We start from the raw sequence: 144,179 nt of genomic DNA on the forward strand, positions 1-144,179 counted from the left end.
ATGAGAAGAGTTGACCCATTGGAAAAGATCTTGATGCTGGGAAAGATTGTGGGCAGGAGGATAAGGGGATGACAGAGGATGAGATGGCTGGATGTCATCACCGACTCGATGGACATGAGTTTGTGTAAAATCCGGGAGTTGTTGATGGACAAGGAGGCCTGGCATGCTGAAATTCATGGGGTCGCAAAGAGTCGGACACGACTGAGCAACTGAACTGGACTGACCCACTCCACTGTTCTGGCCTGGAAAATTCCATGGACTTTACTGTCGATGAGGTTGCAAAGAATTGAACACGACTGAGTGACTTTCACTCATTCATTGTGATAACTTCCTATTTATTCTATTATAGAATATTACTTTTAAATGGTATCGAAAATTGATGTACTGATTTTATAACCCACTAATAAGACATATCTGTGTTCTGAAAAATGTTCTTCAAGTAAGTAGGATCAGCCTCCAGTATGGTTCTCTTACTCTCAGTAATGATGAATTTAAGGATAAGCATATATCACAGCTAATTTAGGAGATGAAAGGAAACTCTTACAGGGGTATCAGCTGATGAAGAATCTGCCTGCAATGCAGGAGACCTGGCTTCAATCCCTGGGTCAGAAAGATCCCCTGGAGAAGGGAATAGCAACCCACTCCAGTATTCTTGCTTGGGAAATTCCATGGACAGAGGAGCCTGGTGGTTGATAGTCCCCAGGGGTTTGCAAAATCTCAGACACAACTGAGCAACTACCACTCAGCATACAGACTGGAGACTTTATCTGTGTGAAACTTAAGAGTCATACATTTACTACAAACAAAGAGTGTAGACCTAGAAGGAAACTTGGTCTTTGGTGACATTATTTGTGGGGCTGTATCAAGCTTTGTCTGAAATCAGTCATTTTCAGATTCTCAGTTATATATACCAATGAATTCCCTTTGCTGTTGAAGTGACTGTCACTGTCAATTTTTAAAGAACTTTTTATGCATGTATCCACAAAAATTGACCTTATCAAACGAAATATGAATTACACTTTTAAATTTTATCAACTAGATATCATTTAATTATAGAAATGACTAAATCAGTTCAGTTCATTTCAGTTCAGTAGCTCAGTCGTGTCCGACTCTTTGCGACCCCATGAATCGCAGCACTCCAGGCCTCCCTGTCCATCACCAACTGCCAGAGTTTACACAAACTCATGTCCATCGAGTTGGTGATGACATCCAGCCATCTCATCCTCTGTCATCCCCTTATCCTCCTGCCCCCAATACTTCCCAGCATCAGGGTCTTTTCCAATGAGTCAACTCTTCTCATGAGGTGGCCAAAGTATTGAAGTTTCAGCTTCAACATCAGTCCTTCCAACGAACGCACAGGACTGATCTCCTTCAGGATGGACTGGTTGGATATCCTTGCAGTCCAAGGGACTCTCAAGAGTCTTCTCCAACACCACAGTTCAAAGCACCAATTCTTTGGTTCTCAGCTTTCTTCACCATCCAACTCTCACATCCATACATGACCACTGGAAAAACCATAGCCTTGACTAGACGGACCTTTGTTGGCAAAGTAATGTCTCTGCTTTTAAATATGTTATCTAGGTTGGCCATAACCTTCCTTCCAAGGAGTAAGCGTCTTTTAATTTCATGGCTGCAATCACCATCTGCAGTGATTTTGGAGCCCCAAAAAAACAAAGTCTGGCACTGTTTCCACTGTTTCCCCATCTAATTCCCATGAAGTGATGGACCAGATGCCATGATCTTAGTTTTCTGAACGTTGAGCTTTAAGCCAACTTTTTCACTCTCCTCTTTCCTTTCATCAAGAGGCTCTTTAGTTCTTCTTCACTTTCTGCCATAAGGGTGTTGGTGTCATCTGCATATCTGAGGTTATTGATATTTCTCCTGGCAATCATGATTCTAGCTTGTGTTTCTTCCAGCCCAGCGTTTTTCATGATGTACTCTGCATATAAGTTAAATAAGCAGGGTGACAAATGACTAAATAAAGGTCATCACTTTTTAAGACTCTAAAACATGATTGTGAGCTATTCACAAGCAGTAGGATGGTATAGCATATTTTTAATTCATCATTTTCCTCAATGAAAGCTGGGTCAAAATGCATTGCTTTGTTATTGACAACTTAAGTTCCTGAAGAGTAATTTATTCCTAAATGATTTTTACTGGAAGTCATAAATAGTCTAATCATGAGGGAAAATATCACAGCTGTTTGAGATGGAAATGGCATTTTTGTCATTTACAATTGAATACTTTCAGGATATTAATCTGTGTTTCTATTGGAAGAAATATGGGAAATAATCGATTATGATCTTATAGCTTCTTTTATAATGTGGGTATAGAAAGAATACGGCTGTGCCAGGATAGTGAAACAATCCCTGGGCTGGGTGAGCACCCAGGTAACAAGGGAGTTAGCATCCTTTTCAGGCTTAAGACGTTAGGAATTTTCAAAGGAGAACAATGAAGATCAAGTTCTAGTGTTTGGAGATGAATAGGAGAAAGAAAAGTTTTAAACCATTATAAAATAAGTTATCATTTTAGAGATGATGACATAAAATATGCAGCTTACCCAGGGTCACTGTGAGATACCAGACAGAACATACACAGTATTGACTTCTGTCAAAAAGGACATTTTAATAAACCACCCAGATCCACATGTTATATGAATATATGGCATACCTTTTAAAGTCTTTCTAGTAGAAAAAGCAGGAAAAAATAAGGAATACATGTTGGATCCCATTTTTACCACTTAATGTGCTTGTGGTTAAGGAGTCTTCATATTTCCATCTTGAAAAATAAAGAAAATACCTAAAATTATTTTCAATATTATAGGGATTATCATAAGGTAATCATATGAAAAATGCAGTTGAGAAATATTCTGAGATCTGTTAAGTGTTATGTGAATTTGTTATATTGTTCCTGGATTTATATGAAGAAAAGTAGTACTTCACTTGATGAATTCTGACAGTATTAAAAAATAAAGTATAAGTTCAGAGGAACCAAGATTGAAGGTTAAATTTTTGAGTTCACTAAACACAAAAACATAAATCTTGACTTCACTGGCAGTGAGAAGTATCCAAGTAAAATTGTGAAATGACCTTGGAGGTACAGAGTTGCTAACTGCATGGAAAATGAAAAATTAGATAAATAGATAATTACTAATCAAAAATATATCTTCTACCTTCAGTCTTAGGAGAAGATTAAAAGAAAAATTATGTCAACAATCTTAATATTGCTTTAGTTCCAAAGGCAGGTGTGATATATTTAATAAAATTTCCTGAAGCTAAAGGGTGTACCAAAAAAAAAAAATTGTTTCAAAGCTCAGGAAGTACAGTTAGACCTATTAGACACCATGGTTTCCCCACATATCCAATCCAAGTAGGCATCTGTCCATCTATCCCTAAATTTGGGGGGATAATAAGGTTTCCCTCTGAAGATAGTGAGCAAGAGATACTCCAGTCCAGGGAACATTTAACACAGTAAGATGCAAGATATGAACTAGGCAACCATGCCAAAACAAGATGAGAAGATGAACTTTCCATATTGAATAGTGAGACTCAATTGCTGGTGTCCTTTGGAACATAGCTAAAAGATTACTGCTAAACAAGAGTTTACTTTTCAACATGGGATTAGAGGATTGTTTTTCCTATAAGGAAATTGAACAACTCCAGAAGAAAGATATGAAGTTATTAATATTTATGGCTTGCTCAAAAAAGCACTAGGGTTTCTGGTCAAATACTCCAGTTTCCAAGATCCACTAATGCATAGAGACCTATTATTAAACATGTGTTAGTTGTTCAGTCATGTCTGACTCTTTGCAACCCATGGACTGTGACCCTCCAGATTCTTCTGTCCATGGAATTCTCCAGGCAAGAATCTTCCTGGTTCTTCCTGGGTCAGGGGATCTTCCTGACCCAGGGATTGAACCTGGCTCTCCTGCTTTGCAGGCAAATTCTTTACCATCTGAGACACCAGGGAAACCACATAGTATTAAATAAAACAGACCAAAAATGAATATGAAATATCTGAGAAAACTCTTCACTGTGAAATGCTGCAACAAATAAAATAATTAAAATAGAAACACAAAGTAAATCGAGATGATACAGGCAGTATAATAAAATGCCAAAAGAAAAAAATACATCTTTAATAATGTAATAATAAAGAGTTCTTAGAAATTAAAGATAATATAGATGGATTTTTTTTAAAAAAAGAACTAATTTTAGTGTTGAAAGTTAATGAGATTCTCTTAAAATAAATCTAAATTAGCATCAAAAAAATAAGGAAATTAGAATATTAATCCCAAAATTTCAATATCAGACTGAGAGGTACACCAGAAAGAATATACAGAGTAGGAGCAAAGGAAACACTAAATTGCATAAAAAATTACCTTGTGACCAAGTAGGTCTTATCCCAGTAATGGTTTAATATTCCAAAATAATCAATGTAATTCACCATATTCAGAAACTTAACCATATGATCATCTCAATCAATTCAGAACAATTTAACAAAATATGAAATATTTTAAAAATGATCTTTAAAAGCTAGGTATAGGAGGAAACTTCTCAAAACTCACAGAGAGCATGTACAAAACCTAACATCTAATATCACTCAATGGTGAAAAACTAAATGCTTTATCCTAAGATTAGGAATAACTAAAAATGTCTCCTTTCAATACTTCTGCTTAAGTATTCTACTTAAGCACTGGTGGTTTTAGCCAGAACAGTAAGGTAAGAATTAGAATCAAAATCTCAAACACATTTTTATGGAAACCAAAAAAAAATCTTAAAATTCATATGGCACCACAAAATGTCCCAAATAGCTAAAACAATACTGAGAAAAAAGAGAACTGGAATTACCACACTTCATGATTTCAAAATATATAACAAAGGTATAGTAATCAAAGCAGTATGGTACTGGCATAAAGACAGACATATTAGACAAATGAAGAAGCAAAGAGTGTCCAGAAATAAACCTATGCATTTAAAGTCAACTGTTCTTTGAGAAGAGAGCCAGGAATACAATGGGGTATTCTTGGTTATTAGCTAAGAAACAATGGAAGAAGCATAATCTCTTCAACAAATGGTGCTGGAAAAACTGGGAAGCTACAGGCAAAAGAGTGAATTTTGACTCTTTCCTTACACCATATACAATTAACTCAAAATAGATTAAAGACAAACATAAGATTTGAAACTGTAAATCTCTTAGAAGAAAACATAGGTGGTAAAATCGTTGACACTGGTCTTGGGAATGATTTCTTGAATATGACACTAAAAGGACAACAAAAGCAAACACTGACAATTGGGACTACAGAAACCAAAACGCTTCTGCACAGCAAGAAAATAAATCAATAAAATGAAAAGGCAACCTTTGGAATGAGAAAACAGTATCTGCAAGCCCAAAATCTGTTAGGAATTAATACCTAAAATGTATAACAAATTCCTACAACTCAGTAGCAGAAAACCAAGTTAAAAAATGGTTAGTGGACTTGAATAAATATTTCTTGAAAGAAAAAATGCAAATGACCAATACATGTATGAAAATGTGGTCAATATCAAAAATCATCAGGGAAACACATTTACAGTTAGTACAAAAATAATAGCTATATTTCCCTGTGCTGTACCATATATATGTATTTTTTGATTTTATACAAAGAATTTTGTAAATCTTAATCCAATACCTACATCTCACCCCTTTCCTTTTCCCTCTCCCTATTGGTAACCGCTAGTTTGTTTTCTATATCTGTGAGTCTGTTTCTGTTTTATTACATACATTTGTTTTATATTTTAGATTCTGCATATAAGTGATACATATTTAGTATTTGTCTTTCTCTGACTTATTTCACTAAGTCTAGTATTCTCTAGTTTGTCCAAGTTAACTGCAGATGGAAATATTTCATTCTTTTTTATGGTTGAAAAATATTACATTTTACATATATACCATATCCTCTTCATCCATTCATGTGTCATCAGGCACTTATTTTGCTTCTATATCTTGGCCATTGTAAAAATTTCTGCTGTGAATATTTGGGTATATTTATCTTTTTGAATTAATGTTTTCATTTTATTCATATATATACCTACCAGTTGAATTACTAGATCATATGATTGTCCTACTTTTAGTTTTTTGGGAACCCCATTCTGTTTTCCATAGTGGCTGCACCAATTTACAGTCCCACCAACAGTATACAAGAGTTCCTTTTTTAAAAACTGTTAAAAAATCAGTCAAATTGGAAAAAAAGAAGTATATGTTTTATTTGTAGACAATATGATTTTTTTATGTAGAAAATTCGATGGAAAATACATCAGAGCTACTTAAACTAACAAGTGAGTTTTATAAGTTTGCATGATAGAAACAATGTACAAAATGCTGTTTATTTTATACAGTAGCTACAAACAGTAAGAAATTTAATTTAAAACCAGGACCATTTCTATAATATTGAAATGTGAAAATACTAAATATAACAAAAGTTTTCCAAGAACTACACACTAAAAACTACTGTACATTACTGATAAAATGAAAAAAAAAAAAAAAGCCTAAACAGAGAGATACAACTTGTTCATGGATCTAAGGGCCCATTATTGTTAAACATCTCTTTCCCCAAATTTGATCTATAGAATCAATACAATCTCACTTAGTCCTAGGAGATCTTTTATAGAAATTCAAGTTTATTCAACATTTCAAAATTAAATGCAGTATGTAGAATAGTCAGAAAGAAACAACACTAGGAGGAAGTCCTCCTTTCATTGAATCTCTCTTGCAAAAGATCAGGAGGTGAGGGGTAGAGGTTTGAGCAAATCGTTTTGGGAAAAGTTTATCTCAAGCCTTTCTCAGCCAAGGTTTCCCTGCTTCCCTGAAGATACTCTTCTAGACATCCTATACACAGCTGTTTGAGTGTTGGCGCCAAATCCCCCAGAATAGTCAGGCACTGCATTTCCCAAGGCAACAACAAGGAGAACTAAGAGCTGCTTTTCAACTGCTTTACTATTGTTTTTTAATGCATCCCCTGCCTCAGGCGGCAGTGCCCTGCAGCCCAACACAGAACACTTCAAACAACATTTATTTCTTCCTTACGGCTGCCTCATAGCTTCCTCTAATTTGTTCTCTGTAGTTCCTCAAATGTAGATCATGTAGGAGGGAACCTGCTTACATTCAGCATCTTGTAAGGAACATAAATGGATATTATGAAGGATATTTTTCCCCAGAGATATTTATAACCTTGGAAGGATGCTTCTCCTAAGCTGTCTAGACCACTTTGCCTGATTGTGTTAAGTAAGCCCATCCACATAGCAACTGAATGGGAATGGCAACAGCTTTCACATCGCTGGTACATTAAGGTTGTGTGCGTATGTTGTGTGCATGTGCATGCATGCATGCCTGCCTCTCTGTGTATATCTATGTGTGTCTGTATGTATCTGTGTGTACACATATGAGAGAGAGACAGAGGGAGAGAAAAAAGTCAACAGCGTGTGTGTGAACCTGGATGTTATGCCTGAATCATCCGCAGACTTCCCAGTTAAGGAAAGAGTAAACTTCCTCCCCTTTTGCTTGCTAATTTGAGTTGTATTTCTGATCCTGGCCATGAAACACCTTTGTTTAGAAGGCAAGGTATTTCTGGATGGGATCAGTATTAGTCCCCTGGACAGCAAGGAGACCAAACCAGTCAATCCTAAAAGAAATCAACCCTGAATGTTCATTGGAGGGACTGATGCTGAAGCTGAAGCTCCAATACTTTGGCCTCCTGATGTGAAGAGCTGACTCATTAGAAAAGACCCTGATGCTGGGAAAGATTGAGGGCAAGACGCACAGCGGGCAGCTGAAGATGAGATGGTTGGATGGCATCACTGGTTCAATGGACATGAGTCTGAGCAAATTCTGGGAGACAGAGAAGGGCAGGGAAGCCTGGTGTGTTGCAGTTCTTGGAGTTGCAAAGAGCTGGACACAACTGAGGGACTGAACAACAATAACAACATACTAAACTACCTCAAGGGCCTCTGAAAACACTGAGTTAATGATTTATGACTTAAATTAAGAATTAGGATAGATTCCATGATTATATCTTTACTAGCATGCAAAAAAGTGGTACTATTATTTCTTAGGCATTAGATTTCTTTTCTTTTTCTTTTTTTGATTGTATAAACTATGTTAAAGCAACTGAAAACAATTTGGGTGAATGGCATTATGTTTTAGTTTCCTAAATAAGATAACAATCTTGCAGTGTGTTGGACACCGATATTAACCTGAGAGGCAGTTGTTTATGACTCTAGTCAGTAACTAGGTCTGAAGATCAATTTTTATTTTTCCCAGAATGTACAGAACACTTAACTAATCCCACTATATCCATTCCCCTCTACTCACAGCTGAGCTAGGCACCCACATTTCAATGATGGCAGTCACAAGAACTGGAGAAAATAAGGGGTGGTGGAGACAGCAGGGGTGATCCTGAGTCTCTGTCCCTTGCGTTAATAAGTCTTCAGGATGAGTAGAGGAAAGAGGTATCCCACTGGAGCCCATTTCTGAAAGACTGTCATAGAAGCTAACCAGGCCAACCACACTGGTCAGAGCTTGAAGGGCTGCTGTGCTTTGGAGCCTGACCTTAATTGGTTATGTCAGTTTCCTTGTGGCAGCTTCAAGCGCCTGTCACAACATTCAAAAGCCTGCTAATCTCCTGCTCTGTCCTTTTGGGATATAATGGTGTGTGTAGCAAGGGCAGTTTCTGGGTCCTCCAGAACCTGGATGAGACATCTTTGGTATTTTGTGACTAGCTTCTCAGGTGGCTCAGTGGTAAAGAACCTGCCTGCCAATGCAGGAGAAGCAGGTTCAATCTCTGCATCAGGAAGATTCCCTGGAGAAGGAAATGAAAACCCACTCCAGTATTCTGGCCTGGGAAATCCATGGACAAAGGAGCCTGGCAGGCCACAGTCCATGGAGTTGCAAAGAGTCAGATACAACTTAGCAACTAAACAGCATTTTGTGAATGCCCACATTCCCAGAGAGCTAGGAGAATAAAGAGAACCTACCTGCATGCCTGTTTAAATGCCCACAGGTATTATGTACCACAGTAGAGGAATAAGTCATGAGAAATTATTCTCAATGTTAATCTGCACACTATGAGATGTGGGGTCACACTGTGCGATGATATTGATTATATCCCAAGCTGAGGAAGCTGGATACACATATCTATTTAGCTATTAAATGAGATAAATGATGTAGCGCAATATTTGGCTTATGATGGTTACTTAATAAATGGTAGTAATCACAGTTATTACTATGATTAATACTACTACCACTGCTACTACAGTTTTATCTCAGTCAGACTCTGAGAGCATTTTATGGCAATACAAATGTTTAATCTTTAAGTTGACTGGGCAGTTTAGTTCTTCCATTTCACAGAGAACTACACCAGCATGGTCTCCTACAATATACAGCATGGTGCCATATTCCACAGTACACTTTTAACATTTTCATTAAATGACTGAATGTGTGTCTAGTTTTGACAAAACTATCCTCAAATATGTACTGCACATGGCTGTGAATTCATGGGCATCTGTCATCACAAATGGAAAAAGCAGAGAGCTATCCTAGCTAGTGATATTTTAATTAAACTTTGGATTTGCCCATGACCTGACTTCTAAACGCCAGCTTTCTCTTTTTTTTTTTTTTTTGACTCTGTTCTTACAGATGAAACTTTGACTATATCCGAGGAAATATTAGGACAGAACTTACAGATAGTCTCAGTCTGTGGGGATTCAAGCATCACCGGACACTCAAGGTGACTCTCAACAAAGGGAAAGCTGTTGAAACACACAAGTGTTGCCACAAGCAAAATGCTGTCCCCACGCTGCACCTCCTTCACTTTCCAACATTTTGGAGCCAGCAGCTCGGAACACAATGTCATTTAAAGCTGGGTTTACACTTCAGTCAAAGTGGAAAATTTAGCACATGATAAACTTTTATAGTTTCTTTACATGGTGTGACTGATAGAGAAGCAAAATTTACAGTGTATTCTTTTTCTCTTGCTCTATTTTCTTTGAACTCAGGATCACGTAAAACTTATTATACTAGCCAAGTTTTGGCATAAGTTCCTCATATCAGATCACTACTGTTTTTGCACTTTTTAAATGAAAGTTATAGAACTTTCCCGCTGGTACCACATATCCCCTTGGACTGTGTCTGAACAGAAACAGCAAGCTTTTTTCAGATAATAATTTGAAACATAAGGAGTATAATTGCTTTACAGAGCTGTGTTAGTTTCTACCGTGCAATGAAGTGTATCAGCTATACGTATACATATATCCCTTCCCGTCAGGACCTCCCTCCCACTCTGTTCCCACCCACCACCCCTCTGCATCATCACAGAACACCAGATTGAGCTTCCTGGGCTTTACAGAGGTTCCCATTAGCTATCTGTTTTACACACGGTAGTGTGTATATGTCAATCCTAGTTTCCCAATTCGTCCCATTCCCTCTTTCCACCCTATGTCCACATGTTCATTCTCTCCAATAAAATAAAAAGGACTAGCTGCTGAGTTTAACCCTGTGGTTAAACTTTCTTTGTATGACTATAAAGGGAAGGCAGATATCTAAGTGATATTCTCTCACTGCACTTGGAAAGAATTTCCATTAAAATCTTTATTACTCTGAAAGAATCTTAAACAGACATACCTATTGTATATGAGCTGATTCCCAACTTCCACTTAAAAACTTACACTATTATTTGCTTGCTTCATAATTGATTTCAGACAGTTTAGCAATAGCACCAAGTACACATACAACATAGCACAGACTAATAAACCAAGTTTTGCAAATAGTGGAAACCTCGATAATATGTTAGGAAGAATGGCAGATACTACAGTATAAGAAGACTTAGTTTGTTGATTTATGCAAGGCAAAGACATTGGTGATAAAACACTCTCTCCACTAGTATATAAGCTTAGTTCAGGGCTATTTCATTAGATAACAAGAAATACTAAATTGATTTATTGAAATAGGCCTGATATTAATTTTTTGTTTAAAAGCCAAGTGTTTCATGTTGCTTTAACAACAGTGGTTGGATGACTGATATAGGGGTTCTCATTTCCATGCAGCCACTCATCTTGTTAGTCAAATTTCTTATGTTTTCATTAGGCTCCCAAAGCCATTTGTTGAGCTAAAAATACTTTGCTAGCAATGTTCTGAGAGCTTCCCCCTTTCTATGCCTCACCTTTCAACTGCAATAAATACACCTGGTGGGTAATGTTAGCAAAATTTTGATCTAATTTGTAAACATTTGGTGAACAGTGGCTATGGTTATGTGGCAAGACCTGGAGAGTGCAGGATGCAAAGAAAGTGTGGTATGTAGTGCTGCAGTTTGACAGAAAAAATACTGCATGATTTTGTGCCGGAGTCCAGCTCCGGCAGCCAGGGAAGCACCCTGAAGGGATGAACGGGGTCGGCGAATGATGCAGCCTCTCAATCATTTGGACTGCATCAACGGGGTCGGCGGAGAAAATGATGCAGTCTCTCACTCAAAGCACTGGGCTGCATGTTTATTTTAAGCATCAGGTTTTCTTTTATACTTTTACAAAAGCATTAGGTCAGAGGTATGACATCTTCAGTTTCCCCTCACTCATATTTACTGTCTCCATAAATCATTGTTGTCCTTCAGAGTTCCCTCTTAAATGTCCTTGTGATAACATTGTAACTCAAGTCTCTGGGCTGTATATCACATTCCTCAGCTTATTTCTTATCTCTTTAAATCCTGTTATCCCCTAGTAACTTAAGCTCATCATCTCCTAAAAAGGCTTTTAGCTATTAGTATCTCTAAAATACCTAGTTTCTATAAGCTCTAGTAAAATATGCCAACACTACAACATACCTTAAACTTTTAGCTTCTAACTATTCTTAATTATTCCTAACCCCTAAACTCAGCAAACTTCTTTTGCCATAAACATTACCCTTACAGGCAGGTTTCAGATAACAATGTTTCCCATGGTCTCAAGCTGCAGCCTATGTGCTCATCCTGGAGCATTCTTTGTAAAGATCCTTGAACAAATGTCAATAGTTAACTTTATGGATTATAACATTCTTTCCAGCCAACTCAACCGGAGGAAGGAAAGGACAAGTCAGAATCACAAGACCTAACTCCTTCATCTCGGGACCGTGCCTGCAGGATGAGGAGAGGGGGTTGGGGCCGTGCCTCCATTTTGTCAGTAATGCATATCGCGGCTCCTGACAATTTTGCATTGGTGACTTTCAATAAATGCTATTCAGTAATGACAACCTTGTCTTGAGTGGAGGGGGATTTTGCTCTTATATAATCTATATTGCATGTGTGCATGCTAAGTCGCTTCAGTTGTGTCTGATTCTGTGTGACCCTGTGGACAGGCTCCTCTGTCCATGAGGTTCTCCAGGCAAGAATACTGGAGTGGGTTGCCATGCCCTCCTCCAGGGGATCTTCCTGACCCAGGGATAGAATCTGTGTCTCCTGTACTGGCAGGCGGGTTCTTTACCACCTGGAAAGCCCATAATCTATATTAAGGAACCCCAAACGTGCACTGCACATAAGTGCTGTTTGACCTGCAAAGAGGCTCAAAGAAATGCCCTCTAGTCCCCTCCCTTCTGCAGCTAACTCACAGCAGCCTAGCTGCCACTGATGATACTTCATTTTGTGGAATAAGTTTTCTTCTATGTTTCACACTTCGTCACAAAAAGCTAATATGTCTTTACAAAAGATCTTTTGTTATCCACACAATGAAACTATTTACGTATCTAGAGGGAATGCATTGAAACATGTATATTACCATATGTAAAATAGATGACCAATGCAAGTTTGATGCATAAAGAGGGCACTCAAAGCTGGTGCTCTGGGACAATCTGGAGGGATAGGGTGGGGAGGAAGGAAGGAGGGGGGTTCAGGATGGGGGACACATGTGCACCCATGGCTGATTCATGTCAATGTATGACGAAAACCACCACAGTATTGTAAAGTAATTATCCTCCAATTAAGTAAATTAATGAATGAAAAAAAGTAAGCAAAAAAAAGTTTTAAGAAATTTTTCCCAAATGGATAAATGTACATGACAGTTGTTTCCTCATTTCTATGCAGGTGAAGATCTCTTAAAATAAGATTAAAACACAGTATAAAATAGTGGCATTTCCAAACAGACTCAAACAACTACCCGGGTGCCCAGAAAGAACTCATTCTATCTGGATTCTGAGTCTTGATGACACGTGCTCTTCATTCTTTGAGTATCTCCCTGCTTTTTGATATAATAATATAGTACATGCACAGTTTGTACTTGGAGTATTGCTTTTCCTAAGTCCTCTCAGTGGCGAAAGCTAAGGAGTATTTTTATCTATAGATTTATAAGTAAATAAACCTATAAATAAAATATTGACATACTCATTTCTCCTTCTCCTGATGTGTATAACTTCCTTTTCAATGAGAAAGAAACCTGCTTCCATTACCCTTACTCTTGAAATCATTTGATCAATATTCTTGACTAAAATCAACTCCTATTTCTGGCACGAATCCCTCCCTTGGCCTGGACAGTCTCCTCCCCTTCCCTGGGAAGTTTGTACCCTACCCCTATCTTGGACTTAGCAGAACACTTCCAACCTTTTTGCTCCAATATCCCATGCCAGTCCAACATCTGATATGCATTTCTCCTTATCTTGCATTGGGTTCTTTTTGATCCTGCTGTCAAGTACCCCTATCTTGCTGTTCCCCACCAAAAGGCTTAAGAAATTAATTGTAGGGAAAGAAAAAGGAACAGAAAACAACAAGTAAAGCAAATAAACAACCAGTGAGAACTATCTATTTCTGCTTTATTGACTATGCCAAAGCCTTTGACTGTGTGGATCACAATAAACTGTGGAAAATTCTGAAAGAGATGGGAATACCAGACCATCTGACCTGTCTCTTGAGAAACTTGTATGCAGGTCAGGAAGCAACAGTTAGAACTGGACATGGAACAACAGACTGGTTCCAAATAGGAAAAGGAGTACATCAAGGCTGTATATTGTCACCCTGCTTATTTAACATATATGCAGAGTACATCATGAGAAACGCTGGGCTGGAAGAAGCACAAGCTGGAATCAAGATTGCTGGGAGAAATATCAATAACCTCAGATATGCGGAAGACACCACCCTTATGGCAGAAAGCAAAGAAGAAATAAAGAGCCTCTTGATGAAAGTGAAAGAGGAGAGTGAAAAAGTTGGCTTAAAGCTCAACGTTCAGAAAACTAAGATCATGGCATCTGGTCCCATCACTTCATGGGAAATAGATGGGGAAACAGTGGAAACAGTGTCAGACTTTATTTTGGGGGGGTTCCAAAATCACTGCTGATGGTGATTGTAGCCATGAAATTAAAAGACGCTTACTCCTTGGAAGGAAGGTTATGGCCAACCTAGATAGCATATTGAAAAGCAGAGACATTACTTGGTCAAAAAAGTCCATCTAGTCAAGGCTATGGTTTTTCCAGTGGTCATGTATGGATGTGAGAGTTGGATGGTGAAGAAAGCTGAGAGCTGCAGAATTGATGTTTTTGAACTGTGGTGTTGGAGAAGACTCTTGAGAGTCCCTTGGACTACAAGGAGATCCAACAAGTCCATCCTAAAGGAGATCAGTCCTGGGTGTTCATTGGAAGGACTGATGTTGAAGCTGAAACTGCAATACTTTGGCCACCTCATGCGAAGAGTCAACTCATTGGTAAAGATCTTAATGCTGGGAAGGATTGGGGGCAGGTGGAGAAGGGAACGACAGAGGATGAGATGGTTGGATGGCATCACTGACTCGATGGACATGGGTTTGGGTAGTTGGTGATGGACAGGAAGGCCTGGCATGCTGCAATTCATGGGGTCGCAAAGAGTCGGACATGACTGAGCGACTGAACTGAACTGAACTGAGAGAACTGAAGTGAATAATCAACACACATAGGAAATGAATGAATTAAAATATGTAGAAACAAAATATGAATGATATATATGAAAGAGATGTTTGCAAGTATGAGAAGAGGAAAATATTAAGCGTATTTTTAGAATATAAATTTTGAATATAAAAATATTTTCTAAAGTTATCAATTCCTTTTATTATATTCTATAACTTTGATGAGATATTATTTAAAAACTAATAGATTTACACACACATATATGTTTTAACTGATTCTAAAATTTGTATAGAAAGATGTGAAAAATATATTGGCAAATTTAGAAAAAATGTACCGTGGAGCAATTAAAAATGAATTGCTAATAGTGTAACTCTAGACAAACAGGTCAAAGAAATATAATAGTGTTCAGAAAGAGATATGCATATATATGACAATGTATTATATTTATGGATGGCACTTTGAAAATTAATTACATAATATTAATATTACATGATATTATTAAATATTAATTGTTAACATTAAATATTACTTAAAGTTGTAATATTATATATCAATATTACTAAATATAAATATTTTTGTTGTTAAGATTAATTATGCAATAACTTTTGGTGGGAAACTGAGTAGCCATGTGGAAATACACAACAAAATCCTAACCCCAAATCAATTCCTAATGAATCATATACTAAATTTATGATATTTAATCATAAAACTACTAGAATAAGAGAAGGAATGTAAAAATCGTGCTGTTTCCAATTGAAAATTAATGCAAAGTATTCATAAGTGGTAAAACGTTGATAAATCTCAAATATTCTTCAAATAATGAAAAAATGTCAAATACCTAGTATCTCTGGGGACTCCTAGGCACTCCCCTGCACATGGTGAGTTTATTTAGTCTTTTGTAAGCATTCTCCAGCCTGAATAGATAAGCCCTTTCTTTTCACAACCTCATTCTAAGCAATCTCTCTTTTTTATTTCATGGAAAAGATTTCTGGCGCATATAGACTGTAGATATTGGAGATTCATTACAATAGTTCATTTTTGTCACACACAGAATGTGTTAAAGAGTGAGATTACATTTATTTAAATGTTCCAAAAGTATTCTAACAGACTAATACATGGCTGAGGCAAAGGAGAATTCAAATCTCTTTGCATCTATCAGAGGGCTGTGACTGTAGGCCCCTTGTGAAACACCAGGGCTTCCCAGGTGGCTCAGACAGTAAAGAATCTGCCTGCAATGCAGGAGACCCAGGTTCAATCCCTGGCTCAGGAAGAGTCTGTGGAGAAGCTCAAGTAAACCCAGTCCAGTACTCTTGCCTGGGGAATTCCACGGACAGAGGAGCCTGGTGGGATATAGTTCATAGGGTCACAAAGAGTCGGAGACGACTGAGTGACTAACACTTTCACTTTTAAAACACCAACATGAAGGTCTTTGGTCAATCCAGAAATCAGATTGATTATGTTATTTGCAGCCGAAGATGGAGAAGCTGTATACAGTCAGCAAAAGCAAGACCCAGGGCTGAATATGGCTCAGATCATGAACTACTTATTGCCAAATTCAGACTGAAATTGAAGAAAGTAGGGAAAACCACTAGACTATTCAGGTATTACTTAAATCAAATCCCTTACAATTATACAGTGGAAGTGACAAATAGATTTAAGGGATTAGATCTGACAGACAGAGTGCCTAAAAACTATGGACAAAGGTTTGTGACTTCGTACAGGAGGTGGTGATGAAAACCATCCCCAAGAAAAAGAAATGCAAAAAGGCAAAATGGTTGTCTGAGGAGGCCTTACAAATAGCTGAGAAAAGAAGAGGAGCAAAAGGCAAAGGAGAAAAGAAAACACATACCCACTTGAATGCAGAGTTCCAAAGAATAGCTAGGAGAGATAAGAAAGCCTTCCTCAGTGGTCAATGCAAAGAAATAGAGGAAAACAATAGAATGGGAAAGACTAGCGATCTCTTCAAGAAAGTTAGAGATATCAAGGGAATATTTCATGTAAAGATGGGCACAGTAAAGGACAGATATATTATAGACCTAACAGAAGCAGAAGATATTAAGAAGAGGTGGCAAGAATACACAAAAGAACTATACAAAAAAAGATTTTAATGACCCAGATAACCATGATGGTGGTTATCACCATTGGCTCACCTAGAGCAAGTCATCCTGGAGTCCGAAGTCAAGTGGGCCATAGGAAGCATCACTACAAACAAAGCTGGTGGAGGTGATGGAATTCCAGCTGAGCTATTTCAAATCCGAAAAGATGATGCTGTGAAAGTGCTGCACTCAATATGCCAGCAAATTTGGAAAGCTCAACAGTGGCCACAGAACTGGAAAGGTCAGTTTCCATTCCAATCCCAAAGAAAGGCAATGCCAAAGAATGTTCAAACTAGCACACAGTTGTACTCATCTCACACACTAGCAAAGTAATGATCAAAATTATCCACACCAGGTTTCAACAATATGTGAACCAAGAACTACCAGATATTCAAGCTAGATTTAGAAGAGGCAGAGGAACCAGAGATCAAATTGCCAACATCTGTTGGACCATAGAAAAAGCAAGAGAGTTTCAGAAAAACATCTATTTCTGCTTTATTGACTACTCCAAAGCCTTTTATTTTTTTTTTTCAGCCTTACAGAGATTTTTTATTATTTAAGACCCAGTCATGCATACTAAAATTACATGTTTTCACCATTTTGACTTAGAAAATGCACTAGAAAAATAAACTTTTTTATTTTTAATTTATTTTTTTTTATTTTAATAAACTCCAAAGCCTTTTAAAAAGCAAGAGAGTTGCAGAAAAACATGTACTTCTGCTTTATTGACTACGCCAAAGCCTCTCACTGTGTGGATCAAAACAAACTGTGGAAAGTTCTGAAAGAGATGGGATACCAGACCACCTGACCTGCCTCCTGAGAAATCTGTATGCAGGTCAAGAAGCAACCATTAGAACTGGACATGGAACAATGGACTGATTCCAAATTGGGAGAGGAGTACATCAAGGCTGTATATTGTCACCCTGCTTATTTAACTTATATGCAGAATTCATCATGCAAAATGCTGGGCTGGATGAAGCACAAGCTGGAATCAGGATTGCCAGGAGAAATAAAAATAATCTCAGATATGCAGATGACACCACCTTTATGGCAGGAAGTGAGGAGGAACTGAAGAGCCTCTTGATGAAAGTGAAAGAGGATAGTGAAAAAGCTGGCTTAAAATTCAACATTCAAAAAACTAAGATCATGGCATCTGGTCACATCACTTCATGGCAAATACATGGGGAAACAATGGAAACAGTGAGAGACTTTTTTTTCTTGGGCTCCAACATCATTGCAGATGGTGACTGCAGCCACAAAATTAAAAGACTTGTACTCCTATGAAGAAAAGCTATGACCAACCTAGATAGCATATTAAAAAGGAGAGACATAACTTTGCTGACAAAGGTCTGTCTAGTGAAAGCTATGGTTTTTCCAGTAGACATGTACAGTTGTGAGAGTTGGACCATAAAGATAGCTGATCATGGAAGAATTGATGCTTTTGAACTGTGGTGTTGCAGAAGACTCTTGAGAGTCCCTTGGACTCTGAGGAGATCAAAGCAGTCAGTCCTAAAGGAAATCAGTCCTGAATTTTCATTTGAAGGATTGATGCTGAAGCTGAAGCTCCACTTCTTTGGCTACCTGATGTAAAGAATGGACTCACTGGAAAAGCCTCTGATGCTGGGAAAGATTGAAGGCTGGAGGAGAAGGGGATGACAAATAATGAGGTGGTTGGACAGCACCACTGACTCAACGGACATGAGTTTGAGCAAGCTACAGGTGTTGGTGATGGACAGGGAAGCCTGGCATGCTGCAGTCATGGGGTCGCAAAGAGTTGGACACAACTAGAGACTGAACTGAACTGAAGGTCTATGTGGTTGTATGGGAAGGAAAGAATGTCTGGAAGCATTTGAGTTGAATTGACTCTCCCAAGAAAGTTATGTTGCACACCTGACCCTCAGTTCAGGTGGGACCTTATTTGGAAATAGGGTCTTTGCTGGTTAACTAGACTAAGATGAGTTCACAAGAGCTGGTCCTAATCCAACATAACCGGTGTCCTAATAAAAAGGAGAAATTTGGGTGCAAATATAGAGGAAAGACAATGTGAAGACACACTAGAAGAGTATCTTGTGAAAAAGGAGGATTGGAATCAAGGATGTAAAAGTCAAAGGATATCTGAGGTTCTCAGGAGTTAGGAGTGGGATCTGGAACAGTCTTCCTTAGTGGCTTCAGAGGGAACATGACCCTCCTGAAACCTTCATGCTGGACTCTGGCCTCTGAAATTAAGAGACAAGAAATTCCTGATGCTTTAAGTTACCCAGTCTGTAATACTTTATTACAGCAATTCAAGGTCTTTACTGGCCAAGAGACCACTAGGGTGTTAACTTTCTCATCTTTCTAGACTTTTTTTTCTTACACTTTGAGTCCATGTCAAGAACAGCAGAGACAGAAAGCACTGTTTCCTGGAGAACTCTCTGAGTTATGGTGGGAGATTAGGAATAATAGTACTGCCCAGTGTGCTCAAATGATAGCATGGAGTAAAAATTGAGAGTTCATTCTCATCACTACACTTCTTTGAAGTTTGAAGAGTATGGTTTTGGGATCCTTGAGAGCTAATATTCTTGGCGATTTTACATGGTATGTGCCATCAGGAATCACAGCAGTGAAGTACACTCCAGTATATTCATGAGAAGAAGACACTGCCAAGGGGAAGCTGGAACAGGAGAGAAGAGTCAGAGTAGATGTGTCAAGATAAATGTAAAGAAAGTTGAGAGCTGGAATGACTGAGAAATACTTGGGCACAGACATTGGAGGAGACTGGATAATTTACCCAAATGTAGGGGGATAAGAGCAAGTTATTTGTAGACATGGAAGCAGCCTAAATGTCAATAGAGGACTGGATAAAGAAGATGTGATACCTATACATAATAGAATATTACTCAGCCATTAAAAGGAATGAAATAATGTCATTTACAACAACATGGATAGACCTAGAGATTTTCATGCTAAATGAAGTAAGTCAGGTAAAGAAGGAGAAATAGTGCATGGCATCCCTTACATGTGGAATCTAAAAAGAGATGATACAAATGAACTTATTTACAAAACAGAAATATACTCACAAACTTAGAGAATGAACTTATGGTTGCCAGGAAGAAAGATGGGGGAAGAGATAGTTAGGGAATTTGTGATTGACATGTATATACTGCTGTATTTAAAATGGATAATCAACAAGGTCCTACTGTATAGCACAGAGAACTCGGCTCAATGTTATTTGGCAGCCTCAATGGGAAGAGAATGTGGGGGAGAATGGATACATGTATGTGTATGGCTGTCTCTTTGCTGCCCACCTGAAACTATCACAACATTATTAATCAGCTATAATCCATATAAAATAAACATTTTTAAAGAGCAAGTTGTTTGTATTATTGTAATATTATAGTGATTCATTTGCCTCCAAAGACTGAGAGTCTTAAGAACAATCAGTTTACTACTATTTGGTTTTGACTAAAAATCAATGATCACTGGGCTCTAACATTTGACATTGAGTTTGGCTAAGACTCACTATAACTTATCTCCATCTTTTTCCTATATGAGTAAACAATTTATTCATTCTCCAACAATTATGTATTTATCAGCTTTGAGCAACATTTAAAAAGTACTACAAAAACCATGTTATCTATACCCACAGTGGTTCCCAGTAGGAACCTGACAAGCATATGATATGATACAATATTAAAAAAATGTTTAATAGCTATATATACACAGTTAACAATTTGTACAAGGAAACAGAAGCTTACATCTGTGTAGGGTAGAAGGCCTCCCACAGGAGTCATAAAACTCAGTCATAAAAGGAGTACTACATGATTTCCAGATGGTTACGAGGGAAGGGGAACATCACAAACAGAGGTAAGAGCAGGTAAGAGATTTGTTAGTGAACTACAAATGTTTCAGCTTCTTCAGCATTTAGGATGAAAGGAATATGGTAAAGGAGAAAGTTGAACTGGTAATTAGGTTCACATAATAAAATTATCCTTATGCATGCTATGCAATTCATTAGGAAAATATTCTTGACAATTTAAGAGCTGAAGACAGGTAAGATTGCATTTGTAAAGTATAAAACATTAATAATATCATGCATCATAATAAGTATAAATAATTATATTTGAGACGAGTAGTCACCTTAGCTTTCCTCTTCTCTTCTTACTCTCTTGGATCTCTCATTTTGCTTCCATCTATCTTGAATGCACAGAGCAAATATCTTACGAAAAGGCTCTTGAGTGGATGATGAAGATGAAGGAAATTCATGAAATGCACTGTAAGAGGGAATGCTAGAATGAGGTGCTCTCACAGAGCTGCCAGTGTTCTTGTTTTTTAAGTGAACTATTTTAGTTCACTGGAATCTGCTGCTTGAGAGATGTATTTAGAAAAGCTATTCTCCCTAGAAGACTCTCTCTCTAGATTACCCCAGTGCATATAATTTCTGGGTTAAGATCAACAATTCAATGATCCACATTTTAACATTTTACATTTTTTACTTCTTAAAAAAGACATTGCTTTACTAAATCCTAGGTCTAATCTTTTTTGCTTGTCTGTTTTGTCATTGTTGGTCTAGCTCTTTTTCTCCTCATTGGAGAAGTATTTCCTTAAGGAATCCTTGCATGAACACATTTTCTTCCTCACCAAAAAGAGTTTTTTAAAGCACTGAACAATGTATCTGTACCACACTAACTTCTCCAACGTCAATCTTGTCTGCACTTAGCATAGTGCACCAGTCCAAATGCGGAGAATCCCAGGATTCTCTGAAGAGAGGGTAGAAAGTGTTATCCTCAGATCAAGTGTTTGGACTATGGCTGTCACTCACCATGAAATGGACACTGTTTTTGTTTTTTTGTTTTTTTTTTTTTTTACACCTGAGAAGTAGTAAATAAGATGTTCAGTGTACTACACATGTATTACTCGCTCAGTTGTGTCCGACTCTTTGCGATCCCATGGACTATATGGCCTGCCAGGCTCCTCCATCCATGGGATTCTCCAGGCAAGAATACTGGAGTGGGTTGCTATTTTCTTCTTCAGGGGATCTTCCCAACCTAGGGATTGAACCCAGGTCTCCTGTATTGCAGGCAGACTCTTTACCATCTGAGCCATCAGGGAAGAATGTATTATACTGCTCTCAAAAGTGCAGATATATATCCAACTTGTAAATTATAAAATAATATTATTTGTACTAAATGGGACATAAAAATTATTGTCCCAAGTGATCATACAAATCAAAAATGACCTATGTGATTGGATTGGTCTCATATGGATAACTAAGGATAATCTCTCCATCTGAAGGTTATTGACAACAAAATCCTATGGACTTTGTACTTCCTTTTGCCATCTATGGAAACATATGCTCAGGTTCTAGAAATAAGGATGTTGATAATTAGGGGGGAGCATTATTCTGCCTACTACACTTACATTAATTTTTTTTATATCTCTAGTTGAATAAATTGGTAAGGTCTAGTGAGTGTGAGTGTGTGTGTGCTTAATTATTCAAACAATATTTAGCATAATAGCAAGATTTGTGGTATTTCCCTCAGCACTTCACATTACAAAACATCTAATATATGTAAAGGAAGAAATATATCCTTTTTGCTTCTTACATAATAATATTTAAAGCACTTACACAAAGATCTTGATAGTGAGTTCTTACAAATTATTATGTTTATATAGTATGTCATTAAATATATATTTCTGTGAAGAGGTTGACTGAAAGCAGCAAAAATTCAATACATATGAAACAAATATTTTGTCCAAGCCTTGAATATGCAATACCTTATTTCAACTTTAATCAAAAGTTTACATGAACTGCTGCTTTCTGTGTTTTATAGATGAAGTTACTAAGACTTGGAGAAGTTAAAAGTTATGGCCTGAATTGTGCAAGACATAAGGGCTGGAGTGGTAGTGGTGTTAGTCACTCAGTCGTGTCCTACTCTTTGTGATCCCACGGACTGTAGTCCCCGGGCTTCTTGTCCATGGGATTCTCCAGGCAAGAATACTGGAGTGGATTGCCATTCCCTTCTCCAGGGGATTCTCCCAACCCAGGGATCAAACCCAGGTCTCCTGTGTTGCAGGCAGATTTTTTACTGTTTGCACTACAGGGAACACCTAAGGGCTGGAGCCTAGAATCAAATCTAAATTCTCCTGACTGAAAGGCCATATTCTTTCCAGACTACAGAACTGAAAATGTGGAAATTCGTAGCACCATTGAGTAAATTAAATGTTATTTTCCCAGATCAAGCAAATTTTAACACTGAAATTTTTAAAACATTTCCAAAATAGCTATTTGAATGGTTTCACCTAAACTATGAATAAGTCAATATCTTATGCAATCATTTTATTTTCAGGCTAAGGATGGACTGATTTGCGAGTTTACAACTTACTGGTGCTATAAACTGAATAGATACTTGAAAACTGCTGAAATAATGGGTGGGGAAAAATTTCCTTATGGCATTTTTTTTTTTTATACAAATTAGAGAGAGCAGTGTAATGCTTTTACATTCTGGTCTCTGCGACTCAGTGATATGATGGATTCTTTTTTTTTTTTCTCCCTTCTGGCAAAGATTTCAATTAAAAGCCACTGTCTCATCAAGTACTCATTTTCAGTTAGGGTGAACATAAACTTCCCTGGTGTCTCAGATGGTAAAGAGTCTGCCTGCAATACAGAAAACCCAGGTTTGATCCCTGGGAAGATCCCCTGGAGAAGAAATGTCAACCCACTCCAGTATTCTTGCCTGGAAAATCCCATGGATGGAGGAGCCTGGCGGGCTACAGTCCATGGGGTCACAAAGAGTCTGACACAACTGAGCAGCTAATACACACAACCTATTTGATCTTTATGTGTGTTTTCCCTGAACAAAATTATTGATCCATATAATGATTTAATTTTGGCTTTATGTAACTTGACTGAAAGTTTAAAAAGTAATATTTTATATTCTATATATGCAAAAATTAAACACTACTCCAGATTATTTTCTCCTGATCAAATCAGATTGATAGATATTTAAACTTTTTCATTTCACAGTGGACTTCATAGAAAGTTCCTCTATCTGATAAAGTTCTATCTTTATTTCTAGATAATTAAGAATGGGAAAGAGAATGAAGTTCTTACAGATATCAACATAAGCAAGAAGAGAAAGAAAAACAAGATACATAAGATAAAGAAGTTCGAAGAAGGGAGAGATAACTTAAAAAACAAGGTAAAGAATGATGACTTCATTGCAGATTAACTTTTGCAAATAATCTGTGACCAACTGAGCTCATGGAAGTGGATGTGAATGCCAGGGCTGGAGCTGACTGGCAGGTCTGACTTTGCTTTGGGAAAATCCCCTGGCAGTCTCTGTTTTCACACAGAGCTGTTCCTAGCCAGGCCAGTCAGAGTTGTCTCAAAGATGATCTGGCAGCCCCCAGATCCTTGGAACCTATCATCTACGAACCCAAAGGCTTCTTTCAAGAACAATGAAAAAACAAGAGGAAGGAGGTTCAATACTACTGACAGGGTTCCGCACCTACAAAAACAAAGCCAGCCAGCAGTGTCTCCTTAGGCTCTGAGATACCAAGCCCACCTTAGGAATGACCTTCTCATGCCTTATCAGTCAGTTCCGTTGCTCAGTCCTGTCCGACTCTGCGGAATGCCTTATGCTTTAACACTAATCAGATCTTCCGTGTTTTATCCCTCCTCAACCCGCTTCTGAGACTTATTGACCTAAAGCAATATGATATAAATCTTAATCTATAGATACCATGAACTTATTCTTTTTTTTTCCCCCCTAAAAAATGGTAGAAAAGCGGGAAGAAAATAGTCAGTGAGAGACAGGAATTAGAAGAATGTGGGGTATATAAAGAAAAAAATCATAAGTTTAAAAAAATGGAGAGATTCATGGATAAATATTGGCCAAGTGATTTACAAGCTATGTGACCTTAAATTATTTACCTCTCTGAATCAAAATTTCTTAATATAGAAAATGGAATAGTAATATCTGCTTATTTTGATCACTATGACAAATAAGTGAGATAGTATATCAAGTGTCTATTATAATGAACACATTATGACTGGTTGCTAACTGCTAATACTTGTTAACTGGGTAACTTTTAGTATAATTACTATTTTATAAATTTATAATATGTAAGAAGGTAACTTCTACAGAGATTACTTGAATGCCAAATTTCACATAATTTCACCCCTATAGGCACAATAATGGGCTTCCTCAGGGTCTCAAAGGTTAAGAATCCACCTGCGATGCAGGAGACTCAGGAGATGCAGATTTGATCCTTGGGTCAGTAAGATCCCCGGAGGAGGGCATAGCAACCCACTCCAGTATTTCTGCCTGTAAAATCCCATGGATAGAGGAGCCTGGTGGGCTGCAGACCTTAGGGTTGCAAAGAGTCAGACCCAACCAAAGTAACTGAGCACATACATGTACAGGCAGGCACAATGATGTATCAAGATGAATCCCTTGGAAAATCCAAATTTTAAAAAATTAGTTTTTAACACTGAGAAAGTCTCTCTCTTTTGTCCTCATTTGTCAAATTTGTCTCTATTGTTCCATCCTTGCAGCACAAATAAGTATCATAAAACAGAATCACTGATATATTAATCTGATAAATAATTCAATAAATATTGAATTACACTGATGTTAATGAATTAGAAGTTGAGAAACTATACACAGGATTAGATATAAATATATAGGATTAGATATAAACCATGGAAATCTTTTTATCACCTACTCATTTTCAAGCCAAATATTTTACTTATGTTCCTCTAAAGCTTAGTAACTTTTGATATTATGATGAAAATGAGTATGTGCTTTACTCAGTAGAAAGTTTCTGATTAATTGCTTCATTAAACTCTGAAGAAGCATATGCTTTTCTGTTTTCCTCACTTAAGAGCAATCTTTTCCCACTAGAAGTCCTTTTGTAATGGTATTGAGACTCCGTAAGATAACACAGGACCAAACAAGTGCAGAAGTAAAACAAATGGTGTATGAGGATCATCTGCTGTCCGCAAGCAGTGCATTGGCAGCAATTTTATTGCTTTTCTTGTGGTCTTGACAAGCATCAAGCTCCCTGATGGCGAAGCTAACAGGCTTTGGCAGCGGCTGCAAAAGCAGCTTTGGATGATTAAATCTTAGTGGTTCTGTTAGGAAGAAACTGTCTGTGATGTTTGCTCACAACTACATTGTTTCATTACAAACCTCTTAACTTCTCCATAGACCTAGGCATTACCTATTAAAAGTGTTCATAGACGATGTTTTATTGTTCAAGGCATATGCCTTTATAATTTAGGTGGCAATATTTTCTCCATACTCATTAAAAAGAAGCTAAAAAGGTAGAATATATATTTCTTTGAAACTGAATCTTTGATATGCTTTTGAATTTTAAACTTACAAGCATTTTTTAAAAATCAAAATAATATCATTTTATCATTTCTTTACTGGATATAAAGTATTCAGCACTTTGAAGATATAATCCCTTAACTTCTGCTCTCCATAGTTTCTGATGAGAAGTCAGTCAAAAATATTATCAAGTTCTTTTGTACAAAATGAATTGCTTGTCCCTAGCTGCTTTCAAAACTTTTTGTTTACCTTTCTCTTCTAGCACTTTTACTGGGGTGTGTCTAGGTATAGATCTCTTGTTGTTTTTCCTACTTGGAGTATATTGAACTTCTTGATGTGCAGGTTAATGATTTTATCAAATTTGTAAAGTTTTCAGCCATCAATTTAATTTTTTTTCCCTCTTTCTCCTTTCCTGATAGGCTCATTATGTGTATGTTGAAACATGTAATGTTGGCCCACATTTATCTGAGGAATTATCCATTTTTCTCCATTCCTTTTTCACTTTGTCCTGCTTACATAATCTTTTTTTGACCTATCTTCAAATTCACTGATTTTTTTCTTCAGCCAATTTAAATTTATTGTGTATATACCTCTATTGAACTTTCTATTTCAATTATTTTAAATTTCAACTACTGAATTTTAGTTTGGTTCATTTATATAATTTACATATCCTTACATATCCTTAAATTACATATAATTTACATACAGATAAATAGGACAGTATTATGGACTCTGTGGGAGAGGGCAAGGGTGGGATGATATGGGAGAATGGCATGGAAGCATGTAAATTATCATATGTGAAATGAATCGCCAGTCCAGGTTTGACGCATGATACAGGGTGCTAGGGGCTGGTGCACCGGGATGACCCGGAGGGATGGGATGGGGAGGGAGGTGGAAGAGGGGTTCTGGAGGGGGAAAACATGTACACCCATGTTGGATTCATGTCAATGTATGGCAAAACAAATACAATATTGTAAAGTTAAAAAATAGAAAATAAACTAATTAAAAGAAAAAAAAATAAAATTTAAAAATAAATAAAAGGAAGGGAGCAAAAAAAATTACAAAAAAATTTTACATATCCTTCTTGATATTCTCTATAGGATGAGAGATTATCATTACACTTTCCTTTACATTTTCATAGCATAATTTTATTTATTCATTGAATATTTATAATGGCTTATTTGAAGTCTTTGTCTATTATGTCTGACATTTGGGCTCTCTCACAAAGACTATATAAGTTTTTGTATTCTTTGCTGTTGCTGTTTGTAATTTTCACTGTTTGTCTTGATGGTGAACCTTTAGATTTTCCGATGTCATTATTACAGAATTACACATGGTTCTTTTGAAACAAGTTAATTCAGGAAGATAAACTGAGTCAAGTGGGGGAGGGGAAGCTAGAATGAATTTCTAGAGCATATTATAAAATAAATATGTATTTATACACTTAAATCCTCCAAAACCATACCAGATTTTAAACAGAAAAAAAAAATGTAGCAACTTTCTATCTGTTTGTGTGTTTGTGTCATCGTCAGTTTCTTTCACCAGCATCTTATAGTTCTTGGAGTACAAATCTTTTGTTTCCTTAGGTAGGTTTATTCCTAGGGTTTTTATTTCTTTTGGTTTAGTTTTTCTGTTTTTGATGCAACGGTAAATAGGATTTTATCCTTAATTTCTCTTTGGATTATTTCATTGCTAGTGTATAGAAATGTAGCAGATTTCTGTATATTAATTCTGTATCCTGCAACTTTATATAATTCACTGATGAGGTTTAGTGTTTTCCTGGTAGTGTCTTTAGGATTTTCTATGTCATGTGAAAACAATGACAGTGTTACTTCTTTTTCAATTTGAATTCTTTTTTTTTTCTTTTTTCTGATTGCTATGGCTAGGATTTCCAAAACTATGTTGAATAAAAGTGGTGAAAGTGGACATCCTTGACTTAACCTGATCTTAGATGAAGTGATTTCAACTTTTCACCATTGAGTGGGATATAAGCAGTGAATCTGTTATATACCATTATTCTGTGGAGGTATGTTCCCTCTATGCTCACTTTCTGGCGATTTTTATCAGAAATGGATATTGAACTTTATCAAAAGCTTTTTGTGCATCTACTGAGGTCATCATATAGTTTTATTCTTCAATTTAATAATGTGGTATATCACACTAACTAATTTGCAGATATGGAAAAATTTTGCATCTCTGTGATGACTCCACTGGATCACAGTGTATGATCTTTTTAATGTACCATTGGAGTTGGTTTGCATATATTTTGTTGAGAATTTTTGCGTCTATGTTCATCAGTGATATTGGCCTGTAATTCTCTTTTTTGTGTGTGGTATCTGTCCGTTTTTGGTAAAATATCAGGATCATGGTGGCCTCATAGAATGAGTTTGGAAGTGTTCCTTCCACTCCAATTTTTAGGTGTGGTTTACAATAGCCAGGACATGGAAGCAACCAAGATGTCCATCAGCAGACGAGTGGATAAGGAAGCTGTGGTACATATACACAATGGAATATTACTCAGCCATTAAAAAAAATACATTTGAATCGGTTCTACTGAGATGGATGAAACTGGAGCCCATTATACAGAGTGAAGTAAGCCAGAAAGAAAAACAACAATACAGTATACTAATGCATATATATGGAATTTGAAAGATGGTAACGATAACCCTATATGCGAGTCAGAATAAGAGACACAGATGCATGGAACAATTTTATGGACTCTGAGGGAGAAGGTGAGGGTGGGACGTCCTGGGAGAATAGCATTGAAACATGTATATTATCATATGTGAAACAGAACACCATTCCATGTTCGATGCATGAGACAAGGGCTCAGGGCCGGGGCAATGGGATGACCCAGAGGGATGGGATGGGGAGGGAGGTGGGTGGGGGGTCCAGGAAGGGGAACACATGTAAACCCATGGCTGATTCATGTCAATGTATGGCAAAAACTATTACAATATTGTAAAGTAATTAGCCCCCAACTAAAATAAATAAATTTATTAAAAAAAAAAAAAAACAATGTCAAAAAAAAAAAAAAAAGAAAGATAAGTGTTAATTCTTCTCTAAATTTTTAGTAGAATGCTCCTCTAAAGACACTGGTTCTGGACTTCTGCTTGTTGAAAATTTTAAAATTGTTGATTCAAATTTAGTACTGGTACTTGGTCTGCTCATATTTGTATTTCTTCCGTGATCAATGCTGAGAGATTGTACCTTTCTAAGAAAGATAAGGAAAACTCAGCAGTGGCCACAGAACTGGAAAAGGTCAGTTTTCATTCCAATCCCAGAGAAAGGCAATGCTAAATAATGCTCAAACTACCACACAATTGCACCCATGTCACATGCTAATAAAGTAATGCTTAAAATTCTCCAAGCCAGGCTTCAGCAATACATGAACAATGAACATCCAGATATTCAAGATGGTTTTAGAAAAGGCAGAGGAACCAGCGATCAAATTGCCAACATCCACTGGATCATCAAAAAAGCAAGAGAGTTCCAGAAAAACATCTATTTCTGCTTTATTGACTATGCCAAAGCCTTTGACTGTGCGGATCACAATAAACTGTGGGAAATTCTGAAAGAGATGGGCATACCGGACCACCTGACCTACCTCTTGAGAAACCTGTATGCAGGTCAGGAAGCAATAGTTAGAACTGGACATGGAACAACAGATTGGTTCCAAATAGGAAAAGGAGTACTTTAAGGCTGTATATTGTCACCCTGCTTATTTAATTTATATGCAGAGAGTACAGAAACGCTGGGCTGGAAGAAGCACAAGCTGGAATCAAGATTGCTGGGAGAAATATCAATAACCTCAGATATGCAGATGACACCACACTTATGTCGGAAAGTGAAGAAGAACTAAGGAGCCTCTTGATGAAAGTGAAAGAGGAGAGTGAAAAAGTTGGCTTAAAGCTAAACATTCAGAAAACTAAGATCATGGCATCTGGTCCCATCACTTCGTGGCAAATAGATGGAGAAACAGTGCAAACAGTGGCCGACTTTATTTTCTAGGCTCCAAAATCACTGCAGATGGTGATTGCAGCCATGAAATTAAAAGACTTACTCCTTGGAAGGAAAGTTATGACCAGCCTAGATAGCACAGTAAAAATCAGAGACATTACTTTACCAACAAAAGTCTGTCTAGTCAAGGCTATGGTTTTTCCAGTGGTCATGTATGGATGTGAGAACTGGACTATAAAGAAAGCTGAGCATGAAAGAATTGATGCTTTTGAACTGTGGTGTTGGAGAAGACTCTTGAGAGTCCCTTGGACTGCAAGGAGATCCAACCAGCAAATCCTAAAGGAGATCAGTCCTGGGTGTTCATTGGAAGGACTGATGTTGAAGCTGAAACTCCAATACTTTGGACACCTGATGTGAAGAGCTGACTCATTTGAAAGAACCCTGATGCTGCGAAAGATTGAGGGCAGGAGGAGAAGGGGACAACAGAGGATGAGATGGTTGGATGGTATCACCGACCCGAAGGACATGGGTTTGGGTGGACTCTGGGAGTTGGTGATGGGCAGGGAGGCCTGGCATGCTGCGGTTCACGGGATCGGAAAGAGTTGGCTATGACTGAGCAACTGAACTGAACTGAACTGAAGAAAGATATACTGTATTCTTGAGTTGGAAGAATCAGGTCCATTAAAATGACTATAAAACTAAAAGCAATCTTCGGATTCAAAGCAATCCCTATCAAATTACCAAAGGCATTTTCCATACAACTAGGACACAATTTTTAAAAAGATTTGTGTGGACACATATAAGACCCCAGATAGCCAAAGCACTTTTGAGAAAGAAGAATGGAGCTGGAAAAATCAGTCTCCATGAGTTCAGACTACAAAACAAAGCTACAGTATAGAACATGTATGGTGAATGTGAAAGTTGCTCAGTCATGTCCAACTCTTTGCAATCCCATGGACTATACAGTCCATGGAATTCTCCAGGCCAGAATACTGGAGTGGGTAGACTTTCCCTTCTCCAGGGGATCTTCCCAACCCAGGGATTGAACCCAGGTCTCCCACATTGCAGGTAGACTCTTTACCAGCTCGCTACAACAGAATATGGTACTGGTAAAAAAAAAAAAAAAAAAGATATATAGATCAATACAACAGGACAGAAAACCCAGAAATAAATACACATTCTTATGATCAATTAATCTACTACAAAGAAGAAAATAATATAAAATGCAAAAAGATTCTTTTTAACAAATGGTGCTGGGAAAACTTGACAGTTATGTGTAAAAGAATGAAATTAGAAGGTTCTCTAACACCATATAGCAAAACAAATTCAAAACGGATTAAAGACCTAAATGTAAGGTCAATACTATAAAATGTCTATAGGAAAACATAGGCAGAACACCCTTTGGCATACATCTCAACAAATTTTTTTTAATGTCTCCTAGAATAATAAAAATAAAAACAAAAATAAACAAATAGGACCTAATTAAAATTAAAACTATTGCACAGCAAAAGAAACCGTTAGCAAAATGCAAAGACAACCTACAGAATAGGAAAAAAATAATTGAAAATGATATCACCAACAAAGGGTTGATTTCCAAAAAATACAAACAGTTCATATAGTTCAATCCAAAAAAACAAAGAACCCAATCAAAAAATGAGCATAGTACCTAAATGAACACTTCTTTAAGGAGAAAATACAGAGGGTCAAAATAAACATTAAAAGAGGATCAACATCACTAATTGTTGTTACTGTTGTTATTCAGTCACTCAGTCGTGGCTGACTATTTGGGACCCCATGGACTGCAGCATGCCAGGCTTCCCTATCCTTCATCATCTGGAGCTTGCTCAAACTCATGTCTATTGAGTTGGTGATGCCATCCAACCATCTCATCCTCTGTTGAACCCTTCTCCTCCTGTCTTCAATCTTTCCCAGCATCAGGGCCTTTTTTAATGAGTCGGCTCTTCGCATCAGGTGGCCAAAGTATTGGAGCTTCAGCTTCAGCAACCGTCCTTCCAATGAATACTCACTGTTGATTTCCTTTAGGATTGACTGGTTTGATCTCCTTGCAGTCCAAGGAAACACTCAAGGGTCTTCTTCAGCATGACAATTCAAAAACATCAGTTCTTCAGTGCTCAGCCTTCTTTATAGTCCATTTCTCCTTGATGAAGGAAAAACAATAGCTTTGACTATATGGACCTTTTTTGGGAAGTAAATGTCTTTGTTTTAAATATGCTATCTAGGTTTGTCATAGCTTTTCTTTCAAGGAACAAGTGTCTTTTCATTTCATGGCTGTACTCACTGTCCTCAGTGATTTTGGAGGCCAAGAAGATAAAATATGCTACTGCTTCCACTTTTTCCCTTTCTATTTGCCATGACTAGATCTGGTAGGCAGAATGTCTGAAGAACTACGGATGAAAGTTAGCAACATTATACAGGAGGTGGTGATGAAAACCATCCCCAAGAAAAAGGAATCCAAGAAGGGAAATGGTTGTCTGAAGAGGCCTTCCAAATAGCTGAGAAAAGAAGAGAAGTGCAAGGCAAAGGAGAAAGAGTAATATATAGCGACTGAATGCAGGGTTCCGGAGAATATCAAGGAGAGATAAGAAAGCCTTCTTAAGTGAACAATGCAAAGAAATAGAGGAAAACAATAGAATGAGAAAGACTAGAGATTTCTTCAAGAAAACTTGAGATACCATGGGAACATTTCATGCAAACACAGGCACAATTAAAGACTGAAATAGCAAGGACCTAATAGAAGCAGACAAGATTAAGAAGAGGTGGCAATAATATATGGAAACACTGTGAAAAATTCTTAATGATCTGGATAACCATGATGGTGTGGTCACTTACCTAGAGCCAGACATCCTGGAGTCTGAAGTCAAGTGGGCCTTAGGAAGCATTGCTACAAACAAAGCTAGTGGAGGTGATGGAATACCAGGTGAGCTATTTCAAATCCTAAAAGCTGATGCTGTTAAAGTGCTGCACTCAGTAGGCCTGGAAATTTGGAAAACTCAACAACAGCCATAGGACTGGTAAAGAGCAGTCTATTCCAATTCATTCCAGTTCATCCCAATCCCAAAGAAAGGCAAACCCAAAGAGTGTTCAAACTACCATACAATTGCACTAATTTCACATGTTAGCAATGTCATGCTCAAAATCCTTCAATGTAGGCTTCAACTGTACATGAAACTATGACTTAGATGTACAAGCTGGATTTTAAAAAGGCAGAGGAACCAGAAATCAAACTACCAACATCTGCTGGATCACAGAAAAAGCAAGAGAGTTTCAGAAAATATCTACTTCTGCTTCACTGACTATGCTAAAACCTTTGATTGTGTGGGTCACAACAAAATGTGGAAAATTCTGAAAGACATGGAACACAAGACCACCTTATCGACCTTCTGAGAAACCTGTACACAGGTCAAGAAGCAACAGTTACAACCAAATATGAAACAACAGACTGGTTCCAAACTGGGAAAGGATTACATCAGGGCTGTCACCCTGCTGTCACCCTGCTTATTTAACTTATATGTAGTGTACATTATGTGAAAATCTGGGCTGGATGAAGTACAAGCTGGAATTAAGATTGCCAAGAGAAATACCAATAACCTCAGATATGCAGATGACAACACCCTTGTGGGACAAAATGAAAAAGAACTAAAGAGCCTCTTGATGAAAGTGAAAGAGAAGAGTGAAAAAATTGGCCAGAAGCTCAACATTCAGAAAACTAAGATCATGGCACCTGGTCCCATCACTTCATGGCAAATAGATGGAGAAACAGTGGAAACAGTGTTAGACTTTATTTTTTTGGGCTCCAAAATCACTGCTGATGGTGACTGCAGCCATGAAAATAAGATACTTACTCCTATGATCAACCTAGATAGCACATTGAAAAGCAGAGCCATTACTTTGTCAACAAAGGTCCGTCTAGTCAAGGCTATGGTTTTTCCACTCGTCATGTATGGATGTGAGAGTTGGACTGTAAAGAAAGCTGAGCACCAAGGAATTGATGCTTTTGAACTGTGGTGTTGGAGAAGACTCTTGAGAGTCCCTTGGACTGCAAGGAGATCCAATCAGTTCATCCTAAAGGAGATCAGCCCTGGGTGTTCATTGGAAGGACTGATGTTGAAGCTGAAACTTCAATACTTTGGCCACCTGATGCGAAGAGCTGACTCATTTGAAAGGACCCTAATGCTGGGAAAGATTGAAGGTGTGAGGATAAGGGGATGACAGAGGATGAGATGGTTGGATGGTATCACGAACTCAATGGGCATGTGTTTGAGTAAACTCCCGAGTTGGTGATGGACAGCGGGGCCTGGTGTGCTGTAGTCCATAGGGTTGCAAAGAGTTGCACACGACTGGGCGACTGAACTGAAGTGAATTCTGCATATAGGTTAAATAAGCCTGATGGCAATATACAGCCTTGTCCTACTCCTGTCCAAATTTTGAACCAATCAGTTGTTCCATCTCCAGTGCTCCAGTGAGGTACCACCTCACTTCAGTCAGAATGGCCATCACCAAAATGTCTAAAAATAATAAATGCTGAAGAGGATTTGCAGAAAAGGCAACTCTCTTGCACTGTTGGTTGGAATGAAAATTGTTTCAGGCACTATGGAGAACAGTATGGAATTTCCTTAAAGGCTAAAAATAGGTACCATATGATCCTGCAATCCTCTTGCTGAACATATATCCAGAAAAGATAAAAACACTAATTTGAAAAGAAACATGCAGTCCAATGAGCATAACAGTATTATTTAGAATAACCTAGATATGGAAACAATCTTAATGTCTATTGACAGAGGAATGGATAAAGAAGATATTGTGTTTGTAGATACATACACACACGCACATGTGTGCTGTGCTCAGTCACTCAGTCGTGTACGACTCTTTGTGACCTCAGGGACTATAGCCCACCAGGCTCCTCTGTTCATGGAATTCTCCAGGCAAGAATACTACAGTGGGCTGCCATGCCCTCCTCCAGGGCACCTTCCTGACCCAGGGATCAAGCCAGTATCTCTTAAGTCTCCGGGTTCTTTACCACTAGCACCACCTGGGAAGCCCTGTGCTATAACCTTAGTTCCCCCATTTTAAAAAAAGTTACGTTAGTGTCCTCATTCTCCCTCTCAAAGAAAACACATTTAAAAATCATCAATAGTACTAAACTCTGAGCAAATAGATGCATTTTTAAAGTGCAAGAATCTCTATATAAATTGATTTATCTTTTCCTGTGATACATCAGGTTCAAAAAGAACAATTTCAAAATGTGAAATGGAATGTGCAGAAGCTTTAATGGATGTTTAGATATGTTGTGATTCTGCTAATGACAGCAGCTGAAAAGATCCTATTAAGAGAAACTTACACATTTAAAATTAAGAAATTAGATCTAGAACATTATATTTGATGTCAGCTATTCAAGAATATGTGAAGTCAGTGGATTCTTTTCTCAAACTTCTGATAAGACAGGAGTATAAAAAAAAAAAGACTGGCGTATAATATAAAATGCTAGTAATATAAATAACACACAAAAGGCTAAAACTAGAATATACTGACTCAAACTACATTTATTTAGATTTCTTTACAACTTAGGAAGAAAGTGAAAAATAGACCTTTGTGTTTTGTCCAATAAAATGTCATCATTTTAGAAAAGCAGATTTAATTAATTCAGTAATACACAGTGATATTGTTTTGATTTTTAGTTGGGCATATTGCTGTTAGAAATCTTATTTTGTTTGAAAAAAAGAAAAAAGATTATTAAAGAAATTTCAAGGCTGTAGTTTTCATTTAGCAAACAAGATATTTTTCAATGTGCAGTAAATTCTTATAGAAAAAATGCATTTAGTTAATCTTTATGTATTTTTACACACCAGCACTATTGGTTTATATACAACAATTTATAAACATCCCTGGAAAAGCTTTGTCGATATTTGATATCAAGAACAGATTTATGAGTTTGTATATTATTTTTTTCTAAGGTATTCAAATCTTTAAGTGACCGCCAGGAGGTACAAATTGTACTTGGCGAGAGGGATTTTTGTTCTTTAATTAATTAAACAAGATTTAATGTTTATATGTCAAATTTTGCTTTCTTTCCCTGGGTAAAGTAAAAATTGATAAAAAGTATTCAGTGATCCTGTTTTTTTTTGTTTGTTTTTTTTTTTTACTCTTTTAACTTTGCCACACTTATTACTTATACATCAAAATCACTTCATGCTAAGAGAGGTAATACCTTTTTTTTGTATGTGACACTAAAGTTTTCAAGAATATTTTATAAATATTTAAATTGTGAAGGAAATGATCTAAAAAATTCATTTGCAGCTTCTTTCTAAGAGAAACTGAGCCTTGAAGTAGGATAAGAATACCTCCTTCTCTTTGATAACTTTAGACCACTTCGCACATCAAGCTATGGTCTACTACCCCTTGGGCAGATAAACTATGTTTTTTTACAGTGAAGATAGGACTGGTTGAGTAGTTCTATCTAATATTCTTCATCGTATAGTTACCTCTTTATAAGATGAAGCTAAAAATAATTCTTTATAAAATAGATGATGTGTAAAATATGTCCCAGCAATAACAGAATTAATGTCTAAGATAGTTGGGATGGGAAGAATATGTTACACTACTGAACTAATTTTATAGATGACATTTCACAGCTTCAAACACTTTAAGAAATGATCCCATGACTTTTGGAAAAAGCAGAAGACAGGCAAGCTTTATATCTAGACAGAACTTTATCATGTAAATTTTCTTAAAGTACATACTCTTAATGATACTACAGAACTAGACTCAATATGTTCCCTTAAAACACAATTTGCTTTAGTTTTTTGTGGGGAAAGAAGTTTTAGGTGGATCTTAGAGTATGAGTGCAGAGAGAAAGTTCTCTCTGATTTTCCTCGCACTACAATGCAATAGGTGGCTCAGAAAGCAAAGAAACCTGCCTGCAATAAGGAGACCTGAATTCAATCCCTAGGTTGGGAAGATGCCTTGGAGAAGGGAATGGCAACCTATTCCAGTATTCTTGCCTGGAGAATCCCTTGGAGAGAGGAGCCTGGAGGGCTACAGTCCATGGAGTTGCAAACAGTTGGACACTATGGAGCTATTCTTTTATCTTTTGTAAATTATTAAGAATGGATTATTTGTAGAAACATACAAAGTGGACAAATCCTGTCCTAATTTTCATAAAAGAAAAAAAAACTGTGAAGTGAAAAATATAGATTAGAAAATTTTCAAATTTCTAGAATATATTATTTGGCTATTATAGATAATCAATATCTTGTTCTCACTTGATGTAGTAGGAACAACTTATATGAAAAGTTAAAAGATATGAGAAAAACACTGAAATTTTAAAATTCAAAAATGAAATTTCATTCTCATATACCACTGGAGACTAAAAATAGTATAAAATAAGTAGAAAGCACCATTAAAATTGGATGTTTCTTATATTCTACGAATTCACATCAGTTCAGTTCAGCCTCTCAGTCAGGTCTGACCCTGCGACCCCATGGACTGCAGCACCCCAGGCTTCTGTGTCCATTACCAACTCCTGGCACTTGCTCAAACTCATGCCCATTGAGTCGGTGATGCCATCCAACCATCTCATCCTCTGCCATCCCTGGCTCCTCCTGCCTTCAATCATTCCCAGCATCAAGGACTTTTCCAATGAGTCAGCTCTTCTCATCACGTGGCCAAAGTACTGGAGCTTCAATTTAAGCATCAGTCCTTGCAATGAATATCCAGGACTGATTTCCTTTAGGATGGACTGGTTCGATCTTCTTGCAGTCCAAAGGACTCTCAAGAATCTCCTCCAGCACAACAGTTCAAAAGCATCAATTATTCAGTGCTCAGTTTTCTATAGAGTCCAATTCTCACATCCATACATGACGACTGGAAAAAAACATAGCTTTGACTAGACCTTTGCTGGCAAAGTAATGTCTCTGCTTTTTAATATGCTGTCTAGGTTGGTCATAGCTTTTCTTCCGAGGAGCAAGTGTCTTTTACCTTCATGGCTGCAGTCACCATTGGCAGTGATTTTGCAGTCAAAGAAAATAAAGTCTGTCACTATTTTCATTGTTTCCCCATCTATTTGCCATGAAGTGATGAGACCAGATGCCATGATCTTAGTTTTTTGAATGTTGAGTTTTATGGCAACTTTTTACTCCCCTCTTTCACTTCATCTAGAGGCTCTTTAGTTCTTTGCTTTCTGCCATAAAGGTGGTATCATCTGCGTATATGAGATTATTGATATTTCTTCCGGCAATCTTGATTCCAGCTTGTGCTTTATCCAACTCAGCATTTCACATGATGTACTCTACATATAAGTTAAACAAGCAGGGTGGCAATATACAGCCTTGACATACTCCTTTCCAATTTGGAACCAGTCTGTTGTTCCATGTCCGGTTCTAACTGTTGCTTCTTGACCTGCGTACAGATTTCTCAGGAGGCAGGTAAGGTGGTCTGGTATTCCCATCTCATTCAGAATTTTCCACAGTTTGTTGTGATCCACACAGTCAAAGGCTTTCACGTAGTCAATAAAGCAGAAGTAGATGTTTTCCTGGAACTCTCTTGCTTTTTTCTATGATCCAACGGATGTTGGCAATTTGATATCTGGTTCCTCTGCCTTTTCTAAATCCAGCTTGAACATTTGAAAATTCGTGGTTCATGTACTGTTGAAACCTGGCTTGGAGAATATGAGCATTACTTTGCTAGTGTGTGAAATGAGGGCAATTGTGCGGTAGTTTGAATATTCTTTGGCATTGTCTTTCTTTGGGATTGGAATTCACATCAGTTCAAATTAAAAGGCCCATACTTATCTCTTGAGACTAGAAAGCTCTGTATTGTTCATATGCTTCCTCACTTTCTCTTGCTTTCCTACTTTCTTTTCTTCTTTCAGCTCATTTTAAATCTAATTCACATATGTATAAAGAGAAGGGAGTATGATTACTGCCTTTAGAAATTTTCTTGTAAGTATTTTAATCTGAGCATTGAATCATAAACCTTAAACTCAAACCCTCAATGCCCCTTATTTCTGTGCATTATATACTCAAATTTACTCACATTTCTAATCTCCAGGATAGACTTATAAGAGTTACGAAAGTTCAAAGTACAAAATCTATATGATGATTCCTAACCACTGCTCTATGCTCCAATGCTATATTTTCACTTCTCCCTGGAACATGTGTTCTACAGTTTATAATATCTTAATTTTTACCACTTTGTGCAATTAAGAGTAAGAACAAAGAATTTATTAACATTGTTGTAGGATACTGAGTTTTGGCATTGTGCTTCTTTGGGTCTATTGTTTTGGAGTCAACCTTTCAGCCAGTTTCCTGGTCTGCATAACAAGAAAAACGATGCCTGACTTAATGTGAAATGGTTGTTTTAACTAATATATATACATTTTCTTGTAAACTGAAATAATACAAGGAAACCCTAGAATATATAACTCACAGTCTATTCAAGAGGCAGAATATATGCTAGAAAGTCTACAATTAATACTAATTTCTACTTTTAAAATGGTATTCAATTGTTTCATAATTGACTAGAACCATAAATTAACTTGCTAGGCTGTTAAAATATCTGAAATATGAAATTCAAATGCCATGTAAAGTAGAAATATTGCCTTTTCCTTAACTGTACTTTCATACCTGTTTCAAATATATTATGACCTATGTGAGCAGAAAACTGACTATGTATGAAAGTATAGATAACATAGGCTTATCTATCTATCTATCTATCTATCTATCTATCTATCTATCTATATATATATATATATATACACTTCCTTGTTGGCTCAGACAGTAAAGAATCTGCCTGCAATGCAGGAGACATGGGTTCAATTCCTGGGTTGGTAAGATCTTCTTGAGAAGGGAATGGCAACCCAATCCAGTATTCTTGCCTGGAGAATTCCACAGTCAGAGGCCCTTGGCAGGCTACAAGTTCATGAGGTCGCAAAGAATCGGACACAACTGAGCAACGAACATTTTCACTTTATATAAGTGTGTGTATGTGTGTGTGTCCTTTGTTTTCTGGGTCACTTAAACTTTTAAATTACTGACAAAACATATCACTAGATATAGATATATGCCATACAAAAAATGAGTTTAGCTGAGGAAATTTGAAACGGACTTAAAACTTGCCTCTTGTAATGCTGACATTTCTAAGTCAATTTAGCTTTGATTAGAGAATATTTATTTTTTGGTGCCAAATGTTGAAAATACAAGAAGTTAAGTTAAGCTTTTAAAACACTGAGAAATCAATCAAGGTATATATGGGAAGTCATATATTTTCAGCATTCCACTGTGTGGTGTAATAGAGTTTGATACTTTTGTGTACAGGCAGTAATTTGAGGGGGAAAAGATGGGTACAGTTCAGTTCAGTTCAGTCGCTCAGTTGTGTCTGACTCTTTGCGACCCCATGAATCGCAGCAAGCCAGGCCTCTCTGTCCATCACCAACTCCCGGAGTCTACCCAAACCCGTGTCCATCGAGTCAATGATGCCATCCAACCATCTCATCCTCTGTCGTCCCCTTCTCCTCCCACCCCCAATCCTTCCCAGCATTAGGGTCTTTTCCAATGAGTCAACTCTTTGCATGAGGTGGCCAAAGTATTGGAGTTTCAGCTTCAACATCAGTCCTTCCAATGAGCACCCAGGACTGATCTCCTTTAGGATGGAGTGATCGGATCTCCTTGCAGTCCAAGGGACTCTCAAGAGTCTTCTCCAACACCACAGCTCAAAAGCATCAATTCTTCGGCGCTCAGCGTTCTTCACCGTCCAACTCTCACATCCATACATGACGACTGGAAAAACCATAGCCTTGACTAGACGGACTTTTGTTGGCAAAGTAATGTCTCTGCTTTTAAATATGCTATCAAGGATGGCCATAACCTTCCTTCCAAAGAGTGAGCGTCTTTTAAATTCATGGCTGCAATCACCATCAGCAGTGATTTTGGAGCCCAAAAAAATAAAGTCTGACAGATTTGCATAAAAACACAGCTTAACAATGAAAAGAAAGTCTTTGATTCTCTGGAGAGGTTAAGATTCCTTCATTGCAGGAGTTTAGCTGGATGAAACTTACTGAGATCAGGGATAGCTATAATTTGTGTGTTTCTTAATGATGCTCTGTGGACATGATAAATAAAAGGGACTTTACATCTGCTGTGTTTATATCTGCTCAAACACTCTATTATTATGCTGCAATAACTAGAAGATTTATCTTTTTCATCCAATCAAGATAAAATTTTAAAGGTTTAGAGAAAGCTAGGTAAGATACCTTTCTTCTACCTTCATTCCAAATAGTCAGCTTTTACAGAAGAGGGAAAGAATCACTGTTACTTGTTTGGAACTCTTGTGCTGTTGGCATGACCAAGCTGACATGAATTGGTTTGTTTTGTGCATGGAAGTTTTCATGGGCCAAGCCTGATTCACTGGTGGAGATGTGTAAGAGTCATGTCAGAATGACTCTCTGGTGGGGGTTTGACAGGGATCTTCTTACTCTTCACTTGAAATGAAAGTAGGTAAATGTTCTTGACCAAATGGAATTTCCACCCTCGCTTTCCTATAGTCAAACAAGAGATAAAGGTGGGATTCTTTCATTTAGAATAGGATTCTTTAAATCTTCTTAGTTCTTCATAAAAGAATTTCTGTTTGTTAAGAATTCCAATGTTGAATAAAAGGGATTTACTTTAAGAAAATAAATCAAAGTAGGAGAAAATCAGTGAATAAGTCAGCTTCATTCTTTTATCTGCATCCTGATGTTTTACAGACTAAATAACAGATTCAGATGGAAACTTGTAATTACTCAGACTATGAATAAAAATTGGTTCCTTATTTGCTAAGATATGCTGGATAAGCAGGATTAGAAATTGTGATAGTCTATAACTCATAAAAATACTTGCTTTTTAAATAGCTGTTCCTACTTTCCTTATGACCAGTAGGTATGTCCAACGTTAAAAAAAATAGAGCCTTTACCTCATTTGTTTCTATAAATTCAAGGTACTGAATGAACAAAATACACAATGAATTGTTACTTTTCCAAAGCCTGTTTTTTCTGCTTGACATAATGAATAGAACTCTTTTCTCTCAATTTTGGAGACAAAATTTTAAAAAGATAGTAAATGAAAACAATGCACACACAGAAAAGTGTTGATGTGCAGATAATATTAATAAGGCAATATGACATTTAGGACAATGATGGCTGATAGGCTCTGATAATACCCATGACATAGTTCATTTCAGGCAGGTATAAATAACTGATTATGTTTAATAGATTCTAGTAAATAAATGAGATATATCTCAAGTATATGAAAGCTAGCATTTCCTCCTATTTTCGTTAAAGAGTGTAAAGGGAGAGGAATAATGTTACATTTTGTAAGTTAAATCTGACACAGTTGTCAGGTGTATTAGCTCAGCTTCTCTCCCCTAGGAAGCAGGAAGATGTGTTGATTCTTGCTTCTCCACACATTTACTGACTTTCTGTGTTGAGACAGACAAGTGGCCTCAGCTTAGTAAGTGACCTTCAGCTGAGCAGAAGAGCAACTCTTAATATACAAGTACAAATATTGCTGGACCAAGTAGTTTATACGTATATTCCTAGTTTTTGTGTCATGCCTGACCCCCACCCAAGAGCCACTGTCTGGGGTCTCAGAAACCAGCAGTATCTGAGTTCCTAAGTGACTCCAGCTTCAGATGCCTTTGGCTCTTAGGTACAAAATTTTTGAGTATCAGGAGTCACAGTGTAATGAAGAAACCAAAGTTATTTTCAAAAAGTACAACTGATAGAATGCTGTTTAATGAAATAGAGCTGACAAAGCATTTAGAAAGAATTGTTCATAAATATTTAAATGCACTCTTATGGCAATAATTAAGATTGAATTACATTAATGTGACTAATTTAGTTTTTTGTTTTTTCCCCAATTACAGAAAAATCCATTTAGTGAAGAAAATAGCTTTGGCTTTGCCAGCTTTGTTTTTTGCAGCCTAGTCGCTTTAATTTAACATTCTGTGTCTAGCCATGCATTTGTAAATGCTGCTAATTCATCAATAGAAGGTGAATTCAGTCTCCATACTAAATAAGCTAAAGTTGAAGCTGCTCATTTCAGACATCTGGGAACTTATTAGTGATTTTTTTGTATCACTTTTTTCTCTGATGGGTGTGTAGGTTCATTCTTCATGACACTGACATATTGACAGTTAAAAAGAAATTAAGGAGAAATAAATGGCAGTTAACCAAATACAATAAAATTGAAAGAATAATAATGGATGATTTCAGGGATATTGAAGAAGGTAGTCAGCTGACTGCCACACAGAGGAAACACAGGCTTATATATTATTCTGGTTGCAGTCATAGGTATAGAGCTATGCTGTTATTCAACAGTTGGATTTAGTTTTTCTTTCTTTCTCTTCCAAATTGTTATCCTGCTTAAGAAAATGTAATTTACTATAGTACCCAATTTCTTCTACTTGAAATTCAGAGGAAATAGACATTAATCTTCAACTATTGAGGGTTTCTTTAGTAATTGATAACTAGCTTGTAGAAGTGGAAAACACTACACAATAATCAAGAACCCAACAATCAAGAGCAACTTCAACGAATGTGGTTTTGTCTTTGTGGGGGACACAGCATAGTGTGTTGCCTTTTTTGTTATAGCTAGGCAAAGATGCATTAATATGTAGTAACAATATTGTGGGTTTTGTTTTGTTTTGTTTTGTTTTTTTACTTACTGGTGAATCTGATGTGTATCCCTACATATTTTATTGCATAGCTGATATCTATAAATATACATAAATATACAAAGCATCTTAGTCATTCATTTTAAATAGTCAGAGTATTTTAGGTTGGAAGTTAGGCTAATTTTTGGAAGTCTATTTTCTTAATTCTAGTTGAATTTCGATGAAACCTTTAGTATTCTTTGGCAAGTGTGTGAATACAGTTTTTATTTTCAATCTATACTTTTTTTTTTAACCTGAAAAATGTATGTACTGTTCTTTCTGTTTTATTGAATGATAGGTTTTCTGATGGATTATCTCTGGTATGATTTTTAAAGTAACTCATTGAAATATGAATGGAAGATATGAAAGGAGGAGGAGAAGGAGGAGGAAAATGATGAGTTAGAAGAAAGAATGGAAGATGGGAAGGTAGGGAGGGAGTGGAATGGAGAACAGAAGTAGGGAGGAAAAAGGAAAAGAAAATTCCGGTAAACAATTCATCCTCATCTTTGAGTTCTGAGTCCCAAAGGAAACTTCTTGCAAATTATCTCTTTATTACAGCATTTACTTCTCTACTGCTAAATAATGGTCTAATACTCCTACTTTTTAATTTTATTTTTTAAACTTTGTAAATAACATGTTTATTTTACACTATGGGAGATAAAAGTTAACCCCAATCCCCAGCCCTTATCTACCCACAGGGTTCCTTTTTCTTCATCCTAACAGTATATTAAAAACAAAAACAAAGCAAAACAACTGCTGAAACTCTTCACCCTGAAGTTAAACACATCAAATAAAAGTGAAAGCTGTTCATTTGTGTCAGACTCTTTGTGACCCCATGGACTACACAGTCCATGGAATTCTCTAGGCCAGAATATTGGAGGGGGTAGCCTTTCCCTTCTCCAGGGGATCTTCCCAACCCAGGGATCGAATCCAGGTCTCCCGCATTTCAGACGGATTCTTTACCAGCTGAAGCCACAAGGGAAGCCCAAGAATACTGCAGTGGGTAGACTATCCCTTCTCCAGCAGATCTTCCTGACCCAGGAATCCAACCAGGGTCTCCTGTATTGCAGGCGGACTTTTTACCAACTGAGCTATCAGGGAAGGAATTGTTTTATTCCATTCCCTTCTCCTCAAGCTCCTTCTGTCCTGTGTGACCTCTCTGCAGCCACAGTCATGGTGCTAGGTGTCCTTCCTCAACTGTGCATCTGCTGCCCTTGCCTTCTCTCTCCTGTCTAACCCTCAAGTCCTGGATCCAGGCATCTTCCTGTCTCCTGTGTGCTAAGTCGTGTATGACTCTTTGCAACCCTATGGATTATAGCTCACCAGGCTCTTCTGTCCATAGGCTTCTTCAGGAAAGAATAATAGAGTGGGATGATTCCTGGATTCCTCCTCCAGGGAATCTTCCAGACCCAGGGATCAAACCCATGTCTCCTGTGTCTCCTGCTTTGGCAGGTGAATTCATTACCACTGAGTCACTTGGGCAGGCCTTCTGTCTCTTAGCCTACTCTCTTTTGGAGCCTGCTCACCCCAAGATAGATCCCTGGGAAGGAAATGTCTCTTTAATATTTACATATCTGAAAATTGCTGGACAATGGCTTCAATCCTAATTGATATTTGGGAATGGAGTTTTGTATTGTAAATCAATTTGTCTCAGCCTTCTGAAGGCCTGCACCACTGTATCCAGAATTTTGGTATTACTACTGAACGGTCTGAAGATATTTTATGTTGTAGTATATACGACTGACTTATTTTTATCCCTTAGGATGATTTTTTCTGTATCTCTATATTCTGAGTCATTAGATGATTGTCCCTGCTGCTGCTGCTGCTGCTGCTACTCTTCAGTCATGTCTGACCCTGTGCGACCCCATAGACAGCAGCCCACCAGGCTCTTCTGTCCCTGGAATTCTCCAGGCAAGGGTACTGGAGTAGGTTGCCATTTCCTTCTCCAGATTGCCCCTGGGAAGATCATTTTTTCCAATTGTGATATAGGGCAATTATTGTGATCTTTTTATATGGAATTAAATTGTCTTTGATTTCTCTGAGTACAAAATATTTGATAATTTCTTCCCACTTTTTGTTGGTTCAATTTTCCATTCTTGCTAGTAGTCTATTGTACAGTTTGTATAATATTTTACTCCTCTCTTTCATTTTCTATCTTTGTAATTTTTACTCCTTTCTAAAATATTTCTTCAACATTATCATAAGATTTCATCAACTAATTTTTGACCTTTGGCTGTTGAATGATAATTGAACAATTAAGTCTTAAAAAGCTTATTGATGATAAAAAAAAGACTCCTGATGATACATGGTACAATATGGATGAACTATGAAGACATTATACTAAGTGAAAAAATTTAATATGAAATGTTGAGGATAAACAAATCTATACAGACATAAATTAGGTTAATGATTGCCTAGACCTTGAGGTGTCAAAGAGAAATGGGCTGTGACTGTTAGTGGAAACAGGATTTCTTTTTAGAGTAATGGAATGTTTTAAAATTTATTGTGGTGATAGATGCAAAACTGTGAATATACTAAACACTGAATTTTACATTTCAAGCAGGTGAAATGTTTGATATGTGAATCATATCTCAATAAAGCTGTCACATGTATTTTAAAAAGCTTATTTGGGAACCTTGAAAACACTAAACTAAAAGAAGCTAGTCATAAGTCCACATAATATATGATTTCATTTATATGAAATGTCAAGAATTGGCAAATCTAGAGAGACAAATCTAGAGACAATCTAGATTAGTGATTGCCTAGGGCTGCTGGAATTGGGATAAAATGGGGAGTGAAAGCTAATGAGTAGAGTTTCATTTGGAGTAAAGAAAATATTTTAAAAGCTGATTGTGTTGATGGTTTCACAACTCTGTGAATGCACTAAAAATCACTGAATTGTACACTGTAAATGGGTGAATTTTATGGTATATAAATTATATCTCAACAAGGCAGTTAAAACACAATAGAAGAAAATAACCACAATAGAACACCCTATTGACATTCTGTGTGTGCTTATGTATAAAGTGGGTTTGTTGAATGACAGCTTCACTCTATAGTGAAATTTTGTGATTTCCTAAGGTCTGTGTCTCTAGGTTTGTTTGTTTGTTTTTTCCCTTCAGCTGGTCAGTTTCTTCAGTGATACATTTTCTATCTCTTGCTTGGTGTTATAGTCTGAGTGTCCAAATAGTGGTTGGTTAGAAAACTAGGATCAGAATCACAGGTTAAATTTTACAATCTCACCTAATTCCTTGGTGTCAGGACAGTTTTTCACCCTCACTCTTAGGTATCCTTGGCATTCTTGTATCTTGGTTTATTCTAAGTTTTTACAGAAGATAAATCATTCATTTCTTGCCTAGTCTTGAAGATATATTCACCTGTCTATTTGGGATAACATGAGGGTGAACCTGGACATTTAAACTCATCCTTAATGCAAACTGGTCATTAGGTCCACTCCTCACCCTGCCTACAGTGCCTTCACATCAGAAATTTTTCCATAGGTTCTTTCTGCACCACAGACAGCTTGTTTCATCTTGCTATCCTCTTCTACAGGTAGTTGCTTTTCAGCTTTGTCTGAGTTATGTCATTTAGTGCTTATCTGACTATTTCCCACATCTCAAACTATGTTAACATCTCATTTCTCCTTTGATGGTCATCCCTTCTTTAGTTTTATCTAATTCTATTTCTAGATAGATGACAGATTAGATAGATAGATAATGATAGAGGGATGAATGGATGCATGGATACATAGATAATAGATAGATAAATAGATATATAGACAGAGTGACATACAATGATAGATTTGATAGATAATTTCAGGCCCTAGTAAGAAGAGTTAAACATATGTGTTCAGTTCTCTATTCATACCTTTCATCTTAGTGAAATCTTCCTTTCTCCTTTGCTTCCCAATGCAAGTGTTATCAATGACCAAACCTAATGTCCAATTCTATTTTGTTTTTTTTTTCCTCCCTGATTGAATCCTACTTGCTAAATTTCTGTTTTACAGAGACTTAGAAAGAACATTTTTGGCCATGAGTGCTATAATTACGATTTCAGTTTTCCTCAAACTTCCATTATTTTTAAAGTCTCAGTTCACTACTCCATTTTGGTCTCTGACTGCTTCTTAACTTTTTGTTAACAGAGTAAGAATGGGGAGATCTACATAATTTTTTGTCTAGTATTATTATGTTTTTTTTCTGTAAAGTTCCATGAAGATTTGGCAGTGTTCCTTTTCCAGAAGAGCTGGATGTTCTTAGAGAAGAGAGTTATTGCCCTACAGAAACCATTGCCTGGGCATCAGCCATCACCAGATCAATATGCATAATAATTGCTTCTGATTCTCTTGTTCCTCTGATTCTAAGAAACTCTCTAATATGCAATGTTCACAGAGAGAAAATTGACGATTTCAGCAATATCTAAATTTTGGAATGAAAAAAAGCCAGAATGAGAGCTTTTTAATTTTATTTAATGATACAATAATTTCAAAATGTTTGAGATAGCAAAGAAAAATGCAGGTTATTAAAATAGCATGAGAATGATGGCATAACTGGAAATATACTTTGGGGAATAATGATGAATTTTGATTTCTTGCCAAATGTAAAATTCTTCAATGTGTCATCAGAAAAAAACTTTTTAAGCTATTTGCTTTCAAATATATTTTTGAACACTTTTATTTTCAGAAAATGGAGAGAATAAGTAGGAAGGGTATATAAATTCAAATTCTTCTTAAATATCAAACATATCAAGGATATGAATCAAAATTACTTTGCAATGTAGCAATTAATTTTTTATTTTAAATTTTTAGGTTAAAATTAATGTATCAACGGTGTTCACAACATATGATTGTTGATAGATAATAAATGCACTGAAGTTTTAACATTCCTAATCATATATGCCAAATTTTTAAGTTATAACCAAGCTAATCAGTACCTATAAGAAAATGAATCATTTCACAACAAATGAATGAAGCCTAAAAACTCAAGAGGCTGGTGATGGTGTCTGAATATTTTTACCTTTAGGTTCCACTGAGCAACTAGCACTTTCACTTTCACTTTTACAAACTCATATCATAGGCACCAGTGTTGAAACTTATTATTTTCTAAATGATGATCTCTGACTTATGCTCATTCTGTAATAATTTGAAGGGTAAGGATACTATTATAAAAATCACCTATCCTAAATATCTCATCTATTTCTTCAAACTGAAATAAGAATTGCAGCAAATAATTAGAAGCTTCTCTAGTTCACTTTCCTCCTTGGGTGGAGCTCTTTGGGTCTTGATTCACCTACTTGGAATTTTTCCCCAATAGGCAAATTCCTTTATCTTCAAATCTCAATTTTAATGTTATCATTCATGTGAAGCTTTCTTTCTCCCCAAGATAAAGATACTATTCATACTATGAATTGACTACCTTTCTGTATTTCTGCAAATATAATATGTTGTGAAAGTTGCTCAGTCGTGTTGGACTCTATGTGACCTCGTGACTATACAATCCATGGAATTCTCCAGGCCAGTATACTGGAGGGGGTAGCCTTTTCCTTCTCCAGGGGATCTTCCCAACCCAGGAATCAAACTGGGGTCTGCTGAATTGCAGGCAGATTCTTTGTCAACGAGCTATCAGGGAAGCCCATAATATGATGCTATGATAGTTTATTTGCATGAGTATCGTCTTCCTGGATTCTAAACTCTTTGAGGATAAGGACTATGTCTTTTTATTTTCTTTATATCAGAAGTATTTAGAAAGCTTTGTGTAATACAAATACTTTAAATATTATATGACCATGTAAATTTACTGTTTATTCCAATACATATTTTTGAGAAGTTATATGGTGCTAAGTATAAATTCTTAGAGACAGATAGATGAATGAGATCCATTTTAAAGCTTTTAGTATTTCATAATGTATTATGCTTATAATACATCTTGACTACATAACAAACAGCATGTTGACTATTTATTCGAAGTGCTTTGGAACCATAGGGTAGAAAATGTTGAATTTCCTTGAGAGAAAGGGGAAAATGTTATTGGGAATTATTTTCCAGAAGAGGGATTATGTGAACTAAACTTAAAGGACAAATATAATAGCCATTTGACATATGGGCACAGAAATTTCTAGGGGAGGGAATAGCTCATGTAAAAGTATAAAAATGTGAAAGAGCACTAGATGTTTTGGAAATGACTCTATGACTAGAATGAAGTTGAAAACTAAGCTGTAGCCAGACAACTGCAACGTTTTATGCCATGATAAGGAATTGCTGAGACTGCATGGCAGGCAAAAAAGCAAGATTATATACACAGCTAAAAAAGATATAATTTTAGTTGCAATATGGAGGATGAAATTGTGAAGGTGCATGAAGGCACTATAACATCCCTGGTGGAAAATAATTAAACTCTAACTAAAGCAGTGGGAATGTAGAAAAGAGAGTAGGATTAAAATACATTTATGAGGTTTTTAACAAGTATGCTTAATCTTTTGATGTTTCACTTTTGCTCAGTTGGGGACATCTTCACAATTGACATTTCAACTTATACCATGTTGTTCATTCTTTCGTTCATTAATACAATTGATCATTATCTAACACCGGCTACATACAGTCAGTCACTATTCTAGTTACTGGAGATTCAGCAGTGGAAAAAAATCAACAAATTTTCCTTCTATTTTGTATTAATAGTTTATCTTTGGGTGGAACATAAGAAAGTGGCTGGTTCAGGACTGGTGTCTGGAAGATGGAATATATTAAGCCTGCATATTAATTCTAATCATGTCATATTTAGGTAAACCTGATGAGCATAATCATATAACAGCTCTTGCTCTATTTTGCATTCCTTTATCTCTTAATTTTATATATTTCAACAAATACTTTCTTCTTTGCCTCAGGAAATTCAAAGAGGGTTCTTATGACTAAACAAAGATAATTTATTTCTCTAATTAACTTTAGACCTATTGACAGTAGAGAATAAGGTCTCTTGGTATCTGTATGCTGCTGAGATCTAGCATAGTTTTTCTTCCTTATGGTTATATTCAGCATACCTCTTAACATGTTTGCTGCCAAATTCTGACAAGCCAGTTTAAAAGAAATGACACTAGACATTGCCAGAATATAGAAGAAAATTAAATTTCACACTGAGATAGGTACTAATATCATTTAAGCTGACAGTCAGTTGTACCTGTGCCAGCCACTTTCATTAAAGGTGATTTTTTTTACTTTTATTTTTACCATGTATCATTTAAACTTCTTCTGGCCCCAGTGCAAAGTTATGCATAGAAGTTACTGGTTGTCTTTTTTAGACAGTCACAGAATGTAAATGGTAAGGGTGACAAAGTAAAACAAAACAAAACTCTAGCTGTTAGCGGACCCCTTGATTTAAGCAATTTAGAATTACCAAAGTGATATCATTTCACTGGAAATTCAAATGTAATGGCAGGGAGCAGTATGACATTTTAGGTCTTCAATAAAATAGTCGTTTGACTAGAAGAAGACAGTCCAGTCAACATTTTCCTTTTCTTTTCTCTTTGAATGAAGTTTAAATTTCACTTTTCACAGAATCTAATGGTTTATTACATAACAAGACTTCAGATTTTAATTTTGAACATCTGCAAACAGATATCAAGAAGGGTTCTTGGAGACTACTTACTACCTGAAGCTGGTCAATTTCTGTACTTCTGTGAGATGATGTCTATTTATGCAAAAAATGACTCAGAATGAAAAAGTCACTTCTTTATAGTCTGCCTAGTTTAGTCAGATTATGCTCAGTTTAAATATCAGCTACTTTCTTCTCCAGGAGTACAAATCAGAACCTTACAGTTTATTGTTCTTTGTACATTATCTTGTCAAAATAATATTGATTAGTACTAAGAGAAGGACCTATCTAAGTTACAACTTTGTTTCAAAGAATACTATCTAAGTTGTTTGTGTTTGGAGCAGTAGTGAATCAAGGAAACAGAATCATCTTTTTCCTATGTATTTTGCAATTGTGTATGTATGCTTAGTCACTCAGTCATGTCTGACTCTTTGCAACCTGATGTACTGTAGCCCACCAGGCTCCTCTGTCTATGGGATTCTCCAGGCAAGAATACTGGGATGGGTTGCCATGCCCTCCTCTAGGGGATCTTCCCAATCCAGGAATTAACCCGGGGTCTCCTGCATCGCAGGCAGTTCTTTACCAGCTGAGCTACCAAGGAAGCCCATTTTGCAGTTACAAATCAGCAGATGAACTTAAAGAAAATGTATTCTATCCTACTAAGTTGATATGCTTTCAGAGACAATAAACAGTATTCAATGTAAGCAACCATAAACTTTGTTCCTCAGTCACTATGTGCAGCCTTTGGAAGTGTCGTTAATTTGTGAATTTCACTGGAACCATGTACTGGAGAGGAAAGGACTAGAAAAGAGGCCCTTGACACTACTCATAAAGGATGCTTCAGCATGCAATAATCGTTTGCAGTAATGTGACCTAAGAGGAAGGGTGTGTCATGTCAATCATTTTCCACTTCTCTTTCTAATCACCATTCCTGCTCAAGTCCTAGCTGAACTCCAGTGAGTGTCTATCTGGGATGCTGACAAGGGCACAAGTCACAGTGCTCTCAGTGTCTGACACAATGACCTTTTGTTTTGATGCCAAAACACAAGAGATGAGCAGACTCAGTTGCCTGAAGCTGGAATGCAATCACTTCTGAGGTAGGTGTTGATGGTTACAGGTTTTGCTGTACCAGACTTATGTCTCAGATCCTGAGATATAAAGAAACCTGAAAGTGCTAGATTAAATGTGTCTAATGTGTGTGTGTGTGTATGCGTGCGTGTGTGTGCATGTGTGTTTGATATGAAGAACCTGTAACGTACACGTCCCAGGTAGGGGCTCCTCTTTCCATTACAGTCTCAGTGACAGGCTTCTTTCCTTCAAAGGCAGCCCTCCCTCCCCTCCTCACTGTAACTCCGTCTCACACAGCCCATGAAAGCAATTCTCTGTTTTGCCTCCCGGTCTCGTGCTCAGTTAATTCTCTACTGATAGTTTTCCGGGGCTTCTCATTTCTCCTTCTAATACAATCTTCCTTGGAGCCCTTGCCCCTCTCACCCCTCCAGCATTCAAACAAGAACAGGTTTGAACCAGACTGAGACAAAGTTTAAATTCTGCTTTACAGAGTTTCTGTATCCTATGCAAATTAAAATATGCCTAGACTAACGTTTCAAGTTTCCCTGCACAATCTGTGGTCTGTGTGAAGTTTCGCACATTTCCACAGCTCCAGTCCACTGGGGAGAAAAACTACTGAGACAAAATGACACATTCTACAAACTACTGCATGTACTTTTGCTCTTGGAGCCTGAGGAAATGTTGCCACGGGTAACTTGAGCATCTTCTCTCAAATGGAAGAAGAGTTAGTGTTACATAATATCACTTGGGCGTGATGTCTTTAGTCCCCACATTCAACATCCCCATCTTATTCTCCTAATCACTTCCACATATGTAAATTTCAAAGATACGATGTATTGCAAAAATCTATGTTAATACGGAATTCTCCACTGGCGTTAAAATTTGGTGGACATTGATTTGCATACAACTTAGGTTAGCCATACATTTAAGTGTGCTCACTTTCATCCCAAACTCACTACAAAAGTCAGCTCAGATGACTACACCTCTAGATGAAACTTGTTCAAACGTTTGGATATTTTTTCCCCTCCACCATCTAAAGAGAAAGTTTATATCCAGGGAAAGGAAGAATGACATTAACTGAGCTAAGGTTTAAAAGGAGAAGAAAGGTAAGACATGCTGTTTTATTAACAGACTCATCTACATATCAGAGGCTGCTTTCCAAGCAATCTAACCTACAACATTTACTCTACGCTGAAAAGACATAATAACTATTTTTAAATAATAGCTCCTTAAAAAGTAATGAAATGTCCAATTCCAGACAAGATAGTATAACTAGGATAAGATTTAACACACCAAATAAAAAAAAGTCACACAAAATGTATGAAACAGTTATAGTCCTACCAGGGCCATGAGGAAGACTCTTCATTGTATCCTCACTGTGAGAACAGTGTAGGGCTCCTAGAGAAAAATCCCAAGAAACTTCTGTGGCTTCACTAAAACCATGGCCATCTGTCAGCTTCTCACTCTAATGTTAGACCATACAAAGTCTCCAGCAAGCCTTCAAAATTACTTGTTTCTACCTATTCCTGGCTCCAGCAACTTCTACCCCCAAAAACAGATCTCAGTTACTGCATTTGGAAGGGGTGGTTTGCCTGTGACCTCAGTTCTCTATGGGTCCAGGAAAAGTCATTGATTTTCAGTTTCCCTAGATTTTTCTTGTTGTAGAGACAAAAGTGATGACTTCCACAGTTTTTGTATGTTAGAACTGAAACATGAATCATCACCATAATCTTATTTTCTATTATTGTTCTCTTTTGAGAAAAATCTCATTTACTGATTATTTTCTTGTATTAGATTTTAATATTCCTTTTGAGAGAAAAGATGTCTCTAAAATTATTGCTTCTAAGTAAGTTATATTTTACCTACAAGAAAATCAAGATTTAAAGATTCAGAGTGTCATCTTTAACACATCATCTTTGTTGGTAAAGCCTAAATATTGGGTAAGAAAAAGATTCAGAAGGAAGATAATGTAGAATGTGCATTTTTTCCCCTTCAGATAATAAAGGGAAAAACAAAGAGTAATAACCTAGAAAAATGACACTAAATATCTGCAACAAGGTCTGGCTGCTGATGGTATGAAATGTGGAGTCAGAGTGTTCACTGATAACATCAATTCCATGTTACTCACTAGCTGTGTGACCTTGGACAGGTTATTAAATATTTCTCCCCCAAGTTAAGTGGAAGAATGATCACTATAATGTCTACATCCTTGGCACTACCATCTGCTTGCCTTTCTGTCTCTGCAGGTTTCCAACTCACCTGGCTAACAGACTTTCCTCTTTCTCTCCTTTACCAGCCTCACATATTCCACCTTCCATGCATGCCAGTTACCCAATTTCTTCATATGTACCTGCATATTTTCTGGGACCTGGCTTACTTTAATTTTGGACTGGTTGAATTTTGCAATTTCAAATTATTTTCTGTATCTTTTATGGATGTATGATATTTGCTGGACTATACACCATACTTTTTAAAAGTACATTCCTTATACTATATATAAGGAGCTAATACTTATATATAGTATATAAGTATTATATACTAAATACCAGAGTTATAGTATAAACCAGAATATATACCAACTCTTCTATATACCGGGGTTAATACATTGTTTAGACACATTTGGATCTTAAATTCTACAGTGTATCTGTCACGCAGAAAGGCTGAAGTCAAAGAAACAGTATGATGCCCCTAGTCTCTGCAGAAGCTCATGTTTTCCAAGGCATTTACTGAAGGCAGACAGCAAATGTCATATTGTGGACTCTTCTCTGGAGGTGACAATTTTTTCATTCCTGAGTTTCAGTTTCTTTAGGATACACTTCTTAAATCTCCAGTGCTTTTAAAGTCTCACCTAAATTTTTTCCTTGTTGAAACCAATCCTTTTATTTCTAGAGTCTAGAATATAATTTAAAAAAATTGAAACATTAGCAAATATTTTCAGGATTATTTTATGTTATTTTTCCGAGGTGACAAAGATAAATGTAGTGCAGAGGTAATTTTATAAACTGAAAATCCTGAATTCCAAAAATAGCTATATGTACTTTCCTTCAAGTTTATATATATTTGTTTAAAAAATCAGAGTTGTTCAAACTTAAAGAAAGATAATTTTGTGGAATATGTTAATAAATTATTTTTGATTATACATTTAACTTTTAGTTCCCTAGTGGCTCAGACAATAAAGAATCTGCCTGAAGTGCGGGAGACCCAGGTTTGATCCCTGGGTTGGGAGATCCCCTGGAGAAGGAAATGGCCACCCACTCCAGGATTCTTGCCTGAAGAATCCCATGGGTGAAGGAGTCTGGCAGGCTACAGTCCATGGGGTCGCAAAGAGTCGGACACGACTGAGCCACTTCACTGTCACTTGTGAGTGAGTTGGATATTTAATAGAAATCGGAAAAATAAGCCAACATCTGCTTATTTTTAGGTGATTTGGCTAATGATACATTCTGTGCCCTGTAGGTCTGAATGTGAGTGGAAATGAACATAAATACATATATTTTGTTTAGATTCAGATTGCTATAAGACTGATGATACTGCATCTAACATTATCACCTGAGATACTAGTGAAATACAGTCATAATCTTGGTGGACTATAATCATTATATGGTTGATAAAACTTGCCAACTTATATTTCAGAAGATTAACTCTGTCACTAGCTTGTGTGAAAAAATAAACATACTATGACATGGGTAGATTTAGCAAGGGGGGATATTATTATTCTTGGCTTCTATTTTTTTCTGAGTATTATGTTAAGTATCTTTCATATGATGGTATCTGCACTGTAAGATTTTTCAAGGTTAGTAAAATGTCCTAAATTTGATAACACAAACAGAATAAAAAAATTAGAACTAAAGGCTCTTAACTAATGCTTCCTGCTTATTGTCATTATTATGGCCTTTCTCAAATACCTCATCAAATATCCTCAAGATGGGGAAACAAATAAGATGGCCTATTCTAAAGTTATAGATATATACAAAATACATTTTTAAAAGGACTAATAATCAGTTCATCCCAGAATCTTACATTGTTTTTCCTGACTAGAGTGTATTTTCTTAGGTCAGTCTCTCCAGACAAAAGCAATAAAAACAAAAATAAACAAATGGAACCTAATCAAGCTTGTAAGCTTTAGCACAGCAAAGGAAAGCATAAGCAAAAAAAAAAAAAATACAGTCTATGGATTTGGAGAAAATATTTGCAAATGATGCCACTGACAAGAGATTAATTTTCAAAATATACAAAGAGATCATACAACTTAGTATCAAAAATACTCAAACAACACAATCAAAAAAAATGGACAGAAGACCTAAACAGACATCTCTCCAAAGAAGACAAACAGATGGCCAACAGGCACATGGAAAGATGATCAATATCACTAATTTTTTGAGAAATGCTAATTAAAACTAAGCCTCATACTGATCAGAATAGTCATCATCAAAAAGTCTACAAATAATAAATGCTGGAGAAGATATGGAGAAATGGAACCATCTTACATGGTTGGTGGGAATGTAATTGGTAACAGCCACCATGGAGAACACTATGGATGTTCCTTAAAACACTAAAAATATAGCAATAATATGATCCAGCAATCCCACTCCTAGGCATATATCCAGAAAAGACAGAAACTCTAATTCAAAGGATATATGCATGGTAATGTTCATAGAAGCAATATATATAAAATAGCCAAGACAAGGAAGCAACCTAAGCGTCTATCAATAGATAAATGATAAAGAAGATGTGGTATACATACCAATATTTAAAATGAAAATATTACTCAGTGATAAAAATGCATGAAATAATGCCATTTGCGGCAACATGGAAAGACCTAGAGATTATCATAGTAAGTGAAGTTAGAGAAAGACAAATATGATAACTCTTACACATGGAATCAAAAAATAGTACAAATTAACATATTTACAAAACAGAAACAGGCTCACAGACAGAAAATGAACTTATGGTCACCAAAAGGGAAGAGTGGGAGAGATAAATTAGGAGTGTGGGATTAAGATAGACATCATTCAGTTCAGTTCAGTCCCATAGTCATGTCTGATTCTGCGACTCCATGGACTGCAGCATGCCAGGTTTCTCTGTCTATCACCAACTCCCAGAGTTTACTCAAACTTATGTCCATTGAGTCGGTGATGCCACCCAACCATCTCATCCTCTGTCATCCCCTTCTCCTCCTGCCTCAATCTTTCCCAGCATCAGGGTCTTTTCAAATGAGTCAGCTCTTCGCATCAGGTGGCCAAAGTATTGGACTTTCAACTTCAACATCAATCCTTCGAATGAATATTCAGGACTGATTTCCTTTAGGATGGACTGGTTGGATCTCCTTGCAGTCCAAGGGACTCTCAAGAGTCTTCTTCAACATCACAGTTCAAAAGCATCAATTCTTTATAAATATAAATATACATATACACATATATATAGGGTAGTGTTAGTCGTTCAGTCATGTCTGACTCTTTGCAACTCCATCCACCATAGTCTGCCACCTTCTCCATCCACAGGATTTTGCAGGTAAAAATACTGAAGTGGGTTGCTGTTTCCTTCTCTAAGGGATCTTCCCAATCCTGGGATTGAACCAGGGTCTCCCATACTGCAGGCAGACTCCATATGGCCTGAGACACCAGGAAAGCTCTCTCTCTCTCTCTTGCTGTATATATATATATACACATGTGTGTGTGTGTATGTATAAGGGCTTCCCTGGTGGCTCAGAAGGTAAAGAATCTGCCCACAATGTGAGAGACTCAGGTTCCATCCATTAGTCATGAAGATCCCCTGCAGAAGGGAATGGCTATCCACTCCAGTAGTCTTGCCTGGAGAATTCCATGGAGAGAGGAGCCAGACAGGCTATAGTCCACGTCACAAAGAGTCGGACACAACTGAGTGACTAACACACACATATATATGCATAAAACCAAATCACTCTTTTATATTCCCTAAACTAACAATATTGTAAATTAACCCACTTCAAATAAAAAAAAAAATGTTTATTCAAACTTAAGGACAAGACTCCTACTCATCATGACCTCAAAATCTGAAATCTGCTGAGAATTTTAAATCATGTGTATGTTAAAAATTAACAAAGAAACTTCAATCGTATAGAATTTGGACACCGGAGTGGGGAACTCTCCTACTCTAGATTGGTAGCAGAGCCCAAGAGGAAGAGGCAAGTCTCCTCTTTTTTTACAGTCAAGGGCTCAGCCAATGAAAGATTGTCAGAGCTCAGTCATTGAAAAGCCTGGATTCTTTGTTTACTATAGCCCACTGAGCCTTCTTTTCCTCTCTACAAAAGAGCTCTTCTTTGCATTTTTGCACATGATTATAAATGGTTATAAATCCCAAACTGAAATTCTGTGCTAATCCCAAATAAAGACATTTTTTGTTGGAGAAATAACTGACATTTTATTTGTTTTCAGTCAATATATATAAAAGAGATTAATTTGCTATTTATGATCTGGAGTATTTTAATCCTTCTCAAAGAAGGAAAATTATTACAATGGCTAGCACATGGACAATAAAAGTCATTCTTGGGTCCCTTAATTATAGAGGTGTGGGTATTAAAATATTTTACTAGTTATTGAAATACTTAATAAATGTTATGTTTTAATATTTAGAATCTTAGTTTTGAACCAAGATGGGAACTAATGTGTCAGGAGGTTTCTAGAAAGTGAATTCTATTTAGCTCAGAAATTAAAGACACTAATCTAATTAAAGTATGAATTTTGAATATGTACACCCATGGGTTGCTTCAAGTTGGTATGGCAAAAAATATCACAATACTATAAAGTAATTATCCTCCAATTTAAATGAATTAATTACAAAATAATTCACCTTTCACTACAATATATTTTAACTTACATATATGTTTTACCCTTCTCATGTTCATAATTTGTCTTTTTAAATCTATTTCATTGAGTACTTGCTAAAGTGCTGTTGTGATCTAACATTCTTGGTCTCACATATGCACAAAGAATCCTTATAAAAGATCTCTTAAGAAAGAGGTTCATGGAAATATAAGGCTTAACATGTTTATAGTGAGGAATGAGAAAAGACAAATGTGGAAGATATTTCTGAGGATTCTACAATCTTATCTGATCAGGCTGACAACTCTGACCATCCATTTGTATAAGACTCTTTACAGATTACTTAATAATTAGTTGGAAAGTCCTTTTTCAGATCTATATTTGCTGGTGGTGGCAAAGCTTGGGAAGACATGATGAGAAAACTGAATTGACTCTATGAATAGATAAATCCCCAAACAGTGACTGTGAGCCTAGGAAGTTAGGAGCCTGTAATTCTTCTATAAGTAAGTACCAAGTCTATTCTCTATGAGACTATTAAGAACACAATAATTCAACACTTATAAAGATATTTGTTCTTCAATTATTGCTAAGCTGCTAAGTCGCTTCAGTCGTGTCCGACTCTGTGCGACCCCATAGACGACAGCCCACCAGGCTCCCCCGTCCCTGGGATTCTCTGGGCAAGAACACTGGAGTGGGTTGCCATTTCCTTCTTCAATGCATGAAATTGAAAAGTGAAAGTGAAGTCGCTCAGTCGTGTCCGACTCTTAGCGACCCCATGGACTGCAGCCTATCAGGCTCCTCCATCCATGGGATTTTCCAGGCAAGAGTACGGGAGTAGGGTGCCATTGCCTTCTCCGTCTTCAATTATTACTAGCAAATAAATTTCTTCACTGTCTTGATTTCTATGTTGGAAAGTCTAAAATTATTATATTTTGAATGAATTATTAGTAACTTTATGAGAACAATTAAAAAAAAATAAATTAATAAGCATACAAATCATAATAAGCAAGAAAGTGTGGTGAAAGACATGTCTCAGAAAAACAGATTTATAGATTTTAAAACATTGGAGACATTTCTACTTCTTCAATCCTCACCTGTCATTGCACTTGCTCATTTTATCCTCTTCTTTTTCCTAAGTTATGAAAACCCAAGTAGGTCATATATAAGATAAGGAAAAGTTTTATCCATAACACTTTTCTACTGCATTGTTTTTTCATCCATAATGCAATCCTTTATGGGTCTCTGATCTATCTCAATGGCTGTCAGAATGACTGATGAAGCTGTTGCTTGAAAAACATTTAGGAGCTTAGGTCCATGGGTTTGTGCACAAGAGAGCAATGAAAAGTCTTATGAACAGGGCAATGCTAAATTCCTGGTGGGCTGAAAAGACTAGAATTTGTAAAAAGTATTTATTAAACAAAAAGTTAGTCAAAAGTAATTTTTAACAAAAACTACTAAGTTTTGAATTGGCATTGGCTTGACTATTTTATGATAAGTATAGCTGGATCATTTTCATGTGCTCAGTCCAGAGACTTTTAAAGATCACACAAAGATTTCATCAAGGACCAATGTTATCCTTGTAATCTAAGTATTCTGTACTTACTATAAAGTTAGATTTAAATTTATATAAACTTCAGTTTATCATGTACATGTAATAGCATGCTTCCAAATAAGATACTGATTTTTCTCAAACTAACATGTCCGTTGTCAGATTGGAGGAAGAAAATTAATGTGGCTATGGAGTCAAATAAGGAAAAGTTCAAATTTTCATTCCACCATATACCTGGTAGGACTTCATTTCATTATTTTTAAACAGGGCTAATAATTTTTATGTCCCCTAATTACTATAAGTATTTCAATGCAATAATTCATAAAGCAGAAAATGTGAATGTGTTAGTCATTCAGGCATGTCTGACTCTTTGCACCCCCATGGACTATAGCCACCTGACTTCTCTGTCATGGAATTCTCCAGGCAAGACTACTGGAGTGGGTAGCCATTCCCTTCTTCAGGGGATATCCAGGGATTGAATCCCAGTCTCCTGCATTGCAGGCAGATTCTTTACAGTCTGAGACACCAGGGAAGCTCCATTATGCAGATCAACAGGACTTAAAAATTCTAGTTGGTTTTTCTTTCATTTTGATATCAAATAAAGATATAATAAATGTGAAGGAAAATTCAAAGGATACTTTGGTCGCCTACTTTGTTTAAACAAATTTTCAGCTAATATAGATTGTCAAAACAATCTTTAAAGCCATAATCATTATATAAATTTACACTAAACATGGCCAACTGTGCAGAAAAAAGATCGGAATAGGGATGATAAATCTAATCAAAAGAAGACAAAACAAGTTCTAACAAGTGAATAATAAGCTAAAAAAGTAGATCCTTGATATGAAAGTGGCACAAAAATAAATCAGTAAATCAAAGCCCATCCAATCTACCTTCATGTCAATTGCAGTGAATTACTGATTTAGAAATCTAAAAAAACTGTCATGTAGTGCATGATATATCACCACCCTTTAAATCTATAAAAGTTTGCTCTTTTTCATTTTTTTGTTGTTCATTTAGAATAATTGTCTACATTGCTGCTATAATCATGCAACTATTGACTATGCCAAACACTTTGACTGTGTGGATCACAATAAACTGTGGAAAGTTCTGAAAGAGATGGGAATACCAGACCACCTGACCTGCCTCTTGAGAAACCTGTATGCAGGTCAAAAAGCAACAGTTAGAACTGGACATGGAAAAACAGATTGGTTCCAAATAGGAAAAGGAGTACGTCAAGGCTGCATATTGTCACGCTGCTTATTTAACTTATATGCAGAGTACATCATGAGAAATGCTGGGCTGGAGGAAGCACAAGCTGGAATCAAGATTGCCAGGAGAAATATCAATAACCTCAGATATGCAGATGACACCACCCTTATGGCAGAAAGTGAAGAAGAACTGAAAAGGCTCTTGATGAAAGTGAGAGAGGAGAGTAAAAAAGTTGGTTTAAAGCACAACATTCAGAAAACTAAGATTATGGCATCTAGTCCCATCACTTCATGGGAATTAGATGGGGAAACAGTGTCAGACTTTATTTTTTTGGCTTCAAATCACTGCAGATGGTGATTGCAGCCATGAAATTAAAAGACGCTTACTCCTTGGAAGGAAAGTTATGACCAACCTAGATAGCATATTAAAAAACAGAGACATTATTTTGCCAACAAAGGTCTGTCTAGACAAGGTTATGGTTTTTCCAGTAGTCACGTATGGATGTGAGAGTTGGACTGTGAAGAAAGCTGAGTGCTGAAGAATTAATGCTTTTGAAATGTGGTGTTGAAGAAGACTCTTGAAGTGCCTTGGATTGCAAGTAGATCCAACCAGTCCATCCTAAAGGAGATCAGTCCTGGGTGTTCATTGGAAGGACTGATGTTGAAGCTGAAACTCCAATACTTTGGCCACCTCATGCGAAGAGCTGACTCATTGGAAAAGACCCTGATTCTGGAAGGATTGGGGGCAGGAGGAGAAGGGGACGACAGAGGATGAGATGGTTGGATGGCATCACTGACTTGATGGACATGAGTTTGGGTAAATTCCGGGAGTTGGTGATGGACAAGGAGGCCTGCATGCTGCAATTCATGGGGTTGCAGATTCGGACATGACTGAGTGACTGAAGTGAACTGAACTGACCAGGATATATAAACTGTATGACAAAGACTTTTGTCTCTTTGTTCACTACTTTATCCCAAATGCCTGGATCAGTGAAGATAGATATGAGAGTTTCAGAAAATATCTTTTAAATGAATCATTGAAGAAATGTGTAAGCAAACAAATTAACAAGAAAATTAGATATTGTCTAACAATAATCAGTACTTTACAGTCTTTTAAACATCAAATACGTGTCAATTGTACAGAAGGAAATATTGTTATTAACCTTTCACAGAGGAAACCAAATCACAAATTTTAAAATTAAAACTCAAAGCATTCTTATGAAAAACAAAGCTGAATGCATCACACTTCCTAGTTTCAAACTATATTAAAAAGCTATAATAACCAAAACAGTATGGGTTTGACATAAAAACAGACACATACATCAACGAAACCAAATGGAGACCCTAGAAATAAGCTTATGCATATCTGATTGATTAATTTTCAACAAAGGAATCAAGAATGTACAAAGAAATCACAGTCTCCCAATAAATGGTGTTGGGAATATACCCATAAGCAAAAGAATGAAACTAGACCCCTATCTCACACCATACACAAACATAAACTCCAAAATAATTAAAAACTTACTTGAATGTGAGCCCTAAAACCATAAAATTCCTAAGTGAGGACATAGTGGATAACCTCCTTGACACTGGTTTAGGTAATTTTTTTTTTTTTTTTGGATTTGACACCATAAGCAAAGGCAACAACAGCAAAATAAATAAGTGGGACTACATTGCACTCAAATACTTTTGTATAGCAAAGGTAATCATCAACAAAATGAAAAGGCAACCTGTGGAATGACAGAAAATGTTTGCAAATTATATACCTCACAAGGGGTTAATATCTAACATATAAAAAGTTCATAAAACTCAATAGCAAATAACTGAATAACTCAATTTAAAAAAATGGGTAAAGAACCTGAACAGTCAATTTTCCAAATAAGATATACAAATGATCATCAGGTACATGAAAAGGTGCTCAACATTACTAATAATCAGGAAAATGCAAATCAAAACCACAGTGAGATATCACCACACACTTGTTAGGATGTCTATTATCAAGTAGACAGAAGAAAACAAATGCTGTTGAGGATGTGGAGAAAAGGGAAATCTTGTACAATGTTGCTGGGAATGTAAACTGGTATAGCCACTATGGGAAACAGTATGGAAGTTTCTTAAGAAGTTAAAAATAGAACTACTATATGATTCAGAAATCCCACTATGGGGTATAAAGATCCCCTGGAGTAGGAAATTGCAACCCACTCCAGAATTCTTTGCTGGAGAATTCCATGAAAAGAGGAGCCTGGTGAGCTACAGTCCATGAGGTTGCAAAGAGTCAGACAGGACTGAACAACTGACACTTTAACTTTCACTTTTTCATGCAAAACAAACAAAATCAATATCTCATAGACATAGCTCTATCCCCAAGTTCCTTGTAGCATTTTTCACAATGCAAAGACAAAAAAAAAAAATCAAAGTATCCATTAACAATTGAATGGATACAGAAAATATGGAATGGAACACTATTCAGCCCATAAAAAGAAGGAAATCCTGCTATTTTTAATAGCATCAGTGAACTGAAAATCATCATTATTCTAAATGAAATAAGACAGACAAAGAAAGACAAATACCTTATATTTGTCTATATCATATTATATTACACCTATCTATGTATCTATATGATATATCAATCAAACGCATAGAAGCAGAAAGTAGAAAATAAGTTGCCACGATCTGGTGTGTAGCAGAAATATGAAGTGGTTGATAAAATGTACAACACAAACTTTCAGTTATAAGATGATTAAGTCTGATTATTCAATGTATAATATAACATGATGACTGTAGCTGATAATACTGTATTTATAGTTGAAACTTTCAGAGAGTAGAACATAAATGATCCTACCCCCAAAAGTTCCAGTTGTCATGTATGGATGTGCGAGTTGGACCATAAAGAAAGCTGAGGGCTGAAGAATCAATGCTTTTGAACTGTGGCGTTGGAGAAGACTCATGAGAGTCCTTTGGACTGCAAGGAGATCAAACCAGTCAATCCTAAATGAAATCAATCCTGAATATTAATTGGAAGGACTGATGTTGAAGCTGAAGCTCCAATACTTTGGCCACCTGATGTGAAGAACTGACTCATTGGAAAAGACCCTGATGCTGGGAAAGATATAAGGCAGGAGAAGGGGATGACAGAGGATGAGATGGTTGGATGGCATCACTGAATCAATGGACATGCATTTGAGTAAACTCCGGGAGTTGGTGATGGAAAAGGAAGCCTGCGTGCTGGGTCCATGGGGTCGCAAAGAATCGGACACGACTGAGTGACTAAATTGAACCCCCAAAAGCTATATTTTTGAGTGAAATGCGACACACAACTGTTACATTATCCAAAAGAAAGGGTATTTAGATTTACAACATCTCAGAGAGTGATGACATGAACAATTAAAAATAAATAAGTTAATTTTAATATGGCTTAGTAGCTCTGACAGATCTTCCAGAGCTTTTGTTGACAATACATCAAGAATCAATTTAAGATCTAGTTGAAGGCAAAGTTTATAATCCTCATATAATAGATTTTGATGTTTTAGGCAATACAGTGATGTAAAAATGATTAAAAACTGCCCATTTCTTGTGTAATAAATAAAACTTCTCTCTAAAATAAGTTAGCTTCAAAATACTTGACTGTACTCTAATTATAGAATTCCAACTAAATCTAATATTATTATTTTACATTCAGGTTTATTAGACATCACATCCTCCAGCTTATTAGCACTGATGTCACCCAATCTAGTCAAAAGGTCATCCATCAATAATAGATCAAATCTAACTGTATTTCAAAATCCTACTGGCAGCATAAGAAAATAAAGTGTTGGAAAATGACTGGAAAACATGTACATATGTATATTTCATATAATAACAGCATTCTATAATGATTTATTTTTAAATAGGTAGATGAATCAACTGTTAAAGTAAATATGAGAATAAAAATTTTCATTATCTGTATTATTTAAAAACAATTCCTTTCAAATACTATGATATTAAATTCTAGATTTTATTTTCAAAGAATTTCAAATTCTAGGTTTTATTTTCAAAACTAACTTTTGGTGTTTATTAATAATTCCCTTTAAGTATTGATGAATCATTTATATACACATTTACACATTATACTGGAGAAGGCGATGGCACCCCACTCCAGTCCTCTTGCCTGGAAAATCCCATGGACAGAGGAGCCAGGTAGGCTGCAGTCCCTGGGGTCGCTAAGAGTCGGACACGACTGAGCGACTTCACTTTCACTTTTCACTTTCATGAACTGGAGAAGGAAATGGCAACCCACTCCAGTGTTCTTGCCTGGAGAATCCCTGGGACGGCGGAGCCTGGTGGGCTGCCGTCCATGGGGTCGCACAGAGTCGGACACGACTGAAGCGACTTAACAGTAGCAGCACACATTTTACAATGAAACTTTCTGTACTCTTTCATGATTTTTAAATTTATATTCGGTTTTTTTCATAATTAAAAAATTTTGGTATATGATTTATGTTATAATTTAATTACATAAAAATGTATATAGATCTTAAGTTGCATGCCAGCTCTCTACCTAAAAAAATGTTCTTACCTTCAAGGAAATTTTGTGATTTATATAGTAAAGCAAGTTTGGAGCTTACTCTATCTCATAAGTCATACTGCTTACTATCATCTCATTCAAACAAATAATACTTCAATCTTTTATATGTTTGTGCCTCATCACTTAACTCTTTTCCTATTGTTTCTTATTATAAATACTAAAATAAACTTAGAGTTAAATGGCTACTACATTAGTTTCATTGTATGCTGTGTATGTACAAGTGTGAAATGTGTTGCTGGAATTTAATGCAATTTTAATTATGTTTCTCAAATAGATTGATAAATATTAACTGCTAAGTGAATGAGTATACAAGCACCTGTTCTGTATGTACTTGGAGTTTATTACACAATGTTTCCCCAATTCTTAAAGAGAAAAAGAGAAAATATCTCTTTCAAGTTATAATACTATAATAACCCTGATTGCTTCAGATTTGTTATGAATTAATTATTGAGACCTCACTATACAAAGAACTTTACAGAATCACATTTAAACACTACAACAATCCTGTGTGAGGTGCTATTGTCCCCATTTTATAGATGAAGAAATTGAGAAACAAAGGGTAAGCAAACTGTGCAAGAAAACATGGCTAGAAAATAGTCAAACCCAAGATGCCACCTGAGCGGGTTGATTTTGGCATTTGTGATATTAAAAACTGCATCCAATTGCCTGATACTATGCAAAAGACCACAGAAGACAAGAAGACAAGCTGGAAAAACTTGGAATCCTATAGTCACTAAGACTAATTGAATTTTGTAAAAGAGCAGCAATAGTGACTTGGCTGTAAACACACCTGTGACTCCTTGTTGCTGAGTAGAAACATTTCCTAAATCAGATTCTTTATTTCTATTTTTCTTTCACTCTCATACCCCTTCCATTTTCTAATATTTTCAAAGTGTGATGGCTTCTGGAAAGCCTTTGATTCTATTTGAGGCTATATGGAGAAGTTCATTGTTAGGGTATTTCAACTAGTATATGTTTTTAACATGCAATTCAAAGTAACTGAGGTTACTACGTTAGAAAATTTTAATCTTGTAACAACTGCAAATGAAGTTTGCATCAACAGAAGTATTTCCTCTTGGATAAAGCAATTTGATTTCATGCATACAAGTACCCATTAGAATATTTGTCTTTATTTTCATTTTGTTGTTCTAAGTTAGAAAAGATCATACAATCAATAGTGATTTGAAAAAAAAGGTAATTTAGAATTGTGGTGAATATGAGGAATTAATTCTCCCATTCTTCACCCTTTTTTGTGTGTGTGTGTGTGTTCAGGATGGCTTTTTTTTTTTAAACAAATTTATTTATTTTAGTTGGGGACTAATTCCTTTACAATATTGTAGTAGTTTTTGCCATACATTGACATGAACCAGCCATGGGTTTACATGTGTTGCCCTTCCTGGACCCCCCTCCCACCTCTCTCCTCATCCCATCCCTCTGGGTCATCCCATTGCCCCAGTCCTGAGCATTTGTCTCATGCATCGAACATGGAATGGTGTTCTGTTTCACATATGATAATATACATGTTTCAATGCTATTCTCCCAGAACCTCCCACCCACAATGAGGTACCATTTCATTCTTCACCCTTTTATTCACTTTGTCTTCTTAACCTGGAAAGGTAAGAAGTTAAAACTCATAGTTCCCAGACTCCTATCAGAAGATTTGTTGTTGTTGCTGTTTAGTTGGTAAGTCTTGTTCGACTCTCCTGCAACCCTATAGACTATAGCCAGCCAGGCTCCTGTGTCCACGGGATTTTCCTAGGCAAGAATACTGGAGTGTGTTGCCATTTCTTTCTCCAAGGGATCTACCTAATCCAAGTCTCCAGCATTGGCAGGTGGATTCTTTACCCCTGAGCCACCAAGGAAGCCCTTATCAGAAGATTGATTTCTGCTAATTGAGATTTGGAAGGCATAAATGATTTTGGCTTGGTTGTGTTTCTGGCAGCAATACAACTGTGTGAAATTACGGAGTTCTCTTCCCTCCCTTTCTTCTTGATAGTGCTGGAAGCAGCAGTCCCTCTGCTAAAGCATCTTTCAGGCATTCCTGTAGACCTCCAATAAAGACAATTCCTCTAGCCTTTCTAATAATAGCATAAGCATTTACATTATTATTATTTTACTTAAAATATTTTAAATAAATTCTTTATCCTGCAATAGAACCCTGATGATATAAAAAGCAATGGCAAAATAATAGGAATAAAAACAAAACTAAACAAATGGGACCCAATCAAACTTACAAGCTTTTTCACAGCAAATGTAAACACACACACACACATATACAAAAAGACAACTAAAGGCATGGCGGGAAATATTTGCAAAAGATACAACAGACAAGGGTTAATCTCTAAACATACATATAGCTCATACAACTCAACAAAAAAACCAAGCAATTCAATCAAAAATTTGGCAGAAGACCATAATAGACATTTCACCAATTAAGACATAGTTATGGCCAGTAGGCATATGAAAAGATTCTCAACATCACTAATTATTGGAGAAATGAAAATCAAAACTTTAGTGAGGTACCAACTCATACCAGTCAGATAGCCATCATTAAAAAGTCTACAAATAACAAGTGCTAGAAAGGGTATGAAGAAAAAGAAACCCTTCTATATTGCTGGTGAGAATGTAAATTGGTACAGTCACTATGAAAAACAAAGTGGAAGTTCCTCAGAAATTTAAAAATAGAATGACTATATTAATGACGAATCTCACTCCTGGGAATGTACCTGGACAAAACTCTCATTTTAAAAGATGCATGCACCTTTCACAGCAATACTATTTACAATAGCCAAGACATGGAAACAACCTAAATGTCCACTGACAGATTAAGGGATAAGGAAGATGTGGTACATACATACAATGGAATATTACTCAACTATCAAAAAGAATTAAATAATGTCCATTTGCAGCAACATGGATAAAACTAGAGATTATCCTACTAAGTGAAATAAGTCAGAAATTCATATGGACAAATACCATATGATATCACATACATGTGTAATCTATTCTAAAATATAGCACAAATGAACCTATCTACAAAACAGAAACAGACTCACAGACATAGAGAACAGACTTGCGGTTGTCAGTGGGGAAAGGAGTGCGGGAGGGAAGGACTGGGAATGTGGGATTAACAGATGCAAACTATTATATATAGAATCGATAAACAACACGGTCGTATTGTATAACAGAGGGAACTGTATTCAATAACCTGTGATAAACAGTAATGAAAAAGAACATATAATAAAAAGAATGTGTGCATAACTAAATCACTTTGCTATATAGCAGAGATTGGCACAACACTGTAAATCAACTATATTTCAATAAAAAAAACTAAAAAAAGAAGCAATGGTGAATGTTCATGCTGTCATAGAAAATGAAAACAAAATATTTTATGCCAAAACATATAAACATGGTGCTTGTTTTACTGCTTGTATTAACAAAATAATATAACTTAACATAGTATGTTCATCAGATAAAGACTTTGTAAGTAAGTGTTAGTCGCTCAGTTGTGCCTGACTCTTTGTGACCCCATGGACTGCAGCCCACCAGGCTCCTCTGTCCATGAGATTTTCCAGGCAAGGATACTGGAGTGGGTTGCTATTTCCTTCTCCAGGGGATCTTCCCAACCCAGAGATCAAACCCGGGTCTCCTGCACTGCAGGCAGATTCTTTACCAACTAAGCTACAAAGACTTTATAGTTAGCATTTAAATATAAAACAAACATTTAGAAATAATTGCTGCAGCTAATTTAACAATCTGAAAATATTTGTTTAAATAATTGGTTTCATTGGGTAGCAGAATCTCTTACAAATAAATAAATGGATAATCTCTAAATTTAATCTTGTTTTCAAATCTCTTCCAACCCAATAGACACATACCCCCAGTATACCAATACTTATCAAATGACTGGTGAGTCTTAAATCATGAGGAAAATATGAGTGAGACTTGGGAGATCATGAAAACAAGATGTTAATATCTGTAACAGATGGTAGATTGATACACTCAGCTATTATACACATTTAAGGTAGAATCTGGAGAAGACTCTTGAGAGTTCCTTGGACTGCAAGGGGATCAAACCACTCAATCCTCAAGGAAATCAACCCTGAATATACACTGGAAGGACTGATGCTGAAGCTGAAGCTCCAATAATTTGGCCACCTAATGCAAAGAGATGACTCATTGGAAAAGACCCTGATGCTGGGAAAGATATAAAACAGGAGGAAAAGAGGATAACAGAAGATGAGATGGTTGGATGGCATCACCAATTCAACAGACATGAGCTTGAGCAAGTTTCAAGAGATGGTGAAGGACAGGGAGGCCAGGCGTGCTGCAGTCCATGGGGTCTCAAGGAGTAGGACACAACGGAGACACTGAACAACAAAGGTAGAATTTATTTGCCTTGATATAATCTACTCACTTCCTACTCAAATGACTGAATAATAGACTGAAACTAATAAATGTGACTCGGCTTTTTAACAAATGCAATCCTTTAACAAATCTTAAAATTTTACAAGAATCCAATGGTGTGTCCCATAAAATCTTTAGGCATAGATAGCTCATGTATTCAGATTTGCCCTTTTATATCTAAACATATAACTAAACAATTGCATTATGATTTTTCATTAAAAAAATAGCGTAGAGAAAAATTCTTTATAGAAACAAGCAAGAATGAATTAAAAAGTTTTGTTATCACAAGGTCAGTTTTTGAACTTTTCTAAGCTACCTGCTAAAATCAGAAAATGATCCTTCCTTGGGACTGTTGCAGTGGTTAAGAATCTGCTTTGCAATGCAGGGTACATGGATTCAATCCCTGGTCAGGGGACTAAGATCCCACATGGCAGGGGCAACTAAGCCTGTTCACCACAACTACTGGAGCCCACATGCCACAACTAAGACCCAACACTGGCAAACAAATCAATATATAAATATTTACATATATATACATAAAGAAAATGATCCTTCCTTAAAGATGATTCTTAATAATTATCTATCAATTGAGAATATGGTTATTTTTTTGTGTCAAAATATCATACATATTTATACACTTACAGCTGATTCATGTGCAGCAGAAACTAACATATCATTGTAAAGCAATTATCCTCCAATTAAAAAGGAAAATAAAAAAGTTAAAAATAGACAAATAAAAATATTAAATGTGTTAAATCTGTGCTGACATTTTTCAGGCATGTTGTACATTTCACAGATTAAACATGTATGAAGCCTGCCCATAAAGAGTGTAGAGTAAAGTAGGAAAGACTAGTGGCAAAGACAAAGAATAATACATACACACTTAGGAAAACAACAAAAGTCTCCAAAGATGTTTAGATATAGAATTCCTATGGTATTCTTTGTCTTCAAGTTATGAAAAAGAGTCGCCCAAATCATGTTATAGAAACATGAAAAGGAATATTTATAATATCAAATGGAATCTTGCAAATCAAAGCAATAAAGAAAAAACCTTAGGTGAAAACTTATCAAGGCATAAATTTGTAATTGACAGAAGAAGAAACTCAGGTAGCTAACAAGAATAAGAAGGGGTACGTACTTATTGCTCATATTAGAAATAGTAACCAAAACAACAATGGGAAGCTGTTTGTACTCAATAGACTGGAAAAGTTTAAAAGTTAGACAACACCAAATATTGCAAATAATGTGGCGAAACAAAAATACTCATATACTGTCTTTATAACAAGGAATTTCCAAGAGTGAGGTTTGGGTCAAAATCACCAGGGGAATTTTAAAATTTGCTAACTTCTATCTATATTTCTTTAATTCTCTTATGGAATTCAGGAATCTCAAATTGTAAGTGACCCCAAATAACTTATACAGCCATGGAGGGCTGAAAATCATTCTCTTTAACCACAGGTAAACATATAACCACAAATATATATAAATATACATTAACCAATATATAAATACGTAACATATAATTAGGCATGGGATAAAATGAAACCAGGATAGGAAAATGAAATGCTCTCTGTGCATAATTTTTAAAAAGTAGAAAGAAACTGAAATTTAAAATAGAAAATAATAATAATAATGCTTAATAATAGTCATCAATTCTTTATTAATCTTCTCAGTCACTATTCTCCTATTTTGTAATTATGAGTTATGTAAATCTACTTTCTAGTTAGTATGACATTTGTCTTTAATCATATACATCTTCAAAATATTTTCATTCATTGTTGTTCAGTATCTCAGGTGTGTCTGACTTTTTGTGACCCCATGGACTACAGCACACCAGACTTCTCTGTCCTTCACCATCTCCTGGATCTTGCTCAAACTCATGTCGATTGAGTTGGTGATGCCATCCAACCATCTCATCCTCTGCTGTCCCCTTCTCCTGCCTTAAAACTTTCCTGGCATCAGGGTCTTTTCTAATGAATTGGCTCTTCCCATCAGGTGGCCAAACTATTGGAGCATCAGCTTCAGCATCAGTCTTTTCAACAAATATTCAGGATTGATTTCCTTTAGGATTGCCTGGTTTGATCATTTTGCAGTCCAAGGGACTCCCAAGAGTCTTCTTCAGCACCACAGTTCAAAAGCATCAATTCTTTGGTGCTCGGCCTTCTTTATCGTCCAACTCTCACATCCATACATAACTACTGGAAAAACCATAACTTTGACTAGGCGGACCTTTGTTGGCAAAGTAATGTCTCTGCTTCTTAATATGCTGTCTAAGTTTGTCATAGCTTTCATACATCTTAATATTCAAAAAGTCTAATAATTTTATTTAAATCTGAATATTTTCATCCATAGTCTTTAATATTATTTGCAACAATGAATCTGAAATCATATCATTGCTCTTTCTATATGTGAGTGTGTGTGTGTGTGTGTATTATTTACTGCCTCTAAACACAGTTAATGTTTTAATAGAATAAAACTATTTATACAGAATGAAGATAAAAAATGATGGAAATCTAGCTCTTCAAAACAGAAGGTCGTGATATCTGCTTTCTCTAATATCCATGATCTTGTTAATGTGAAGCCAATTTCAGTTCTAGCTGACTCAAGAAATGATTTTCTTTCTACTCATTTATTTTTGCTGATATTTCAGATACAAAAGAACTTTTATTTCCAAATTTTCCCAGTTAGTACTTTGGAATTATTTCACTGGATATATGCTTTTGAATTCTACTTTATGTAGTAAGATGTTTATTTTTTGTGCCAATAGAAGGAATTTTAGCATTTAAAAAATTCTACTTCTGGTAAAATGTTCCAACAATGTGCATGTTTAGATTTATTATTTAACTGTATTATTGTACCAGCGGGGAGTCCTAAAATGCTTACGGAAGATAAAAGTCAAGGAGGATACAAAAATAGATCTTAACAACTAAACTGTCTTCTAGCAGCCTTGAATTTTTTTTTTTTCAAATAGTTTATAAGACGTTTTTGTGCCCTCGGCACTGTGCTTTTACAGAAAACATAATCAATAAGTAACTCAAAAAGTTTACAACTCAACTGACTTTGCTTCCTGTTTTCTTGCCCTTGTTCTTCACTGAACTATTTAAGAGACCGTATATTTTTCGCTCCCCACCCACATTCCGTATATGACCAATTTGAGAGCAATTTTGTTGTCATTTTTGTTGTTGAGGAAGAAAAATGGTTGGGACTGTAGAAAAGTAGTGGGATTATGGATGGTATATGGAGCTTAAATTCAGACACAGGTTTTGAAATTGCTGTTTAATATCAATGTAACTTTGATAAATACTGCTTTTCAGAACTCTGGTTTTCTTTTCTGCATAGCAAGTTAACATATACATCAAACACTGAATACATAAAAAAATAATGTATTATATAAACTCTCAGTTCAGTTCAGTTCAGTCGCTCAGTCATGTCCGACTCTTTGTGACCCCATGAATCGCAGCACGCCAGGTCTCCTTGTCCATCACCAACTCCCAGAGTTTACCCAAACCCATGTCCATCGAGTCAGTGATGCCATCCAACCATCTCATCCTCTGTCGTCCCCTTCTCCTCCTGCCCTCAATCCTTCCCAGCATTAGGGTCTTTTCCAATGAGTCAGCTCTTCACACGAGGTGGCCAAAGTATTGGAGTTTCAGCTTCAATATCAGTCCTTCCAATGAACACCCAGGACTGATCTCCATTAGGATGGACTGGTTGGATCTCCTTGCAGTCCAAGGGACTCTGAAGAGCCTTCTCCAACACCACAGTTCAAAAGCATCAATTCTTCGGCACTCAGCCTTCTTCACAGTCCAACTCTCACATCCATTCATGACCACTGGAAAAACCATAGCCTTGACTAGACGGACTTTTGTTGGCAAAGTAATGTCTCTGCTTTTAAATATGCTATCTAGGTTGGCCATAACCTTCCTTCCAAGGAGTAAGCATCTTTTAATTTCATGGCTGCAATCACCATCTGCAGTGATTTTTGGAGCCCAAAAAAATTAAGTCTGACACTGTTTCCACTGTTTCCCCATCTATTTCCCATGAAGTGATGGGACCAGATGCCATGATCTTAGTTTTCTGAATGTTGAGCTTTAAGCCAACTTTTTCACTCTCCTCTTTCACTTTCATCAAGAGGCTCTTTAGCTCTTCCTCACTTTCTGCCATAAGGGTGGTGTCATCTGCATATCTGAGGTTATCGATATTTCTCCCGGCAATCTTGATTCCAGCTTGTGTTTCTTGCAGCCCAGCGTTTCTCATGATGTACTCTGCATATAAGTTAAACAAGCAAGGTGACAATATACAGCCTTGATGTACTTCTTTTCCTATTTGGAACCAGTCTGTTGTTCCATGTCTAGTTCTAACTGTTGCTTCCTGACCTGCATAAAGGTTTCTCAAGAGACAGGTCAGATGGTCTGGTATTCTCATCTCTTTCAGTATTTTCCACAGTTTATTGTGATCCACACAGTCAAAGGCTTTGGCATAGTCAATAAAGCAGAAATAGATAAGGTGTTATTGAAATTACACAGGTTCTCAAGCCAGAAACCTAGAAGTCAGCAGTAATGAGTCTTCATTTCCAGTCAGTACCTACTTCAGTCCATCTAGGAGTCCTCATTACACAACAGCAGCTCCCACTCCCAATTGATCTCAAACCACACACATGCCCCCCTCCCTTCCACTCTTCCCACCTTAGCTGGGCTCCCATAACTGGTACCTAGACTCTTACAATAGCCTCCAAATAGGCTTCTACATCTAATCCTAAAATATTCACCACTGAAAGCCAGATTGATTTTTGGAAATGTAGGTCAGGTCATTACATAAATGTGTTTGAAATCATTTCATGTTGGAATATGATTCCATTACATTTTTTATTAATTAATTAATTTTTTTATTGAAGGATAATTTCTTTACAGAATTCATATATCCCCTCCCATTTGAACCTCCCTCCCATCTCCCACCCCATCCCATCCCTCTAGGTTGATACAGAGCCCCTGTTTGAGTTTCCTGAACCATAGAGCAAATTCCCATTGGCTATCTGTTTATGGTAATGGAAGTTTCCATGTCACTCTTTCCATTTATCTCACCCTCTCCACCCCTCTCTCCATGTCCATAAGTCTATTCTCTATGTCTGTTTTTCCATTGTTGCCATGTAAGTAAATTCTTCAGTACCATTTTTCTAGATTCCATATATATGTGTTAGAATATGGTATTTATCTTTCTCTTTCTGACTCACTTCACTTGGTATAAGAGGTTCTAGGTTCATTCACCTCATTAGGACTGACTCAAATATGTTCCTTTTTATGGCTGAATAATATTCTATTGTATATATATACCACAACTTCTTTATCCATTCATCTGTCAATGGACACCTAGGCTGCTTCCATGTTCTAGCTATTGTAAATAGTGATGCAATGAACAATGTGATAAATGTATCTTTTTCAATTTTGGTTGCCTCAGGTTATATGCCTAGGAGTGGGATTGCTGGATCATATATTCCTTTTATTCCTATTTTTAAGGAATCTCCATACCATCTTCCACAGTGGCTGTATCAGTTTACATTCCCACCAACAGTGCGAGAGTGTTCCCTTTTCTCCACACCCTTTCCAGCATTTATTGTTAGTAGACTTTTTGATGAAGGACATTCTGATGGGTGTGAGGTGATATCTCATTGTAGTTTTGATTTGCATTTCTCTAATAATGAGCAATGTTGAGCATCTTTTCATGTGTTTGTTAGCCATATGTATCTCTTTGGAGAAATGTCTGTTTAGGTCTTTTTCCCACTTATTGATTGGGTTGTTTGTTTTTCTGGTATTAAGTTGTATGAGCTGCTTCTATATTTTGGAAATTAATTCTTTGTCAATTCTTTCATTTGCTAATATTTTCTCCCATTCTAAGGGTTGCCTTTTCACTTTACTTATAGTTTCCTTTGCTGTGCAAAAGCCTTTAAGTTTAATCAGGTCCCATTTGTTTACTTTTGTTTTTATTTCTGTACTCTAGGAGGTGGGTTATGCTTTAATTTATGTCATCAAGTGTTCTGCCCATGTTTTCCTCTAAGAGTTTTATAGTTTCTGGGCTTACATTTAGGTCTTTAATCCATCTTGAGTTTATCTTTGTGTATGGTGTTAGGAAGTGTTCTAATTTCATTCTTTTATATGTAGCTGTCCAGTTTTCCCAGCACCATTTATTGAAGAGGCTGTCTTTGTCCCATTGCATATTCTTGCCTCCTTTGTCAAAAATAAGGAACCCATAGGTGCATGGATTTATTTCTGGGTTTTCTATCTTGTTCCATTTGTCTATATTTCTGTTTTTGTGCCAATACTATGCTGTCTTGATGACTGTAGCTTTGTAGTATAACCTGAAGTCAAGAAGGTTGATTCCTGTAGCTCCATTCTTCTTTCTCAAGATTGCTTTGTCTATTCAGGGTCATTTGTGTTTCCATATGGATTGTGAAATTTTTTGTTCTAGTTCTGTGAGAAATGCCATTGGCAATTTGATAGGGATTGTATTAAATCTGTAGATTGCATTTGGTAGTATAGTCATTTTCACAAGATTGATTCTTCCTACCCAGGAACATGGAATGTCTCTCCATCTGTTTATGTCATCTTTGATTTCTTTCATTAGTGTCTTATAACTTTCTGTGTACAGTTCTTTCATTGCCATAGGTAAGTTTATTCCTAGATATTTAATTATTTTTGTTGCAGTGATGAATGGGATTGATTCCTTAATTGTTCTCTCTGATTTTTCATTGTTAGTATATAGAAATGCAAGCGATTTCTGTGTATTGATTTTGTATCCTTCAACTTTGCTAAATTCACTAATTAGCTCTTGTAATTTTCTAATACAATCTTTAAGGTTTTCTATACAGTATCATGTAATCTGTAAACAGTGAGAGCTTTACTTCTTTTCCAATCTGGATTCATTTTATTTCTTTTTCTTCTCTGATTTCTATAGCCAGGACTTCCAGAACTATGTTGAATAATAGTGGTGAAAGTGGACACCCTTGTCTTTTTCCTGATCTTAGGGGTAATATTTTCAGTTTTTCACCATTGAGAATAATGTTTGCTGTAGGTTTATCATATATGGTCTTTACTGTGTTGAGATAGGTTCCTTCTATGCCCATTTTTTGAAGAGTTTTAATCATAAATGGGTGCTGAATTTTGTTAAAGGCTTTTTCTGCATCTATTGAGAGGATCATATGGTTTTTATCTTTCAATTTTTTAATAGAGTGTATTACATTGATTGCTTTCTGAATATTGAAGAATCCTTGCAACCCTGGAAGAAACCCAACTTGATTATGGTGTATGAGCTTTTTGATGTGTTGCTGAATTCTGTTTTCTAAAATTGTGCTGAGGTTTTGTACATCTATGTTCATCAGTGATATTGGCCTGTTGTTTTCTTTTTTGTGTGTTGTCTTTGTCTGGTTTTGGTATCAAGGTGATGGTGGCCTCATAGAATAAGTTTGGAAGTGTTCCTTCCTCTGCAATTTTTTGAAAGAATTTTGGGAGAATAGGCATTAGCTTTTCTCTAAATGTTTGAAAGAATTCTCCTGTGAAGCCATCTGGTCCTGGGCTTTTTTTTTTTTTAATGGAGATATTTGATCACAACTTCAATTTCAGTGCTTGTAATTGGGTAGTTAATAATTTCTATTTCCTCCTGGTTTAGTCTTAGAAGATTAAACTTTTCTAAGAATCTGTCCATTTCTTCCAGGTTATCTAGTTTATTGCCATATAGCTGTTGATACTAGTCTCTTATAATCCTTTGTATTTCTGCATTGTCTGTTGTAACCTCTCCCTTTTCATTTCTAATTTTGTTGATTTGATTCTTCTCTCTTTTTTTCTTGATGAGTATGGCCAAAAGTGGTCAATTTTGTTTATCTTCTCAAAGAACCAGTTTTTAGTTTTATTAATCTTTATTATTGTTTCCTTCGTTTCTTTTACATTTATTTCTGCTCTGATCTTTATGATTCTTTCCTTCTACTAACTTTGTTTTCCTTCTTTTTCCAGTTGCTTTAGGTGTAAATTTAGGTTGTCTATTCGATGTTTTTCTTGTTTCTTGAGGTAGGATTATTTTGCTATAAACTTCCCTCTTAGAAATGCATTAGCTGCATCACATAGGTTTTGAGTTCTCATATTTTCATTGTCATCTGTTTCTAGAAATTTTTTATTTCTTCAGTAACCTGTTGGTTATTTAGAAATGTATTGTTTAATCTCCATGTTTTTGTGTTTCTTGAAGATTTTTTTTTCTTGCAATTGATATCTAGTCTCATAGCATTGTGGTCAGAGAAGATGCTTGATACAATTTCAATTTTCTTAAATTTACTGAGGTTTGATTTGGACCCAAGATGTGATCTATCCTGGAGAATGTTCCATGTGAACTTGAGAAGAGGTGTATTCTTCTGCATTTCAATAGAATGTCTAGAAGATATCAATGAGGTCCATCTCATCTAATGTATCATTTAAGACTTGTGTTTCCTTATTAATTTTCTGTTTTTATGATCTGTCCATTGGTGTGAGTGTGCTGTTAAAGTCTCCTACTATTATTGTGTTATTGTCAGTTTCTCCTTTTATGTCTGTTAGTGATTGTCTTATGTATTGAGGTGCTCCTAAGTTGGGTGCATAGATGTTTAAAATTGTTATGACTTCCTCTTGGATTGATTCCTTGATCACTATGTAGTGTCCTTCCTTATCTCTTGTAATCTTCTTTATTTTAGGGTCTATTTTGTCTGATATGAGGATTGCTATCCAGCTTTCTTTTACTTCCCATTTGCATGGAATATATTTTTCCATCCTCTCAGTCTATATGTATCTTGAGGTCCAAAGTGAGTTTCTTGCAGACAGCATATATATGGGTCTTGTTTTTGTATCCATTCAGCCAGTCTGTGTCTTTCAGTTGGTGCATTTAATCCATTTACATTTAAAGTAATTATTGACATATATGTTCCTATTGCCATTTTTTAATTACTTGGGGTTGATTTTGGAGATCTTTTTCTTCTCTTGTATTTCTTGACTGTATGAGCCATTTAACATTTGTTGTAAAGCTGGTTTGGTGGTACTAAATTCTCTTAACTTTTGCTTCTTTGAAAAGCTTTTATTTCTCCAACAATTTTGAATGATATCCTTGCTGGTTACACAGTAACCTTGGTTTAGATTTTTTCCCTTTCAGTACTTTAAATATATCCTGCCATTCCCTTCTGACCTGCAGTTTCTTCTGAAAGATAAACTGTTAAGCATATGAGGGTTCCTTGTATGTTACTTGTTGCTTCTCCCTTGCTGCATTTAATATTCTTTCTTTGTGTTTATTCTTTCTTAGTTTGATTAGTATGTGCCTTGGCATGTTTCTCTTTGTGTTTATCCTGTATGGGACTCTTTGTGCCCCTTGGACTTGACTGACTATTTCCTTTTCCATGGTGGGGAAATTTTCAAATATAATCTCTACAAAAATTTTTAATACCCTTTCTTTTTCTCTTCTTCTTCTGGGACCCCTATAATTCGAATGTTGGTGCGTTTGATATTGTCCCAGAGGTCTCTGAGACTATCCTCAGTTCTTTTCATTCTTTTTACTTTATTATGCTCTTCAGAAGTTATTTCCACCATTTTGTCTTCCAGCTCACTGATTCATTCTTCTTCTTCAGATATTCTGCTATTGATTCCTTCTAGAGTATTTTTAATTTCAGTAATTGTATTGTCTCTGTATGTTTATTCTTTAATTCTTCTAGGTCTTTGTTAATTGATTCCTGCATTTTCTCAATTTTGTTTTCAAGTTTTTTGATCATCTTTACTATCATTATTCTGAATTCTTTTTCAGGTAATTTTCCTATTTCCTCTTTGTTTATTTGGATATCTGTGTTTCTAGTTTGTTCCTTCATTTGTGCATATTTCTCTGCCTTTTCATTTTTTTTTAAGTTATTGTGTTTGATGTCTCCTTTCCCCAGGCTTCAAGAAAAGCTGAATTATTTCCTTGAAGAAAGTTGAATTCTTTCTTCCTTTTGGTTTCTGCCCTGTAAGATTGGTCCAGTGATTTGTGTGAGCTTCATATAGGGTGAAATTTGTACTGAGTATTTGTTTGTTTGTTTGTTTTTCCTCTGATGAGCAAGGCTGAGTGTGAGGTGGTAATTCTGTTATTGGGTTTCTATTTTTGCTTTGTTGGTTGTTTGGATGAGGTGTCCTGCACAGGGTGCTACTGGTGTTTGGGTGATGCCAGGTCTTGTATTTAAGTGGTTTCCTTTGTGTGAGTTCTCACTTTTTGATACTCCCTAGGGTTAGTTCTCTGGTAGTCTAGGGTCTTGGAGTCAGTGCTCCCACTCCAAAGGCTCAGGGTTTGATCTCTGGTCAGGATCGAATTCCACAACTGGTTTGTTATGGTATTAAGGAAGAGTAAACAAATATGCAAAAATGAGACACCAACGATGAACCCCAGACAAATGGCACTTACAAAATCAGGCAAATAATAATTAAAATAATGGAATATACACATATACATATATACCCGTGAGCAACGTAAAAACAGTTCAGCAAAAATAAAGTACAGTAGATTGATCTGACAAACAAATGAAATCAAAAATTATATTTACCAGTTAAGAACAAAACTAACTTAAGCATAAACTGGAAAACAAAACTAAAGCCAAGTGGGAAATAAAGCAATGGAAACAAAACTAACAAATATGTTGAGAGGAAAAGAAAGAAAAGAAAGAAAGAATAGATATGCAAAGTTAAATAGAGGTAGATAAAGAAGATTTACGTAGGTTAAAGATTAACTGCAAGGGGGAAAGAACTGTGGGAAAAGCAAATAAAGGAATAAATGTAGAAAAAATCATAGATTTTAAAAATTAAAATTTAAAAAAAAGAGAAAAAAGAGAGGAAAACTCCACAGAAGTGCAAAAACCCAATGTAGAGGCAGAGGTTTATGACAAAAATGTGACTGAGGAAAAAGAAAAAGAAAAAAGCTCAAAAGCTTAATTGGATTTCTTAGTGCCAATAAAATTGACATTACAATGGTGGGGAGGGAGGGAAAAAAAGAAAAAAATTCCAAAAGAATCTACAGAATAAGTCAGAAAATAAGAATAATAAATGTTTTTCTCGAGTCTCTGCTGTCAGAGTCCTTTCAGCACTGGGAATCACAGTCCACCTTACCACCTTAGGATGCCCTCCAACACTGTACTGATCTCTGGACCTGCTGTGGGGGCTGCTCAGATTCTAATCTGGGCCTACTCCTGTGTGTTCTTGCCCCCAAAGTCCACAGCTATCAGAGCTAGTGCGTTTTCTTTTGTGGGAGCTCTCAGTGGGCTTTTATTTATTCCATAGACACAGAATCTGCTTAGTTGATTGTGTGGATTTAATCTGCAGCTAGTACAGCTGGCGGGAAGGTTTTGGGTCTTCTTCCTTAGCCACATTGCCCCTGGGTTTCAATGTGGTTTTATGTCCACCTCTACATGTGGGTCTACATGAGGCTGCCCTGGAGGCCTTGTGTTTGCCCCTGTGAGGGCCAGGTGTGGAAGTGGTGCAGCTGTTTGGGTCGTAGGGCTTCTGGCAGAACCAGTACTCAGGGAGCTTGGCGGCTAGGGCAGCAAGAAATATAGAAATCTAGAAGGGTATGGCAACCAGTATTGGTCAATACACTCCAGTATGCTTGCCTGGAGAACCCCCTCTCTGACAGAGAAGACTCTCAGGCCACATTTACAGGGTCACAAAGAGTCGGACAAGACCAAAGTGACTCTGCATATATAAACACAATCCTTTTTTTTTTTTTTTTTTTTGCCTGTGTCAGCTCTGCCCCAGTGATAGTTGAACGTGAAGGTGGTACACCTGCTTGGCTTGCAGGGATGCTGGCAATGCCAAGTGTTCATGGACACAAACTGCCTCTTTGGCAGGAGTTATGGCCCTATCACATCCTCACATCCCCTTAATCTGTCTCTCCACAGTCAAGAGCAGCCCTCGCACTGGGATTGCCCCACAATCCCAAAACTTTAGCTCCCAGCCACTGCCCCTTCCAGGAGACCTGCATTCCTGCCTGGCATATGTATGGCTCCTGCAAGCACTGTCTGATTCTCATTCCATTTGGACTGCCACAGATCAGCTATTTGACTCTCAGCCTTAAATGTTTCTCCTCTGACTCAGACAATTGCCCCTCTGTGGGGATTGGACCCCTGCTTCAGTTCCCCTACCCGCCGAGAGCAGCTTCAGTCCTATTAATACTCCTATTTTCCCTCTAGTTCCTTCGTCCTACCGAATTTTGCATATTTCTATATATTCTTTTCCACCGATTAGGTCCTCCTGTCTCCTCTCAGCTGGTGTTCTGTATGAACTTCTGTGTCTGAAGGTGTATTCCTGATGTATCTGTGGAGAGAGATGTACTCCATGTCCACCTACTCCTCTGCCATCTTGTTCTCCCTACAATACTTTTTTTTTTTTACTGTGTACTTCACAGCCCATTATGATCTTGCACTAGCCTAGTCTTTCAGCCTCATGGTGGGTTCTTTTCCCCTTGCTTACAAGGTTTCTGCCAGATTCTGCTTCCCTTAAAGGAATAACATTTTAAAATGGAATTATAGTGCATAAAATAGGCACTCAATAAATATTCTTATAGAAACAAATAGAATATTCTTGGATTTGAATGGCAACAGAAACATAGTAAAATATTGAAGATAAAACTATTAGCCCTAATTATGTTGTATACGCAACTCACATTCATTTTTTCATGTTGGTAATCTCACTTCAAAATAATATGTGTTGTTGTTGTTGTTGTTGCTCAGTAGCTCAGCTGTGTATGATTCTTTGTGACCCCGTGGACTGCAGCATTGTATAATGTATAAATGTATATGGGCATAAATACATATATGTGTATAAGTATATGTAACAGAATATTATTCAGCCATCAAAAGAATGAAGTAATGCCATTTACAGCAATGTAGATGGGCCTAGAGATTATCCACTACGTGAAGTGAGTCAGACAGAAGAAGAGAAATATTATATGGTATCACTTATGCATGGAATTCAAAAATAGTACAAGTGAACTATTTAGAAAACAGAAACAGCTTCACAGACATAGAAAACAAACTTACGGTTACCAAAAAGGAAGAGGGAGGTGGGATATATTGAGAGTAGATTAGCAGATGCATACTAACATATATGAAATAGACAATAATAATTTACTAGCTTGCACAGGGAACTATATTCAATATCTTATAATAAGCTATAATGGAAAAGAATTGGAAAAATTGATATACACATATTAATATATATGTATAACCAAATCACTTTGCTGTACTCCTGAAACACAATATTGTAAATCAACTATACATCAATAAAAATAAAAATTTTCAATATTTTCTTAAAATTCCTAGTTTTCAGTATAATTTTTATACATCAAATGATAATCATTGGAATAGAGAAGGCTATTAGCTTTGGTTAAAGTCCTAGAGGGCCCGAACTATTTTAGAAAGTTTGCTTGAGTCAAATTTATGAACAGTTAATATCTTTACATTGAACTTGCTATTACTGTTATTCCATTCAGAAATTTTTTTTCTTTTTCAAGTATCACTCAAAAGTTTAAAAACATCTAATTACACAGTCTTAAAACTCGGCAAACATTATTAAAATCCCAAATATTTTTGCTATTTGGAAAAACCTTGTCTGAACTTATTAAAACTGACAAAGCTGATTCTTATGGTGCATTATTTGATCAATCCATCCAAGATACATTGAAAAAAGTCAAAAGATACACATTGAACACTTATATAACTACTGTTAATTTTCTTTAACATGTAAATAGCCATATATTCATTATTGTATCCATCCATCAATGCATCTTATTTTAATACCTCCCTAAAGCCTTCCCTGGTAGCTCAGATGGTAAAGAATCCATCTGCAATGTGGGAATCCTGGGTTTGATCCCTGGGTTGGGAAGATCCCTTGGAGGAGAGCATGGCAACCCACTCTAGTATTCTTGCCAGGAGAATCCACGTGGACACAGGAGCCTGGCAGGCTACTGTCCATGGGGTCACAAAGAGTTGGACACGACTGAACGACTAAGCACAGCACAGCACAAAGCAAATTGCAGATATCACTACATTTCAACACTAAACACTGCTGAAGACTTATCATTAATGAGATTTCAACATATGTTTATACTCTGTGTGTGCGTGCATGCTCAGTAGTGTCTGACTCTTTGTGACCCCATGGACTGTAGCCTGCCAGGCTTCTCTGTCCGTGGGATTTCCCAGGAAAGAATACTGGAGTGTGTTGCCATCTTCTCCTCCAGGGGATCTTCCCGATACAGGGATCTAACCCATGTTCCTGCATCTGTTGCCTTGCAGGCAGTCTCTTTACCACTGAGCCTCCAGGGAAGCTGTGTTTATACTCTAGTTGAGGTTAAATTTATAAATAATAAAATGAGCAAACAATACTTTCACAAGTACATAAACTTGGTTGGTTACACTTCTGTAACCCAAACATCTAGGAAGAGAAAGAACATTACCCCCAAGATCTCTTCCAACTTCTCTCAGTCAATTCTGTTTCTCACCCTCCGAAGTTAAAAGTCTTACTTTTTCCATCATAGGTGGAATTTTGATCTCTCATAGGTTTTTTGCATGTAATAATTGTTTACTCAGCATGAATTTTAACTCAGTTTTAAAGAATAATTCCTGATCTAATATTCATTTTTCTTTTTCTCAACTTATATCATGTGGAATTACTCTGTGCAAGGTTGGTGATAAATTCAGTTTAAGTTTGTTTTAAAATGTTTATTTATACTCATGTTTGAAATAGAATTTAATTGAGGCTACCACTCTAGACTAAAAGTTTGTAGAGAAATTTTAACCTATGAATAGATGTCTTTTAAAATATTGGACAATATTAATCTTTTTCTGCTTTTGTATATTCCATTATACTCTTTGGCACCCAGATTAAAAGCATGTTAGACTCTTTTTACTATCTTCAATGCCTCTCAGTCTTTCATAGTCTTTATTTCTTTGACTCTCTGAGATACATTCTAGGTAATTTACACAGATAAAGCTTCATATTAATTGGCTCCTTTAGCTGCATATAAGTTGCTTTAAATATCATCTAATTTTTTAATATAAATGTTTATATATTTAAATTTAAAAGTTCTATTTAGTACTTTCTGAAACTGCCTGGCCAATTTTGACAGTCTCCTGATCTTTAGTCATACATTACAATTTTTAACATATAAAATATTAATATTGTATGTATTTTACACTGTCATTACAACATCAAGTACTTCTTTAATTGCTTTTGTTTACTAATGGTAGATTGTGTTCTCCTGTATTTTTTGTTATGGGAAAATGATCTTGGAAATATATGTGTGGAAATTCCTTGAGGCCTAGGTTTACAGCACATTCATCCAGGAACTAGTTTTGAGTTTATTTTTTTCTAGATGTCTGAGGAAACAAATTCATGCTTAGTGTGGGCTGAGATACTGTGAATCAGTTCCAAATGCACAGAAGGGCAGAGTTGTGGTAGGAGTCTCAAGAGATATATTTGTTTATTTCTGCTCAATCCAGAACTAAAGTTAAGGCAATAAATCAGGCCACTATATTTTCATTTATTGCTTATGCACTGAAATTGCATAACTTCTTTGGGCCTAACTTTATTCTGGTGTCTGTAATTTCACTTTCCACTTTCATAGAAACAGACTCTGCATCAACCACATGTGTTTTTGTCTCCTATCACCAACATGAACAAGCACTGGCATTGTCCAATATATACTGGTAACTATAAGTCAGATTCTAAATTCAAAAGATATTTACTTCTCCGAATATATTATCAGTAATTCTGACATCTGGTGATTTCTCCACTACTCAATAATTTATGGTTTTCAGTTGTTCTGAGGTACCAGTTTGTATCTCCAGCATCCTATTGTGGAAACGGTCCAGTGTTATTATTAGATAGATGGAGCCAGGTAGTTACTTCAAAGGCTTCTAAGGAGAAACTTATATTAGAAAGGCAGATCATAAGAGAAAAGTCATGCTCTATAATTCTAGTAGTTTTCATTGCTGTTTAGTCTTTAAGTTGTGTCCAATTCTTTTGTGTCCCTGCGGACTGTAACCTGTCAGGATCCTCTGTCCATGGGACTTCCCAGCCAAGAATACTGGAGTGGATTGCCATTTCCTTCTCCAGGGGATCTTCTGACCCAGGGATCAAATCCACATCTCCTGCATTGGCAGGTGGATTCTTTACCACTGAGCCACCAGGGAAGCCCAAGACAGAGAGATGGAGACACACAATCACACCTTTCACCATTTTGTCTCTTGATTTCTTTTTTCTCTACATCCTTGTAAACATTAAATGTTATCTATTAAAATTTACTGTTTTTAAAGTAGCTTACTCCTATTGTCTTTGTTCTGCTTGTTTTTCTTGAATATATTTTCTTCTTTGAAAGGTTGATAATGTTTATGCTGACTTTGGATTAAAATACCATATTATCTTCACTGCCTCCAGAACTAAATTCTTATGTTAATTTCATTAACTTCCTCTCTATTTCAATTTCCCTTCATATATATTTGTGCACATATAAACACAAATATATGTATATATATAAACAGAAATATACATATATATTCATAAGCGTGTATATGTTGATATACATATAAATATATGTGCATCTAAATAGATATGGAGTTTGCTGCAATGCAAAACAATATATATGAGAAAGATCAATTAGACTTAAAAAGCAATTTATTTTAATATACTATAAACTGTAATGAATATATATGCATGCATTGTGGTATAAATGTATCACATGAGCTGTTTCAGATATATTACCTTCATTAATGTGTGAAACAAACTTTACTACAGAGTAAACTTCTAAAAATAAAAATATTCTGCATTAAATTGTTTGTTAATAGATGTATTTTAAAATTTTCATTTTTTTTGCTTCTAAAAATAAACAGTCCTATATACATTTCAAATTAACTTTATTGGTAAGAAGTTTTTAAAAATAGGCTTTTACATCACAAAACAAATGGGGGCAAGCTTAGACGGTGCTCAACTTTAATCTTGTTCCAAACAGAAGGATTTTTTAAGAGTAATATATTATTGCCTGGTTCCCCATATGGCTTTTCATGGAAATGATATGCCTGTAGCAAAAGATGTCCCTTTTGCTTTGAGAAAGTAAGACATCAGAGAAAGACATTATTTGCATATAAGTGCATGGCAACTTTCATAAATGAAAAATTTATGAATTTGGCTAAAATGAAAAGGCTACTTGAGAAGTGTTTTCTGTAGCTGTCTCACAAAGTCAGAGTAAATTTGACTTAGCTTTAGAGACTAAAGGTATGAAACAGTTGACAGTGTTGGCATGTGGCCGTCTTGTTCTCAAGTCTCTGACATCTGTTTGGCAAATGGGAGAAAAGCAATTTTTGAAAATATTACATCATATTATGCAGGTTTTATTTATCATCTAAGACTGAATTTAATTGTTCAACTGAAACAAATACATGAGGTTGTAAGGCTACAATCTGTTTATAGAATTGTACTGAGCAGCGGACCTAAATGGATATTTCTCTAAAAAGGACATACAGATGGCCGATATACGCATGAAAAGGTGTTCAAAATCGCTGGTTATTAAAGAAATACAAATTAAAACTACAATCAGATATCACCTCACACTGGTCAGATGGCTATCATCAAAAAAATCCACAAAATCCACCCTAGGGAGGGTGTGGAGAGAAGAGAACCCTCCCGCACTGTTGGTGGGAATGTAAATTAGTACAGCACTATCAGATTTGGAGAAGGAAATGACAACCCACCCCAGTATTCTTGCCTGAAGAATCCCATGGACAGAGGAGCCTGGCGGGCCATGGTCCATAGGGTCGCAGAGAGTCGGACACAACTGAAGCGACTAAGCACAGCACGTGGAGAATAGTATGGAGACTCCCTACAAAACTAAAAATAGAGCTACCATATGACCCTCCAATCCCACTCCTGTGCATATATCCAGAAAAAAACATGGACCCAAAAGATACATGTACCCCAATGTTCATTGCAACACTGTTTACAATGGGCAAGACATGGAAACAACCTAAATGTCCATCGACAGAGGACTGGATAAAGCAAGTATGGCATATACATATATAGTGGAATATGACTCAGCCACTAAAAAGAATGAAATAAGGCCATTTGCAGCAACATGGATGGCCCTAGACAGTTTCATACTGAGTGAAGCAAGTCAGAGAATGAGAAATATCATATGACATCCCTTATCTATGGAATCTAAAATAATCGATACAAATGAACTTACAAAACAGTAAGAGACTCACACACTTGGAAAACGAGCTCATGGTTGCCAGAGGGGAAGGTATAGTTAAGGAATTTGGGAAGATCATGTACACAATGCTATATTTAAAATGGATAACCAACAAAAACCTATTGTATAGCACATGGAACTCTGCTCAATATTATGTGCCAGCCTGGATGGGAGAGGAGTTTCAGGGGAAATGCATATATGTATAGCTGAGTTCCATCACTGTTCACCTGAAACTATCACAACATTGTTAATTAGCTATTCGTTCAGTTCAGTCGCTCAGCCGTGTCTGACTCTTTGCGACTCCATGAACCGCAGCACGCCAGGCCTCCCTGTCCATCACCAACTCCCGGAGTTTACCCAAACTCATGTCCATTGAGTCAGTGATGCCATCCAACCATCTCATCCTCTGTCGTCCCCTTCTCCTCATGCCCTCAATCTTTCCCAGCATCAGGGTCTTTTCCAATGAGTCGGTTCTTCGCATCAGGTAGCCAAAGTATTGGAGTTTTGGCTTCAACATCAGACCTTCCAATGAACACCCAGGACTGATCTCCTTTAGCATGGACTGGTTGTATCTCCTTGCAGTCCAAGGAACTCTCAAGAGTCATCTCCAGCACCACAATTCAAAGCATCAGATCTTTGGTGCTCAGCTTTCTTTATGGTCCAACTGACATCCATACATGACTGCTAGAAAAACCATAGCTTTGACTAGATGGACCTTTGTTGACAAAGTAATGTCTCTGCTTTTTAATATGCTGCCTAGGTTGGTCATAACTTTCCTTCCAAGGAGTAAGCGTCTTTTAATTTCATGGCTGCAATCACCATCTGCAGTGATTTTGGAGCCCCCCAGAATAAAATCAGCCACTGTTTCCCCATCTATTTGCCATAAACTGATGGGACTGGATACCATGATCTTAGTTTTCTGAATGTTGAGCTTTAAGCCAACTTTTTCACTCTCCTGTTTTACTTTCATCAAGAAGCTCTTTAGTTCCTCTTCGCTTTCTGCCATAAGGTTCATGTCATCTGCATATCTGAGGCTATTGATATTTCTCCTGGCAATCTTGATTCCAGCTTGTGCTTCATCCAGCCCAGCATTTCTCATGATGTACTCTGCATATAAGTTAAATAAGCAGGGTGACAATATATAGCTTTAATGTACTCCTTTCCCTATTTGGAACCAGTCTGTTTTTTCATGTCCAGTTCTAACTGTTGCTTCCTGACCTACAAATAGATTTCTCAAGAGGCAGGTCAGGTGGTCTGGTATTCCCATCTCTTTCAGAATTGTCCACAGTTTGTTGTGATCCACACAATCAAAGGCTTTGGCATAGTCAATAAAGCAGAAATAGACGTTTTTCTGGAACTCTCTTGCTTTTTTTATGATCCAACAAATGTTGGCAACTTGATCTCTGGTTCCTCTGCCTTTTCTAAATCCAGCTTGAACATCTGGAAATTCACTGTTCACATACTATTGAAGCCTGGCTTGGAGAATTTTGAGCATTACTTTACTAGCGTATGAGATGAGTGCAATTATACAGTAGTTTGAGCATTCTTTGGCACTGCATTTCTTTGAGATTTGAATGAAAACTAACCATTTCCAGGAACCTGGAATGTTAGGTCCATGAATCAAGGCAGATTGGAAGTGGTCAAACAGATTGCAAGAGTGAATGTCAATATTTAAGGAATCAGTGAACTAAAGGACTGGAATAGGTGAATTTAACTCAGATGACCATTATATCTATTACTGTGGCCAAGAATCCCTTAGAAGAAATGGAGTAGCTATCATAGTCAACAAAAGAGTCTGAAATGCAGTACTTGGACACAATTTCAAAAATGACAGAATGGTCTCTGTTCGTTTCCAAGGCAAACCATTCAATATCACAGTAATCCAAGCCTATGCCCCAACCAGTAATGTTGAAAAAGATGAAGTTGAATGGTCCTATGAAGATCTACAAGACCTTCTAGAACTAACACCCAAAAAAGATGTCCTTTTCATTATAGAGGACTAGAATGCAAAATTAGGAAGAAACACTTGGTGAAACAGGTAAATTTGGCCTTGGGGTACAAAATATACAAGTTATATGAAATAAAATGTAAGTGAATGAAAATCTATTGGATTTTCAAGCAGGGGATATATTTTCACAGCTTTAGGAAACAGAAAAAAGAGGAAAAGTTTCTCAGTATATGTAGCATCCTATTCCATCCTTAGGAATTTAGGAAGCAAAGAGAGATGAAGGCAAGACAGGAGGAGCTCTGTGGGGACAATTTTATCCTCTCAAAACAGGTACAACATGAAATTAAAGGTTAAAAAGAAGTGGGAAGTTGTTGTATATCACAGGGAGCTGTCTGGTGCTTTGTGATGACCTGAAGGTGCAGGATGCGGATGGGGAGAGTGAGAAGGCAGCTGAAGAGGGAGGGGATATATGTGTACTTATGGGTGTACAGCAGAAACTAACACATCATTGTTAAGCAGGTATCCTCCAATTAAAAAAAAAAAAGATGGAGCAAACTTTTCTTCCTTGTGTTTTACTATAAAAAAGTAACATAACATTGTGCAAGAAAGAATGGAGGCTTGAAACAGACTCACAGACATAGAGAACAGATTTGTGGTTGCCAAGGTGGCAGAGAAGTTTGGGAAAGATTGGTGTCGTAGTTTAAGATTAGAGGATACAAACTAGTATATATAGAACGGACAGACAATAGGCCTTATTGTACAGCACAGGAAATTATACTTAATATCCTGTAATAAATCATATTGGAAATAATTTAAGAAAACAGAGGCTAAAACTTAGACAAATAGATGAACTTATAGGCTAAAATTCCATAAATAGGACACTGTTAAAAGAAAGAAAAAGAAATTTTATACCAATAGATACCGAATTGAAGCAAAGATTCAATCAAGCAAAGATACACTCAATGAGTTTGCAGATCCCTTTGGGTGTCACTTGAGAGAATATTTGCATTGTAGTCTGCTTTTCTTTGAAGCTTTTCTCATAGGCAAGAGCCAGATGGATTGTGTATTAGAAGAGGTTTTGTCTGGAGCATTTCCAGATGTCATCATGTAGATATTTTCTTGTGAGTTTTTACTGCAACAATCTAGGTTGAATCCCTGATGAAAACTGGGCGAGGATGTTTTATTACTTCCGCAAGTGAAATAAAGTAAAATGTGAATATATTGTTTCCGGAAGGCGAGCTGTTTTTCTGTTTGTTTCTTTTTGTTTTTGTTTTAGCTCTTTCAAACAACCTATTTTGTACGTTGCTGTAAAATAAATATTTAATAGGATGGTATCCACTTACAGCTGAAAGAAAGTATCCTAGATAAGCATCACTTGCAAAAGAAATCTATATTTACTGCCTAGAAAGTGACAAAGCTAAATGGCGTTGGTTCTAGCAGAATGTATGATAGCACGCATCCATCTATTAGGGACCTAATGCAGAGTTCAATACGGAGAAGGCAATGGCACCCCACTCCAGTAGTCTTGCCTGGGAAACCCCATGGACGGAGGAGCCTGGTAGGCTGCAGCCCATGTGGTCGCGAAGAGTCAGACACGACTGAGCGACTTCACTTTCACTTTTCCCTTTCATGCACTGGAGAAGGAAATGGCAACCCACTCCAATATTCTTGCCTGGAGAATCCCAGAGAGGAAGAAGCCTGGTGGGCTGCCGTCTATGGGGTCGCACAGAGCTGGACACGACTGAAGCGACTTAGCAGCAGCAGCAGCAGAGTTCAATTTACTCTTTGCCTAGAGAATGTGAAGGCATTCCCTGGATTTAGACACAAGCTCTCTAGACTACTGATGTGATTGAAGAACAATCAAAAGCTGTCTTAGTAGCTTTGTTTACCAATAGAGTAAACAAAGTGGGGCTTCCCTGGTGGCTCACATAGTAAAGCACCTGCCTGCAGTGCGAGAGACCCGGGTTCAATCCATGGGTCGGGAAGATCCCCTGGAGAAGGAAATGGCAACCCACTCCAGTACTCTTGCCTGGAAAATTCCTTGGACTGAGGAGCCTGGTAGGCTACAGTCCATGGGGTCGCAAAGAGTCGGACACGACTGAGCAACTTCACTTACCAATAGAGTATAAGAAGAATAGTATAAAATAGTATAAAAGAATAGTATAAAAATAGGATATAATTATACATAAAATATTCTTTATACATATAAGAATATGTATCAAATATAGTATAAAATATTTAACCATCACAAAAGTCTTTCTGTTCAAATTTTGGTCTTTATTTTTCTATTTCCATTCTGGTGATTCTATTGCAGGACAGTTTTGTAAATTACATCTTTTGAGACTCCCAACTGAGTTTAAGCAAATGACATCTACGTACTAGTTTAAAACTCAGCACTAGTACAATGCAACTTTTCTTAAATTATCAATAAATATTTATGATGGAATATTACAATGCAGGTTGAAAATAATTTTATGACCTCTGCTTTGTAAACCAGGGGGTATTATATGTTTTAAATAATTGACCACAATTTTGTAGATTTGGGGATTGTTTCAAATGCATCTAAATTTGTTGATAGAGCATTTTCTTCCTAGAAAAAGTACTGTTAAGTCTAAATTTCAATACCAAGACAATTTAAATCATTAAATGCTTATTCTGATTTAATAATTTTATGTCCATTACTGTACACAGTGGATATCTGAGGCACACATTGTACTTCCAATAAAGTAAATTCACATGAAAAACAAAAAGAACTTTGTTTTCTAAGTGAAAGAAAAATTAAAAGCTTTAATTAATAAAATTAAAAAATTTAAAAGCTTTAATTAATCATTAAAATATTATAAGAAAGCACACAATGCATGCTTTTTTTCTGGACAGTAGACAAGTTGGGATATAATTAAATAAGTGACTGAATAAAAGCTTATAGTTTCCTTCTATCTTTCTTTCCATATAAACTTAGGTCTTACTTAAAGAACATTTAAAATACATATATTTGAGGCCTAAAATGTAACTTGGAATAAAAATAGGAAGGAAAGGTAAATACATTCACACCATTTAGTATCCAATGATTATATTTGGGACAAACTATAAAGCATTGAGATTTTCTTCCAGAAGTCTATATAATTATGTCACAGCTTTAGAAACATTTTCCCAGATTTTAATTTATATTACTGGGTGGCCTATTGATATCAATAAAATGTTTCAAAGAATATGAAATCCTTATGTGGGAGTTTTCTTCAAAACGGAACCATAGTTACCAGTAAGGACTAATGCAATGAGGTTTTTTTCACCAATTACCATGTGATTTCACATCTGCCAAGCTTCATAGTGACTAGCAGTTGCTACCCTTTGATAAATTATTTAATAGCTGGTAAGAAATCTGTTTGTGGTAGAAGTTCTGTCCTTGATGACATACGCTGTATAGGTACTAAAGGACTTTTTGTGGAAAACATTTGAAGAATGTTAAAGACAGAAAATGAAGACAACTGCTTTCAGAAGCTTTATGTTGAATGAGAAGAGAAGACATGTTAATAATTATCAAGAAATTATAAACCTTCTAGTGGACAAGATTTTGAATTGTCATATTTTCATATCTAGGTAGAGATCATTAACCAAACTAGTTGGTGATTCACTGGACTATAATATTTTTCATATGGTTTAAAGATGCAAAATACTGCTGGATTCAGGATTGGGTTTATGACACTGATATCATTGACTGCCAATAAGTCTGAGATTGTTATATTACATGATATAATATAATATAATATAATATAATGTATAATATAACATAATATAATGTAATATAATATTACATATTATATGACTGTATCTTCTGACACATATTTTGATGTAGTCCAATTTATCCAATTTGTCTTTAGTCACCTATAAGTCTTTTAAGAACCCAAAGATGTATTAGTTAGTAGTCTGTCATCAATTACTACAAAAAGATAGGTATCATAGGTATACCTCAGTATTTTTAAGTAATTTCTGATATTCAGAAATTCATAGGAATTTTAGCTTTCCAGAGAAAGTTACTATGGAAATGCAATTTGGATCTGAAAATATACAGTGCTTATGAGACAAAGTAAAAAAAAAATTAGATCAGATAAATTCATACATTTAAAATATAATTTTATGAAGAGGTAATCCACTCTTTAAAGTACTGTAAGTGGAAAAGAAAACATGATGATATGATATATATACATATATATATATACACAAATACACTATAATGACTAACTACAAAATCTTAGATGCAATCTTTAGAAGGAGAAAAAGGAGGAAAATTATCGAGATTTCCTTTTCTCTTTTGAAGAGACTGATGTGGCAACAATAGTCAGTGTAGCTGAGCTTCAGTCTTACTCTTTCGCTAAGCTGTTGAGTTCAGGAATTACCTTCCTGAAACTACCTTCTCTGTTTGCTAGAACTAGCGGGACAGTATTGTTTGAGGAACTTCAAAATCTTAATAAGTACCTTCAAATATCCAATAACATCAGGAGCACATGTAACAGATACATTACTTATTCAAATTTAGAATGATCTCGATAAGATTTTGTACCTTGTGAAACCAAACACTCATAAATTGGATTAGTGCCCTTGTTTAAAAAAAAATCCTAATTAGTTCCCGTAATCATCATATGATGACACAGCCCACCCTACCCCATCTCCCTAAAAAAAGAAACAGACTTTTATGAACCAGGAAGCAGGCCCTCAGCATACACTGAATCTGTTGGTACCTTGATCTTAAAGTCATAGCCACCAGAACTATGAGAAATACATTTCTATTGTTCATAAGTCACCCAGCTCAAAAGGACTAAGGTATCAAGTATTTATGTTACTCATATTCTACAAGCAAACTTAAATGTTTTTTCTTTTTTAATGTGGCAAATAACCAGCCTCTTTTATCTTCAAGACTTTACATTTGAATTATTTTCCTTAAGATAAAAATATTAAACAACAAAAAAATCTGAACTTTACAATTCAGCATATATTCTCAAGAAAGAATATACATTAAATGATAAATTTGTGTCCATTACTTCTGAAAGTTTACCTTATAATTAATTAAAAATAATTATCTAGGTTGTTCATGTGAACAAAAAGTGACTACTTTGAAAGAGTTCTTTGGTGAGTTTTGTAGCTTTTTCAACATGTCTTTATTTATTGAAACTATTTCATAATTTTTTTGGCAATTTCACTCAACCTACAGTCCATTCTTCTGAATGTCTTCACTGATGTCAGTAATTCTTTGACGCTAGATTTGAGATGTGTGTGTGTGTGCCTGTGTGTCTGTATGTCTCCAGGTACTTAATAGTCAAAAGCCATTCAGTTTCCTTTTTGTTTTGCTGTTCAGTTGCTCAGTCTTGTCTGATTCTTTATGATTCCATGGACTGAAGCACGTCAGTCTTTCCTGTCCATCACAAACTCCCAGAGCTTGCTCAAACTCATGTCCATCGAGTCAGTGATGTCATTCAACTATCTCATCTTCTGTCAACCCCTTCTCCTCCTGCCTTCAATCTTTCTCAGCATCAGGGTCTTTTCCAATGAGTTGGCTCTTCCCATCAGGTGGTCAAAATATTGGAGCTTCAGCATCAGCATCAGTCCTTCCAATGAACACTCAGGACTGATTTCTTTTAGGATTGATTGGTTTGATTTCCTTGCAGTCAAAGGGACTCTCAAGAGTTTTCTCCAACACCACGGTTCAAAAGCATCAATTCTTCGGTGCCCAACCTTCTTTGTGGTCCAAATCTCACATGTGGTAATGACTACTGGAAAAACCATAGCATTGACTTCACAGATCTCTATTGGCACAGTAATGCCTCTGCTTTTTAGTATGCTGTATAGGTTAGTCATAACTTCTCTTCCAAGGAGCAAATGTCTTTTAATTTCATGGCTGCAGTTACCATCTGCAGTGATTTTGGATTTTTTTAAACAATAATCAAAAAATGCATAATTTAATGAGATGATTTGTCTTTTTGGTATAAATATTGTTATTCACAATCTGAAATCACTGTAATTATATATCCATTGTATAAAGAATGCAGACCTGAAAGCTGACTAAGTGTACAATAAGCAGTAACTGCACAACTTTAGACATATTTGCCATATTGTCATTCTTATTACTGACTATACTTTATGTGTAATTGTGTTTTCAGTAAATGTATGTGATTAGCTTCAAGGGGAATAAATAATATAACTATATCAGTATAAACAAAATTTATATTCTTTTTTTAAATTTTACTTCTTGTATTATTTCAGTATTTATGACAAAATATTGACTGGAATTTGCTATTTTAAGACAAAATACCTCTTTCTAAGTAATCATTCACACAGGTAAAAGAAACAAAACTTGGAATGAGCTAACTTTTAGTCCCAAAGGCATATTAATATTTTCTCTCCCTTTCTAACCCATGCATAACTCCAGAGCCCTTTTAATTCTGTGAAGTTAGAACAAATCTGGTTGCAAGCTAACTATTCATTTAGTTCAAAATTTTCCCAATTTTCAGGTGATTTGTGAGAAAACTGTCACCTTACACAGAGTTGTGTTTGTTTCTTTTAACAAATCAGTTATGGAAAGTGTATATTCCTGGCCTTTTCTCTGCCAGATACATGTTAAGTTGCAGAAGGATTGGATATCTCCTGCATCAAGACACTTTCCTAGAGGAAACATCCTTCTTTAGGAGTATTTTCATATTTCTTTATAAAGTCAATAAGCTTCAGATTTCAAATGAATGAACTATAAGAATAATTTTATCCAAGTCCTTCACTCCTTCATTTCCAATAGCTAAATGGAAATTTAGACCCAGGAGGAGACTTGCCCAAATTAAATACTTGTCTAAATTTCTTAGCTTAACCAATGGTTAAACTACAATTATTGTTAAATTTACTTAACAATGTTTGAAAGGGGGAACACTGTAGAAAATACTATGGCAGTGCAAAATTTAAGTGGAGATACTTATAGAAGAAATAGAGTAACCCTCATAGTCAACAAAAGAGTCCAAGATACAGTACTTTGGTGCAATCTCAAAAATGACAGAATGATCTAGGTTCATTTCCAAGGCAAACCATTCAACATTACAGTAACCCAAGTCTATGCCCCAATGACTGATGCCAAAGAAGTTGACGTTGACCAGTTCTATGAAAACATACAACACCTTATAGAACTAACACCAAAAAAGATATCCTTTTCATCATAGGGGACTGGAAGGCAAAACAAGGAAGTCAACAGATACCTGGAATAACAAATAAGTTTGGCCTTGGGTTAGAAAATGAAACAGGGCAAAGGCTAAAAGAGTTTTGCCAAGAGAACACACTGGTCATAGTAAATACCCTCTTCCAACAACACAAGAGATGACTCTACACATGCACATCACCAAACAGTCAGTACTCAAATCAGATTGACTGCTCTTTGCAACCAAAGATGGAGAAGCTCTATACAGTCAGCAAAAAGAATACCTGGAGCTGACTGTGGCTCATATCATGAGCACTTTACTGAGAAATTCAGGTTTAAATTAAAGAAAGTATGGAAAACCACTAGGTCATTCAGATATTACCTAAATGAAATCCCTTATTATTATACAGTGAAGGTGACAGATGGATTCAAGGGATTAGATCTGATAGAGTGCTTTAATAACTAAGGACAGAGGTTTATAACACTGTACAGGAGGTGATGACCAAAACCATCCCAAAGAAAAAAGAAATGCAAGAAGGCAAATAGGTTGCCTGAGGAGCCTTTGCAGATAGTTGAGAATAGAAGAGAAGTGGGAGGAAAGGGAGAAAGGGAAAGCTATCCCAAACTGAATGCAGAGTTCCAGAGAATAGCAAGGAGGAATCAGAAGGTCTTCTTCAATGAACAGTGCAAAGAAACAAAGGACAGCAATAGAATGGGAACTACTAGCGATCTCTTCAGGAAAATTAGAGATACCAAGGTAACATTTCACTTAAGGATAGGCATTACAAAGGACAGAAATTGTAATGACCTAATATAAGCAGAGGGATTAAGCAGAAGTGGCAAGAATACACAGAAGAACTATACAAAAAGGGTCTTAATGACCCACATAATCAAGATGGTGTAGTCACTCACCTAGAATTGGACATCCTGGAGTATGAAGTCAGGTGGGCCTTAGGAAGCATTACCGCAAACAAAGCTAGTGGAGGTGATGGAATTCCAGTGGAGCTATTTCAAATCCTAAAAGATATTGTGAAAGTGCTGCACTCAATATGCCAGCAAATTTGGAAAACTCAGCAGTGGTCACAGGACTGGAAAAGGTCAGTTTTCATTTCAATCCCAGAGAAGGGTGATGCCAAAGAATGTTCAAACTACTATTCAATTCCATTCATTTCACATGCTAGCAAGGTTATGCTCAAAATCCTTCAGGCAGTACATGAACTGAGAACTTCCAGATGTACAAGGTGGGTTTTGAAGAGGCAGAGGAACCAGAGATCAAATTGCCAACATTCATTAGATCATAAAGAAACAAGGGAATTCCAGAAAAACATCTACTTCTGCTTTATACCTTTGACTGTGTGGATCACAACAAACTGTGGAAAATTATTAAAGAGATGGGAAATACTGGGCCACCTTACTGGCCTCCTGAGAAACCTTTTTGTAGGTTCAAGAAGCAAACGTTACAACTGGATATTGAACAACTGACTGGTTCAAAAAACTGGGAAAGGTGTATGACAAGGCTGTATATTGTCACCCTTGTTATTTAACTTTTATGCAGGGCACATCAGTGGTTTCCCAGGTGGCATTAGGGGTAAAGAACCTGCCTGCCAAAGCAGAAGACATAAGAGATGTAGCTTTGATCCCTGGTTTGGGAAGATCCCTGTGTTGGGAAGAGGGCAAGGCAACCAACTCCAGTATTCTTGCCTGAAAAATTCCTGGGGGGTTACAGTCCATAGGGTCACAGAGAGTAGGACACAATTGAAGCAACTTAGTAGGCACACATGCAGAGTACTTCAGGCAAAATGCCAGGATGGATGAATCACAACCTGGAATTAAGATTGCTAGAAGAAATATCAACAACCTCAGATATGCAGATGATACCACTCTAACTGCTGAAAGTGAAGAGGAATTGATGAGTCTCTTGATGAGGGTAAAAGAGGAGAGTGAAAGAGCTGGCTTGAAACTCGACATGGGAAAAGCTAAGATCAGAGCACTCAGTTCCAGGACTCCATGGCAAATTGAAGGGGAAAATATGGAAGCAGTGACAGATTTTACTTTCTTGGGCTCCAAAATCACTGCAGATGGTGATGCAGCCATGAAATTAAAATAAGCTTGCTCCTTGGAAGAAAGCTATGACAAACCTAGACAGCATATTAAAAAGCAGAGACATCACATTGTTGACAAAAGTGCATATAGTCAAAGCTATCATTTTCACAGTAGTCATGTGAGAATTGGGCCATAAACAAGTTTGAGCATCAAAGAATTCATGCTCTTGAAAGGTGGTGCTGGAGAAGACTCTTTAAAGTCCCTTGGGGGGCAAGGAGATCAAACCAGATATTCCTAAATGAAATCAACCCTAAATATGCATTGAAAGGATTGTTGCTGAAGCTGTAGTTCCAATACTTTGGCCACCTGATAAGAAGAGCTAACTCATTGAAAAAGACCTCAATGTTGGGAAAGATTGAAGGCAAAAGGAGAAGGGGGTGACAGAGGATGAGATGGATAGACAGCATCAGCAATTCAATAGACATGAATTTGAAGAAACTCAGGAAGATAGCAGAGAACAGTGGAATCTGATGTCCTACAGTCCACGAGGTCACAGAGTCATACACAATTTTGTAATGGAACAACAACAACACTTTATAGATAGAATGGGATGTGACATTTTGTTTTCCATTTGCAAAAAAAAAAAAAATCAATTCAGTTCATTTCACTCAGTTGTGTCTGAATCTTTGTGATTCCATGGACTGCAGCACACCAGACCTCCCTGTCCCTCACCAACTCCTGGAGTTTACTCAAACTCATGTCCATTAAGTTGGTGATGCCATCCAACCATCTTATCCTCTGTCATCCCCTTTTTCTCCCACATTCAATATTTTCCAGCATCAGGGTCTTTTCAAATGAGTCAGATCTTTGCATGAGGTGGACAAAGTACTGGAGCTTCAGCTTCAACATCAGTCCTTTCAATGAACACCCAGGACTGATCTCTTTAGGATGGACTGGTTGGATCTCCTTGCAGTCCAAGGGATTCTCAAGAGTCTTCTCCAACACTACAGTTCAAAAGCATCAATTCTTTTGTGCTCAGCTTTCTTTAAAGTCCAAGTCTCACATCCATACATGACTACTGGAAAAACTGTACCTTTGACTAGATGGACTTTTGTTGGCAAAGTAATGTCTCTGCTTTTAAATATGCTGTCTAGGTTGTCATAACTTTTCTTCCAAGGAACAAATTTCATGGCTGCAATCACCATCTGTAGTGATTTTGGAGCCCAAAAAATAAAGTATGTCACTGTTTCCACTGTTTCTCCATCTATTTCCCATGAAGTGATGGGACCAGATGCCATGATCTTAGTTTTCTGAGTGTTGAGTTTTAAGCCAACCTTTTCATTCTCCTCTTTCACTTCATCAAGAAGCTTTTTTAGTTCTTCTTTGCTTTCTGCCATAAGTGTGGTGTCATCTGCATATCTGAGGTTATTGATACTTCTCCTGGCAATCCTGATTCTAGCGTCTGCTTCATCCAGCCCAGCATTTCTCATGATGTATTCTGCATGTAAGTTAAATAAACAGGGTGACAATATACAGCCTTGACATACTCCTTTCCCGATTTGGAACCAGTCTGTTGTTCCATGTCCAATTCTCACTGTTGCTTCTTGACCTGCATACAGATTTCTCAGGAGGCAGGTCAGATGGCCTAGTGTACCAGATTCTTTAAGAATTTTCCATAGTTTGTTGTGATCCACACAGTCAAAGGCTTTGGCATAGTCAACAAAGAAGATGTTTTTCTGTAACTCTCTTCTTCTTTAAATGATCCAACAGATGTTGGCAATTTGATCTCTGGTTCCGCTGCCTTTTCTAAATCCAGCTTTAACATCTGGAAGTTCATGTTTTACATACTGTTGAAGCCTGGCTTGGAGAATTTTGAGCATTATTTTGCTAGCATGTGAGACGAGTGCAATTGTGCGGTAGTTTGAACATTCTTTGGCATTGCCTTTCTTTGGGATTGGAATGAAAACTGACCTTTTTCAGTCCTGTGGCCACTGCTGAGTTTTCCAAATTTGCTGGCATATTGAGTGCAGCACTTTCACAGTATCATCTTTTAGGATTTGAAATAACTCCACTGGAATTCCATCACCTCCACTAGCTTTGTTTGTAGTGATGCTTCCTAAGGCCCACTTGATTTCCATTTCAGGATGTCTGGCTATAGATGAGTGATCACACCATCATGATTATATGGGTCATGAAGATCTTTTCTGTATAGTTCTTCTGCGTATTCCTGCCACCTCTTCTTAATATTTTCTGCTTCTGTTAGGTCCATATGATTTCAGTCCTTTATTGTGCCCATCGTTGCATGAAATGTTCCCTTGGTAGCTCTAATTTTCTTTAAGAGATCTCTAGTCTTTCCCATTCTATTGTTTTCCTCTATTTCTTAGCATTTTGTTTTCCACTTTGCAAAAAATATATATATATATTGGATGAACTTTATTGAAGATACTAAACTAAGTGTTAGAGTGTGAATTCTAAGCTCCAGTTAATATTGGCATAAATTCAGGACTTCTTACTTGTTATTCATTCACTGAATCCCTCAACACTAACTACTATTAAAGATCAAAATAATTCTGACACTTGTCAAAGAAGACAAGACAGCCTTTATTTCAGGCAACTGCAATAGCGGTCATGATTATTGCAATAGGGAAAGACTGTGGTCAAATCTGAATACAGCAAATATAGGTGGGAATTTGTATTCAATGAACAGAGTAAGAAAGTCAGTGGATGGAAAATCACTAAATGCTTAGGATACGGGATTCTTGTTAACATGGACTAATACGTTCTTGTCAAAGGCAGACAAAGTATTTATACATCAAAAGTGGGGCATGGATCTTGATATCATGAGTGATCAGATATCAAGGGTGTGTGTGTGGGGAGACATAGCAGTTTTCTTTGTCAAGACTGAACGGACAACTCAAGGACAGGACAGGGGCTAAGACTGAAGCCTAGTCAAAAATGAATGCTTTGAAGAACATGACTAAAATTTAGTGAAGGAGATAGTCTTTATTACCACCCTCTTAAATTTAAGAATTAGTATAGTTCTCATTGACAAACCTAGTTAAGTGAAAGTCGCTCTGTCATGTCTGACTCTTTGTGACCCCATGGACTAGAAAGCCCATGGAATTTTCCAGGCCAGAATACTGGAGTGGGTAGCCTTTCCCTTCTCCAGGGGATCTTCCCAACCCAGGGATCGAACCCAGGTCTCCTGCATTGCAGGTGATTCTTTACCAGCTGGGCCACAAGGGAAGGCTGACAAACTTAGATCATGTTTTAAAAAGCAGAGGTATCACTTTGCTGACAAAAATATGTATAGTCAAAGCTATGTTTTTTCCAGTAGTCACGTACAGTTGTGAGAGTTGGACCATAAAGAAGGCTGAGTGCCAAAGAAGTGATTCTTTAAAATTATGGTGCTGGAGAAACCTCTTGAGAGGTTTCTTGGACTGAAAGCAGATCAAACCAGTCAATCCTAAAGGAAATCAATCCCAAATATTCATTGGAAGGGCTGGTGCTGAAGCGCCAATACTTTGGCCACCTAATACAAAGAGCTGACACCCTGATGCTGGAAAAGATTGAGGGCAAGATTATAAGGGACTGACAGAGGATGAGATGGTTGGATGCCATCACTCATTCAATGGACATGTGTTTGAGCAAAGTCAAGGAGATATTGAAGGACAGGGTAGCCTGGCACACTGCAGTTCATGCTGTGGCAAACAGTCAGACATGACTTAGCAACTGAACAACAACCACAATTGTTCTCAATATATTCATAGATCAGAATAATGAAATTACATATATGTAGAAAATTGCATATATATCATTTTAGTCTTTGTTTTGTAGCTTTAAATAAACAGGTATGAAACGAACCTACTAATAAATCTAGTGTATAATCAATTTCCTTTGGCACTATTCTCATATGTTTTAGTTTGCTTTATAATTATTCTGTGTTTTTCTCATGTATAGATAACACCTTTCTCCAAATAGGACCAACTTTCCATTCTTAAAAAAGAGTATATTTTAATAGAATTTATTCCAACAGGCAAAATTAAGTATTTTCTTCAATCTTAATGACATCAAGAAACTGTTGAGTCTAAAGGAAGTTCTTCTGAAGTTGATATTAAATGAGCATTTGGGAACTCTTAGAAAAATTAAGATAAAAATCTTATAACTAAGATTTTGCTTTAGGTATGTAAATATGTTCTTAGAGCATGTAGTGTATTTAAATGCAAATTCAATAAGATGAGGAAGAGATGAGGAGGAGGGAGAGGAAGGGCTGGGAGAAAGTAAAGCTTATAGCAATGGAGGGGAAGAAATATGGTCTTTTAGCTGGATTATCTAAACGCCAAGCTCAATTAATGTTAAACTATTCACATCAGGAAAATGTAAGAAAACATCCTTTAAAATATGTTCATTTTAACTTACTATCTGATATAGTACTTTGCAAGTGTCACAATACATTATGCTCTTTATGATATACAAATTATCACCAGCTAGTTGCTACACAACTTTTGGGGTTGTCTTTAAAAATTCAATATTAAAGATCAAAGGAAAAAGTAGTTTAAAGAATATTTCAGTAAACATATGTGTCTCTCCTCTGCTGGCACAGTGGAATGGACACTTGGGTCATTCTATTTTCCCCTGTCCAAAGGAAACTAAGTTTTTGCTAATAATAAAATATATATTTTACATAAAATACAAAATACATTGTATTCATATAAAATGTTCCTTCTAACATTCTTTTTTAAGTTTGTCCTGTTTAATTATTTCTGCTCAGTTTGCTTTTTAAATATGAATGCCACAAAGGATATTTTGCAGAAATAATGTGTTGCTGTTGTTACTGTTATTGACAACAGGAATGCAAATTACAGGGTTAACATTATTAACAAGCAATATTTTTTTAACTTGAGAAGTGTTATAGCTGAAGCAACCTCTGTAGATTTTTATTTAGAAGATACCTTACCAGTGCCACAATTTCTCATTTGGGGAAAATACATATATTTGTTAATTATATACCAATTATACACACATAGAGGCATGCACACACACACACAAACACAAGTTTGATACTCTTTATAATAGTTACAAAATATTGATCTATATTTGATCTATATTTAAAGAGGCAATCCAATTACCAGCATGTTACCTTAAAAATAGCCTTATAGCCTCTTAAACTCTGGTAATACTGAAGGGCATATAAGTTCTCCATTTGAAATAACATTGAACCCAAAAGGAACTACTTCTTGAATAATATATCCTGTGTATTAGAATATTTTCTGGCACTAAGACAGAAAAAGCAAGCAACAAAACTAAAACTCACTGGTTTAATATGGAAATAACAAAATCTAGCAGTAGTCTGACATTTAAGTTTTGTATTCTGATTGGGCCGAAAAAGACTGTGTGTGTTAGTTGCTCAGTCGTGTCCAATTCTCTGGTGCCCCACGGCTGTAGACCGCCAGGCTCCTCTGTTCACGGGACTCTCCAGGCAACAATACTGGAGTGGGTTGCCATGCCCTCCTCCAGGGAATCTTCCCCACCCCGGATGGAAGGATGGAATCTGCATCTCTTAAGTCTCCTGCATTGGTAGCTGAGGTCTTTACCGCTACCACCACCTGGGAAGCCCACTAAGGCTACATGCTTATTTATTTCTAAGGAGTAAACACTGCAATGAATAGCATGAGTTGGATTCCTGAATGTGTCAGGAGTCCACAAGACAACACTCAGTTTTGATGATTCTATAGAAGGACTCACAGAAATCAGTAACTCTTAAATGATTTATTACAGTGAAAGGGTACAAGTTAAAATCAGCAAAAAGAAAGAGTTCATGTGGCAGAGTCCAGGAAAAAACAACACGTTTCCAGCAATTCTGGAAATAGCTCCCATCTAAGAAACCTGGGGATGGTTTTTCCCAGCAAGAGTACAATAAAAATGCTGCCAATTTGGGAAGCTCATACAAGCCACAGCATCACAGGGGCAGTACTCCATATAACTGACCTCAGTGACTCACACACCATGACCTGCATCCATGATCCATCATATTGTTGTGATATACGTATTCACTCATACAACAAGGCCCCAGGTAAACTTCTTAGGCAGAATATTCCAAGGACTCAGGGGTTATCTTCCAGAGAGCTGACCAAATGCCCTTCTCTGGAATATGCAGGTCAGAGCAAGCCAGTCCTGCTGAGTTAACCGTTTTCTTACCAATGGAACCAAACACAGACAAGAAGGATGGGTATCATGACTGGGCTTAACTAGTGAGGACCCACTCCTAGACCTGACATAGTTTTCTAAAACTGCACTGTTCCATGGATTGAGGAATGAAATGGGCATTAAGACCTCAATTATTATACAAAAGGTGATTTTCCCTACTTACCTCTCTCTCTCTAAGCCAAATATAAAGTATAAGGAATAGAGAAGCTGATTAGGAAAACAGGTCAAAGAAAAAATATGACAAAAATTGGAAACAATATTTCCAAATGTCTTAAATGCAAATTAACTTCTCTATTTGGGGAAGCTAAGCATACTCTAACATTAGGGTATTATATTTGTTGTTCTTATTCAAATATTGTTATGAAAATAGCAAATACATTATATAGAAAGTATGGCTATCAAACAAAATTTAACTTGGAACATATCAATAAATCATTCATTTATGTAATCAATCAATGAATTTTTATGAATTATAAATATTACACTAGTTGCTTAAAGAGTAAAGCTTTTATCCTAAAGTACATTGTGATTTAGGAAAAGTAACAGGCATTGAATCTTTCTTTTTTCCATCAAATACTGTATGTATGACCTTCAGTAGCTTATTTAATCTCTCTGGTCCTCAAATTTATCTTCCCTAAAATAATATAATTATTCTTACACTCAGAAGCTGTATGAGCAATAAACAAAAATATAAATAGGGCTTTGGCAAGTAATGCAGTCTTTTCTCAAAATCATGCTTTGGATGAATAGAACTGGATCTTGTGTTAGGACAGGTATTGAAAATTCAGATCGTTGAGTAACTTAATGTCAAAATTAAGTACACAACTACTCAGGAACCCAGCCAATAAGACTTTTAGGAGCTCCTATTCACTTACTTTTGTTCTCTTCTGGAACAGTATATTTTCTCACTTAATTATATGAAATTTACTAATTCTTTGGAATTCCCTGGTGGCTTAGACAGTAAAGAATCTGTCTTCAATGCAGGAGACCCGGGCTCGATCCCTGGGTCAGGAAGATCTGGAGAAGAGAATGGCACCCTACTCCAGTATTCTTGCCTGGAGAATTCCATGGACAGAAGAGCCTGGCGGTCTATAGTCCATGAGGTGACAAAGAGTCAGGCTCAACCAAGTGACTAACACTTTCACTAATTCTTTAGTATTACATATGAAAGGGTCTAGATTTGAACTAAAATCCAGAATATCAAATCATTTTTAATGTTTCCACTTGTTGCTGTTTAGTTGCTAAATTGTGTCCAACTCTTTTGTGACTCCATGGACTGTAGCCCACCAAGCTCCTCTGTCCATGGAATTTCCCAGGCAAGAATACTAGAGTGGGTTGCCATTACCTTCTCCAGGATATCTTCCCCACTCAGAGACCAAACCCATATATCCTGCATTGGCAGGTGGATTCTTTACCACTGAACTACTGGGAAGCCCACTAGGTATTTGTTAAATATGAGCGAGGAACATAAATGCCCATGAGCATGCTATCTAGTAACATTTCAATTTATTTCCTTTCTCAGATTAAAGAAAAATGTGAGCATTTTCTCCTCCAGATTTTTCCTCTCACTTGGAGTTTGGGGCCCAAATTGTGTTTTCATTTCTTCCTTAATGATGTGGGTGTTTTGTTGCTGTTCTTTTCAGTTTTGCTCCTTCTTGCATGATTCTTTAACTATTTAGGCACAGCTAATTGCCTTTATGAGGAAGCAAAAATTTTCAAGATTCTGCTATCTTAAAAAAAAAAAAAAATCAAATGTTCCCTCCAAGATCTGCCTTTTCCTAACATACTGATCATCTATGTTTCTAAATGTAGAGGCGCTTCAGGAACGATAATGTGAGAGATCAATCAGAAATAGAAAAACTATAAAAGCAACAGACAAAGAATGACATGAAGAAAACCTCGGCCCCCACTTCCTGACAAACACAGAGACAAACACGGAAGAAAGTCATCAGCAATAAAGAAGATTAAGGAAAGATCAGAAGTACAGAATGTCATAGAAATATGACAAAGGAGGTTTTTGCCATGATTTTCGATTATTTTTCAAATTTCACTGAAAACCAAAATTTTGCTTTCTTTATTCTTCTTTTTTTTATATAGTTCTCATTTTAAGTGATGGCAAAACATGTGATACAGTTCATATCAAACAGAAATTAACAAACAAGTATTTGCAATTGTACAATTTTATACAGATATAGGGACTAGGACTAGTTTTTCTAAGATGATTGTACCTCTTTGATGTCTAATAGCTTTTGTTCAGAGTTTGTATACAAGTTAAAATGGGAAATAAAAGCAATAAGAATTCTCCAGTAAGTTCTAATGATACTAATATTTATATAGTAGAAGTCATGCATGCAAAAATATCTTTAAAAGAACTTATTTTCTATAGTAAATATTAGCTTGTTCACAAACTCTAATTTCCGCTGATGGAACGGGAAAAAATAATTAGATTAAACATGTCATTATTTCTCCCCCTTTCTTTTCTCACTCTGAGTTATTTTGAGGCCTTTTATTCAGTCAGTTCAAACTTCCTATGTAGTCTGTCCCCCTGGGGTACTCCAGCACCCTCCTGAGTTCCTGATGTATACGAAAACATGGAAATAATTATTTGTCTTCAAGAAGGGAGCCCATTCACTTTATACACATTGCCGGTGACCACCAGCTGTGCAGCAACAGGCTACTGAAATACCAGCAGAAATAGCAGAAGGAAGTGTCTGTTCAGAAAGCCAGGGCACCAGCAGGTTCCCATGCAGCACATGAAACATTTTGGAGTCTTTTGGCCTCCACTGAGCAAGAGAATCTGAAGAGGGCTGTTGCCCCGGCTTTTTGAGCAGACACTTCCCTCTGCTCTTTCTGCTCTCCTCTTCTCTTACCTTGCAGTAAGCAAGGAAGTAGGACAACCGTGCAGATGTTCCTGTAGACTTTTGTCACCTGCCTATCTCAATACACAAACCATGCTTATGCAGGGTGCACCAGGTCCTTACTCCTCTCTGCTCCAAGTCAGTTACCTTCACAGTCCAGTCTCCAGTCCTGCCGTCTGTAAGGGTGCCCTGCTTCCCCCCTAGACAAGAAGGAACTAATGTGATCATACACTTGGTTCTTTCAACTGTGAGAGTCTATATAGTCAGACACCAAAATAGTGGTCCTCATAAATAAAGAGTATTCTCATTCAATAAGAGCTCAATTTCAAAACTATTTGAAAGTAATTTCAGTTTTTTTAAATTAATTATTTAATCCATTGCAAATTTATTTTCTATATAAGACTTGAGATAAGGTCTAGTTTCATCTAATTATTTATGGATTGACAGTTTTTCCAACAATATATATTAACTAACCCATTCTTTCTCACTGATGGAGATAACAGCTATACTGAATATAAATTTTCCATGTACCCTGAAATCTCTTTCTGGATGTCTTACTCTGCTTTATTCATTTACTTGTCTCTACCTAAATCATGTTGATTACATTACAAATTCTGTATCACATGCTGTGAAATTTGGTAAGGGAAATTCATCTCATAGGTCTTCTATTGACAATATTCTTAGACAGTCTAATATACTGATTACCCTATTAATTTCAAGATCTCTTTTCCCCCCTTCCCAATTATTCAAAATCTGAAAGGGAACATGTATTAAAATACTTAAAGGTCATTTTATTTCCTATGCTGTCAAATCTCCCTCTTTAAGAATACTGTACACTATTTCACTTATTCATCTGCACTTTCAAGACTTTAACTATACTAAATTATTGTTATTGTTTAGTCACTATGTCGTGTCTGACTCTTTGTGACCCCATGGACTGTAGCCCACCAGGCTCCTCCCTTCTCCACTAAACATATATTTAGTCTTCTGCTTTGGTGTTATTCAGTCACTTAGTTGTGTCCAGTTCTTTGTGACCCCATGAACTATAGCATGCTAGGCTTCCTTGTCCCTCACCATCTCCCCGAGTTTGTCCAAGTTCATGTCCATTGAATTGGTGATGCCATGCAACCTCTCATTCTCTGTCACTCTCTTCTCCTTCTGCCTTCAATTTTTCCCAGCATTGGGGGCTTTTCCTGTGAGTCGCCTATTCCTATCAGGTGGTCAAAGTATTGGAGATTCAGATTCAGCATCAGTCCTTCCAATGAGCATTCATGGTTTATTTCCTATAAGATTGACTGGTTTGATCTTCTTGCTGTCCAAGCGACTCTCAAGAGTCTTCTCCAGCAACAGAGTTTGAAAGCATCAATTCTTCAGGACTCTGCCTTCTTTGTGGGCTTCCCTGGCAGCTCAGCTGGTAAAGAATCTGCCTGCAATGCAGGAGACCCCAGTTCGGTTCCTGGGTCAGGAAGATCCCCTGCAGAAGAGACAGGCTACCCACCCTAGTAATCTTGGGCTTCCCTGGTGACTCAGCTGGTAAAGAATACACCCACCATGCGGGAGACCTGGGTCTGATCCCTGGGTTGAGAAGATCCCCTGAAGAAGGAAACCACTACCCACTCTAGTATTCTGGCCTGGAGAATTCCATGGAACATATTGTCCATGGAATCACAAAGAGTTGGACACTACTAAGTGACTTTCACTGCCTTCTTTATGGTCCATCTCTCACATCATACATGACTACTAGAAAAACCATAGCCTTGACTATATGGAATTTTATTGGCAAAGTATACTAAAATCATGGTCTTAATGTTCAATCATGAGGCAGATCGTTTTTCCTCAAAACTGCATTGAGTAGCCTGCAATCTGGGGCTACATGATAGTTAATTACACGTGTCAGTTTGATGGGACTGAAGGATGACCCGAGAGCTGGTAGAATACTCCTATCACTACTATTTACCATCCTGAAAAATGATAATCAACTGCAGATAGACATTTTTTAATCTTTTTTTTTTTCTTGTATGAAAGCAGTGTAATACTGACATACTTTCCTGGAAAGGTGCTCTTTTATTCAACAATATATTCTTAGACATCTTTCATTTCTGAAGTATAGTTGAGAATTCTAAGATAATTCCACACAATACCTCAATGGATAAAGAGAAAAATATAATTTCCTCAGGAGAATTTTTTTTATGAGCCAAACATAATTTTCACGCAGGGCTAGCACTGACAAACATAGCTTATTGTATTTAATTCAAAATGAAATAGTTGAAAAAGAGCCTGATGACTCAAAAATGGATAATTATGACATGTAACTCAAAAAAGTCATTAGTCAATAAAGATTTCTAGCTACTTACTTTCAATAATTAGAAATATTGTGCACAATGGAGGAGTTTTGTCACCTTACTGCACCTTTGAGCATTTTCACCTTATTATTTAAATCTGGGAAAAACTTTACAGAAACTCCGAGATGGTTTTGAAAACTTACACCAGATTCTTAGCATCATAGTTTCATTTTTTGTGTCTAAACATGTCACTCAGTGTGACTGAGACTGCACATGATTCCTTCAAAAGCTTTAATCGTGAAAGGAGAAATTGTATTATATTACGTCAACTACAAAATGAGTGGCAGAAATTGTACTTAAAATTTGAAAATTTGAAACCTATAAATTAGAAACACAAGGAAAATGGTGAAAACATATTTAGAAAAGCAATATAGCCACCACTCCTCAACTACAAAGTTTTAAAATACAATACTTGAGAAAATGTAAAAATTTATTCAAATGGTTTTTAAATGTCTTAATCATCCATTTTTATAAAAGTAAATACTTGAATAATTTCAGAACAACCATTGGTAGCTTTTTACTCTCAGACAATTCACTAAGAGGCAGGACAAAATTTAAAATGCATGAAAACAAGCAGAACAAAAATAATTGAGTGAAAGCTAAATAAAAAATATCAGCAAAAGAGACAAAAAACTGAAATGGTATAAAATCATCCCCAGGTTGCATACACTCATACATATGAAAACAATTAGTGACTAAAAATACATCTGTAACTTCAACCCCAATTATTTTTGACTCTGCGGTGTCTGAATATAAAGGTTTAAACTGTCTTTACCTAATTTCTGGCAATATTCAAGTTTTCACCATATCCATACAAATGACTGAGCTCAACTGTTCACAGGAAAATGCTGCCATTTTTTGATATGTGAGCATAAAGTAAAACCATAGCAAATTTTTAATAATGGTATACGACTTACATAGTATCTTTAAAGACATCTTACTTATCAACAGTTTAAACATAACCTTTTAAAAATTTATCATGATTCAAATCCCAGTAAAAAAGGCTTATTGTCCATGTATTCTTTATTCCTCTTATCTAAAATCTCACTGTTATAGAAGCATTATCTATATGGGTCTTTTATTCTTTCTGACTTCTGACTGCTGACAATACATCATTGAACAGAGACGAGATAAACAATGAAACTTCTGTGACTTACTGTCAATAAGAGACACACTACAATTCCCAGGACGTTTCTTTCAAAAAGTTATAACCATTCAATTTGAGGAAGAAAAAAGTGTTTCTTTAAAACTTTAGAGAGCTTTATGAAAAAGTCTTACTATAAAAATTAATAATTTTGATGTCTTTCTAACTGAATGGAATGTAAATATTAGGAGTTCATCAATAATGAATATCATCTCTTCAAAAAATATATTACTTTAAATAACCTAGATTTTTTTTAATTTCACATATTCTTCACTTTTAACTAAATCATCTGACTCATTCAAATTTTTATACTTAAGGAAGATAACATAGAGAAAGGGTCCCTTTATTTCAGTAGACAAAACTGACATTCTGAAATAATATACAACCAGACTACAGAAAGCTTAAGGGAAATTGAGTGCGCTCAGTCAGTGAATCTTAGACTAGTGTTCCCATGCTATTAATAAAGCATGTTGTTTACCTCCTAAATTCCAGCTTGTTCCCCTATTCATCTGACTGTTATTACGGTCAACTCCCAGATGTTTATAAATCCTCCACCTTTTGTGAAAAATATCTTTTAAAAGATACTTTAGGGTTATAAAAGATATATTAGCACTGTGACTTTCCTCTGGGTTCAAAAAAGGAGATTTCTAACAGAGAAAAGTCTGTTTTATAAAAAAGAAACTGAAATTATGAAACTTGTAAAATATGAATGCATCGCAAGGTAAATCTAAGAGTCTACAGAAGGCTCAGTGTTGAAAACTTTTTCCTGGGAGATTTATATCTACTTTAGACTTATGTCAATCTGGAAGAGAATTCTCTCAACAAAAGAAGGAAGAAAGTATTTTAGATTTAAATTTACTATTAATTTTTAACTGAATAATCCTGAGTTCCTACTCCTAATGATTTTTGCTTATAGAAAACAACATAAAACATACATAAAAATATTTGGGTGAAATTGGTGCAGAGCTTATGTTAGCTTTTCCATTTACCAGGTACCATGTACCACAACTGAAGTGACTGAGCACACACACATATGCCCCCTTACCAGCTATTTGTTGTTGCTAAGATATGTCCCACTCTGTGACCCCTTGGGCTGTAGCTTGCCAGGTTCCTCTGTCCATGGGATTTCCCAGGCAAGAATACCTGAATGGGTTGCCATTTCCTTCTCCAGGGCATCTTCCCAACCCAGGGATCAAACCAATGTCTCCTGCATTGGCAGGAGGATTTTTTACTGCTGAGCCACCAAGGAAGCCCCCTCACCAATGGTCAGAAGCTCCATAATCTTGAACTAGGATTCATCTCCATAATCTTAAACTCTAATCTATTTTCTCCTGGATAGAATGGAACTTTCCCATAAATATGTTAATCTTTTGAAGAAAGTCGCTAATCTTGTAGTGGTTTCAAAGAGTTCATATGCCTGGTAAAATAACTAATTTACTCATTTCACTGAGGTATGTAAATTACTTAGAAAAATGACACCATATCTACTTCCCAGGCCAGAGTTTCTCAACCTTGTCACTATTGATACTTTTTTACATTAGGTGATTCTTTGTTCTGAGAGGGTATCCTATACAATGTAGAATGTTGACTAGCATACTAGACCTTTATGCACCAGACGCTAGTAGTCTCAACTCTCCCAGTCATGATAGTTAAAAATGCTTTTAAACTATATATCGTCAACTTTCAGCCTGCTTTCACCTTTCCTTTAAGAGATATGCACTCATAGTAATGATAGCTCTATCACACTTTTGTTTTGGTAGAAATGTTTCAGACATGTCTTATAGTAGAGTGACAACAAAATCACCTAGTGTATCATTAAATATGAGCCTTCATTCCAAATATGGAGGCAATTCCAGAGGAGGGTTTTATGTTAGGGGAAGGAAGGTAGAGTACTTTGAGAACTTTATTATGAGGATGACTCTGCTCCTTTCAGAAATAATTGGTCAAGATTCATTTTCATAAGAGGGAGGAACTGCTTTTTTTTTTTTAACCTTTTATTTCTTTATTTTTAATTAATTTTAATTGGAGTATGGTTGCTTTACAATGTTGTATTAATTTCTATAGTACAGCAGAGTGACTCAGCTATATATATACATATATGCATATATGTATATATCCCCTCTTTTGGGGGGTAGTTACATACCCTGGGCTTCCTGGTGGATCAGAGGGTAAAGAATCTGCCTGCAATGCAGGAGACTCAGGTTCAATCCCTGGGTTGGGAAGATCCCCTGGAAGAGGGCATGCAACCCACTCCAGTATTCTTGCCTAGAGAATTTGATGGACAGAGGAGCCTGGCGGGCTACAGTTCATGGGATCACAAGAAGTGAGACACGACTGCTTAACACATACAATGGGAGTGGAGATCTACACATACCCAGAGCCAGATATGGTCTCATTACATCCCTGGTGGATATCATTATGGATTTGGAGAAGAGTATAGGACCTTCCAATGACAATTTGTAAGCTCTTCTAAAACCAGGAAACAAAATTTTGTTTATATTTGTCTTTCAAAACAGACCTTGCATAAAGACTACAGACAAAATATTGTATGGTGTTTCATTGCAAAAATCATCTGCTTCAGATGAGAATTTTTTTTCTGAACTTCAAGTTTTTCCTAAATGACATAAAATAGGACAAATGATCAAAAGGCTAAGAATATTATTTTTTCTCATATAAGGAGATAAAAGTCCTTCCTCCTTTGTGGGAGTGAAATTTCAGGGAGAAATTTAATTGGGCTAAATCTAGAGAGAATATCCTTCCCTTTGAGTGATTTTTCAGTGACCTTCCCCACCGTTTTTTTCTGCTAAATTTTTGGAAAAATATAACAGCCTTCAGGAGAATTCCAGTGAGAAAGGATCTGCTTCCTATTGGAAATTCTGAGACAAGAGATTCTTGAGAAAAACACACAGTGCCAACATGTAGTGATTGCAGGAGAGATGGAATGGTTAGATTAGACAGAGAGAAAGCTCAGGACAATACATCCTCCTTCTCATGTTCTGGTTATGGTCTGCAGGAAGCTTGAGTGTTTTTTAACGCCTCAGTGAGAGAAAAAGGCTTAGACAAACTGCACAGGAAATGGATCTAAAAAGCTTTGGGCTTTGGGCAAGAAGATTTCAAAGCATGGAGATCTCAAAATGCGGGGCATTTGGGGTGGTTGCATATACTGAGTGGAGATCCACACATACTCAGAGGCAGATTTGGACCCATTACATACTTGGTGGACAGCAGTAAAGATTTAGAAAAAAGAATAGCACCAGAGGCCCTTTCCAATTTGTAACCTTCTCCTAAAGCTAGTGGCCAAGCAGGAAGAGAGAACAAATGTAAGAATAGGAAAGACAACATAAACGGGTATTTTTTAAACTGCAACATAGGCAGCATTCTGGCATAAAAGGGGGGGGCAAAAGAATTAAACTAAGATGAAGTCTATTACTAAATCAGAAATATAATGACAACCTTTATATTTTTAAAAAGTAAACATTAATTGTTTGAGTTTTATGCCTGTCTCTAGTATCTTGTTATTTACTAAGAATTATTTTCTAAAGTATTCAATCATTTAAAACTAAGAAAGAGTGAAAATTATCCATGCCAAGATATACTTGATTCAATTAAATAATTAAAATATTGAAGTAGTTAATTGCTGGTGCCCACTGCTTTCTAGGCTCAGGGGTAGCAGTTGAACTTGGTTTATAACTATCTGTTAGTGTTCTGTTCAAGCTTCCTTGATTTGTATACATGAGCTACTAACAATTATTATGAGTAACATTAATTTTTATTGCCGAAATCGTACACTGCAATGATTTTTAAAATAAAATTACTCCTGAAACAGTTTTGCATTAAGGCAGCATTTAGGGGTGAATTCATGGGCATGTGACCAGTAAAAATGCAAGAGCATAAAGCCCTGCACTGAGAAGGGCCCCCATGATTAATGTTCTGCAACTGTCTTAACATTACTAATAACGTTCTTTATCTCAGAACTGCTGTTTTACAAGGAAATCTAACAGTGCGATGGAGTAAGCTGTGAGCAAAGGACATACACGTAATATGTGTGTCAGGCATTCCCTGTCATCTGACTTGCATATGTACTCAGGGGGCGCCATGAGCACAGGATCTCTGTGGACCCATGAACCACAGGGAAAGGGTTAAGCAAGATTCAAAACAAGTCAGGGGAAGTGTGTGTAAGTTCTAGGACTGAATAAGCCTGGGTACTGATAACTATAAGAAGCCACGCTTTGCACCTGAAACAGAACTCGCAAAGAAGGCAATGACATTCCAAGAAACATCGACAATCAAAGAACCCTCTGAATTCTTTCTTATTCATATATTTCTTCCCTGTATTAGCCAATCACTTAGCTTGAAACTGATGACATAGGAGGAAACAGAAAGACAGCATAACATATCTTCCCTTTCAGGTCACCCCTATCAGAATCAGTAAGTCAAAGGTAGAGCATGGTGGATAGCTGTGTATGCATAAAGAAACAACACAAAAGCACTTGAGTCAGTTTTGTGCAGCATGTCCACTGTTTCAGTAGATATACACATATAGGTACACACTGGGACATACCAGTTAGGTACTGGGGTCAGTTCTGCATATGAGTAGAATGTTCTTTTATTTGCATTTAAAACTGGCATTACATGTACCGTATCTTCTTTATTCCTCTGTTGATGGCCATTTAGGTTGCTTCCATGTCCTGGCAATTGTAAATAGTGCTGCAATGAACATTAAGGTGCATATGTCTTTTTGAACTATGTTTTTCCCTGAGTATATGCCCAATAGTGGGATTGCTGGATCAAATGATATTTATACTTTTAGTTTTTTGAGAAACTAACACAACACTGTAAAGCAACTATACTCCAATAAAAATTAATTAAAAATAAATCTGGCATTGTACAAAATAAAAACGAATCGTAAAATTCACGTTAGTAACATTAAACTAACATTTAACTAAATAAAAACATTAATTTTTCTTATTGAAACACCATGAGAACTCTGAGAGAAAACTCAGAGAAAGTGAGAAAACTTCTATGTTTTAGTACCTTGAACAGCACATTTTTCCCGCGTTTTGAACAAGGTGCTCCACAGTTTGATTTCTCACTGAGCCCCACAAACTGTGTAGTTGACCCTGACAGCATTCCATGTTGACAATCTGCTGATCCCTAGATTGTTTTGCTCATACTAATACTACAGTTTGCTGGTAAAGTTAGAATTCTGATAAAAGCCAGCTTTGAAAATACCGGAAAGTAGATATCCATTCTCCAAAGATGTCGTTGAATAATTAAACATGTCCTTGACTTTGGAAACCAAAGTTGTTTAAAATAGCTCCCTTAAAGCAGATTGAAGCATTTGATATCAATTCTCCTTCTTGGGATTCCTATATTCTAAAATGTTCAATCTAGTCCAAAATAGGACAGAGACAGAAAAAGAAAAAAAAAAAAAAGACTGCTATGTTCTGGCCTACAAGTAGAACCCAGCAACACAGACGATTTCGCATCAATAATAAAACTGTGAAAATCTGGTCTATGTAATTCTCAGTAGCAATGTAAATTTCAAAATTAGACTTACCCTTTGATAGAGACAAATTGCTATCTATATTATAATTTGCTTTTCATCAAAATAATATTTGAGACATCCTACAGTATTACCTTTGACATGTAGTTAACAGTGAAGTCTCTCACTTTTTAAATGTTTCTGAAACAAATTTGACCATTATAAAAATCCTTCAAAAATATCTATACATTAGTTATTACAACACCTGGAGAAGCAGTTTCTCACATAAATGTTGTGCAGTACACATGGGCAGAAAACACTTGCCAAGGGTCAACAAAATATAAGAAAGGTACATTCCAGATGTCTGTTGGTCCTGAAGTAGGTAACAGCAATATCTGTTCAGAGATTCAGACTTGGAGACTACATTGCCTGGCAAGGGACATGCATTCTGGAGCACATTTGGTTTCAAATTTTTTAGAAATGTTGAATTCAAATCAGTATCTTAATAGTCCCACAACCTGTCATTAGAGGATGGCACAAACATAATCACAATCAGAGGCCTCCTGCTGTTACCATAGCTACATATTACAAAGTTGGAGGAGAAGAGATAAATAGAAAATCATGAGTGATGTTTTTAAAGAAAGGGACCTGGGATGTTTCTGTGTTCCATCTGGAAAAAAAAAAAAGGTAAGAACAGGCATGCATTAGGCAAGCTGCCTAAAACATATTGCATGCACTGCTGGGGTGTGCATAAGTCAGAGGAGCTGGGATGTGCTGTGAAGCTCTGTGACTTAGAGACCTGTCACTTGGGTATGGCTCTAAAGAGGTGGCTCAGGGGAGCGATGCTGCAGCACATCACCCGGAGGAAGGCTGGATGCAGCAGTGGATGACTGCATTTAACGTAACACATTGCATCAGATGTCGAGTTTATGGGCTGGCTTCAGAGTCAGTGGTTTCTGCTTCTACGTCTAGTGATATATTAGGTATTTATATAAAAATTGTAAGGTTTTTAGATAAACCTGTTCAGCCTGCTTTCATATATGCCCTTCTGTCTTTTCTTTAGAATATCTAAAGAACTGTGCAAATTACAAATAATTTAGTTGGAATTAACTAATTAATATGCTGTCTAAGTAGCCAGAATTCTCTTATTTCCTGCTATGCTTACATTAGAGGTCTGATAGGACTCCCACATCTTTTTTTTTTAATTTTAAAAATCAAAGCCAACCATTTTTAACTGTATAGTTTATTAATGTTAACTCTGTTTACATTAAAGTGGAGTGAAAGTCACTCAGTCATGTCCAACTCTTTGCTATACAGTACATGGAATTCTGTCAGGCCAGATTGCTGGAGTGGGTAGGGTTTCCCTTCTCCAGGGACCTTCCCAATGCAGGTGTCCCGCATTGCAGGCAGATTCTTTACCAGCTAAGCCACAAAGGAAGCCCCCCGTTTACATTGACTCTAGAACTTTTCATCTTGCAAACTGAAACTCTGTATCTGTTGAATGTCTCCCTATTTCTCTTCTCTCCCCACCCTCAAGCCCCTGGCAACCACCATTATGCTTTCTGCTTCTATAAGTTTGATTCATATCCTGGAACCATATAGTATTCTTTATGAATACTTATTTCACTTAATATAATATCCTCAAATTTCATCCTTGTTGTAACATGTTACAGGCTTTATTTCTTTATAAGGAAATAAATTCCTTTGTATGTAAGTACCACAATTTCTTATTCATTCATTCACTGATGGACCAATTGGTTGCTTCAAACTTTTGGATGCTGTGAATAATATTTGAGATTCCTAACTTAATTAAACCTGCAAAGATTTTATTTCCCAATAAGGTCACATTCACAAGTACTAGAGGTGAGGACTTGGACATGTTTTTTTTGAGGCCACCGATAAATCACTACCAACATTGTATAAGAACTGTAATATGAGAAATTAACATCATGTCAGTCCAGAAAATGTGAAACCTTCAGAATCTGGTAAAGGCAAACTCAAAATCTTGCCTGGACAACTCAGGATGGTGGGATATCCAGTGAAAAAGAACATGAATGTATAGTTATTAACTGTGTGAGAGAAAGAAAAGGACAATCTTCATACCCTAAGAAAATGAACAGCTGGTTTTGTTCCTTTCTTTTCTCTTAGAAATAAAATATTCCACGATGACAGCCATCTTGACAAAATACTGCTATATAATATCTTACTGGTATCAAAAGGAGTAAGTTGTAACATTTTAAAAAAATAGAAATTTAACCTTGTCTCAATATACTTGTCCATGACTTTCAATGTCTTTACTATATGTATCCTTGGTACAACACCTTTGTGTTTGGACTTAGGCATTTTATGAAACTGGTCCTTTGTATTTGAGCATATTTTTTTCTTTGGCTTTAAGCAAGGACTTATTTTCCTATAAAATAGTGTCTTTTCTCACTGTTTTCTTTAAACTTTGTAGCTATTTACAGAATTATAGTCTAGTGGATTCAGTGTTTTTATTCTACAGTTTCTGAGTTTTCATAAATTTAACATTTTATTATTTAAAAGAAAAAATTGACACACAAATTCTCTAATCTTACTTTACAAGTTACTACCAATCTGTTGAAAAGAATTGAAGAAAAATAGATGTATGATTTTGACTTGCAGTGAATATTATTACAAACTCTAAACATCAGAATTCTTTCCGAAAGTTGGATATAAGACTCCTCAAGTAAGCTTCCCTGGTCTCTGCATCACACCCAATGCAACCCTGAGTGAGTGCCTTCTTGATTCTCCAACTAAATGAATGTTTGTCCAAAAATATTTTCTCTTTAAAATAGCTATAAAGGTTTCATAATGTACTACAGATTATATTTTATATAATATTTGGTACTAGAAGTGATTTGGGGCAGTAAGCCCTCTTGATCTATTTATCTAGTGTTAGAATTTATCTATTCAAAAACATGTTTGGAGGTATTGAAACTATGCAGTTACCACTGAAAAATGAGGCCCAGAGACTAAATAACAGGAGTGCAAGAAAGCCAGTTTCGATCCCTGGGTCAGGAAGATCCCCTGGAGAAGGGAATGGCAGCCCATTCCAATATTCTTGCCTGGAAAAGCTCATGGACAGAGGAGCCTGGCAACTACAGTCCATGGGGTCGCAAAGAGTCGGACACAACTGAGCGACTTCACTTGCTTGGCCCAGAGCATGGCAAGAATGACTACCTTAAAGTAGTCCATTTGAAGACACATGATTGACATACCAAAGTCAGGTACAGAATTTAATTTTGTGCACTGCTAAGTCACAAAGTCGATCAAACTCAAAGCCACACCAGCCTATTATGGGGAAGAAAGAACAATGGACTGAGAAAGAGTTGAATGTCCCTTCCTGCCATATGATGCTGGTCCTTTTTTTCATGAGGATCCTGTTGTGACATCACATGATGTAGCTTCTTTACAAGGTGATAAACAACTTTCCTTATGACTTCTGACTAATAACTACAATCAGAATTAGTTATGGCTGAGGAGGAACAAGAGATCAAATTGCCAACATCTGCTGGATCATCGAAAAAGCAAGAGAGTTCCAGAAAAACATCTATATCTGCTTAACTGACTATGCCAAAGCTTTTGACTGTGTGGATCACAATAAACTGTGGAAAATTCTGAAAGAGATGGGAATACCAGACCACCTGATCTGCCTCTTGAGAAACCTGTATGCAGGTCAGGAAGCAACTGTTAGAACTGGACATGGAACAACAGACTGGTTCCAAATAGGAAAAGGAGTACATCAAGGCTGTATATTGTCACCCTGCTTATTTAACTTATATGCAGAGTACATCATGAGAAATGATGGGCTGGATGAAGCACAAGCTAGAATCAAGTTTGCCGGGAGAAATATCAATAACCACAGATATGCAGATGACACCACCCTTATGGCAGAAAGTGAAGAAGAACTAAAGAGCCTCTTGATGAAAGTGAAAGAGGAGAGTGAAAAAGTTGGCTTAAAGCTCAATATTCAGAAAACTAACATCATGGCATCCGGTCCCATCACTTCATGGGAAATAGATGGGGAAACAGTGGCTGACTATTTTTCTGGGCTCCCAAATCACTGCAGATGGTGATTGCAACCATGAAATTAAAAGACGCTTACTCCTTGGAAGTAAAGTTATGACCAACCTAGAGAGCATATTTAAAAGCAGAGACGTCACTTTGCCAACAAAGGTCCATCTAGTCAAGGCTATGGTTTTTCCAGTAGTCATGTATGGATGTGAGAGTTGGACTATAAAGAAAGCTGAGAGCAGAAGAATTGATGCTTTTGAACTGTGACGTTGGAGAAGACTCTTGAGTGTCCCTTGGACTGCAAGGAGATCAAACCAGTTCATCCTAAAGGATAACAGTCCTGGGTGTTCATTGGTAGGACTGACGTTGAAACTGACATTCCAATATTTTGACCACCTGATGTGAAGAGCTGACTCATGGGAAAAGACCCTGATGCTGGGAAAGATTGAAGGCAGGAGAAGAAGGGGATGACAGAGGATGAGATGGTTGAATGGCATCACCGACTCAATGGAATGGGTTTGGGTGGACTCCAGGAGTTGGTGATGGACAAGGAAGCCTGGCATGCTGTGCTTCATGGGGTCTCAAAGAGTCGGACATGACTGAGTGACTGAAGTGAACTGAGGAGCAAATTACAAAATCAAATCTAAGAACAAAAGGGTTACACGCCAAAGGAATTATAAGATTTTCCTTATTTATAATGGTGATCCTGGCATGGGGAACAGATTTTGATGGTACTAGATAAGAGAGGAGAGACTATAAATAGACACTTTGTTATGTATTCATTACATATTTGAGTGGAACACAGAGTATTTTAAAAAAATGGTATATGGCTGAGTCAGACTGGGAATAAAGTCAATGTGTTATTTGGCACCTAAAACCAATCACATTCAACATTGAACTCAAGCAGGTTCTTAGAAGCACTATTAAGTTTGGGAAATAAATGGTTCTTACACCCTGGGTATTTCTTTTATGCGATTAGCAGTTTCTCAGTCCACATAAGTCTTCACAGAGACTTCAATATGACAAGTTTAATGTTTTGCAGTTGTTTTTTCATGATGTGATGACATCTACCAGAATAAACAACTATAGTCCCAGTTGGATTATTCTCAACAGACATTTGGAAAGAAAATTCTGTAACAGGCAGAACTTGGAGTGGTGTATCTCTTTTTTTGCATTTGTTTGCTTCGTTGTTTTTATTCTGCCTCTAAGGAATTTTTAGCTTGAATCATAGATCTGCACTCTTAACACAGGCTATTGGTTCACGACTTGAAAAAGACTGATGACAAATAAGGGAAGGAAATGTTATGCAGCTGAACCTCCCAGAACGGACTTTGAGTCTGTTCCACATGAATGCTCACCAAAGGAGAGAAGGTAGTACGTGTACACCCATGGTGGATTCATGTCAATGTCTGGCAAAACAAATACAGTATTGTAAAGTTTAAAAATAGATAAATAAATGTATTTACTAAAAAAAAAAAAAAGAAAGAAGTGAAGGTAGTCAAAAATCAGGCGGCTCTGGTAACCCAATTTGTGGATGTCCATCAGTCTTTTCTCTGAGTGATCCCATTACTCAGTGGGCTTACAATTAAAAAAATGATATTAGAAATAAAGATCATACCTGGGTTCAACAATATGGGCTTCCTTTCAACCAGGATGATCTGATTAATGTCAGTACTTAATAATTATCAAGGTAGAAAAATACTGAGCACTACTATATGGCACTACTATAGGATACAGACTGGAAGGAAGAAAGAACATAAAAATCAAGATTGTATGTGTGCCAACATAACATTGTAAAGCAATTATCCTCCAATTAAAAATTTAAAAAAAAAAAGAGTTTACCAAAACGATAAGTCATGGTCATATGCAAACAGTATCCTTTGTTAGTGGCTCAACTGAAAACAAAATGAATTATATAAGTAAAGACTGTATGTGTGTAAATTCTGATGAAGGTAAAGACCTTGAATCTTTTATTCTACCAAACCTTTGCCAAAAGCAGAAGCCCTTCCTTCTTTGTCTGAGGTGTTTGGCTTACTCTTATCTAAAGAAAGGGTTATAGCCTCTTCCAACGTAGTTTTCAGGCAGGAGACAGCTGATTCAGCTTATCCCCACACCATGCAAGCCCAGGGGATTCAGGCACTTAGTCTGACTCAGCAAGACTTAGCAGCCTCATCAAAGGAATTGCAAAATTTAGCCAATAATGTAGACAAATTATGGGGAATACGTATGGGAGTGAATTCTCAGTGTGTTGGATCAAGGTGAAAAAAATATAATCCTGTTGTTGTTCAGTCACTATGTCATCTGACTCTTTGTGACGCCATGAACTGCAGCAAACCAAGCTTCCCTGTCCTTCACCATCTCCCACAGTTTGCTCAAATTCATGTCCATTGAGTCACTCATGCAATCCAGCCATCATCCTCTGTCATCCCCTTCTCCTCCTACCCTCAGTCTTTCCCAGCATCAGGGTCTTTTCTGATGAGTCAGCTCTTTGCATCAGGTGGCCAAAATATTGGAGCTTCAGCTTCAACATCAGTCCTTCCAATGAATATTCAGGGTTGATTTCCTTTAGGATTAGGTTTGATCTCCCTGCTATCCAAGGTATAGCAGAATCTTCTCCAGAACCACAATTCACAAGTATCACTTCTTTGGTGCTCAGCCATCTTTATGGTCTAACTCTTACATGACTACTGGAAAAACCATAGTTTGACTATACAGACCTTTGTCGGTTGGAGAAGGAAACAGCTACCCACTCCATTATTCTGGCCTGGAGAATTCCATGGATTGTATAGTCCATGGAGTCGCAAAGAGTTGGACACGATTGAGTGACTTTCACTCATTGACTTTTGTCGGAAAGTGATATCTCTGCTTATGTATGGGAGTGGATTCTTGGGGTGCTGGATCAAGGTGAAAAAAATACAATCTTTGTTCAATCTAAATTTGTTGACATTATGTACTAAAGAGAAATTCTTTATTTCATGTATTCAAACTGAATAGAAATGCCTGAATCACTTTGACTGGATGACTGAATGTTAGAACCAAAAGTAATCTATACCAAATAAAGATGATATGACAGAGCTTCCTTGTTATAGTATAGAAGAAGTTGTCCAAAGGCCTAGGCAGATAGGGAGTCTAGAATGTGTAATGTAACAACTATTCACATACCACTAGAATATATGTTTCCCTTTCTTGTGATAATAATTTCCTGGTGCCTGTAAACATGGATTTAAATTTTTTTTATTATAATGTTAACCAACACTAACTGATTCTGATTAAAAAATGCTTCTGATTTAAAAAAAAAGTTATTTTGCATCAACATTCAGACTATGGTCTTAAGTGCATAGAATTTGTTAGTACATCCACAATAATGCAGAATACTAAATATGTCTTACAATGAGATGACAGACATTGAAAGATCGGGGTCCAGATTCATAGGATACATTGCATTTATACCGAATTCCCATTGCTTTGGAAAGCTAATTCTAGTTCCACCATCTAAAAGCCTATTAGCATTTTAAAGTATTTTTTTTTCAGAATCCAACTTCAGTTAGCTTTTAATTTGTTACTCTATTTTATATAGTACATTGATCATATTTAAATCTTACTCTGTGATATGAAAGTAATTTTACCTACTTTAGCTAAGACAAAATTCAGTGCACACAAATAACTTACAAAGGGACAAAATACTGTTCAGAGTAGTTCTATTATACATCAAAGTCATAGAGCAGCTGATCAGAGGCTTTTTCACTTTAATAAAAATATATAAGTCTGCTATTTTTTGAGTCCCCATTCTCAAACTTTTTAATTCGATCAGGTATAATCTCATGCATAATGACAAAAAAATGATTAAAAATCTATAGTTCATATATAAAAGTTGATGAAAAGACACATTTTAAATTAAAAAGTATTTTATTCATTATTGAGATAGAATAATAATTTTTACCCTGACTTTGAATATATCACTTTCCTTTATATAATTATTAATGGAATAAAGAAAAGATTTTCCCTGTAGCAAATTAGGTTTGTTTTCCTCTAAAATATCTGGTCTTATTTTGGAAAATAAATACTCAGAAGAAATATATCCATCTAGATGAACTATTGATCTCTTCTACTAGGGAAATTGCTATAAATCTTTGATGTATTATGAATTTTATTGTTTTCATTCTTTGATGTCTAAAGTAACACTAAACTTTCACAGCCTCTGCTAACAGAATAAAGGTAAGTAGGTCAAAACAGCAATCAGAGATTTGTGCTCCACAAAGTTGGCATGTACGGCAATAATGATTTTTCCCCCATCAGAAGAAATTGTTGCCATATTTAAAGAGAACAAAGAGAACCTGGTACTTTTACTGTACAGAAAAATGCTCATGAACAAAAGTCATCAATACTCCCTAATTCAATGAGTTCTTCAATGTAAAGAAACTGGATAATTCTTTGTAGGACTCCTCACTGCTTTTGTATTGCCTGGTCTATAATAAATGACTGACAACTATTTCTCAAAACTTTATGATAGCTATAATTTACAGTAGTGATTTCCCTCTCCATATATGTGACTGCATAAATAAAATTAACAATTGATTAATATCATTAATTTTACTAGATTCAAACAACAGTTCCCAGCATGCAACAGACACTGAATAATTCACCAAGAAAACCAACTATTAAAATTCACACAGCTACACCACTTCACTTCATTGTCCCAATACTGAAGTAAAATTTTTTATTAGCTATTCTAATTAATCTTCTAAAAATTTCACATGACCAGCACCCTTCTGTAATTGCTGCAGACTGCGAATTCCACCAAAAGTTGAAGATATGCTAAACTCAAACTGCAAACATTTATTCCCTCAAATGAGTGATTATATATTTCAAATCAGCTAAAGGAATAAAATTAAGGGTGTATCTTAAAATACAGAAGTTCTCTGATGAAATTGAATTTCAGGGATATAAAAACTAATGAGATTTGCAATGACTCCCCAGTCATTTTTAGACATGCCTTAATAACATGGAAATATTAAGGTAGAAAAACATTAGGGTATAATTAGGAAACAATTTCATTTTCAGAGGGCCACTAAAAATAAAGAGGAATATTACTAGCAGTGAAATGTTTTGCAGAGTACCTTTCATTTGTAGGACACAATTTGGCTGTACCTATCACTTTAATATGTATTACAGTAGATAGTTTAGGCATTTATAATTATTGGTCCAAATTTTAAAGTAAGGAATAAAACTCAGTTGTTAGAAAATAACATTATATGGGAATAAATGTTTTCTATAAAATAAAAATTCACTAGAGAGTTTTGGGGTTAGTTTCAATTTACCTTAGGTATAAGATAAACACAATGATTTTTAATATATTATAAGTATACTTAGCAGGAAATAGAAGAAATCTTGATAAGTTTTATAAAATAATAGGAAGTATGGTGGCACTTTGTGTTTCAATTTTTCTTAACATGCCAGAAAGCTGGAGACACTCCGTACTATATTTGTAGCACCTTAGCAGAAACGCTTAAATATTGAATCTGTTTTAATCTAGAATATGCCAACAATTAAACATGCTGCCTTCTAAAATCTGACAATAATACAGAACAATTAGGCAAATGCATTTATTTTATCAGAAATGATTCAATCAGATGTACTTGTTAAATCATGTAGCAAAATCAATACTCTCATGCTTCCGTTTTCATAAAAATATTTTATGAATTTTATAAAAAATAAATTTAAACTTTAAGTTGCTGGTTTGCAATTAAATTTCACTTTATATTAGATGTGTCTCATAGATATCATTTGCTTGGTCATGAATTCCTAAACATAAAACCAGAAAGAGGGACAGGTGTAGAGGTTTAACATATGCCTTACGACTGTTAAAGTTAACAGTTATATTCTCTTAACCTCTAAGAAAAAGGAATTCAATAAGAAGCTTTTAAATATATGATACTTTTCATAACAAGAAATAAAAAGAAATATTTATATTGGGATATTTGAAAATTGAACAATCAGTTAATTTAAACATAATGTGTCTATACTAACACTAAGGAAAATATATATCAGGTCATACAAGAAGGTTTCTATATTTTCTTTCTTATAGGCCATAATAAGAGACTATGTTTCAAGGGCTAATCTCTGGAAAATATGTGCATCCTATTTGCTCCTATAAACTGACTATAGTGATCTACTTCTTCCCTGTTCTCCTCATGTGTGTGTGCTAAGTCGCTTCAGTTGTGTCCAACTCTTTGTAACCCTATGGGCCATAGCCTGCCAGGCTCCTCTGTCCATGGGGTTCTCCAGGCAAGAATACTAAAATAGGTTGCCATTTCCCCCTCCAGGGCATCTTCCCGATCCAGAGACCGAACCTCTGTCTCTTATGCCTCCTGCACTGGCAGATGAGTCCTTTACCACTAGCGTCATCTGGGAAGCCCCCTTTTTTCCTCAAACATACCTAAAACCTTTGTTACCTCTCTCAATGCACACCTTCTCATATTAATCCACTCAATAATTTCCAAATTCCTGGTCTGGTCAAATATTTTAGCTAATATAGATTAGCTATAATAGTTAAAACTAGCTATAATAGCTATACATAGTATACATACATTATGTCCAAAAAATATGACTTGCTTTAAGGAATATTTAATATAATATATTCCCAAACAGAATATTTTCCTATTGCTGTCTACAGAAATTACTTATTCTTTAAAACTCAACTCAAAGGTCTCCTTTCCTGGGAAGCTTCTCTTCACTACTCTCTAGATATGAGCTTCCTACCCTAATATCTACTCTCATAACTCCCAGTAGGTATTCAGCACAGGCTTAAAACCAGGACTGTGGGAAGTTTAAAAGCAGGAGATTTATCATCTGTGTTCACAACCCCTATATTGGTCACTTATTTTTTTTTCTAAATACATAATAAAGTCATAAAAATATGTCATAAACATTAAATATTTAAATCAAATAGATACTCTCAAAATCAGCATTTTATTGTTCTAATTATAAGAGAGAAGAGAGAATATGGGTATTAAAACTGCCTAATAAGAAGTTATACTTAGCTAGGGTAACATTGATAAATGGGAGAAAAATATCATTGATAGATAAATATTTTACTATCCCTGGGCTATTCATTATTGGGAATATATTTTTATAATATTTTGATATAATTGGTACCTGTCTTCATATAGTGAATTCTGTCTTGAGAAACATTTACCTCCACCCAGCTACTCAGAATCTGAACTTCTTTGTGGAAATGTGAGTTACATTGGCCTAAATATTTCATTTTATTTGTGAATAAAAGTAATATTAGGTAGTATATTTTGTGGAAAACATTGGTCATATTTTTGTCAGCAACATCAAAGAATAGCACCCAAATGTTAAGCTAGCATGCAGCTGAATGTCTTTACATCCCAAAGACATCAATTAGATACAGTTTATATCTGTAAACAAAGTCAAATGTAACATTTTAAAGGCAGAATTCAGTCTATGGGAAAGGAGTGTCATATTTTGTTTCTGGATGAACTTTTTGGCAGAAAGATGTCAAGGAAGGCAGTTTACTCTTCAGCAAGAGAACAGATTTATCAAGGCAAGTAACTTCCGTGCTTTGTCAGTTTCCCAGCACGGCTTCAAACTGGAAGAACTGACAGTATTTGTTGCTCTCTTTGGAGGCAAGTACACTAGAATGTTCCTGATGGTGCCTCCGCTAGTCAGGCCATTCTTCTCACACAGCATGCTCATGTTCCAGTCAAACAACTGAGAGGTTTAGGAATAACTTCACCTATGACAGTATTGACAGATATTTCTGTTATTTCTCTTTTAATGATTCCATAATAAAATCACACTATTTCACCATCAAAACTATAATCCCAATATTTAATGCATGCATGCATGCTAAGTTGCTTCAGTCATGGTTGCCATGCCCTCCTCCAGGGGATCTTACCAACTCAGGGATTGAATCCCTGTCTGCTTATATATCTTGCACTGGCAGGGGAGATCTTTACCACTAATATTTAACGACAAAGTCTATAAATTTATGAAAACAACTTCCTCACTGATCTGTCTCATTATATTCTAATTTAAATACAAAATTAGATGGTTCCAGTTCAAGATGGTGATATGGGAAGACCCTGTACTCACCTACCCCCACAAACACCCTAAATCTACAGCTAGATATAGAACTATTTCCTCTAAAAAACAGTGACAACAACCCCCTCCCCCCAAAAAATAAACCCATAAAGGCTGCCTGAGTGGCAACTAAGCCACTGGCAATTAGGCAAATGAGAATAAAACCACACTTAAGTGGATAGGACAGACTAGCACACAATCTTGCCATAAACCCTACCCTGGGTACAGCATGTCACAATATGAGGGAACTTGGGACCCAGAGCTTCTCCCTAAGGAGTGAAGCATTAAAAGCCCACATGAAGCACTCCAACTTTAAAGAATATGCACTTGAGAGATAAAACCCCAAAACGTGTACCTTTCAAAACCAGTGGGGCTCACCTCCTGTAGCAAACCCTCAAGACTGTGGCAAATGAGAAGAAAACCACAGTGAAGTTAAGCAATCTGAGGAACTGGTCTTAAAGGGCTCAGACTCACCCACCCCAGGGCCCAGATCAAAGCAGTTGACTGCATCCAGACTGAAAGTGAGGGAGACTCCTGTGCTGGTATTAAAGTGCAAGCCAAACAGGCAGGTATCTAATTTAGCACACACATCTAGCAGCCTGCTGGAACACTCTTCAAGGGATGGAGACTTGACTGATGTGATCTTTGTGCTCTCCTTTTGCTATGCTCTAGAACACCAGTACCTCCCAGGAGACAGATTTTACATGAGTTTCTTCCCCCATTTTTTACTCCTGCCACCCAGAGGATGCCTCTTGATCCCCTTGGCTCTGGAGCCCAACAGAGCTTGCATTCCTGGTGCCATGCAACTGTAATAATTGATGTCACCCAGAAAGGAGCTCATATTCTTGCCTGGTTCTGGAGCCCAGTGGATCCCACAGGACTGTAACTAATGGAAAAAGGATCCTTAAAAAGCTACCACTCCCAGGGCACAGCAAAAAGCAACAGACCCAGGAGCTTGCTTTTTCTATGAAGAAGTTTTATTAGGTAATCAAAATGACTAAAGCCTATGGAGCAGACTTCTAATTAAACATGCATCTGGGGGCTGACTGCAGTCCCTTCCAGAGACCTCAGAGGGTGGGAGCTATCTTCATGCTCCATCCATGTGCCAGAGCACCAGCATCTACAGGAAGGGAGTTTTTACATGTGTCTTGTACCCTGGTTTTTATTTCTGGCGCCCTGGTTTTTGCAGTTTCTGCCCAGGGGACAGCCTTTGATCATCTGTCTCTGGTGGCTGAAAGATTTTTCATTCCTGGATCTCATAGGATTGTGGCAATTATAGAGACATTTCTTGGCAGACTGCTATTTTCCAGGTGGCACTAGTGGCATAGAATCTGCCTGCCAATGCAGGTAGACATAAGAGACCCTGGTTCGATCCCTGGGTCAGGAAGATTCCCTGGAGGAGCACATGGCAATCCAGTATCCTTGTCTAGAGAATCCTATGGACAGAGGATCCTGGTCGGCTACAGTTCATGGGGTTGCAAAGAGTCAGACACGGTTGAAGTGACTTTGAAGATGTGCACACGCACATGCGCATGCATACACACACACACACCCCTCCAAGGCACTTCACAGACTGTGGACTGAGGTGCTCTCTCCAATCTTTCTGTGAAACACTGTCCTGGAACTCTGGCCTGAGGGGCAGGCTTCAGGTCTGGCACACATTCTGTAGCCTATGGAACTGCTCTCAAAGAACACAGGCTGCAGATCCCATCTGGTATTCTCCCTCTGCCTCACCCCAGCTCACCAGTATCAACCAGAAAAGAGCATATGCACTCATTTGGGGCACTCATCTCTGTGACTTCCACACAAGGACAACTCCAGATTGTCTGGTTCTGGTGGACAGCAGAACTTTTGTTTATAGTCCTCTGGGATTGCATATATTTACATACTTTAAAAAGTTGATGCCTGAGAGACTGGCTTCCTGTCAGTCTAAATCTGTGAGGAGATTCTCCAGTATAAGACACTGACAGGACTTAGCACATCCTCAAATACTGAGAACTAGTAAAATTACAATAGACAGCTTGGGCAAGCACAGAGGCTTGGGAGACAATCAAGAGTTGAGGCAGTTTAATGACAATGCTCATCTCCTACATAAGGCCCGTCCTTCCAGACTTGTAAAGGTGGTTGTTTCATTGATAAGCTAGAAACCAGCACAGAAAGTTAAGCAAAATGCAAAACAGAGGAGCATAAACCAAATGAAGAAAATAAGATAACACCTCAGAAAAAAAAAAAAAAACACCTTAATGAAAAAAGGATAAATAATTTACCCAACAAAGAGCTAGACCAGAGAGATTTAGCAGATATTTATAGAAAATTCCATTCAAAAGCAAAAGAATATACTTACTTCTCAAGAATACATAGGACATTTTCCAAGATGGAATACACATTTGGACATAAACAAATCTCAAATTTAAGAGAACTGAAATTCTATCAAGCATTTTTTTTTCAAATCACAGTTTATGAAGCTAGATATGAATTACTCAAATAAAATTGAAAGTTCACAAACATATGGAGATTGAACAACATACAACTGAACAACCAATGGGTCAAAGAAGAAATCAAAAGAGAAATGAAAAATTACCTTGGGACAAATGGAAATGGACATTTAACAATAAAAATTTATAGCATACAGTAGAAACAATTGTAAGAAGTTCACAATGGTAAACACCTAACTCAAGGAACAAAAAGTTTCAAATAAACAACATAAGTTTTCAACTCGAGGAGCCTGAAAAGGAAGAATGAAAACCAAAGTCAGTAGAACAAAAATTATACCCAAAAAATGAAATAGAGACTAAAAAGACAATAGAAAAAAAAAATCAAAGGAATAGCAGGTTCTTTACAAAGATAAACAAAATTAACATACCTTTAGATAGATTCAGCAAGGAATAAAAGAGAGGACTGAAATAAATTAAGAAATGAAAGAGGAGATTTTATAACTGATACTGCAGAAATAAAAAGGACTGTGAGCAATGATATGATGCAATATGAGCAATGATATGTCAACAAATTGGACAACCTAGAAGAAATAAACCCTTAGAAACATACAACAGATAGACACAACCTACAAAGACTGACTTAAGAAACAGAAAATAAATATCTGAACAGACCAATTATTAGTAAAGAGTAATCAAAAACCTCCAACAAACAAATGTCCAGGACCATACTGCTTCACTGGTAGATTTTACCAAACATTCAAGGAAGAATCAATGCTAATCCTTCTTAAACTCTTTCAAAAAACAGAAAAAGAAGGGAACTCTTCCAAACTCATTTTATGTAACCAGTACTAACCTGATACCAAAACCAGACTAGAATGCCATGAGAAAATTACAGGCCAGTATCCCTGATAATTGGAGAAAGAAATGGCAACCCACTCCGATGTTCTTGCCTGGAGAATCCCAGGGACGGGGGAGCCTGGTGGGCTGCCGTCTGTGGGGTCGCACAGAGTCAGACACGACTGAAGTGACTTAGCAGCAGCATCCCTGATAATACAGATGTAAAAATGTTCAACATTAATAAACCAACTTCAATAATACATTAAAAGAATTACTCATCACAATCAACTGGGATTTATTCCAGGAATGTAAAAATGGTTCAACATCCATAAACAAGTCAATTTGATAAATCATGTTAACAAGACAGAAAATGAAAATCATATGATCAATTCAATAGATGGAGAGAAAGCCTTTAACAAAATTCAACATCTACTGATAATAAAATCTCTCAGTAAAGTGGATATCGAGGAACATACTTCAATAAAATAAATATGACAAGCCCATAGCCAACATTCATGTTTCAGTAAGAGCTTTCCTTATAAGATCAGGAACAACACAAGGTGCCCAGGATCACCATTTTTTTTTCAGTGTTAGTATTGGAAGTCTTAATCAGTGTAATCAGATCAAAAAAAGGTAACCAAACTGAAAAAGAAGAAGTAAAACATTTACTATTTGCAGATGTCATGATACTACATATAGAAAACCAAAAAGACTTCAGTAAAAAATTATTATAGCTAATAAATGAATTCAGTGAAATTGCATGATTTAAGATCAATATACAGCACTCATTGCATTTCTATCCACTAATAAGTGACTTTCTGAATGAGAATATAAGAAATAATCCCATTTACAATTTCATTAAAAAGAATAAAATACTTAGAAATAAATTTAACCGCAAAGGTGAATGGCCTGTACCCACTAAACTACTAGAATTTCATACTACCCAAAGCATATAGAGATTGAATGCAATGCCTATGAAAATCACAATGATATTTTTCACAGAAATAGACTATTAAAGACTCTGAATGGTCAAAACAACCTTGAGAAAGAAGAAAACAGCTGGAGGTATTATGCTCCCTGGGTTCTAACTATATTGCAAAGTTTTAGTAATTGGAACAATATTGTATTAGCATAAAAAACAGACTATTAGATCAATGGAATAGAATAGAAAGCCCAGAAATAAACTCATATATATACCGCCTATTAATTTATGACAAAGGAGCCAAGAATATATATGTAGCAAAGACAGCAAATAAATAACTATAATAAATGATGTTTGGAAAACTGGACAACCATATGCAAAAGATTGAACTGGATCACTTTATTATACCATACTTAGAATGGATTAGGGCTTGAACCTAAGATATGAAATTTTCAAACTCCTTATAAGAAAAATAGGCAATAAAGCTCCTTCACATAGGTCTAGGTGATGACTTTATGAATCTGATATCGAAAGGAAAAGAAACAAATACAAAAATAAGCAATTGAGACTGCATTAAATGAAAATGTCTCTGTATAGCAAAGGAACAGAAAGTGAAAGGCAACCTACTGAATGAGAGAAAATGCTTTCAAATTATATATCTGATAAGGGGTTAATATCCAAAATATATAATGAACTGATACAACTATAAATAAAAAAAAAGAAAATTCAATTAAAAAATAGGCAAAAGGTCTGAATAGATATTTTTGAAGAAGATATACAGATGATTAACACGTAAATAAAAATATGCTCCACATCATCAATCATCAGGGAGATGCAAATCAAAACCACAATGAAATATCATCTCACACCTGTTGAATGGCTACTCTCAAAAAGACAAGAAATAAGAAGTGGTGATAGAATGGACAAAAGGGAAACCTTATGAACTGCTTGAGGGAATATTAATTGGTGTAGGCCTTATGGAAAACAGAACTGACATAAAATCTAGCAATTTAATTTCTGAATATTTATCCAAAGGAAAAAAAATTAAATCAAAATGATACATGCACCTCCAGGTTCATGTGTGTGTGTGTGTGTGTGTGTGTGGCAATCTTTGTGATACTGTGGACTGTAGTCTGCCAGGCTCCTCTGTGCATGGGATTTCACAGGCAAGAATACTGGAGTGGGTTGCCATTTCCTACTCCAGGGGATCTTCCCAACCTAGGGGTCAAACCCGCGTCTCTTGCATCTCCTGCATTGGCAGGCAGATTCTTTACCCCTGCAGCACCTTCAGGTTCATAGCAGGTTTATTCACAATAGCAAAAATATGGAAACAATTTATGAGTCCATCAACGGATGAATGGATAAAGAAGATGTGATACAAATATACAATAGAATACTCAGTTGATTTCAGTAGCTCAGTCGTGTCTGACATTTTGCAACTCCATTCGACTACAGCAGGCCAGGACTCACTGCCCATCACCAAGTCCCAGAGCTTGCTCAAACTCATGGCCGCTGAGTCCATGATGCCATCCAATAATCTCATCCTCTGTTGTCCCCTTCTCCTCCCACCTTCAATCTTTCCCAGCATCAGGGTCTTTTCCAATGAGTCCATTCTTCACATCAGGTGGCCAAAGTATTGGAGTTTCAGCTTCAGCATCAGTCCTTCCAGTGAATATTCAGGACTGATTTCCTTTAGGATTGATTGGTTTGATCTACTTTCAGTCCAAGGGACTCTCAAGAGTCTTCTACAACACCACAGTTCAAAAGCATCAATTCTTCAGTGCTCAGTTTTCTCTATGGTCCATCTCTCATATCCATACATGACTACTGGAAAAATAGCTTTGACAAGATGGACATTTGTTGGCAAAGTGATGTCTCTGTTTTTTAGCATGCTGTCTAGGTTGGTCATAGCTTTTCTTTCAAGGAGCAAGGGTCTTTTAATTTCATGGCTGCAGTCACCATCTGCATGATTTTGGAGACCAAAAAAATAAAGTCTGTCACTGTTTCCATTGTTCCTCCATCTATTTGCCATGAACTGATGGGACTGGATGACATGATTTTAGTTTTCTGAATGTTGAGTTTTAAGAAACCAGCTGTTTCACTCTCCTCTTTAACTTTCATCAAGACACTCTTCAATTCCTCTTCCCTTTCTACCATAAAGTGGCTGTAACCTGCATAAATGAGGTTATTGATATTTCTCCTGGCAATTTTGATTCCAGCTTGTGCTTCATCCAGCTTGGCATTCCTCATGATGTACTCTGCATATATGTTAAATAAGCAGGGTGACAATATGCAGCCTTGACATACTCTTTTCCCAATTTGGAACCAGTCCATTGCTGGATGTCCGGTTCTAATGGTTGCTTCTTGACCTGCAAAGATATTTCTCAGGAAGCAGGTCAGGTGGTCTGGTATTTCCGTCTCTTTATGAATTTTCCACAGTTTGTTGTGATCCACACAGACAAAGGTTTAGGCATAGTCACTAAAGCAGAAGTAGATGTTTTTCTGAAACTCTCTTGCTTTTTCTATGATCCTGCAGATGTTGGAAATTTGATATCTGGTTCCTCTGCCTTTTCATAATCCAGCTTGAACATCTAGAAGTTCTCAGTTCACGTACTGTTGAAGCCTTGCTTAGAGAATTTTCAGCATTACTTTGCAAGTGTATGAGATGAGTGCAATTTTGTGGTAGTTTGTATATTCTTTGGCATAGCCTTTCTTTGGGATTGTAATGAAAACTGACATTTTACAGTCCTATGATCACTGCTGAGTGTTCCCAATTTGCTGGCATATTGAGTGCAGCACTTTAACAGTGCATTCTTTTAGAATTTGGAATAGCTCAGCTAGAATTCCATCACTTCTAGCTTTGTTCATAGTGATTCTTCCAAAGGTCCACTTGACTTCACACTCCAAGATATCTGGCTCTAGTTGAGTGATCACAGCACTGTCATTATCTGGGTCATTAAGATCTTTTTTGGATAGTTCTTCTGTGTATTCTTGCCACCTTTTCTTAATATCTTCTGCTTCTGTTAGGTCCACACTGTTTCCGTCCTTTATTGTGCCCATCTTTGCATGAAATATTCCCCTAGTTTCTCTAATTTTCTTGAAGAGATCTCTCGTCTTTCCCATTCTATTTTATTCCTCTATTTCTTAGCACTGATCACTGAAGAAGACTTTCTTATCTTTCCTTGCTATTCTTTGGAACTCTGCATTCAAATGGGAATATCTTTCCTTTTTTCCTTTGCCTTTAGCGTCTCTTCTTTGCTCAGCTATTTGTAAGGCCTCCTCAGACAACCATTTGGCCTTTTTGCATTTCTTTTTTCTTGGGGATGGTCCTGATTGCCTCCTGTACAATATCATGAACCTCTGTCCATAGTTCTTCAGGCCCTCTATCAGAACTAATACCTTGAATTTATTTGTTTCTTCCACTGTATAATCATAAGGGATTTGATTTAGGTCATACCTGAATGGTCTAGTGGCTTTCCCTACTTTCTTCAATATAAGTCTTAAGTTGGCAATAAGGAGTTCATGATCTGAGCCACAGTCAGCTCCTGGTCTTGTTTTTGATGACTGTATGGAACTTCTCTTTGGTGCAAAGAATATAATCAGTCTGGTTTCGATGTTGACCATCTGGTGATGTCCATGTATAGAGTCGTCTCTTGTGTTGCTGTTGGAAGAGGATACTTGCTATGACCAGTGAGTTCTCTTGGCAAAATTCTGTTAGCCTTTGCCCTGCTTCATTTTATACTCTAAGACCAAACCTGCTTGTTACTCCAGATATCTCTTGACATCCTACTTTTGCATTCCAGCCTCTTATAATGAAAAGGAAATCTTTCTTTTTTGGTGTTAGTTCTAGAATGTCTTATAGGTCATCATAGAACCTTTCAACTTCAGCTTCTATGGAATTAGTTGTTGGGGCATAGACTTGGATTACTGTATTACTGAATGGTTTGCCTTGGGAACAAGAGACCATTCTGTCAATTTTGAGACCGCTCCCAAGTAATGCATTTCAGACATTTTTGTTGACTATGAGGGTGACTCCATTTCTTCTAAGGGATTCTTGCCCACAGTAGTAGATATAATGGTCATCTGAATTAAATTCGCTCATTCTGGCCCATTTTAGTTCAGTTCAGTTCAGTCGCACAGCCATGTCTGACTCTTTGCGACCCCATGAATCGCAGCACGCCAGGCCTCTCTGTCCATCACCAGCTCCCAAAGTTTATGCAAACCCATGTCCATCGAGTATGTGATGCCATCCAGCCATCTCATCCTCTGTGGTCCCCTTCTCCTCCTGACCCCAATCCTTCCCAGCATTAGGGTCTTTACCAATGAGTCAACTCTTCACATGAGGTTGCCAAAGTATTGGAGTTTCAGCTTCAACATCAGTCCTTCCAGTGAACACCCAGGACTGATCTCCTTTAGGATGGACTGGTTGGATCTTCTTGCAGTCCAAGGGACTCTCAAGAGGCTTCTCCAACACCACAGTTCAAAAGCATCAATTTTTTGAGCTCAGATTTCTTCACCGTCCAACTCTCACATCCATACATGACTACTGGAAAAACCATAGCCTTGACTAGATGGAACTTTGTTGGCAAAGTAATGTCTCTGCTTTTAAATATGCTATATAGGTTGGTCATAACCTTCCTTCCAAGGAGAAAGCGTCTTTTAATTTCATGGCTGCAATCACCATCAGCAGTGATTTTGGAGCCCAAAAAGATAAAGTCTGACACTGTTTCCACTGTTTCCCCATCTATTTCTCATGAAGTGATGGGACCAGATGCCATGATCTTAGTTTTCTGAATGTTGAGCTTTAAGCCAACTTTTTCACTCTCCTCTTTCACTTTCATCAAGAGGCTCTTTAGTCCTTCTTTGATTTCTGCCATAAGGGTGGTGTCATCTGCATATCTGAGGTTATTGATATTTCTCCCAGCAATCTTCATTCCAGCTTGTGTTTCTACCAGCCCAGCATTTCTCATGATGTACTCTGTATATATGTTAAATAAGCAGCGTGACAATATACAGCCTTGACGTATTCCTTTTCCTATTTGGAACCAGTCTGTTGTTCTAACCATGTCCAGTCCTAACTGTTGCTTCCTGACCTGTATACAGGTTTCTCAAGAGACAGGTCAGGTGGTCTGGTATTCCCATCTCTTTCAGAATTTTCCACAGTTTATTGTGATCCACACAGTCAAAGGATTTGGCATAGTCAATAAAGCAGAAATAGATGTTTTTCTGGAACTCTCTTGCTTTATCGATGATCCAGCGGATGTTGGCAATTTGATCTCTGGTTCCTCTGCCTTTTCTAAAACCAGCTTGCACATCTGGAAGTTCATGGTTCACGTATTGCTGAAGCCTGGCTTGGAGAATTTTGTGCATTACTTTCCTAGCATGTGAGATGAGTGCAATTATGCAGTAGTTTGAGCATTCTTTGGCATTGCCTTTCTTTGGGATTGGAATGAAAACTGACCTTTTCCAGCCCTGTGGCCACTGCTGAGTTTTCCAGATTTGCTGGCATATTGAGTGCAGAACTTTCACAGCATCATCTTTCAGGATTTGAAATAGCGCAACTGGAATTCCATCACCTCCACTAGCTTTGTTCATAGTGATGCTTGCTAAGGCCCACTTGACTTCACATTCCAGGATGTCTGGCTCTAAGTGAGTGATCACACCATCGTGATTATCTGTGTCATGAAGATCTTTTTTGTACAGTTCTTCTGTGTATTCTTGCCACCTCTTCTTAATATCTTCTGTTTCTGTTAGGTCCATATCATTGCTGTCCTTTATCGAGCCCATCTTTGCATGAAATGTTCCCTTTGTATCTCTAATTTTCTTGAAGAGATCTCTAGTCTTCCCATTCTGTTGTTTTCCTCTATTTCTTTGTTTTGATTGCTGAGGAAGGCTTTCTTATCTCTCCTTGCTATTTTTTGGAACTCTGCATTCAGATGGGAATATCTTGCCCTTTCTCCTTTGCTTTTTGCTTCTCTTCTTTTCACAGCTATTTGTAAGGCCTTCTCAGACAGCCCTTTTGCTTTTTTTGCATTTCTTTTCCATGGGGATGGACTTGATCTCTGTCTCCTGTACAGAGTCACCAATCTCTGTTCATGGTTCATCAGGCACTCTATCAGATCTAGTACCTTAAATCTATTTCTCACTTCTACTGTATAATCATAAGGGATTTGATTTAGGTCATACCTGAATGGTCTAGTGGTTTTCCCCACTTTCGTCAATTTAAGTCTGAATTTGGCAATAAAGAGTTCATGATCTGAGCCACAGTCCGCTCCTGGTCTCGTTTTTGCTTACTGTATAGAGCTTCTCCATCTTTGGCTGCAAAGAATATAATCAATCTGATTTCGGTGTTGACGATCTGGTGATGTCCATGTGTAGAGTCTTCTCTTGTGTTGTTGGAAGAGGGTGTTTGCTATGACCAGTGCATTCGCTTGGCAGAACTCTATTAGCCTTTACCCTGCTTCATTCTGCACTCCAAGGCCAAATTTTCCTGTTACGCCAGGTGTTTCCTGACTTCCTACTTTTGCATTCCAATCCCCTATAATGAAAAGGACATCTTTTTTGGGTGTTATTTCTAAAAGTTCTTGTAGGTCTTCATAGAACCGTTCAACTTCAGTTTCTTCAGCGTTACTGGTCAGGGCATAGACTTTGATTACCATGATACTGAATGGTTTGCTTTGGAAATAAACAGAGATCATTCTGTCGTTTTTGAGATTTCATCCAAGTACTGCATTTCGGACTCTTTTGTTGACCATGATGGCTACTCCATTTCTTTTAAGGGATTCCTGCCCACAGTAGTAGATATAATGTGGTTCACTGGAGAAGGGCATGGCAAACCACTTCAGTATTCTTTCTTTGAGGACACCATGAACAGTATGAAAAGGCAAAAAGCTAGGACACTGAAAGATGAACTCCCCAGGTCGGTAGGTGCCCAATAGGCTACTGAAGATCAGAGGAGAAATACCTCCAGAAAGAATGATGGGATGGAGCCAAAGCAAAAACAAAACCCAGCTCTGGATGTAACTGGTGACAGAAGCAAAGTCTGATGCTGTAAAGAGCAATATTGCATAGGAACCTGGAATGTTAGGTCCATGAATCAAGGCAAATTGGAAGTGGTCAAACAGGAGATGGCAAGAGTGAACGTCAACATTTTAGGAATCAGCAAACTAAAATGGACTGGAATGGGTCAATTTAACTCAGATGACCATTTTATTTCACTGATTCCTAAAATGTCAATGTTCACTTTTGCCATCACCTGTTTGACCACTTTCAATTTACTATGATTCATGGACCTAACATTCCTGGCTCTTAAGCATTACTGTTCTTTTAATCATTGGACTTTACTTCCATAGAGTATTATTCCTCCATATAAATGCACTTATGAAAACATAGATAGACTTCAAGGCATTATGCCAAATGAAATACGTTAGAGCAAACAAATAATGTATTCTCTCTCCTATATGTATAATCTAAAACAAACAAAGCACATATATTGGTGTTTGCCAAGGTTGGAGGTAGGAGGTAAGAAATGGGTCAAATTTTTGTTTTGTGTTTAGTTTAAATAAATTATTTTTTTAAAACTATCTCTACTTAAATGTTCTTAAAATATATTTCTTGTTGTTAATTCTCCTGAATAATTTTGCTAGTTTCACATTTTAGTAATTGAGATGCCTAATAATTCTTTTATTTAAAACTTCTCAAGCTTGATTGATCTAAATTTCAGTCAACATTTTTCCTTTTATTTAATTTCCAACATTGCAATTTGATTCCTCAGTGGCCTCTGGCCATGACCTCTGTATTTATTCTCTGAGCCTTGACTTGTGCTAATTATCCAACAACAAATTCTCTTAATTACACAGACAGACTAATTAAACAATCTCCCTTTGAATCTTTACAGAATTCTTTTTATGTACAACTAATGTGACACACAGTTCACTGCCTGCTACAATTGGTTTTCTTTTTAAGCATATGTGATCTATTTTTAAATTGGATTTTAAATAAATCAGAGAGAAAGAAAATCTTCTGTTTACCCATATTAAATATACCACAGATTTTGTACAACATATAAGTACTTATATTCTTCCATGAATATCTCCTTCCAGTACCCTTTATTACATATCTCAAAATTATTTCTTCCTTTTTACTGATGTTCATGCCCCTACAAACCACTGATTTCTGAAAAATGTTTCTCATGAGAAATGCTAAAAGCACAGATTACACAGTTTTTACTTACTTTCATCTTTCCAAATTAAAAAGAAGTACTGAAATCTTAACTGGAACATGAGAGCTTCAAAGAATTTTTTAAACTTATGACAATCAAAATAGATGCTTCTCTTAGCTACAAAAATTTTCTTATACTTCTTGTTACATGTAGAACCTAACAATAACACCAGTTCTCCATACTTCTGTGGTATTATGTGAATTACAATGTTAATCCACTTGAATCTGGGTTGGCCCTGTGACTGGCCCATAGAAGGCACCGGGAGTAATAGCATAGCTTTTGTGATCCAGGACTCAGCAGGCTTGTCACTGCCATGTAAATAAGCCTGGGCTAGAAGGCTAGACGGGAGATTATGAGAAGCTCAACTGTGCCATTTCAACCCAGTCATACAAAACCAGCGAAACCAGAGGGAGCAAGCCAACTTGAACAAGGCCTGCAAAGATCAGCAGAACATTGGAATAAAATTAACTGGGGAACTCCTACAAGGAGCAGGACTGAATCTTAATGAAGGAACATATAATATCTGTTACAAGAAGGATCTGGCAACATTCGCCTGGGTGGAATTTTCAAATTGAAACTAGTGATTGCTAAGTGTTTTATATTCAACCTTTTTCAAATGAGATATCCCAACTAAAGACTTAAGTACAATATCAGAATCACAATCAATATTAGCGAGTGTTTTTGTCATGAAATTATTCTAAAACAGCATTTGTTCACTAGTTTCTGGTCAGATGTCCTACATCCAACTGGTGTGCCACTTGAACAGCTTTTGATATGTATTTCTGTACCTTCTATTTTTCCAAGCAACAAAATTTGTTTATACAATTCTTTTTAAGTTTCATTTTCCTACTTTCACCATCCTCTATATCTTCCTTTGGACACAACAAATCTTTCACTGTCTCCCTCAAATACTGTGCCCAGAACAAAAAGTCACCCCAGAGATGCTCTGATTGGAGTACAGAATTCAAAGCGTACTACTTCTTTCCATGTTTTTACAGCTATTCTGATAGCTTACTAAACTTATTTTTCCCACATGAATCATAATCAGGCCAAGG

This window comes from Giraffa tippelskirchi, chromosome 1, assembly GCF_054371585.1.
Source record: "Giraffa tippelskirchi isolate mGirTip1 chromosome 1, T2T-mGirTip1v1.2.pri, whole genome shotgun sequence".
Taxonomy (NCBI): Eukaryota; Metazoa; Chordata; class Mammalia; order Artiodactyla; family Giraffidae; genus Giraffa; species Giraffa tippelskirchi.